The sequence below is a fragment of the Ambystoma mexicanum genome, chromosome 13, assembly GCF_040938575.1.
Source record: "Ambystoma mexicanum isolate Mex_15411 chromosome 13, UKY_AmexF1_1, whole genome shotgun sequence".
NCBI lineage: Eukaryota > Metazoa > Chordata > Amphibia > Caudata > Ambystomatidae > Ambystoma > Ambystoma mexicanum.
Window position 1 is genome coordinate 262,566,234 of NC_090938.1, and position 144,179 is coordinate 262,710,412.

Consider the following 144,179-nt stretch of genomic DNA (forward strand, 5'->3'; position numbering starts at 1 on the left):
ATGTGATCTGGGTTTAGACCGTTGTGGGGCAGGTTCGTTTTACCCTACTGATTATGTGTTGTTGATATGGTAATCCTGCTCAATACTACAGTAACTATGTATGTGCTTGGCTGAGGAGCCAATGGGCAAAGCTACCATCTGTGGTATTGTGACTGAACGCCTCTTAAGTGAGAATCCCTCTAAACTGTAAAGTTACTGCAGCACTGTGGAGCCTCGGATGGCCTAGAATAGCCAGCCTCTGGGCCAGTGCGTAGCACCGCTTGCCTCTGAACTCTAGTGTATACAGAAGGGGGGCACCTCTCTCACCCGTAGTGCACTTCATGTTCCTGGGGAACCAGGTGCTAAACCATTTGTAGATGACTTGATTCTGTGTCAGAGTGTTTTCAAGCAGCATAGCAGCAAACTCGCTGCAATCTATTGAAAGTCATCGTCTGAGCTAAGCTTTTGTCAATCCCCCACCCACCCTGGGTGCACCCACAGGTGTGCGGGCTGGTCGTGGAGCTCTCTTATCCTTTTCCAGTCAGCCTAGAAGACCAGATGGACATGGTTCAGTCGGCAGAGGCAGAATAGCCCGCCCCAGCCCGTGGGAGGCAGGGAAGTAAAGCTGGACCTTGGTTCACAGATGGCAGTTTAAGCCAAGGCCCCAGGATGCAGAGGTGGCAGCTTAAGACCCAAACTCTAGACAGAGGCCTTAAGGCTTGCACAACCTCATGGCCGCCCCGCAATCTGGTCAGGGTGGTCGGACCAGATGGCCTGAGCCGCAGCTGGCCTTGCTGTCTCCTACATGTGTCTGCAGCCAGGCTCGATGAGCCCCCAGTTCATGGGGGCATAATAGTCGTTTGGAGGTGTCTCCCTGTGGGACTGACATGAGGCATGGGAGCAAGACAGGCTCCTCTGCACTCAGACCTTGGCTTCAGAGCAGGTGGGGCCCAACGGGCCTGTCTGCAGAGGGAGAGGCTAGGCAAGCCCAGCAGCTGAAGGCCTTGAATGATCTAAACAGAAAAACTAACATACTAGGCCTGATGACATTTCTCCTAGTCCAAGTGCATGAAGTGGCCCAGTTGAGACCAAGCTCTGAAGGCTGGATGGAAAAATGGTGGGGTGAGCAGGACAGACAAACTAACTGGTCCTAGTACATTTAGGTCATGCATAGGTACAGACAGAGGTGCAGAGAAGGTGGGGTTGGCATACAGGGGGCAAAGAGTCTGGTCAAGCAGGGCCCTGGGTTAAGTGAAGAGGGGTTGCCCCGCTCAAGGAGCATAAGCTGAAAGTGCAGTAATGTTGAACAAAGTGCAGCAGCCCATAGACAAGTGCAAAAGACTGGCGGGGGAGCCTGGGATTGAGGCTCTGTAGGTGAACCAGGCAAGAACCCAGGAGAGAACACATTTCTAATGCAAGAAGAGAGGTTTGTTGGCTAAACATATCTGACAGGATACTTCTAAAAACAGCCTCCCTTACCTCCAAATGCTTAAACAACTTGGCCCCACCCTACCTTGCTGAAAGGATAAATAGAAGATCGCCCACACGCCCAACGAGAACAGCCAATGCCCATACCCTGGAAACACCTAGATTTAAACGTGTCACAGCTGGAGGATCTCGCTTCCCAGTTATTGCAGCACAAACTTGGAATGCACTACCGCATGACCTCAGAAAGGAACAACCATATCCTAAATTTAGACTCAATGTAATTAAATGGCTACGAACGAATGACTGCTAGCTTACCTTCCCTGTACCTTACACTACTGTCTCTGCTGCATGTCTCTTAACCTGCTTCCTTCTGTATGCCACTGTAACTATCCTGGCAGCCTATTTTCAAATTGTTTTGTATATTATATGCTTCTTTGTACACATTATGTAACCAAGTTTAAGTTGTCTTGACCTCTACTGCGCCCAGCTACCTAATGGGTTTGGCGCTCAATATCAAATAAATAAACAAACAAACAAACAAACCAGTCAGAAAAAACTGAACAGAGTTAGGGAGGAGAAGGAGGGTGGAGAGAAAAGAAAATACGTTATCAGGGGAGAGGAAGAGAGAAGGAGGACGAGAAAAGGAAGGTCTTAAGGAGATTCTGGAACTTAAGGTGCTCTGGCTCAAGACAGAGAGGGGCACATACACACATGCATAGTTTATACATGCAAACATTGCCCTTAATCACTATACTTTCACTACATCATACAAATGTAATGAGTGTTGCGCTGAAGTGAAAGGGCATTAAAAAGATGAAGGGTGCCAACCGTCCACCCCCTATTGAAGAGACAATGCTGGCACTGCCTACTTTTTTATTTCATTTGTAAAGCAACTCTCCGATTCCGATGCAGTCTATGATTCTAGACTTTGCACAAAACAAGTCCACCCTCATCCCAGTGCCCCCACTGACCCGTGCCCCAACCGAAGGCAGCACGCAAAGGTCTGCCCTTGTCAATGTACCCCCACTGACCTGTGCCCCAACCCTAGGCAGCACCCGCAATTCTGCCCTCATCCCAGTACCCCCACGACCTGTGGCCCAAACCCCAACCCAAAGCAGCATGCGCACGTCCACCCTCATCCCAGTTTGCCCACTGATCTGTGCCCCAACTCCCAGTCCAAGGCAGCACCCGTAATCTTGCCCTTATCCCAGTACTCCCACTGACCTGTGCCCCAACCCCCAAATCCACAGCAGCACCCCCAAGTTCTCCCTAGTCCCAGCACCCCTGCTGTCCTGTTCCCCAACCCAAGGCAGCATCCCAGTCCAATGTGGAGCACCAACCTGCCACAACTCCTCTGGCTTGGGTCCACAATGAAGTACACCTGGCAGACATCCTCCTACAACACAAACACCTGTGAGCAGTGCAATTGAATCCAGGACTGTAGCCTCTTCCATAGCTCCATGTTGGATAAGACTCAACTGCACATCAACAGTCAACCATACTGTTAAAGCAGCTACACTAGGATCACTCGATGCACATGTAACATAGGGCACATTTGAAGTGCATAGCTCAGTGATCCAGAATGAGGTCACATCCCACCTCGCACATCCCCAAAGCCAATGAGTCACACCTATGAATTAAATGTGAGCAGATCCACATTTACAAACAAGTGCCAAAGGGACAACAAAACGTCAGTGGACCAGAAAGGAACACAATGTACAATCATCTGAACCTCGACTAGTGAATCAATGGAGGTGAATGAGCTGTCTCCAGATACAACAAACATCTAAATCTTGTTGAACATGTGGCAGTAGACACTATCATGAAACATCCCACTCATCACCAATTGCATTCCTTACATTGACAGCATGATACACACAATCAAAAATGAACTCAACCAACACTGATAGACTCACACCAAACAGGCAGTGCCCCTGAACAAGGAATCAAACAGTCCTTGCCAAGCCATGCTGTCTGACCATCCCGCCCCTTCATGTGAACCACATGTCCACATGCCCAAGTAAATCAAAGCAATGCTACCATGGCAACCACAAACAACAAACATTATTTACCACCCAAGAACATATTATGATCAATCTGGTGATATCATCATAGAGAACCCCAGTATGGGTGCCCTCTCATCTGGTGAGGGGAAGGCATCTGCTACCTGATCCTGACCTTGGAGGCGGTATTATGTGGGAGGAACATATGGGGGGGGTAGTCTCATGCCAGGGGAAAGTGGTGAACGCTTCCATTCATGATTCCCCTGGTCCCCCTGAAGCATTGATGGCCTATTGTAAAATTGAGCAAATTGATGAAACTATTATGCAATCGATTATGACCTTCAAGGCCCATAATGCATGTGAGGAAGAGGGACTCAAAGGCAATCAAGATCAATGGTCCCCTGAAGCATAATGAACGGTCTAGTTTTTGTAGTATGAGGCACCAGAGCGGGACATTTAAATCCCACAATGAGTTGCACCAGAAGGAAGGTGTGAAAGCAGAAGCATAAGCAGTCCAAACCCCTGAGACTGCTGAACGAAGATTGCCAGCTGGAGCTGATGCAGACAGAAGAGGCAGATGACATTGCACAGTTCACGCAGCAGGAAGCACAATTGTGACCGGGGAATTGTTCCAAAGTGTCGCCATTACTAAAACTGCACCTGAGCGTGGTACAAAATTCCTGACCCCCTTTACTGCGTGCAAGCAGAGCAGGGGTTGCAGGGGTGTTCACTGCTGTACATGGACACAGTAACGAGAGTCAGGGATTGCAGGGGTTGTCCCCTGCTTACCATTATGGTAAGCAGTGGATACGATAAAAGAAAAGAGGACCCTGCAGTGTCAGTACGGCCCGCATAAGTGGGAGGAGCTGACGCCGCAGGGGTACAAGAATGTCGGCGGCACACACAGAAGTGTGCCACAGTAAAAGTAAGTGGTGGTGGAGGGCTGCGGTTTTAAGGATTGTGGGCCATGCAGGTGGGCAAAAGTGATCTATCTGATCACTTCGCCACACCGTAATTGTAGTCAACATTTTTGTCGGTGAAATTACGGGCAGCGCAGTGATCACATAGATTTGTGACCAGTAAGGGTAGAAGAAGCCCAGTCGCACGTGTGACGAGCTTCCAATGCAACGCAAACCGTTCCGGTGCAGAAATGGAAGGAGAGACCTCAGAGAGCTTAAGAGCTCCAACGAAGAGCCACAAAGACCGCTACATTGAAGCTGTCAGCAGAGGCAGCGGAACGCAGGAGGCCTTCCAAGGAAGCAACAGAGGTGCCACAAAAGATAGATGAGCTGGCCTAATATAAAAGGTGACCCCCTGGGGCACTCAGAACAGGACATTAGGCCATCCCAATATATTTGAATACCGAACATATAAAGTGAAGAGGCAGCAATGATGCAATTCCTTTTTCAAGGGATACCTATCTGGGGAAACCTGTAACACACATTGCCACTAGCCAAAAGGTTGTGAAGGAGAAGTAAAGAGGCAGCAAAGGTGCAATTTCCCTTTCAAGGGACACCTATCTGGGGAAACTGGTAACCCGCATTTCCACCAGCCTAAAGATTGTGAATGAGAAATAGGAGTAAGTGTGCAATTCCCCTTTCAAGGGATACCTATTGGAGGACACCTGCAACTCGATTTGCCAACAGACAAGTGGTTGTAATCAAAAAGATATAAGAAAGCAACCTAGCTGAAATTCTACTTTTTTGGGACACCAGTTTGGGGGAACCTGTAACCTGCTGATACTGGTGGGAAGAACTCTGGAACAGCTACTGTCACTGAAATTAGATATAGGAATGTATCTTCCTGGCAGTAGAGTGAACCAGGAAAAGGGATCATTAGTAGTTTCATTAGTAGTTAGTCCTAGCAGGTGAGTATACCAGGAATGAAGAAGATCATTTTTAAGAAGTGTTGTATTGACAAAAAGGTGTTGTGGAAAGAAGTTATTACTTGTGTTATCATTTGACAAACTATTACATCATCAAAGACAGCTCTTGTCTATCTTGTCAAAAGTATGACAACTGAAGAATAAGTATGATGTGCTAAGAATTACCTGGAACTTTGAAGAACACAATTACCTTGGTTTATGAACCTGTGCATTGCGGAAGAGACATTTTGCCTTATCAAGAAGGCTACTGTGAAGAATAAAAAGTGTTTCATTTTTTAACAAGAATTTGTGAAATTGAAATTTGCATCATTCAGTATGTTTTGAACTGAATCGAACTTGGTTGAATCTGAACTTTGTCAAGGATATTACTAAACTGATCGAGGGGTAGGGGGTACATCCCTGGTCACAAGGAGTGCTTGCTCAAGTCAATATGTTTGAATTTTCATTCTGTTTTGTATGAAACTAAAGATAGCCAAACATGTCTTGTTTGTTTTTGTTGTATGTATAAGTGTGAGGGTCAGAGACTTTTTGGACATTATGTCTTCTTTCTTTAGTTAAGTTTGCTCTGCAGGGCCATCCTCATAAGGATAAGGAAAGAAAGGTGTTTATCCCACCCCTTTTTATTTTAATAAATGACGAGCTTTGAGGATACTATACCTTTGTGTGTGTCTCGCATTTCTGACTCCTCACAATGTTCATAAAAGAAGTTCCATGTCATCCACAGCATACATATATCACGTACCCAGGCACCCCATGTACAAAATTGGCCAACATGCCTGTACTGCAAAGCACTGAAACAGGCAAGCAACAAATGCACATGTGAAAGATGTGAAACACGTAAATCCCAAAACACGTCACCTCCCCAATAGACCACATACATACAGGGAACATGGGTGCAACATACCAAACATCACACACAAGGCCTGCACACACGTCGTCCAGAAAACAGCACAGTAACAACATGACCCACACAATGTACCACCAACCAACATTACAGCCATAGGACATACACACTTGGAGAACATGGCCAAACAAAAGGTGCACGTGGACAAAGAGACAGCAAGCAATGTGGCGAAATCATATTACAATGTATTTAAGACAAAATCTGTATATAAAAAAATTTTCCTTAAGGCAAACTATGCACATGAATCAGTGGGCTAGTCCATTTCTGACAATGCCTCCGTCAAGGCCGATTCTCCCTCCACATCTAATGCCTGGAGGCAGGCCTCCATTGTTGTCTGGAGGGCGTTCAGGGCTTCCCTCATCTGAGACTCAATATCCTCCACTGCAAGACCCAACCAGGATGGCAGCCCACACTAACATCTCCTTCACCTCAGTCCTGGCTGTGGCTATTGCTGCATCATTTGCCTGCTGCCTCAAAAAGTCCACCAAACCCTGCAGGTGCTGTCGTGCCTCCTACCTCACTTCTGCCATGTTTGTGGCTGCTTGCCTGCTACTACCACAATGCCCTCCAGGATTTGCGTGTGTGGTGCAGGTACTCCCTCTGACTAGATGACAGTCTGCACCAGGGAGTACATCACCTGCACTGCCCTCAAGGGCCTGGTGTGCCTCCATGGCCTGTTCCCCTCGAGGATCCTGGGCAGTCTCAGTGACCACCTCATCAGCCATTGTATGGACTTCCATTTCCACCAGGGACACTGGCACATCCACACTGGGCAGTGGTGGGAATGGAGCACAGTAGGCTACAGTGGTAGCTTGCATGGAGGTCAACGTGGAGGTTGACTTGGGCACAGATGAGGAGGAAAAGGATGGGGCCATTGCAGTGGCCAGCACAGGGAGACCACTGGAAAGAAGTACTTGTGACAATTTTTGCAAGAGGTGGCCATCTGCCTGTGATGCTCTACAAGCACCTCATGAGATACTTACACAGCATCATGATTAGAAGCCCGCCACATCAAGGCACCCATCAGCAGGGACAACACCTCATCTCAGATAGCCACATCGGCTGGAAGTGCACCTCGATTTGGGCATGGTTAAAAGTGGGTAGTGCTGCAGCAGATGGCCATGGGACAGGAGATTGTGCTGACCCCTCCACGGTGGACTGAACCTTCTCCTGTTTCAGGGCCAGATGTGCAGCTTACACACACACACCCTCGGTACCCGTACTGGACACCATAGGCAGGAATGCAATGGCCTCCTACTCCTCCTCCATCAACCAAGGTACCTCCAGAGAGATGTCCATTTTTTGGAGCCCCTGTGTGATAACTTCACTACCACCCTGTCCCACTGCTGTTAAGGTGTTCACCACAATGATGGAACCCTGGTCTCACTCACAACAGCATTTCCCATTGTATGGGATACTTATCCAGCCACATCACCCTCAGAAGAGGTGGACACAACTGGGTGTACGTGGGGTCTGCGCCTGGGTCTGGAGGCCTTGTCCCTGGGTCTTAGCTCCAGAACTCAGCTTGTGCCCTCTACACCAGCCACAGCAATTGTGGGAATGGAACAAAGAAAATAGGTATCAATTAACACAGCCAATCCATGTGTAGTATATGTTATGTTATGCTATGTTATGTTAACGGTACTTATATAGCGCACCGTCACCAACGGAATTGGTCCCCAGGCACTCTGGAGGATCTGTAAATGAGAAGGTGGGATGGGTTAGTAAGGTGAAGAGGGAGTAGGACAGTGAGAGGAGTGGTGTACTGTTGGCAGCTTCAACTCGGTAGACACCGGGTGCTGAGCTTTGGTGCGAGTATTGGATCGGTGTCAGTCCGCGTGTGCTATTGGTGCAACTTATGTGTTGTTGCAGTGTGGTCAAGTGCATGCAGCTTGTTGCGTGAGAGATGGTTGTGTGAGTTTTTAAGTGTGAAGAGAGTTTGAGTTTATATTGGTTAGAGGGTTATGTGACTTTTAACATGCAAGCATTCACAGTTCTGTCTAAGTGTAGCACCCGCTGACCTACTCAATTCAGTCTGAGTGTGGCACTCAACAATCTTCACAATATTATCCAGATACCGCACATGCCAATGTTCACAATTCTATCTAAGTGTCAGACATTTTAAAATTCTCATTCCCTTCTAAGTGTTGTGCTTGATAATCTTCATAGTTCCATCTAGGTGTGGCACTCGCTAATCTTCACCATATTATCTAGATGCGACGCAGGGCGAAGTTAGGAAATCTGAAAGTGTGGCACGTGCTAGCATTCACAATCCTGTCTAGATACGGCGTAGGCTAATGTTCTCAATTCTAAGTGAGGCACCTGCTAACATTCAAGTTCCATCTAAGTGTTGCACATGCCAACATTCACACATCTATCTAGATGTGACGCAGGCCAGTGTCCCCAATTCCCTCCAGGTGTGACACTTGTTAACATTGACTAGTATGTTAGGATGCAGTGCAAGGCAACATTTCAAACACTGTCATGGTTGATATCCGGCTGGTGGTCACACAACTTTCTAGGTATGCATGGGCTAAGTCTATTGCAGTCTATGTTATGGGATGGTAAGGTAGAGTGGCAGAGGTTTTCTGGTGTAGAGTAATTGCTCTACACCCCACCCATGCCACACTTACAGTTTTTGTTGGTGTCTGTTAGCTGCTGGCTTCCTTGGCTTTCCCTGCTGACACCTGCAGACACATCTTGGAGTGGCCTCTGTAGGAGCCGCCCTTGCCTTGGGGCCCTTAGCCGCAGGGGCTGCGCGGGCTAGGGGCTGCTCTGCAAGGAGAGGTGATGAGGGCCGAGAGGACCAATGGGAGCAGGGGGGTGGGAGGAAAAGAGAATCAGGAAGAGGGCATGGGTCAGTGGGCCCAGCTGACTCAATCCAGGCACGAATCAGGGCCGTTGTTGTGGGCCGGGATGGCCAACCAGGGATGGTGGGAGGCGGGCAGTGGAGGAAGTCAGGAAGTGAGGGAGGGCTGGGGAACGGAGGCCGAGGAGGGGCACCAACAAAGTGCAGCTTCTTAGGTGGAGCAAAGGCCCATAGGGTCTCAAAAGCTTATTCTACTCACCAGGGCAGCAGGCAGAATCTCTGGCTAGTGGTTAGTTCAGCTCACCTGGGTCTCGAGCTGGAAAGGAAGCAAGCATGTGATGTGCGTGACTATATTCAATTCACTGTACACAGAGAGACAGCCAATCAGGGTTGGTGGGCAGTAATGGAGGCGGGAGGGAAGCGGGAAGAGGGAAAGGAAGCTGGGAGAGGGGCCGGTGGACACGGTGCACACAGGGCCTAGTGGTGCAAAATCTACTAATTACAGTCACTGGAGGGTCTCTGGCTAGTTCGGCTCACCTGGGTCTCGAGCTGGAAAGGAAGCGAGCACGCGATGTGCGCAACTATATTCAATTCACTGTACACAGAGAGACAGCCAATCAGGGTTGGTGGGTTGTCATGGAGGCGGGAGGGAAGCGGGAGGAGGGAAAGGAAGCTTGGAGAGGGGCCGGGGGACACTCTGCACGCTGGGCTTAGCAGTGCAAAATCTACTAATTACAGCACTGGAGGGTCCCTGGCTAGTTCGGCTCAACTGGGTCTCGAGCTGGAAAGGATACAAACAATAGTAACAGTAGCATGCAGTCAAACAACAACTACCACAGACACACGCCCATACCCTGCAATCAGAATGAATAGTCACATAAGTTTAGGAAAAAATTAAAATTCACATTGACGAGACATGCACATGTGAACACAACACATTGACATGTGGCAACATACACATGGCAATAACTCATTCCACGTCACAATTCCAATGCTGAAGTGGACCAAGTGTATTCTGCAGGCAGGTCCATGGGAAGGGCACCTGGCCCCATATATCCGTAGCACCAAAGGCACATCTCCATCCAACCACATCTAGCAACATGCACCCCTGACAGTCCAACATGAAAGAATGCAACATGTACATGCACCCATTGCTGAGGAAAAAGCAGCTATACTGTTCCTACTAACCCTGACAAGTGCCATGATGACACCCCATGCATGGCCCATCGTTCAGTGGCTTGACAGATCACAATGCTGTCCCAGACAGTCAAATGCACTAAAATTGCAATCACCAGACATCCCTACACCTGTCCACTTCACAGATGTGTGCCATCACATTTGCTCAACATCGGCATGAGGCTGCGTGACAGTTAAGAATTGTGAAACACACATGCCGTATAAAGAACAGACTTGCTCCCATCATGCATACCCAAATCTGTTGAAAAGTGCACACTGTGGGTACTCACCAAACAGCTTGGCTCTGTTCCTGCAGGTCAAGGACATGATGTGGAAATCTGGGTTAACCGTAACCAGGACTCAGAGTTGAAGGGGTGACACCCGATGGCGGCCTGCACGCTTCACCTCCATAGTGGCCCTGCCTCAAAGGCCACCTTCTCCTTTGACTGGCTCCGGATTCTGAGGTCATCCCGGTGCTTCTTGGAATGGTTCATACTATGGACTGTCACCCCTCCACATTGATGGCAGCTTTGAGGTACACCCAGATCTTCAGCCGCCCACATGCCCCAAGCTGCTGCTGCGGGTTGAAGAGGGCATTGTAATGGGCCAGGACCTGCTCACCCAGGATGCCAACGTCTGCTGCAGCGAAATTGACAGCCCTCAGCCCCGCCTTGTTGGTGCTGGTCAATGTCCCGGACATGGCTCCCCTTGAGGCTGTGGGGTGGATCTGTGACCTGATGACACATGCTGTGAGCTGTGGTGGTGCAACAGAGGGGTGGAAGTCCCAAGATGGCAGATGAGGTGGATGCAGAGCCTGACAGGTGAGCAATAGGGAAAAAGGCTATGAGGGAACACCAGGCACTCCAAGGCAGTGCAGGTGGTCAGCGGCCACTCACATTCTATGAGGAAGAAGGAGATGGTGAGGTTTGGAGGCAAACTAGGGCTGGAGGACACAAGAAACAGCACACAGCAGGAGGAACAGGTGCCTCCCAGGAATTCAAGAGGCAGAAGTGTGAAGATTAGAGTAAGGGGCCAACTCGCGTGATAGACATGCTGCAAGCAGTGCTGACCTGCACTCCCTTGCATCCGTGCTGCCAGAGACATTTAGGGGGTGCCAGTTCCTGGCATGCACAGGGACAGAGACATTTAGGGGTTGCAATGAACATTTCCTGGCATACATATTATGTTATCTTAATTATTTTGGATTTGTATAGAGATTTATATACCATTGGTATGATGTCAAAGCACTGTGGGTTGAACGCCCTTGGGGATCGTAGTCCAGGTCAGTGGTGAGAGCAGGGTAGTATATAGTGCTTGGGTGCACTCAATATGTGTGCAGCCAGTGCAGTGTGCAGCTGCATCCTAATGGTAGGTGTGGTGGCTGATGAGAGGTTAGTAGAATGTGTGCAACAAGCCTGTTGACCTTGAGGTGTGCATTATGGCAGTGGTGGCTCTTGTGTATGATATTATGTGTGCAGCTAGGCTGATTCTGTAGTGGGGTATAGCTGCATTCTTAAGACTGTTGAGGTGTTCATGGAGGTGAATAGGTATGTGTGCAGCTAGGCTTAATTGATCAAGGGGTATAGTTGCATTGTATTGTATGTTTGAGAAGAGGAGAGAGTATGCATATTGGTATGTACGAGTGTCTGTTCAGATTGTTTGGAACCCCTGATTCTGATTTCCTTACAGTTTTCACTGAGCTGCCCATGTCTATTCTAGAGGAGCATTGGTTCTTCGAGAGAAATTCTGTCGGACTCCTCGCCTGTTTCAGAGTGTCTTCCCATGAGTTGGGACAGATTCAGTCTGTTTCAGAGGCTCAGGTTATAAGTGCTGGTGTGCCCATTTTCCGGGGCACGGGTAATAGTTTGTGGCAGGTTGGTGGGTATTCCTGGCCTTGTTTATGGGTTGAAATGTGGAATTGTATCGTATTATTGTCCATTCTGGGAGCTGCAAGTGCTAGAGAGCTACTCGGATCGGAGGGCACAGTGCATATCTGCAGGAGACTAGAGCAAGTCTAACCAAGCAGAGCTGATACTGTGCCCCGGGTGAAGGAGTTAATTGCATCCATTCCTAGGCAGATCAGTTAATAAATAAGGAAATCCTTGCATGCAGCACCAAGCCACAGTGAAAGTACTCACCTCAAGAGGTTTGGAAGCTAAAAGGCTTGGTAGGTGGTGAGAGAGGGTGCAAGGCCCCTGTTGCATGTTTCACTGGCCTGGTTGTTCCATTGGTCTGGAGGCCCAATCAGCCGTTGGGGAAGGCTAGGAGGAGGGTGGGGAAGGGAACCAAGGAAGCGACAGGGGAGGCAAGGGAATCAGGCCTAATGCTGAAAGCAGCAGCAAATACAAAAGGTAACTTGCCAACTGTGCAAATAAATGAATAAATAAGGAAAGCCTCACACGCAGCAGTAGGCCACAGGGAGAGCACTTACCTCAACAGGCTTAGAAGCTAAAATGCCTGGGCCGTGGTGAGAGAGGGGGAAAGGCCCTCGTTGGATGTTCCAATTGCCTGATGTTGAACTGGCCTGGAGGCCCAATCAGATGTGGGGGGAGGGTGGGGAAGCGAGCCAGGGAAGGCAAGGGAATCAGGGCCAATTCTGGAAATGGCAACAAATACAAAAGGGAACATTACCAAATGTGCAAATAAATAAATAAGGAAAGCCTTGCATGTAGCAGAAGGCCACAGGGAGAGCACTCACCTCAACAGGCTTGGAAGCTAAAATGCCTGGGAGGTGGTGAGAGAGGGGGAATGGCCCTTGTTGGGTGTTCCACTGGCCTGGATGTTCCACTGGCCTGGAGGCCCAATCAGTCATCTGGGTAGGGCTGGGAAGAGGGTGGGGACAGGACCTAAGGAAGAGACCCAGGGTACTGAAGTAATGCTACTATGGTCACTTCCATCACATGATGTGCATCAAAGGAGATTGATGCGTGCTGTCCATGTGCAATTGACTTGATTTCACAGTACATATCACTGTACATAGAATATCACTGCTACGCCAATACACCTATATGTGGCAATGGCATGCAAGACACAACTCATTAGACACGCTCACAGTGTCATGCGTGTGGATAGTGCATTGTGAATGACTCACATGGATTTACACCAAGGTGTGGATTGTGTCAGACCCTCCGTTCACTGGCCCTCACCGGCAATGGACATGGATGATCGACAATGTCAGTTCAAAGATGCATGAGGATTTGTTCCAAACAGGAGTTGCAGTGGCCGGCCAAGAGATTTTGAGTGATGTACATTACACATTTGGAGTGTAAATGGGTCAGTGGCCATGCAAGTGTGCACTGGTCATGTCTTTGTCGCACTCTCCTCACACACGGCTGAGATGCATATGAGCATGACTAACCACGTATCGGGCCGAGGGCAATGTGGCAATGAGGGTTATGGGAATAATGGCAACACATGTGCCTGAATGCAGGCTTGATGAAGCAGAGGAGATATTTTCACATGTTACAAGTAGACAAGGATGGAGTAGAGTAGGGGCTCAGTATTGATGCATGGAGCTCCATCCATCCATCCACTGGTAAAATATCCAGACTCCTACTTATCCATACCAGGGCATGTTGCAGGGCTTAATATGCATCGACATAGAACAGGACATTGATTGCCAGTCATCTGTGCCTTTCAGGTCACAGTGTTCTCAGTTCCAATGTGTGATGTATATGTGGCTGGCCCTATTGTGTCTGTATGCGTTGTAATTCACAAATGCATGTTCTGCCAGGTAGTCATGCCTCTGTATATGGTTGTCTGTCTTTGTGCAGGTGATGACACAGCAGATCAGGAGGGAAGGAGGAGTAGGTGGAGGAAGAGGAGGAAGTGGAAGAGAAGGAGGGGGAGGAGGATGATTAGGGACAGCTATCCACCACTGCAGCCCAGGGTGCTGAGCCCAGTGAAAATCCTTGTGTGCTACAGACCATCATCAACAGGCTGGCCATCTCTTCCGATGATGCTGCAGAATCTAATGTGGATGGCATACTGAGGGACACCACTGATTAGTCCTGATACCATGGAGCTCCTTGAGTTTCTTGAGGCTTGTGAATTGAGGAGAAGAGCCAGGAGACCCTGATCCAGGTAGTGGGAAGCCCTGCATCAATGGTGGATTCAGTATCTGCAAGATTGTCTTCACTCATATTGGACCCCAATATTGAGGCTGGTGTCAATCGGAGGGTGCAGACCGCTAGCTAGTGACAGTGCACTCAATGTGCCGTGTCCAGGCTTCGGCATTCCAGCTTGGTAGGCCCTGTACACATGGTGGACATGTGCCTGCCAAACACTCAAGAGTGGGACGAGGAGTTGCGTTGTTTAAGTGCCCAACAGGGGTGAGGTCCTGCAGGAGATGGCCAGGGACATCCATCGCCTAGCTGAACATGTTATCTCCTCAACTGCTGCCAGGGACATCCATCGCCTAGCTGAACATGTTATCTCCTCAACTGCTGTACACACTAACAAACAATGCCTATTGGGAGAGAGGACATGCAATAACTGATGTATGCAATTAGTGAGGATTGTTCAGCTCTCAGACAATCCCTGCATGGGTTTCTGGCCTCCAGGGACCAGCAGCGGCAGGTGATGGACACCTTGGGTGAAACACTGCATGTGGAGATGTTGGCATAAATGGTATCCTTATGTCAAGACGTAGAAAGCCAGAGCAAATGCCTGCAGGCAGAGATGTTGGCTTTGAGGGAATCCCAATGTCAAGATGTAGAAACCTAGAGCAAATGCCAGCAGGCCGAGATGTTGGCATCAAGCATTCCCACCATCAAGACATGGATACCTTGAGACAGTCTCTGCATGATGAAATGTTTGCCACAAGCGACTTCTAACTTCAAGAGATGGCCAATTTGGGACAATCTCTCAACATGCAGTTTGAGACCTTAAGAGTGCACATGCATAATGACTCTGTGGCCACTTGTGATGTACATCACCAGGACCCTGTAGCGATTCCAGCCATCGTGCATGCATCCATCTAACGAGTGGCTTAGCCAATGTGGACCAGGCTTTGGCACTGTGTGGTCAGAGTGCACCATCTGAGGATCCACCACAGGATGGTTGTCGCAGTTGAACCATGTAAGGCCATGTCCACACACACCCCTACTCTCTTGCCAATGCCACCTCTTCTTCATGCGCACTGGTGTCCATGAGCCTGTGGAGAGCGTATGCATTTTGATGATTAATTTGTTTACATTGTTGGCGTGCTCCCCTCCAGGGTGGACAACTCTTCTTTATCTTTTTTGGATTGTTGTCCCCATTCAGGGTGGACGTATTGGATTTTTTACCACCATCCAAGGTACAATATTTTATTTTTTGGCCTTGTACAAATATAATATTTGATTTTTTGTCCTCATCCAGGGTGGACTGTGTCATAATTCTGTTTTACCTCATGTCAAGGCCATTGCTTTCTCAAGGGCATTTCGAGCTGGAGAACTGCACATGCGTCCATGCTGGTGGAGTCAACTGACTTGGTGCTGTGGACTGCTACATCCTCCCACATACAGGTGTACATACCATTCTACATAGATTTTTATATGGGCAGTCTGTATGACATACTCCTTTAGTTGGTCAGAACAAATGTCCTATGTTGTTACAGGTATCCTGTCTCATCCAGTGGCCACACTCTCAGAGAGGACCCCCAGCACCCTATGCTATGCTTAGGTTGAGGTGGTGAAGGATTCACAGCACCACACCTGTGCCAGTATGTAGGGTTGTGCACTGTCAATCGTGTTCATGGCTGGCTACAAATGCACCCCAATAGTGGCTTGCTGCAGCACACTAAGGGTTTGCATGGATGATATGGTTTGGTGATCATGGGTGATGGTAACTATCGCTAAAGATGTGTGTTGGCCTACATGTCTGTGTGTATGTCTCTTTGATCAGCTATGCATGGGCTTTGGGTTTCTGGCTACACATCCACAAGTTGCTGCTTGGAGACAGGTCTCCACTGGAAGTTTGTGTGCACATGCTTCTGGTGGCAGCTGATGCAGTAGTTACATGTTTTGTGTGGCACTCCATGTGTCATTTCGGGTGCCCACTCCATGATCAGGGGTGGAATGGCCTTTTGGGTACTCTGGCGTTCTCACGTTTTTTTTGGTGCTTCCACATTTTCTCATGGGAACTCAATTGGCTGTGTAGTTGAAGTGTGATATGGGGTCACTTTGGGTATCATTTCCATTTTGGTTCCTGGTCCACACCTGTGCATGTTGCATGGGCATGCAAAACACCTGACTGTCACTTTCTAAATAGGTGGATGATCCTGTTGCCATGCATGCGTATGGGTGATGTGTCTAGTGTGCGATGCATTGCTGGTGAGGTGAAGGTGTCGGATGCCAATATGTGTATTTCTGGTGTAATGTGTCATGTTGCTGATGTGTTCCCATTAATATGGTCAATGAATATTGAGGGGGGGTCTATTACCTTAGCTTTTTTTATTCATGTTGGTGTATCCTGTGTTGGCTAGTTTGCTTTCTAGTATTCCTGGAGAGCATCTTCATGATTGGCCGGGGGACATGTTGAGGGCATGCGGAGCGGGTGGGTGGCCAGCTGTTGATTTACCCAATTGCACTAGCATGTATATGGCAGTGGTGTGTGAAGGTGAGCAGGTCCAGCAGCAATGGTGCAGAGGGAGACATCATGAACAGGGCTCGTAAAACCTCCCTGCATGCTAGCATTAGCATGCAGTGCAAAATGAAACAAGGAGTCCTGCATGGAACTGGGAGACCTGATAGGAATGGATGGAATGAACATATGCCCGCCCTGCTTGGGAAATCTGTATGGGAACCAAATAGAAATATTTTTCCAGTTGGATCTACAAGGTGGCTGGACACTTTTGCCCAGACCTCCCCCTCTGTCACCCAGGGTACACAAATTACAAGAAAGCTTAGTCACCTTCACGGATTACTGTAGTGAGTGTGTCTGTGCTCCACTTGGTTCTCACTGCCTAACTTCAGCTTCTTCACAACACCACTGCACCTACCAATGTCAGCCAAGGGGCATGCCCCATGCGATGCCCTAGCAGAGCTTGGCCTGCCCTGCCAGCCGACAGCAGTGGGGAATAAAAGCCTTTGGTCCTTTTCCGAGGGTCAACATTTTTACGGGCAGCAGGGTGCCTGGCGGACAAAAGAAGCTTAGCTTCTTAGCCCTGGACAACAGGGCAGATTCCCATGTACCTCCCTGCACTCCACAGGATCAATTTGGCACACTTGGTCACACTTGGTCGGTCTAGGTTTGGACTGCTTGGCCAGCCTCAGCTGTTGCTTCAAGCAATTAGCGTCCACCCACCTAATGACTGTGTCAAGGATATGCTCCCTCTGGGAGGGCTCCCTTATGTGGATGGCTTGCCCCTCCAAGCAGAGAGAAAGGCCAAGCAGCCCAGCAGCTCCCTAGTGGTCAGATCAGAGTGGATTGGGCAGTGCATGCCCTGTAAGGCATGCTGTGGCCCCTTCTCAACCGAGCACATTTCTATAACAGTTTAGAATGACCACTAGATGGGTACAGTGAAACTACAAATGGCTCATTGAATCAGTTATGGTTCCTTTGATTGCTCCACCTGTTACTTGGATAACTGTGTTACTTCTACAGCTAATGCATGCCGAAAAATGCTGACCTACTGGGATGCACATAATGATCGGACCAAGACCAATCTAGGCTCAACCATCTGCTTTGGTGTCTCTAGTTAAGCTTGGGCAGATAACAAGGGTATCACTACATATTAACCCAACCAATAATATCATTGTATATATGGTTGTCTGGAAGGTCCATCAGCATTATTTTTGGAGGGGAACATTTTTTGGGGTTTTGGAAGTGGGGGTTTCAGGGGTGTCCCCGCTCCATTCAAAATAATGCAGGGTTTGCAGGGGTGTCCCCCGCAGGTTCCATGCATTAATATCACCGCAGAAATATGGTGATATGTTTGTATGGCGATAATTTTGCGGGGATATTAACACATGGAACGGATCGCAAGTCCCAGTGATGGCGATGATAGATTTGGATGTCTGCCCTATAAACTTTCAATGGTACTTTCTGTGCCTATCATGGTGACCACGGGTAACAGGGAATCAGGCTTCAATTTCTGACTGAGAAACAGCTACATCCAAGGAAGGCAGCAGGCGCCCATATTACTCACTTCCGACTCAGGGAGGTAGTGATGAAAAATAGCAGTACAGGACTCTTGAGGCCTTGTAATTGAAATGAGTACACTTCAAATCCTTTCATAAGGATCAATTTGAGGGCTAGTCTGGCGCCAGCAGCCACTGTACTTCCTGATCCAATAGCATATATTAAGGTAGCTGCAGTTAAAAACCTCATAGTTGGATATTGGGATCAAGCTGGTGATCTGCTGCGAGGTGAGCTACTGCCTGTCCCAGCCGCTGCATCTCAACACCTCCTTGATGCTCTTGACCAAGTGACTTGGGGGTCCAAAAAGTTTACATTACTGTGTTCAAAATAGGCCTCTTGTCTGAACAATTCATCTAGGAATGATGGAATAGGACTCTGGTCCTGTTTTGTTTGTTTTTGGAAATGGGACCATGAGTAATATTTGTATTGTGCCGCTACAGGTGAAATTCTTGGACTGTCGTAGTTATGTATTTCTAACAATGGGTAATTCCCAGTAGGTATGTAAACAGGGGACCAGTTTCACCATGGGAAGAAAACTAAACATCAAGAAACTAGTAGGAAACCAGATACCTCTCCCTTTGCACTAAGCACCTATGTGTGTGCACACCAACAATCTTGGAATTACCTAGTTATTTAGTCAACACAGGACACATAGAGTCACACAACTATGTGAAAATATGAAAAAATACTGTTTTATTCCAAGTGATCTCATAAAAACATTACCAACAAAACAATCATGGGACAAAATAGGACTTTATATTATACAATTTGACTTGAGATGCTTTTTTACTGTGTGCACCTAATCACAGGAGAACCAAGGCTCCCTGCTTGCCTGCCTTCACAGGGCCATTAGAGAGCATGCATATATTATAATTAATGTACAACGGCACTCGGGCGAAACAAGCACCCCCTTATTTTATTTTGTGCAACTGACACAAGCACATATATAGATCACACTTACCACACGGACATAGCTGGTCGAAAAATCACCACGCTGCTGCATTACTATTTTCCGCTCAAGGCGTTGCTCAAGAAACACAACTTCATGGAAAGGCAATATTTATATCCTGTTACCTCTATCCATGCATCACTCTGAGAATGAGGCTTCAGAGCAATTAACTACAAAACCATGTCTCGCTTCCATGCAGGGGCATGCACTCTCCGCAGAAACAATTAACCAGCATCTCTGTGTGGAACCGTGGCTGTAAGCCATTGTTGACATAACTATGTTGTGTCTCTGTTTTGAGCCGAGATGGGAGATGTGTTTATAATAAATTGCCAAGGATACAATTGATGAAAAATTCGAAAAAACAAAGTCATGCACAGTAAAGCGACACAGATTCAACTGAGTTATCTGCCCACCATTTGAATGCAACATAACAGAAACATCATTAGCACCAAAAAAAAATAAATTTATGTCAATATAATGTATATCTTTAAGTGAAAGAATCCTCTATCAAGAGTGAGGACCCTCTTGCAAAAGGGATAGAAGTCTTAGGCCAAAATAAATAATATATATTTTGTTTTTTGCAGCCAATGTGTTGGGCCATGGAATGTTATTGGAACAAAGGATGTAAACAAAGAGTAATGTAAAACAAAAGAAATGTATTACAAAAAGTCCACAGGGCACATAATGAAGACTCATTAAATGAGGATTTTGCATGTTCAGCTGCCTATTTTCTACTTTGTGCTGGTCCTTCCCACTATCTGTCGCACATGCGATCCTCACAGCGCAAAGTAGGAAGTGCTAGCTGTTAATCCATTTAGTTCGGTGAAAAGCGTACTTTTGCAGCTCAAAGTCACTTTACTCTGCGCAAACGTTTTTGTAAATGAGGCTCAATGTCTGTACATTTAGACCACAAACTGACTCAATATTTGCTGATGTGTGGAAATTATGAAAATCCTCTCACTCTGATGAAGTCCAGCCTGCCATGATGGTATCTTACTCAGAGATTGTGAGAATGGCCTAATGATCAGCTTCATGTTGCATTACATTTGTGGTGGAAATTATTATCGCCAGTTTACGTCAATGCCCAATCCGCCACTTAATGACCAAAAATCATGGGATTTAGCATGTCTGAATTACTAATCGAGATTAATCTAACAAAATCCCTGAGGAGTCCTATGGACACCAAAAATGCAGATCAACACCACCTTACCACCACTTGTAATCCCATGATAAATCCACACAGGACTGAGCAGTGTTAACATGAGTTTGCATGACTTAGGGAAACAGGGCATAGTTCTTTTCTTCATAGCTTGAATACACATGTTCAACCATGAACTTCGCTAGTATCAGTCATGGACACGTTGTTAATATTTTACACTGGAAGATCATTATTTGAATATCATTCTGATCCCTGTTAAACAAATCTGTTTTCTGTTTTGTAATAAAGATGTTCCTTTACAGAAAGCCAGCTCCCCTGAGGCATAAAGGCATCTAGCCTATTTATGTTTATTTTTGACAACACATTCACAATGTGCGGAAAAATGATAATAGTGTGACAATATTGTATGTAACTCTGCAGTATCAATAAATCAGTTTTAGTTCTGTCATGATACTATAAGGGGTAAGATCCGAGGTCGGTGGCATGTCAAGTGTAAAATTCAACTTTGGTCAAAGGAATCAATCTGAACAATTAAAGGCAGAGAATAGGAAAAGAAAACAGTGATTCAAGAAGCATTGTGAAACTATTTTAATTAGTAAATACAAGATGTACCTGGAAGGTGCTGTGCACTACAAAAAAGAAGAGAAGGCATCTGTATTATTCATGGTTCCATAGTTGCCATACGGTCGCTGGCAGTCATAACCTGGCTGTCTAGCGAAGCGTAGTGGAGCGCAGCAGAGTGTCCGGTGTGCCGACTCTGCTGAGTCTTTATGGAGGAATGAATACAGACTTTGGCAACATTCACTTTTATGTGACTACGCATGTATCTGAAGAGAACAGGAGTCTCTCTTCATGTGTTCTGACTCCGTGGGAAAGGATTACATCAGAAGAGGATTGGAGTCTCTCTTCAATTGCCTTGGTCTGACCCAGGTTGCTCCGCCTCCTGCTCACGCTCACTGGCAGTCATAACCTGCCTGTCTAGTGAAGCATAGCGGAGTGCAGCAGAGTGTCCGGTGTCAGGCGTCGGTGGAAGGCGGAAGGAGGGGACGCACCTGAGTTTACATTAGAAAGCAGTGAGTGGAACTGGAAAGCAGTCATGCTGGCTGTTATAAGCTCAGGTACATCGCAATGCATGAAATCTATGATCCAGATTCGCATACAAGCCCCCATGTCTGAACCCAACGGAATTGTTGTTTGGGGATGAAACCAATGGGGGGCACTGTTCAGCCCCAAAGGAGGGTGGGGTGGATCCACCATTTTCTGAATTATGTGCAGACCCAAACGTGGATACGGTAACATGCCATTTTAACATCCAGGTCAGCATAGGGAATAGTTCAGCTCTATAGATCGACACTTTGACCAAGCAAATAATGGAAGAAGAAAAAATAACTGACATTTTATTGAAACAAAAAAACTCTGACGGTGAAATTATGGAATTAGAAGGGGAGAAACAAATCGAACCACAGAGTGCAATTAACAAATCAGCACACTCCCTGACACATTGATGAGTGAAATCGTACTCCTAACAGCCAAGGATAATAAGAAATCAAAATTGGGAGCAATAACAATGATGAAGGATGATTTAATCCCAACATCAAACTCTAAAGACCCCCAGATGAACAAGGAACTGGTCTGCAAGGACAACAGTCCAAAAAACACCACGGATAAAGCAACTAGCTCCACTGAAAGATACATTGTGAAAGGACACATCCAAGTAAAGGAGCATGAGAAAATAGGCCATGACCTGAATAAATCGAAACAACATATTACCTATAAAGGAAGAGATAACTGGAGATATAATAAACCCTCAATGATGTACTAGCAGGAACAAAAAACATCTGAAACCGCAAAGATTGTCATTGGCAGAAGTCCAAGGAGAATCAAACTTTTCTTATGGTATGAAAACAAAAGAAGAAGTAAATAAGAGATTTCACTTTACAACACCAAACAGCAAACAAAAAGGAAAGGAGAATGATTTTGAAATCTCAGATGAGGCACTGCTGGAAAGATCTCTGACAATGGAAAGAAATAATGAAATGTCCAAACTAGCAGAGCAAATGACAAGAACTAAGGGGACACCGGTTACAGAAACGAATAAAAAAACTTGGGGAAAGAAAGATCAATCCACTCAAATTCAAAAAAAAGGGGACCCCTCTGTAGCAGTATCGCCAACAAAGCATTTACCAGTGAGTTTCAAGGAACCTTCAGAGGCATCAACAGGTTTCCCTCATGAATTAAACCTATCCAAAACACCTCAAGATGATAACTTCTTGTTGGTCTAGACAATGACAGCCATTTTGGCGCCATTCATGAAGTTACATCAAGAGGCAACAGACACGCTAAAAGACATGCTAAAAGATCATACTACTTTACTTGCGATGGTACACACAAAGATGAATTTCCCAGAAGGGTTTGTCGCTGCAATAAAAAATAACATGGAGAATACGGAACAAAGAATTTCACAATTGTTACAGACTATATTGGAGCCCATCATGAAGGAAAAAAGAGCCAGATGGAAGTCATTGACGACAGAAGGGTCTATAGGATGGCAGAGAAACAGAGCAACTTACCACAGGAATTGGTCTATAAAATATTACCCAAACTAATAATAAGAGAAGAAGAGCCAAGAGGAGAAGAAATCACTAGTGACATCGGTGGTGTTCTGCTGGAATAGAGCACCAATTGTCAGTGTCTATCCCAAATGAGGCAATACCTGCAGCCCAAGTGTTTGGAGAGATACTGGTAATAAAAGAATTGGATGTTATGGAAACAAAAAACAAAAAAAGTCAGTTGCAGCAGAACCGGAAAGCAAAGACGGTAAAAGAAATACCGAAGAAAAGGGATGGAAAAGAGGCTGCAAGTGATAATTGGTCTGAAGGCCTTAGTGATAAATCGGTTCAAAAAGAAAAGTCGGAAGCTAATAAGACTCACCCTCTTACACTGGCTAAAAATCAGAGTTGAAAGTTAAAATCAAATGAATCAGTTGTGGGTTCAAAGCAAACAGATATCATAGAAGGAGTTATGCAAAATCAGCTGAAGAAGGTGGGAATGAGTTTACCAACACAAAATTATGTGACATATTCATTTAAAAATGAAAATATCCAATTACAAAACAAGTGGAAATCATTAAGCCAGGGAATGCTGGTAGGTCCTCAGCACAAAATAAGCCAATACTTAATTTGAAATTATGGGAAAAAAACAAGAATCAACCTTCACAGACTACACAAAAACCGAATATTTATAAAAAAAAATTACATTGCCAGAAACAAATAATCCTGTAAATAGGGCCCCTCAGGAAAAGTCTGATATGAAAGCTTCAATGATGCAAAAAAAGGAAAGGTGGACCCTAAATTATTGGAGGTCTCGGACATAGATTTAATGGATACTGAAGTAAACAATCTCAGATAGATGGGATTTGATTTAAGTGAAAAAGATCAACAACCACCAACTGAGAAGGATAAAGGACATGTAAAACAATAAAAGAAATTTCAATTTAAAGAGGATTATGAGAATCACAAAAATTCAATACCACAGAATCTATCTAAAGACGCAACATAAGGGTAAGAGGCAAAATGGCAAAGGTTGGCATAATTAGCCGCAGAAAGGATGCAAAAGTAAAAATGCCAAAAGGAAACATTAAAAATGATTTCATGTGGAAACCGCTGTTCACTGAGAATCCCACACCATATATACAGATGGTAGTGGTGAAATTATACAAATCTCTAAAATCACGAAAAAAACAAGTCCTCATATTAATAAATATGTATTGGAATGCACTGAGTGACAAAAACAACTCTTTACCGGCAGAAGTTATTTCATTAATAGTCGAGCAAAGAGGAAAATGGTCTGATCCATTTGTAATAATTGCTGGTGATTTGAACTGTTCTTGTTTAGATAAGAATAATAATACAATTGAAGACAATTTAATCACCTTGATGCCAAAACAAAAAACGGGGACTTACATGGCGAATTGCAATGCAATCGAGAGACTGTATAATCTTAAATGGGATTACGAATGGAGACATTCGGAGGAAATCTTGGATTATGTAACAATTTCCACAAACATGTCAAAACTGATTGAAAAGCTACAAGTAAGGCCCACCGAGTCAAGTGATCATAATCCGGAAAAGCTAACCTTCCATGACATCCTAGCTAATAAACTAGCTAATAACTAATAAACTACAGTTTTATGGTGAAACTGTGTCATTAAACCTAGGAAGAAACAGACTTAAAATTAAATCAGAAAAAATTCTGGTGCTAAATGTTAATTTATCCAATACAATACAACAACTAGAAGAAAGCAAACCTTTACAGACCATTGATTATGTACCATTACTTACATTTTTTGAAACAAACACTAAAAAAGGAAATAATAATCCAACATTCTCACATCGACATGTTTATGACAGAGCAATTATCCAAAAGAAAAAAACATTAAGGAAAAATATTAATCAAATTTAAAAAAAACAGAAGATATATGAACAGAAATTCGCAGTTAAACAGAAATTCCACAATTGGCTGTGAATGCACAAACAAACAATGCTAAATCATGATTCTGAACAAATGCTAATGAACATTACAAGAGAAACACTGCTGGAACGTGTGCTTTGAGCAATGGAATGGAGGCACCACAAGATCCTTTATAGCAAACCCAATAACTGAGAGTCAGTGGTGTACTTACTATAAAGAACTGCAAGAACCAATCACAAGTAATAAGAGAAGAGTGATTAATGAAACACAGGATAAAGGAATCTAAGATATAGAGATAACCACAATTGAAAACATTATAAGAAACTTGAATAACTCGAGAGCCCCTGGCCCAGACAGGCTGATGAATGAGAGTTTAAAAAGTGACTGGCCCTCATTACGACCCTTGCGGAAATCAACCGACTGGACCGCCATAGCGTAAATAGCGTTTCCGCCATTGCACGATGGAGCAAAGTGCGGCTCATTCCGACCCATCGGGCACGAGCACCACGCCATGGCGGAAGTGCAAAGTCCGCGATGGCGGAAATGACCCCAAAACGGCCCACACCGCCGCCGTACGGCGCCCTAGGTGCAATACCGCCACCCATCTCAGCGGACACCGCAGTGAGCGCCAACCGGAAAGTACGGTGACCGTAAATATACGGAAACGGAAGTAAAAGCATGGTCCTGGAACGGGAAACATCCCGCCGTACACCTATAAAACCACAAATTCCACACAACCATTAAAAATACTACCCTGAGACACATCCCAACCCGTCATCCACCCTAGTGAAACCAAGAAAAATGGGAAAAGTAGCGAAGAAAGCGTGCGACCGCAAGCGGCAGGTCCACTTCTCCCGTGAGGAACTCACGGTGCTCACGGAGACCCTCCAGGAGAATGCTGCCGTCGTCTTCTCCACGCAAATGACCCGGACGGCACTTGCGAACAAGAAGGCCATATGGGCCCTGGTGGCACAGCGGGTAAGTGCGGTGGGGACCGCACCCCGCAACCCACAGCAATGCAGAAAGCGATGGGACGACCCTCGGATACGCGTCCGTAGCATACTTTCTGCCAACCGCAACATTGCCACAGCTACCGGGGGAGGATCGGAATCACCCATCAAGTTGACCCCCTGGGAAGAAATCTGTGCCTCCACCATTGGAATGGAGAGCATAGAGGGAGTCGGAGGGATGGAGAAAGGAGTGCAGACATCCGAAGATTCAGGTAGGTGTCCCAAATAAAACAATGCCAAAACCACAATGTCCAATCATGTGAAGTACCACATGCCCACATAGTGCAACAGGAGAACGTCCACATACATAGGCCTGATAGCACACATTAAAACTCACATCAAATACATAAATAATTAAAAATCCTAAAAACACCCTCTACACGTGCAGCAGGCACACCCTAACTGCAGGCTGCCAAAGAACTGCACCCTCACTCCACACACAAATGAAACCACCTCCAAGGCCCCGACCCAAATCACCCTCAGGTACCACCCCAATGCATGTGATACATTGCCATTCCAATTCCCACAGACCCATCAATAACGCTCGCCCTCCTTTACTCCACCACAGGGTCCGATCCAAACGACGAGCTCCAGAACACCCCTACCAGCACACCTGCAAAGAGGGCCAAGACCAACGGCCAAAGACCCTCCACCTCAGCTGCACGCATCAAGACACGGCAGCAGCACAAATCAAGTGGCAGCACACAGGAGGTAACTCCAACAGGCACCCCAGCAGCCAGCATGCCCACAACACCACCACCACAGGTCCCCCCAATGGATGCCACAGTAGGCACTGCTTCTGGTGGCAGCAGCACCATAGGTGACACTGCATTAATGGCAGCATGCTCCGACACAGAAAACGGGGATGTCGAAGTTAGATCCATCCATGACCTGTCTCAATCCCCCTGTCTGTTCCATCCCGTACACCATGAGGATACCACGCAGGGGCACCCACAAGACGACGACTGGCCATCCCCCACAAGCCCTGTGGCAAGGCAACATGAGGTGATCAGCCCCTCTGTGACACCACCGCAAATGGCCATGGCCCAGCAGAGGCAACAGTCCCTCGACCAGGTAATCGTGCAACAGCAGCAACTGGCCACGCTCCTCAAGGACCATGCCGATGAATGTGGGGGCACTAAGGCAGACATAGAAACATCAACTGAGACACTTAGGGCAGAAATGGAGAGAAGTACAGAGACACTAAGGGCACAAATGGAGAGTAGCACCGAGAGCCTGAGAGTAGAAATGGAGAGAAGCACCGAGAGCCTGAGAGTCCAAATGGAGAGAAGCACCGAGAGCCTGAGGGGGGAACTGCATGCGACGTCCAAAGACGTATGTGCCGAACTTGCCGCAGTGCGCCGTGTGCTCACTGAGCTCTCACAAACCCTTAGGGACATGCATGGACGTGAGCAGGCAGAGACATCATCCGTTGCAAGTTCCGTCCAGGGCAGCCCCCAACGTAGATCTGGGAGGAACCTGCGCTCCACAGGCAGGGGTGCCCCTGATACCCGCAGAGGGGGCTTGCAATAGCGACAGCCCACTGACAATGAGCATCTTTGGACACTGGTGTTCGGGGGGGAGGTAGGAGGGTGGAGGGGGTGTGTTGGGCTCACTTGGGTGGCGGGTCGATAGGGTGTTTAACATGATATCACATATGCCATAAACAATGCACGATCATGCAATGAGATGTGTGGACATTGATCTTTGTGTACGAGGCCATTATAGGCGTACAGTCCATATTGTGCATGTTCCAGACACACACAGTGCCACGAGTCCCGTGTCCATGTATCAGCCACCAGGCGTGAGTGCTAGAAGCATGCATCTATGAGATGCTGATGAATGTCACGGCCCTCCTGTGCCTCGCAGACTCCTTGAGGTGCTGCCACATCCCCACCCTCATCATGACCATCATCAGGTGCTTGCAGTTCTGCGTCAGGGGGCATGGGCACATTTCTACGTACGCACATGTTGTGGAGCATGACACATGCCATGACCATCTTTGCAACCTTCACATGGTGGTACAGGAGTGCCCCGCCAGACCTGCTGAGGCAGCGGAAACGAGTCTTCAGTAGGCCGAATGCCTGTTCTATGACTACACGGGTACGTGAGTGGGCATGGTTGTAGTCCTCCTCATGCTGGTCCCGTGGGTTCCGGACTGGTGTGAGGAGCCATCTCTTCAGTGGATACCCGGCATCACCTGTATGTGGACAAGAAAGGAATATTGAGGAATGCCATTGCTACGTACGCACCCCCCCCCCCTTCCTGCCAGGTCATTGCCGCATCACATACCCCACATCATCATGCATGAAATGAGACTCACCGAGTAGCCAGGATCTGTTCCCTGCGTGTCGCTCCATGTAGCGTGGTATAGTAGAGTTCCTCAAGACCATAGAATCATGGGTTGATCCAGGGAATCTGGCACAACAATGTGTAATGATCCTGTTGGAGTCACACACCATTTGTACATTCAGGGAATGAAATTGTTTTCGGTTGCGGTACTGGGCCTCCGTGGCATGTGGGACGACCAATTCCACATGGGTGCAGTCGATGGCACCAATGCAACCCGGTATGCCGGCAAGTGCATGGAATCCCACTTTTGTGTTGGTAATTTCCTGCTCCGAGCGTGTTAGAGAGATGTGGTCGTCTGCGTGCTTCAGGAGGGCATCGAGCACTTGCAATAGTGTCCGTGAGAACAGTGGCTGTGATATGCCATGCAACTGTCCGACTGTGTGCTGGTAGGTGCCTGTGGCCAGGAAGTGTAGTACAGACACCACCTTCAGTAGGGGTGGGATGGCGGTTGGGCTATCTATCATGCTGACAAGGTCAGCCTGTGTCATGTCCACAATGGCGGTTATGGTGTCCCGGTCCAAACGGTAGAGGGTGTGGATCTGCTCATCAGTGAGGTTGAACGGATGTGCTCGGAGGCGTGGGATTGCGGGCTGCCTGCGTGGTGGTAGTGGCTGTGCTGGCGGCCCTTGCTGGCCCTGCCTTGCCCTCCTCCTCCTCCTGCGTCTCCGCCGTGCGGCCGGTTGTAGTTGGTGTTCGTCTTCTTCTTGAAGTTGGAGTACTTGCAGTGCTATCAGGTCCCCCAGGGCCAACATGGCTAGTCCTGCCGGTAGCATTTCGGAGTGGGTGTGGTTGTGGGAGGAGACTGGGTGTGAAATTTATGTGTTTTCAGGCTGTATGGCCTCCACCTGTGGTGATTCATTCCACCTGTGCAAGCTGCACTCCCCTTTGGGCGGGCACGTCCCGCACACAACGCTGCAATTCGACGAATGGCATCTTGCTATTGCAATCATGTATTTGTACCCGATGGCAGTGTAACATTGGTTGATATGTTCATTCGGCTATGGTCCCATTGTTTCACATACTATCTTTGCAGTCGCGAACAGACTTGTGAAGGGTCAGTGGAGCGTAGTACTCGAGTAACGGTGGACCCTCATGCAACACTGTACCGAGCTTCACCGACGGGCGGGGCGTCCCATTTGTGAGTGAAGGCAGTTGCCATTTTCACACACAGCCGCACTAGATGGATTAATTTGTGATTTCAAGCGGCCACAGATGCCTTTTCGACGTGATGTTGCAAATGAGGAATTCGAAGGGCGGCGCTTTCGGTTTTCAGCTAGCGGCTAGGAGATGCCCACAGGTCTGACTGCAAATATAACGTTCTATTGTTCAATGTCCTTGGGACAGGGGCCATGGCGAGGATGCAATGATTGATATGAATAGTTTGGGATGCGCAATAGCGACGTGGGCGATGAGGCCGGACGTTCCCAAATACATGTTACTTCACAACACTGGAATAACGGGCTGGGGCACAGTGGATTTTGCAGGCTGCATAACGCACAGGCTCAATGGAAATTTCACATGTTATGTGAGTATGGAAACAGGCGTTTTCATTACGGGATGAGGGAATGATGTATGGATGCATGGACAGATGATTTGATACAGAGTTTGCCATGTACAGGGCTTCTTGGAATCTATCCGCCTCCCCTGCGCTATGTGATGCAGGGCTGCCATAGTGGGACCATCGTCTATCTGGCCTTGTTGAGCCCTCCCTGTCTCGACGCGCCTTCAGACACTTGTGTCTATGCACGTTACCAATCCCATCTGATGGATTCTGTTTTAACAGACGCATGCACAGGTACACTCGTTTGTGATAGTGTTTTCACCTCGATATAGATAGTTATGATTCGCAAGTGGTTTTTGGGTGGTGATGATCCTTTGGAGTGGGCTAGCATGCATATGGCTGTGGATTTGGTGTGATCATTGAAGTGAGTAATTCAAATGTAGTTCTGATGGCCATGCTATTCTTTTTCATTTCATTTGGTTGACAGGTATCTCCTCCCCTTTTGCCACTGCCATCTGTATGCCACTCCTGCAGATGGATTTTACTCCCGACACCTGCTGCTTCGTGTTAATCAGTGGAGCAGCATTACGATCTTATGGGACGATCGCCAATGGGCCACATGCCCTTACGCAGTACTAGTGGCTAGGAGCAACATTTCGGCCTTTCAGCTGGACTAGTGCCTCCCTATTGGGACGGCCCTGCGGTTCTAGGCGCTTCCATGTTGCCTTTTCGTACGGGAATGTAGCCCCTGTGTACCATGAAGGAACAGGGCGTCACACAAGAAGTAGCTGGTCATTTATTGCGGATGCAGCCCACAATGGTGAAATGTATTTTGGAGTTCATGGCCTAATGGCTGTATGGGCTTGGAGAATTTGTTGTGCATTAAATTTCTATTCTGATATGAACCGTGTAGCGTTCTTCTTTGCAAGTGATGTGGCATATTACTATTTGGGGAGCGATGTATTGTGAGGAGATCTGCATTGGGTTCCAGCTTCGGGGTATAGTAGCGTGGTACTGTGCTGGGCGCGTTTGCCTACGAAGCCCAGTGAGGTCAGGGATTAGGGCTGCCATTATGACTGTTTTGATGATGTCATGCTCAGGGGCGGGGGATTAGCTTTTGTGTAACAGATGCCGGTCAGCCAGTTGGATTGGTGTAATGATGTGATTATCGGAATATTGCTGCTCACAGGTGCCTGTGTTTGCGTGCGTTTCTTGGTGGGAGACTGAGGTCATGTCCATTTGTATAGCTTCTGTATTCATGCCATCTGTGCCCTGCAGCTCCCATTGGGCCCTCTTGAGATTCATTTGTTCGTTGGCAGGCATGGATGACTAGTACATTTCACTGGTTGCATTGTGTGACTTCATTGCACCTACGGGGGGTTGTACAATGTGGCCAGGGAGCGGTGTACAAGCACTCAGTAGGGCCGTTTACGGTTGGTTCGCGATGCCGTACTTCTCACCATGGCGGAATGGTACTTTCCGCCGTGCTTGATGGCGTTAGGTGCATGTCCGCTAGGGTCGGAATTCGCGTACCGTTGCGCCATGGTGGTAATTACGGTTTGGCATGGCGCGCGCGCGCGTACTTGGTGTAGTTAGCGTTGGCGTTCACTACGGTGTCGCTAATGGCATCGTACTTTGCGGTGATGGGTCATGATCGCACCGAGCGCTATTCGATGGCGGTATTGCATTTCCGCCATCGTTTTTCGATTTCCGCCAGGGTCGTAATGAGGCCCACTGACTTTTATGGGCCAAGTTTTTAAATCAACTTTTCAAATATGTGTTATTCTCATGAAGGTGTCATGATGCCTACCCCTGGGCATCAGGACCAAGTCCATCAGCTCCGGGAGCAGGCATCCAGACACTTATTAAAATTCCAACAGCCCTGGCTGGGGGCTGTTTGGGTTCAGTCCTGGCGCCTTAGGCGCCAGGCTCATCATAGAAATCATTCCTGGCGCCATAGGCGCCAGGCTCATAGACTTTACTTACCTGATGCAGACCATGCTGCGAGTGAGTCCAAGCCAATGTGAGGCCTGCATGGGACTATTTTATTACAGGGACTATTTTTTACTCGGGCGTGGTTCTAGGGAACTTCTTACCTGGAACTACTTTGGAGTCTATTTAAACCACGCCCGAACAACAGCACACGCTTCGCGTTATTCTGCATCCAGCAGCGTAATGCTCACCGTGCCTGCAGTCTGCATTCAGTCTTCTGCCACGCCCGCCTCGAATCTGGAGCTCCTAAAACAAAGAGGAAAGAAAAGGACAAGGTTAGAAAACAAACTATTTTCGAATTCCTCACCTGATTCCGGATCCATCTCGCCTCCGGACCTGGAAAGAACATCATTTCTGTACGCGTCGCATCTCCAGCTGCAGAGCCACGCCATACTCACCAGTCCTCGCAGCATCTTTCGATTCGGCGCAGCCTCCATCATTTCTTCGCCGAACTCCGGCACCTGAGGGACCACCATAGACTTACCTGATTTACCACCGGGGCATTATTCTATAACTCTCCACATCTTCATGTGCCGCACCTGCAAAGAGAGAGAAAACAACACGTTAAATACGTGCAACATTTAACGGACAGCGTCGGGTAATACAGACTCTTACCTGAGCTCCACCAGCTGCTACGAGAGCATCTTCTCACGATCTCAGCTGCAAGACAAGGAAGGAAGGGGGGACAAGAGTGAAACATTGGACATATTGAACTCTATGAACTTGATACTTACTGGACCTTGCTAGGAACCTCAGAGTCAATACTCTCCGGAACTCTCCCATGCCTTCAAACCAGTGAAGTAACTGGCATCAACACGCCCCTGCAATCCATGCAGGATGGAGAGCTCATCTTTCTTTCAAGAATATAAGGTGAGATTGCTGAGAGAGCACTTCGGAGGTGATTACTTGGGAGGACTGTGGGGGGGTGCCATCACTTGAATCCACGGGTGGCTAAATCCATCTCTCCACTTGCAGGAGAATACTTCTAAAGGTCACGCAGACAAGATTAGGAGGGCCAGTACAGTCAGTCATCTCTGCACTACGCTTCATGTTGGTGGAGACCGCAGCCGTCCGGATCCGACCGACGCCGCTGTGGGAGCCAGGTGAGCGTAACAGAAGGGTCCCAAAATCTTCAAGGAAAGTGTGGTCGTCCCAATCTTTTAAAAAGTCCTGAGAACCAACCCAGAAAAGTACATTACAGGCCTGTATCTTTATTGGACGTTGCCTCCATTTTAACTTGTGTCCTCCCCTCACCCAATCTCTTGAGTAAGATCTTCACCACCAGTTTGCTAAAAGCCCTAACCACTTGGAGTGAAGCAACAGGCCATAGGGATCCATGGCAATCCGGTTTTGTAAAGGGGAGGGGGACCCCTCTGAATATTTTCATACTAAATCTATTGAAAGTAAGAACAATGAGGAAAAAGGAACTTAAGTATTATGTGGCATTCATTGACCTGTCAAAGGTTTTTGACACGATTGGAAGAAATTATTTATGGGCAAAACGAATGAATTGGAAATGTCCAGAAGTAGTGATGGAAAATATTAAAGACCTGTATGAAGATGCCACCATTGAAATAAGCCTAGATAAAACAGGCCTGTTATCAGAGAACCTAAGTATTCACATTGGGCTGAAACAAGGATGTCCGTTGGCACCCAAATTATTTAATCTTTTCATATCTGCTGTTGAAGATGCATTTTTATCAATAAGAGCATTCCCGCCAAAGATAGCAGGGTCTCTGGTTGGGAGGCTCTTGTATGCAGATGATATTGTTCTTATTGATCAGACCCCCATAGGCCTTCAGCATTAATTACAAGCCCTCCAAAACCATGCAGACACAAATAATTTGATTCTTAACCCGGAAGAATCAAGAATTTTGAGATTTGATGGAAATAACATCAAAAAGGAGAGAAGAAAATTTGAATGGTTCTTGAAAGGGAAAAAAATACTCCATGCAGATTCTTTCAAATATTTGGGGGTCTGTGTAAATAACATCAAAACCAAAGTCACAAGAATAACAGACCTTAGGAACAAGATACAAAATCTGGCAGGACAAGCTAAAATCCTATTAAGAAGATTTTGGAGATTCTCAATGATTCCACTGGTAACGTTCTATAGATCAAAAGTTGTGCCGATCCCAACCTATGGGGAAGAAACCTCATTCCTCCTGCCATTATAATATGGCCAATGTTAGAAGGACTATTCTGACGGACGGTTCTCTGATTGCCTAAATCTCTCCCAATTCAAATAATCAGAAAGGAGTTAACATTAACATCATTGAAAGCGATACCTGAGTGGAAAATCATCTCCTTCTACGGAAAATGTTTAGAAGAGCCATCAACTGGTGGATTTAAAATCATAGAAAAGGTGATTGATGACAACACAGAGCCAACCTTATCAGAGGAGGACACTGCATGTCACTTAATTCTAGAAGATTTGAATGAATCACAAGAATCCTAATCAAATAATCCTGACAGGGTAAACAAGAAAATCTTTGATAAAGATTGGATAGAAATGCAGGAGGAAATAGACATGTACCAAGGATACGAAGATGCCTGATTTAACCCAGGGAAATTAAACAGGTTACCAAAATACTTATGTCTATTTCCTACCTGGTATCTGGAATCTATTTACCTGCGATTTAGGCTCAATGCTTTGCTGTGCAAAGATAACAACTACAGGAAAAGAGACGTTATAGAATGTAAGCATTGCAGATTATGCCAACAGCCGAATGTGAAAGAAACGTTGAAGCATTTGATCCTTGAATGCCCAGCCCTCAGAAAGGAAAGACAATTGCAGCTAGGCGAAATGTGAACACTTTATCATTCCAGAGAGATTGAAACCTGGTGGAGAATCATTTTAGAGGGCGAAAGTATGTGTACTAATTTAGCGCTAACTACATTTTTAGTGGTCATCTTTAAGAGAATTGAAGAACTGCCAGTAATGATGAACTGAGATAATATTGCAACGAAGCCAATCAATGATAATCAATGAGATACTTAGATATCTTACAGAGACTCCTGGCCTATAAATGTGAGATTAATCATGGACATATAGTGAAGGCATTGGCCTTCTTCATCTAATTGGCCCATATACAGGGTGTGGTGTATACATTTTTATTTGTATATATGAAAGATCCAGATGAATTTTATCTGATGTTGTTGATATTTTTTAAGCTTTGAGTTATATGTTTGATTTGAAGGTGAAACGCTAATTAAGAACTTACACAATAGCTCAAGGTTTTCAATTTTGTAAACCAAAAATGCTAATAATAAAAGAAAAATAATAATAATTGCCATACGCATCAGCAATTAAGGCAACATTCATCCTCTGAATAAGAAAGCAAATCAAGAATTCAAAACCTGGCCCACATGAAAAGGAAACATAGAAAGTGGCTTACCAATTGTGATGTGAGTTCCCATTATGAATATAATATATCCTGGTGAGGGAGGTGAGGTGTGAAGGGAGGGGGTTGCATCAAGGGGACCATGTAAGTGAGACAATGATTCCCCAAAGGTTGTGTAAGAGCTGAGTGTTTTGTCGGTCCAAAGTACCAGTCTTGTTATACTATCTATGAAATCACGCACATATTTCCGAAAGTGTTACCTCAAGCGTCTTGTAGATTTCTTTATTTATTTGTATTGCTTAAAGCGCAAACCGAAATCAAGAGGAGTGGAGCACTTTAAAACAGGATTGTGAAACAGAATTGAATGTGGCATTTTATACAGTAACGCAGTGCTGTTGGTGGAAGGAGTGAGGGATTTGTATTAATCCAGCAGGCATTGTTGAAAGAGCCACTTTTTTCGTCTTTTGCAGAAACAGACTATGGTAGGGGCATTTTGAGCCTCTACCAGGATTTTATTCCAGATGGTCGGGGTGTGTCAGGAAAAAGACTGCTTGCCATTCTTCTCTTTGCGGGTTAACTCTGACTCAAACCTTTTGATAGTTTTGCCACGTGAGGTGCAAGAGCTCCCAGAGGGATGGAGTTCAGCCACCAAGTATGTTGGTGTTCTGTTTGAGACTGCTTTGTAGGAGATAAATGCAGTTTTGAATATGATTCCGATGGGTAGTGGGAGTAAATGAAGCGTGTGCAATATTGTAGAGATACGGCCGAATTTGCAGGCACTTGTAACTAGATGGCCGGAAGATTGATGTGCTGCTTTTAGGGGGGCAGGCCTGGGACTGGAAGCCCAGTAAGGAGGCTTTTCATCATTGATGTGTGAGATTAAGAGGGCTTGGACCTCCATACAAAATTCGTTCAGGGGAATTAAGTGTTTGATATGGCAGAGGGTGTGGATCTGTAGCTATGCGCTTTGTGGCGTTTTAGCTATGTGCTTTTGGAAGGAAATGTTACTTTAAAAAATAAAACCCAGGGATTTGTCTAAGTTTGACAGATGAGCAGTGAATACTTCCAGGCATTGTTGCACAAGTTATTGTTTGGCGGGGGTCTGATGAGGACAATTTCAACCTTGATTGGGTTTAGTTTAAGATAAACATTTGAAATCCATGGTTGGATGAAAAATTAGGCCTGTATAAGAGGAAATAGCATCCATCTGCTTTCGCCAGCCTTCTTTACCTGGTTAGATTGACTGTTCTCAGTGCCTAGGTATACACAAATTGGCCACCGTCTGAAGTGCCTAGTCGTAGTGTGTATGTACTAAAGCCAGTTGAGAATTAGTGGAACTAGGCCATTCCATAGTACTGGATATTTGGTCAAAAATGCATTTTCAAGTCACTTCTGGCTTGATATGATGTTCCAAGCTTTGCAGTGTGGCAGACATCCAGCGTTAATAGTCAAGAACTTTATATAGAGGGAACTTCAGGCATGCCTCACTATGTCTATTGAGGACTCTGGCCTATTGCCTCTTTGTGAACATATGATTCCATATTTGTTCCCATTTGACCTTCAGGGAGGAGGATACTTTATCATTATATATGACTGTAATAAGGGACAAGTAACAAGGTGAGACTATATCCTTGGCCTCACCTCATTTAGAGAGAAAGTAAGCATGTTAAAAGCTTCAACTTTGAGGGGTTTTACTAGTTGTGGCCATCTCTAAGCAGCATTTAATTTGCAAATCTAGCAATATGTTTTTCCAATAGGTTTGACATGTAGAAACGTTTTCAACTGAAGCATTCACCCCATGCAAATGTCTTAGATATATCCTATCGCCTGAATATACCAGTCTGGCCTATAAAACAGTTCCTGTTTGTTGGATAGACCAATAAATAAATACATGAATATGTAAATAAATATTTGAAAGAAGTAGATGAAGTGGGAAATGTTTCCTTTAAGGGGACTTTTGATTATGGATTCAAATAAATATGTAGCTGTTCCTATGAAGTCATATATGACCCACTTCACTTAGAATGTCCTTCTTGTAGCCAGCTTTCTTAGGCCCCCCTCCCATTTTGGGTTTTGCCAGTTTTTATTTGCACTATGGACTCATTCAAGCATGCACAGAATAAACTGGACTACACGAAGGCCCGCGCATAACAGATTGACTGGCATAAATCAGAGAAGACAATGAGGCGGTGCATAAGTGACCAGAAGTTGGGATAGGGTGAAGGGCCTGCCCATCGACCAGGATCAGCAGACTGGAGGTCGTCATATTAAGTCATAAGTAGAAGTTCATATAAAGGACAGACTTATGCAGGGACATCATTTCACCAAATGTCAGGGGTAGCGGAAGTTTCATCACATGGCCCTTGACCACTGATGACATCACAGGAAGTAGTTTAACCCACCCCGAAATGACATCTGGGAAAGCGATGGAACACACCTTTCACCCCTTTACAAAACAGGAAGTTACATCACATAGCATTGTTCATAAGTACACTGCGAAAATAATATGGTTACGATCTCACTGTAATGTGATATACTATTTTATACAATAATGGTTTACCATAGGTATCATTAATATCAATGTGTGTAGGCCCATATTACCAAATTACTGTCAAGCAAACATCCAAGGCCAAATGATAATGATGTGTTATTATATAGCACTTACGCTTAAGCACATTAAATAGATCAAATATATATATATATATATATATATATATATATATATATATATATATATATATATATATATATATATATATATATAATATCACCAATGTTGTGTTAGTACTCCTTTATCGACCTCAGAAGGATGAAAGGCTGCTGAGTTGGCCTTGCCGTAATTTGAACCTGCAACCTCCAGATCACACATACATCACAGCAGCAAACGCTCAACCCAATGAGATATCTTACCGGCTATAGCAAAATGAGCAATTACATGCCCGAAGGAATTCAAAGTCAGAAAGCAAATTACACTGTGTAGTGGATAACAGCAGGTCAGTTCTGGAGCAGAGTTGCCCATATGTCAAGCCTGAATGGATCTACTTTTCAGGCTTCAGAGGTTGGCAAAATACATACCATTAGGAGGGTTCCTACCTGTTTGAAAGAATTTAGAGTAGCGCAAGGAAAGCAACACACTCATACGGCATCCCGTACTCCGGGCACTCGTTACCTCATACATGCAAAAAAAATCATGAACAGCATACAGCATACCAGGGAGATAGGAAAGATAGACACATTACAACAATGCAATAATTGTGACACAATGAAATGAAGGGCCACTTTATGTGCTATGGTCCAATATTTCTACACTGTACACAAGCTTTTATGCATGAGGATTTTGTCAACTGACAGAGGACACTGAGATGGAATGTCTTGTGATGATCGTAACAGAGACAACTGCAGACAAAACATGCTATAACTACAATTTGCAAAAAGCATGAAATGGATGCTTATTCTACTCTAAATGCTTTTTTGAGGTTTTTGTCTGCATTGTTAATTTGAGGTGTTCAAGGGCAGACTAAATCAGTGACTCACCACCTGAAGTGTGATAGCAATTATTGTATAGAATTCCAGAAAGACAAATGATGTGTTATTCTTATTCTTTCTTATTTAGGGTCACTGCTCAAAGTGTTACACTTGTGGAAGTTCTTGTTTTTTTAAGAGGCCTGAACAAGAAAGCCAGCCACTCCAGAAACAAAGCTGCACAATGGCAATGGCAAGATGAATTTCACAGTGCATTAATTTCAGTTATTCCTAAAGCTTCTTGGGATGACACAGTGAGTTGCAAATGTATATTGATTTCTTTGATCAATGTTAATAGCAAGTTATCAGTCCATTTTATCGCCAAAGGGTTGATGTATGAATTACTAGGGTAGAAAGGAACAACACAAACAATTCAAACCTGTCCATACTAAAAGAATAAATGAAGCAACAACTTTCTAAATCAATAAGATATCCCAACATAGACACAATAGGAAATGATCACATAACTCAACACCTTAATGAACAATGAATGACACTCACTACCCATGAACAACAGAATAGAGAAACAATGCATTGGTACCAGAGTTCACAGAATGAGTGGGACAAGAGGGAACATGAGAAATAGACATCAGTAGGCGATGCAACGTTTTGTGGTGATGTCAGGCTGAGAGGTTTTGACACAGGTCTTTCGGCACTGCACACAAAATTCAATGGGTTGCACAAAGTCCTCAATAGAATGTAGCAAGAGATAGCCATCAAAAACAATATCCTAAAAATGGGCAGTTAATGTAGATGTGTCTGTAATTCAGTGTTGCAGGACACCATCTTCAATACTCTGTTGTGATCTTCTCCAATGTCTCCATGGAAGTGATCTCTTTTGTGAAAGGTTCACATTGGCATTCTGCAAACTCATTTTGTCACATTTTATTAAACAATATTGCAAATTAAATATTGAATAAGCACAGAAGATGTACTTTTTATTTGCTCTAGTTTGAGCAATGACCAGGTCACCTTATTCTCAAGGGTGACCTGCACATTTCAGGTGGGCTGGCCAGCTGTGCAAATTATGTGTTGGCCACCCTCCTTGAATACATTAGTGACTGGCTCAAAATACCCATGGATTTGCTGGAAGTGCATTTCACAGTGGCAGTCCCTTATAGGCTCTTTCAATCTGAAATGCAAAAAAAAGAAAAATGCATTCTATTTCTCTTTGAGGGATAGGAATGCAAGTGGAGTAACAGCAGTTCATTAACAAAAAGGAGAGGGAAATTGCCCAATCAATGCGCTAAAACTAGGAAATTATAGATGTGGGTGTCACTGTAGACCCTAGTAAAGATGGTGCAGTCCCATAATCCTAATACCAAAAAACAAATATAAAAATTTACCAGGGTTGTCTACGTGCACTGTCCTAACACCAAATTCATGTTGGATTTGAAAATATAGATGAAAAATATTTCCACACAAATGGTTGATTTAACTTATAATTTATAAGTAATCAAGCAAGGTAATTTTAAATTCAGACAGTAAAAAGGTGTGTCCACAATCAGAAAAAAACAAGCCAGCACAGCCAGCACATGTTTCAAGACAAAGGGCTGTTCCTCAGGGCTCTTCAAATGCCAAATCAAAATTTCAATTTAAACTCAAAAACTTGTAGTGCTGTTAGTAACAAATGTGTGCTGCAAACCACTAAATTGAAATTAATAGGTCCCATTCATATCCTAGTTCCATGAAGTTCTCTGGAGTTAAGTATAGGACAAACAAATTGATGACTGTCTTTGGTTTATCCAGTCTATCAAATCTGTAACTGTTGTGCAGGCCTTTGCATTTAGAAGAAATTGTGTATAGTATCACTCCTTTGAAAAGATCTAGAGCCCCACAGCTGTATGGCTTTGCTAATATTGTAAGATTGTACACACTTGACATATTCCTACATTAGGGGTAGGGGGGATAGTTCAGGGGCAATACGATTGTCTTGGAAGCAAGAAAAAGGTCCTATGCTTAGGGGCTGGTCTCTGGAATTAAGAGCGATATAAATGCTAAATTTAATTTTCACAGCAATATGATTTATTGGTACTAATTCTTTTTTAAAGTAACCAAAATGATCAAATAAATAAGAGATTATTGTCATTATTATATGCATTGAGTAACATATTTGCATCAATACTATTAAAGAGAGTAAAAAGCCGGGCAACTGACAATAGCATTCTCCTAGGAACCAAATTAGTTTTCGGAAAGTTGTTTCACAACTCATAACTTGTTGGTATTAAATTGTTTAATTAAGAATGCCACTGAAGTGAATCACGTCTGCACCCTTCCTCTGAAGAGCTGCAAACTAAAATCATCTACGTATTGCAACACAACGCTTTCCAAATTAATATTGCTCAAGTCCATCTAGAGAAAATCGATGGAGACTCACAATACCCTTGAGGTAATCTTGTGCTTTTTAACTTTGTCTGTCTGAACGTAAATTATGTTAGATCTTGCAAGTCTTTGCAAGTCTTTGTGTAAGGGGATTGAGAAAAACACATTTTTTAAATCAATCACGGTAAAATATTGTGCTTTACCTGGTATGTTACATAAGATTGTAGCAGGATTAGGAACTAGAGGGAACTCAGCTTCTAAAATCTGGTTAATCGGGCGAAGATCTTCAATTAGCCTCCATGACCCCCACCCCCTAGATTTCTTGATAGGGTACACTGATGTATTACATGATGACTCTGACATCACCAAGATGCCTTGATCCATCATGGCAGAAATCGTCTTAAAAATACCTTCATCTGCCTCTCGAGACAAATGAAGACCGGCTCGAGGTAAAATTGCTCAAGACGTGCTCGAGGTAAAATTGCTCCTGGCTTCAATTTAATATTTACTTCTCCAACCCACTTCAATAGGCCTACGTCATATGGGCCTAGAGTCCATAATGAGACTGGCACCTTTGCCATGTCCTCATCAAAGTACTTGGGACGCTTCTGTGCTATCATTATTTTCTGAGGAAACTCGTTTGATGGCTCATACCCAATAAGAAATACTCATTTCAAATATCACTTCATCATCTGATGAATGATCTCCAAACATCCTCATCAGTGACATCAGACAATCTGTAACCGTCCCCAATGGCAATCCCTATACACCATGCTCTGCCATCATGATCATTCCCATGAAGCAAAGCCATGTTTCCTCACGCTATGGCTGCTTGTAATTCGAGATACAAAATGTGTCCTTCCTCTTCATCCATAGGTATCTTTGGCCTGAATAAAAACTCATCAGGTATTCTCATAGTTCGGCCTACTAGGCCTGGTAGCCGTGTCAACAAAATGTGTACCCCATAATGAAAAACGTACGGTTCCAATGGAACTGCTAGTATGGTCACTTGTCCTGCAAACACCATAATGCATTCCTGGTGTTGAACACACTATACATTCATCAGCAAACAAGATTGTCATATTCAACTTACTCATCAAATCGCGACCTAATATATTGACAGGTGTCTGCCTTGAATACAGCAATGGCACCAACATGTCACATTCTCCTGTAGAGACTGGTAAGTCTTTATTAAAAGGAACTCTGCTTGTAGCTCCTGTGCGAGTATTCATGGCATTGCCAGACATTGAACATTTTATACACGAGCGTGTTATAGTATTGTCAACAGGAAGTGCTGTACATGGGTCAGTTAATTTCACAATTTCGCATGAAGGAAAAAAGGTTAATGAGAGAACTGAGTGTATTTAGAAAACCACTGAGCCACACATGATAGAGCACATTCATAGATTTCTTGGTCTGTGTAACTATGTCAGAGCATGGGTCTTTGATTACAGTTAATAAACAAGGCCTTTATTACAAGCGCTAAAGAAAGCACAGGCAACACAAGAGAAAATTGTTTGGACTGAGGAGATGGAAGAAGGGTTTGATGAATTGAAAAAGGCAATCTGTACATCTCCAGTTTTAGGGATTCCTAATTATGCTAAGGAATTATTTTTATTGTCACATATGGATCGTACTGTTAAGACTGCAGTCCTCACACAAGGAACCACATTGGGGTACAAGCCCCTTGCATATTACAGTGGGATTCTGGACACAGTAATGAGAGGTCATTTTCAGGTGCGAACAATCTTTGGCAGCTGCCGCGTTCGCCATTGAGAAGGCTGCAAGTATAGTGATGGGATGCTCTATGAGGTTGTTTGTTGAGTATGCTCCGAGAAGTGGCTCAGAAGTGGCTGTTTTGCTGGTGATTACGTTCCTTGGATATATAACCTGGATGACTTTGTGTTGCAAGTGAAGTCACGTCCCCTCTTGCTGAGTCATTTAAAGTTGCCCCCCGCGCGCTCCTGCACGCGCGCTCTGAGAAGTGGCTCAGAAGTGGCTGTTTTGCTGTTCTGCTGCTCGCATGCGAGCCATCTATATTGTCTGTGTCTGTCTTATCAGTGCCGCTGAGAGTGCTGCATGCTGCGTGACGGTAAGAGGACTAGTTACCAGTTTAAATATATGTTCCATTGGAAGACGTTATAAGAGTACAAATTTGTATTCCATTGTCTGACCTCTTCACCAAGTGAGAATTTGTGTTGTCCTGTTATACCATGCACTTCAGTCTCTGCATATCGTGAGTAGTGCTCAGCGTGGTGCATTATTGTCTCCTTATCCAGTCCCGACTCAGTGCTGGTGCCTTGTCCCTGGTGCTCTGTGCCCTGTGTTTTGATTGTGTGTTGATCCAGTGTAAGAAACACTATTGTGTTAATTGGATGATAGCCTCGCAGTAGTTTTGCGATACACTAGATTCCTTTGTCTACTTGGCTCCGGGGGTCATTCCTCTCTCCTTACGTGACCGTACGAGACTCTTACAGACTCTTACAGCGGGTAGATATGGATGATTACAATAAAGAAATAGCAATGCACAAGAATCTACGCAATAGATGGATCTGTGTCCCGAAAATCATATCATGTCCCAAAAAAGTGCTTGCAGAGTGCTTGCAGAGGGAAATACGATAACTACATTTTTAGTGGTCATCTTTAAGAGAATTGAAGAACTGCCAGTAATGATGAACTGAGATAATATTGCAACGAAGCCAATCAATGATAATCAATGAGATACTTAGATATCTTACAGAGACTCCTGGCCTATAAATGTGAGATTAATCATGGACATATAGTGAAGGCATTGGCCTTCTTCATCTAATTGGCCCATATACAGGGTGTGGTGTATACATTTTTATTTGTATATATGAAAGATCCAGATGAATTTTATCTGATGTTGTTGATATTTTTTAAGCTTTGAGTTATATGTTTGATTTGAAGGTGAAACGCTAATTAAGAACTTACACAATAGCTCAAGGTTTTCAATTTTGTAAACCAAAAATGCTAATAATAAAAGAAAAATAATAATAATTGCCATACGCATCAGCAATTAAGGCAACATTCATCCTCTGAATAAGAAAGCAAATCAAGAATTCAAAACCTGGCCCACATGAAAAGGAAACATAGAAAGTGGCTTACCAATTGTGATGTGAGTTCCCATTATGAATATAATATATCCTGGTGAGGGAGGTGAGGTGTGAAGGGAGGGGGTTGCATCAAGGGGACCATGTAAGTGAGACAATGATTCCCCAAAGGTTGTGTAAGAGCTGAGTGTTTTGTCGGTCCAAAGTACCAGTCTTGTTATACTATCTATGAAATCACGCACATATTTCCGAAAGTGTTACCTCAAGCGTCTTGTAGATTTCTTTATTTATTTGTATTGCTTAAAGCGCAAACCGAAATCAAGAGGAGTGGAGCACTTTAAAACAGGATTGTGAAACAGAATTGAATGTGGCATTTTATACAGTAGCGCAGTGCTGTTGGTGGAAGGAGTGAGGGATTTGTATTAATCCAGCAGGCATTGTTGAAAGAGCCACTTTTTTCGTCTTTTGCAGAAACAGACTATGGTAGGGGCATTTTGAGCCTCTACCAGGATTTTATTCCAGATGGTCGGGGTGTGTCAGGAAAAAGACTGCTTGCCATTCTTCTCTTTGCGGGTTAACTCTGACTCAAACCTTTTGATAGTTTTGCCACGTGAGGTGCAAGAGCTCCCAGAGGGATGGAGTTCAGCCACCAAGTATGTTGGTGTTCTGTTTGAGACTGCTTTGTAGGAGATAAATGCAGTTTTGAATATGATTCCGATGGGTAGTGGGAGTAAATGAAGCGTGTGCAATATTGTAGAGATACGGCCGAATTTGCAGGCACTTGTAACTAGATGGCCGGAAGATTGATGTGCTGCTTTTAGGGGGGCAGGCCTGGGACTGGAAGCCCAGTAAGGAGGCTTTTCATCATTGATGTGTGAGATTAAGAGGGCTTGGACCTCCATACAAAATTCGTTCAGGGGAATTAAGTGTTTGATATGGCAGAGGGTGTGGATCTGTAGCTATGCGCTTTGTGGCGTTTTAGCTATGTGCTTTTGGAAGGAAATGTTACTTTAAAAAATAAAACCCAGGGATTTGTCTAAGTTTGACAGATGAGCAGTGAATACTTCCAGGCATTGTTGCACAAGTTATTGTTTGGCGGGGGTCTGATGAGGACAATTTCAACCTTGATTGGGTTTAGTTTAAGATAAACATTTGAAATCCATGGTTGGATGAAAAATTAGGCCTGTATAAGAGGAAATAGCATCCATCTGCTTTCGCCAGCCTTCTTTACCTGGTTAGATTGACTGTTCTCAGTGCCTAGGTATACACAAATTGGCCACCGTCTGAAGTGCCTAGTCGTAGTGTGTATGTACTAAAGCCAGTTGAGAATTAGTGGAACTAGGCCATTCCATAGTACTGGATATTTGGTCAAAAATGCATTTTCAAGTCACTTCTGGCTTGATATGATGTTCCAAGCTTTGCAGTGTGGCAGACATCCAGCGTTAATAGTCAAGAACTTTATATAGAGGGAACTTCAGGCATGCCTCACTATGTCTATTGAGGACTCTGGCCTATTGCCTCTTTGTGAACATATGATTCCATATTTGTTCCCATTTGACCTTCAGGGAGGAGGATACTTTATCATTATATATGACTGTAATAAGGGACAAGTAACAAGGTGAGACTATATCCTTGGCCTCACCTCATTTAGAGAGAAAGTAAGCATGTTAAAAGCTTCAACTTTGAGGGGTTTTACTAGTTGTGGCCATCTCTAAGCAGCATTTAATTTGCAAATCTAGCAATATGTTTTTCCAATAGGTTTGACATGTAGAAACGTTTTCAACTGAAGCATTCACCCCATGCAAATGTCTTAGATATATCCTATCGCCTGAATATACCAGTCTGGCCTATAAAACAGTTCCTGTTTGTTGGATAGACCAATAAATAAATACATGAATATGTAAATAAATATTTGAAAGAAGTAGATGAAGTGGGAAATGTTTCCTTTAAGGGGACTTTTGATTATGGATTCAAATAAATATGTAGCTGTTCCTATGAAGTCATATATGACCCACTTCACTTAGAATGTCCTTCTTGTAGCCAGCTTTCTTAGGCCCCCCTCCCATTTTGGGTTTTGCCAGTTTTTATTTGCACTATGGACTCATTCAAGCATGCACAGAATAAACTGGACTACACGAAGGCCCGCGCATAACAGATTGACTGGCATAAATCAGAGAAGACAATGAGGCGGTGCATAAGTGACCAGAAGTTGGGATAGGGTGAAGGGCCTGCCCATCGACCAGGATCAGCAGACTGGAGGTCGTCATATTAAGTCATAAGTAGAAGTTCATATAAAGGACAGACTTATGCAGGGACATCATTTCACCAAATGTCAGGGGTAGCGGAAGTTTCATCACATGGCCCTTGACCACTGATGACATCACAGGAAGTAGTTTAACCCACCCCGAAATGACATCTGGGAAAGCGATGGAACACACCTTTCACCCCTTTACAAAACAGGAAGTTACATCACATAGCATTGTTCATAAGTACACTGCGAAAATAATATGGTTACGATCTCACTGTAATGTGATATACTATTTTATACAATAATGGTTTACCATAGGTATCATTAATATCAATGTGTGTAGGCCCATATTACCAAATTACTGTCAAGCAAACATCCAAGGCCAAATGATAATGATGTGTTATTATATAGCACTTACGCTTAAGCACATTAAATAGATCAAATATATATATATATATATATATATATATATATATATATATATATATATATATATATATATATAATATCACCAATGTTGTGTTAGTACTCCTTTATCGACCTCAGAAGGATGAAAGGCTGCTGAGTTGGCCTTGCCGTAATTTGAACCTGCAACCTCCAGATCACACATACATCACAGCAGCAAACGCTCAACCCAATGAGATATCTTACCGGCTATAGCAAAATGAGCAATTACATGCCCGAAGGAATTCAAAGTCAGAAAGCAAATTACACTGTGTAGTGGATAACAGCAGGTCAGTTCTGGAGCAGAGTTGCCCATATGTCAAGCCTGAATGGATCTACTTTTCAGGCTTCAGAGGTTGGCAAAATACATACCATTAGGAGGGTTCCTACCTGTTTGAAAGAATTTAGAGTAGCGCAAGGAAAGCAACACACTCATACGGCATCCCGTACTCCGGGCACTCGTTACCTCATACATGCAAAAAAAATCATGAACAGCATACAGCATACCAGGGAGATAGGAAAGATAGACACATTACAACAATGCAATAATTGTGACACAATGAAATGAAGGGCCACTTTATGTGCTATGGTCCAATATTTCTACACTGTACACAAGCTTTTATGCATGAGGATTTTGTCAACTGACAGAGGACACTGAGATGGAATGTCTTGTGATGATCGTAACAGAGACAACTGCAGACAAAACATGCTATAACTACAATTTGCAAAAAGCATGAAATGGATGCTTATTCTACTCTAAATGCTTTTTTGAGGTTTTTGTCTGCATTGTTAATTTGAGGTGTTCAAGGGCAGACTAAATCAGTGACTCACCACCTGAAGTGTGATAGCAATTATTGTATAGAATTCCAGAAAGACAAATGATGTGTTATTCTTATTCTTTCTTATTTAGGGTCACTGCTCAAAGTGTTACACTTGTGGAAGTTCTTGTTTTTTTAAGAGGCCTGAACAAGAAAGCCAGCCACTCCAGAAACAAAGCTGCACAATGGCAATGGCAAGATGAATTTCACAGTGCATTAATTTCAGTTATTCCTAAAGCTTCTTGGGATGACACAGTGAGTTGCAAATGTATATTGATTTCTTTGATCAATGTTAATAGCAAGTTATCAGTCCATTTTATCGCCAAAGGGTTGATGTATGAATTACTAGGGTAGAAAGGAACAACACAAACAATTCAAACCTGTCCATACTAAAAGAATAAATGAAGCAACAACTTTCTAAATCAATAAGATATCCCAACATAGACACAATAGGAAATGATCACATAACTCAACACCTTAATGAACAATGAATGACACTCACTACCCATGAACAACAGAATAGAGAAACAATGCATTGGTACCAGAGTTCACAGAATGAGTGGGACAAGAGGGAACATGAGAAATAGACATCAGTAGGCGATGCAACGTTTTGTGGTGATGTCAGGCTGAGAGGTTTTGACACAGGTCTTTCGGCACTGCACACAAAATTCAATGGGTTGCACAAAGTCCTCAATAGAATGTAGCAAGAGATAGCCATCAAAAACAATATCCTAAAAATGGGCAGTTAATGTAGATGTGTCTGTAATTCAGTGTTGCAGGACACCATCTTCAATACTCTGTTGTGATCTTCTCCAATGTCTCCATGGAAGTGATCTCTTTTGTGAAAGGTTCACATTGGCATTCTGCAAACTCATTTTGTCACATTTTATTAAACAATATTGCAAATTAAATATTGAATAAGCACAGAAGATGTACTTTTTATTTGCTCTAGTTTGAGCAATGACCAGGTCACCTTATTCTCAAGGGTGACCTGCACATTTCAGGTGGGCTGGCCAGCTGTGCAAATTATGTGTTGGCCACCCTCCTTGAATACATTAGTGACTGGCTCAAAATACCCATGGATTTGCTGGAAGTGCATTTCACAGTGGCAGTCCCTTATAGGCTCTTTCAATCTGAAATGCAAAAAAAAGAAAAATGCATTCTATTTCTCTTTGAGGGATAGGAATGCAAGTGGAGTAACAGCAGTTCATTAACAAAAAGGAGAGGGAAATTGCCCAATCAATGCGCTAAAACTAGGAAATTATAGATGTGGGTGTCACTGTAGACCCTAGTAAAGATGGTGCAGTCCCATAATCCTAATACCAAAAAACAAATATAAAAATTTACCAGGGTTGTCTACGTGCACTGTCCTAACACCAAATTCATGTTGGATTTGAAAATATAGATGAAAAATATTTCCACACAAATGGTTGATTTAACTTATAATTTATAAGTAATCAAGCAAGGTAATTTTAAATTCAGACAGTAAAAAGGTGTGTCCACAATCAGAAAAAAACAAGCCAGCACAGCCAGCACATGTTTCAAGACAAAGGGCTGTTCCTCAGGGCTCTTCAAATGCCAAATCAAAATTTCAATTTAAACTCAAAAACTTGTAGTGCTGTTAGTAACAAATGTGTGCTGCAAACCACTAAATTGAAATTAATAGGTCCCATTCATATCCTAGTTCCATGAAGTTCTCTGGAGTTAAGTATAGGACAAACAAATTGATGACTGTCTTTGGTTTATCCAGTCTATCAAATCTGTAACTGTTGTGCAGGCCTTTGAATTTAGAAGAAATTGTGTATAGTATCACTCCTTTGAAAAGATCTAGAGCCCCACAGCTGTATGGCTTTGCTAATATTGTAAGATTGTACACACTTGACATATTCCTACATTAGGGGTAGGGGGGATAGTTCAGGGGCAATACGATTGTCTTGGAAGCAAGAAAAAGGTCCTATGCTTAGGGGCTGGTCTCTGGAATTAAGAGCGATATAAATGCTAAATTTAATTTTCACAGCAATATGATTTATTGGTACTAATTCTTTTTTAAAGTAACCAAAATGATCAAATAAATAAGAGATTATTGTCATTATTATATGCATTGAGTAACATATTTGCATCAATACTATTAAAGAGAGTAAAAAGCCGGGCAACTGACAATAGCATTCTCCTAGGAACCAAATTAGTTTTCGGAAAGTTGTTTCACAACTCATAACTTGTTGGTATTAAATTGTTTAATTAAGAATGCCACTGAAGTGAATCACGTCTGCACCCTTCCTCTGAAGAGCTGCAAACTAAAATCATCTACGTATTGCAACACAACGCTTTCCAAATTAATATTGCTCAAGTCCATCTAGAGAAAATCGATGGAGACTCACAATACCCTTGAGGTAATCTTGTGCTTTTTAACTTTGTCTGTCTGAACGTAAATTATGTTAGATCTTGCAAGTCTTTGCAAGTCTTTGTGTAAGGGGATTGAGAAAAACACATTTTTTAAATCAATCACGGTAAAATATTGTGCTTTACCTGGTATGTTACATAAGATTGTAGCAGGATTAGGAACTAGAGGGAACTCAGCTTCTAAAATCTGGTTAATCGGGCGAAGATCTTCAATTAGCCTCCATGACCCCCACCCCCTAGATTTCTTGATAGGGTACACTGATGTATTACATGATGACTCTGACATCACCAAGATGCCTTGATCCATCATGGCAGAAATCGTCTTAAAAATACCTTCATCTGCCTCTCGAGACAAATGAAGACCGGCTCGAGGTAAAATTGCTCAAGACGTGCTCGAGGTAAAATTGCTCCTGGCTTCAATTTAATATTTACTTCTCCAACCCACTTCAATAGGCCTACGTCATATGGGCCTAGAGTCCATAATGAGACTGGCACCTTTGCCATGTCCTCATCAAAGTACTTGGGACGCTTCTGTGCTATCATTATTTTCTGAGGAAACTCGTTTGATGGCTCATACCCAATAAGAAATACTCATTTCAAATATCACTTCATCATCTGATGAATGATCTCCAAACATCCTCATCAGTGACATCAGACAATCTGTAACCGTCCCCAATGGCAATCCCTATACACCATGCTCTGCCATCATGATCATTCCCATGAAGCAAAGCCATGTTTCCTCACGCTATGGCTGCTTGTAATTCGAGATACAAAATGTGTCCTTCCTCTTCATCCATAGGTATCTTTGGCCTGAATAAAAACTCATCAGGTATTCTCATAGTTCGGCCTACTAGGCCTGGTAGCCGTGTCAACAAAATGTGTACCCCATAATGAAAAACGTACGGTTCCAATGGAACTGCTAGTATGGTCACTTGTCCTGCAAACACCATAATGCATTCCTGGTGTTGAACACACTATACATTCATCAGCAAACAAGATTGTCATATTCAACTTACTCATCAAATCGCGACCTAATATATTGACAGGTGTCTGCCTTGAATACAGCAATGGCACCAACATGTCACATTCTCCTGTAGAGACTGGTAAGTCTTTATTAAAAGGAACTCTGCTTGTAGCTCCTGTGCGAGTATTCATGGCATTGCCAGACATTGAACATTTTATACACGAGCGTGTTATAGTATTGTCAACAGGAAGTGCTGTACATGGGTCAGTTAATTTCACAATTTCGCATGAAGGAAAAAAGGTTAATGAGAGAACTGAGTGTATTTAGAAAACCACTGAGCCACACATGATAGAGCACATTCATAGATTTCTTGGTCTGTGTAACTATGTCAGAGCATGGGTCTTTGATTACAGTTAATAAACAAGGCCTTTATTACAAGCGCTAAAGAAAGCACAGGCAACACAAGAGAAAATTGTTTGGACTGAGGAGATGGAAGAAGGGTTTGATGAATTGAAAAAGGCAATCTGTACATCTCCAGTTTTAGGGATTCCTAATTATGCTAAGGAATTATTTTTATTGTCACATATGGATCGTACTGTTAAGACTGCAGTCCTCACACAAGGAACCACATTGGGGTACAAGCCCCTTGCATATTACAGTGGGATTCTGGACACAGTAATGAGAGGTCATTTTCAGGTGCGAACAATCTTTGGCAGCTGCCGCGTTCGCCATTGAGAAGGCTGCAAGTATAGTGATGGGATGCTCTATGAGGTTGTTTGTTGAGTATGCTCCGAGAAGTGGCTCAGAAGTGGCTGTTTTGCTGGTGATTACGTTCCTTGGATATATAACCTGGATGACTTTGTGTTGCAAGTGAAGTCACGTCCCCTCTTGCTGAGTCATTTAAAGTTGCCCCCCGCGCGCTCCTGCACGCGCGCTCTGAGAAGTGGCTCAGAAGTGGCTGTTTTGCTGTTCTGCTGCTCGCATGCGAGCCATCTATATTGTCTGTGTCTGTCTTATCAGTGCCGCTGAGAGTGCTGCATGCTGCGTGACGGTAAGAGGACTAGTTACCAGTTTAAATATATGTTCCATTGGAAGACGTTATAAGAGTACAAATTTGTATTCCATTGTCTGACCTCTTCACCAAGTGAGAATTTGTGTTGTTCTGTTATACCATGCACTTCAGTCTCTGCATATCGTGAGTAGTGCTCAGCGTGGTGCATTATTGTCTCCTTATCCAGTCCCGACTCAGTGCTGGTGCCTTGTCCCTGGTGCTCTGTGCCCTGTGTTTTGATTGTGTGTTGATCCAGTGTAAGAAACACTATTGTGTTAATTGGATGATAGCCTCGCAGTAGTTTTGCGATACACTAGATTCCTTTGTCTACTTGGCTCCGGGGGTCATTCCTCTCTCCTTACGTGACCGTACGAGACTCTTACAGACTCTTACAGCGGGTAGATATGGATGATTACAATAAAGAAATAGCAATGCACAAGAATCTACGCAATAGATGGATCTGTGTCCCGAAAATCATATCATGTCCCAAAAAAGTGCTTGCAGAGGGAAATACGATCACTGACTGTTTTGGAGAAATGCCTATTGTGACATCACCACTTGTAATAGGCGATAGGGACTCTTTAAATACGGCATCTGCTGATCTGGTGTTGGAGCTGACAAGTGATTTGGGATGTGTGAGCGCCAAACTCTTGTGTTATGTACTATGTGGCCATCCAAAAACAACAAGTGAATGTATGGATGATAACATTATTCAGGCCGAAAATGCTGCTTTAAGTATTAAGGCTGTAGACTTTATGTCTCATGCGGTGAAAGTGCCTTCAGTAATCGGAGTAGTGAGCAGTATGGAATGCAATAGTGAATTAAATGTAACTGGTTGTACTGATGCAATGATTCACAATGATTCACAATGAGTACAATAGTATTGCAAAAATATTATTGATATATCCAACTCTGAGTTGGAAGAGTTTGATGTAGAGTGTATGGGAAATGACCCTTAAATGTCCCTATCTGAGGTAGTTGCGATCCCTATGTACTATACCCCACAAATAAGTTGGTCTTGTCGTCTGCACTTGATGTTAAACTAGCTCTTAGAGCAGAGTCAGTTCATAAGAGTGCAGAGTCCTATGACATTACTGTACCATCTGTATTTAGCTTTAACTCAAATGGGCAGCTTGGAAAGACTCACTTTGCGGTACCCACCCGGAATGTAGTTACTGATCAAGGCGAAGGCTTTTTTGCAAAAAAGATGTGGATATTAGCATGAACTCAGATGACATGTTCAATGCCTTAGAAAATCTGTTATCCATGTTGCTTGAGAAATGTGCCCATTTGGAAACCAAAATTGATGTGCAATCATTGTTAATTCATTCAACAATGAAAGAGCAAGGTTGTGAGGTGTGTGCAAGTAAGCAAGGCTTAGCACACGTAAAAGTCAGTGTGAAAAAAGGGACAAGAGTTTGAGAGGGAGGGTAGGAAAAAAGGTAACTCTGGCTAAAAGGAAACCTCCACGTGTATACCATGCATTCATGTACAGTAATTTTACAGTGAAAAGGAAAAAGCGACCTCATGGGCAAATGTAGAACCGCTGAAGGAAATAAATCACATGGGGAAATAATCTGGCCCTGTACATATAGTAAACAATGATTTGGGACAAGCGGATGAAAATTCCCTGGGCAAAGCAAAACTGAAGTGGAAATTGACATTGTCCATGTGTTAGAGGATACCACACTACCTCCAGTAAAGGTAACCACGCTTGTAAAGAAGCTACCAAGTTCTGTAGCGCCTCCTTTAAATATTGGCGCTCCGTCCGATAGAAGGCCAAAGTCTTGACAGATGAAGACATTAGAGACTTTGTGAAGGCCAGTATCCATGCACCTTAAGGGACGAAGTTCCTGTAGCCAAAGAATCATACGAAGTATGTGGGAAGATGGATCTATTGCAGTCCAAATGGGGAGTGCAGCCTCCTGATATGGAGCACAGATGAGCATGTGAAATCAGCAGGATGCCCGAAGAGAGTAATAATAAAGATATGGATCCCAAAGAAGCTCTTCTTCAGACCATGATGTCTGGATGTGAATGGGTGATGAGAGAGTGGTTGATAAATCGCCCAGAGGGGGGAAGTATAGAGAAGGAGCCAAGTACCGAGACCTCAACCGCCTCACCTATATTGCCTATATGTTGGGAGCCTGGATGCAAAAACCGTGCAGTACCAATGAAAATACCAATACCTAGGAGAATCCTGGAGGCAAGGTTCCCATTGAGAAAAATGTACGTACATACAAGACAATATGATGGCCGCTTGATTGAAATCCCAGAAGTAGCAGAGCAAATGAATGGTCAAGACGAATGGTGACATCACACAGAGCTGAGCTGATGTGCCTAGAAAAGATGCAGTGACTAGAGAATGCAGATATTCTATAAGGCATCAAGAAGGTATCAAGGATAAGTGACATCTTGGGATCAAGGTGAAGAAACTTATGCAATATAATGGATGAAGATATCAAGTCAGTTTACATGTGTACAGATGCAGAGAAATGCAAGCAGACAAAGTATTCTTGAGGCCAGCTTTATAGTGAATAGATTGCGGCCAGCGCCAAAATATACATATATGCATAAAGAGTAAAGGATGGATGTTTCCACTACGTATCATAGCAGAATTGGACTAAAATGGAAGGCCTCATTCTCAGTGTGTCACAGTAAGAAAACACATGAATTAAAAAGTGAATCTCGAAGAGGTGAGGCTGGATAAGCCAAGAAGCCAAGATCTTATTAAGCTGAAGTTAACTAGCATTGGATACAAAATCGTGAAAGAACAAGTTCCTGTTCAGAAGGCACAAACAAAACAAGGTAGCCGTCCGAGGACTATTAGAAAATAATATTGTATTTTAATAAGCTAAAAGGCTTGAAATCATGGTCTACATTCATGTGGACAGATGAAGTTGGACGAGCAAGATGCTCACACCTACTCATTAGGGCTGAGCGTGCCTTCACTCCCCTGAATGCTCCAGAGTTAATAACACCTCCAAGGACAAGTTCAAAGTCTTAAATGCCAGCAGACCACTGAGGTGATGATGGATTGATATGCTAATTTGTGGGAAGTTCTGTTTTAGAAGAGCTCACCAGCACCTGGAAGTACAATCTGCGTGCTGCTAGACGTAGGTGTGAAAGTACTGACAAAGGTTAGAGTGCCAACCAATTGTAGGGTACAGCGTAATTAAGGGTCCTATAGGTTGTGTAGCCAATGGGACGTCATGTATTTAGTGATGTTCATAGTGGACATTTTGCGGGGAGTGCTTAGTTTTCCCTCCTGATGTTAAGAATCCTATCACCTTTTCTTCACTACCCTAGGCGAGTATGGATCGTGTACTTAGATGATCCTCTTAGAACCTATCCGGTTGCCATTAGGTTTTGTAGTTTGCTACGTAGGATGACATTAGTAATATGTAGGTTAACGTCATCAATGTCGATTTTTTGCTATGCTAGATTGTATTTTTGTAATGCATTGTGAGAATTTGTGCTGAGACGTCAGTTGATGTCCATTGTACTCTCTGTTTTAGATAATTGATATTAAAACAGTTAACCTTTTTTCCAACTATCTGAGTCATTTCGATTATTGATGTATGAATAATATCTGCATCCCCATCCATCTCCAGGAAAATTGCTACTCATTTTAAAGGGCTGAGGTTATTCAGTTCACTTATGAAACTTAATCTAAATTGTATTGACCCTACAGGCAGATACCGTGGATTGCACCAGACCCCTTGATATTCTAGAATTTCTTTAGGCTACCACCCAAGAATGTAAGGTATTTGACAGAATTAGTCTCCTGTTAGTCTGTATTTGCTAATGGTGAGCTGTCCATGAGAAAGTGTTTCTGTCAGGAAAGAGGGGGAGGGACGGGGTTGAGGTCCTAAGTATCTTACCTGGTAGGATGGGGAAAAGGTGTTACAGGGAAGGGAATACTGCATCTCACCATCCGGTGTCACACTCCCATTTCCTGACGACCCCTCAGCCAGGTGATCCTCCCGCACTGGTCCATTCCCAGGAACTGGATCCAAAAGTGATGGCCATGTCCTGGCCCCCTGGATGACAGAGCCACAGGGACTACCGGGTGAGACACTTTCAGGTTTCTCACAATAAGCATGACCCTTTCTTCATGTTATTTTCACCTGGGGTGCCTCTATTAAGTAACCACCTACTAGTGAATTTCATCTTTTAGACTATACAGATACTAATGGGCAGTAAGAACATCAACAGACAGACTGCGCTCACCACGCTCACTGCAGATTATTAGCATATAACCATAGCTATCCCCTCAGACATGATGCACACTCAAAAGGATTAGCTGTCAAATATTACTGCATAATTCATGCTGTGGGAGGTGTTCACTATATCATCATAAGACATACGTGGGAGCGCCAATAGGTGGCCTCGTCATCACGCACTGTGTTTACCAGTGACGTCATTGCGCTCTACGCTGTAATGACGTCTGCTACTTTAAGCGGCCATGTTTAGATTCACTGCGATACTAGGATACGAAATAGAATGTGGGAGGTGACACATAACAGTAACACATGCAAAGTAAGTACTTGGGCAAAGGATGTACAATGAAGCTAAGAATAGAGTCTTGGGCACACCTCGAGATTACATAGACTAACAGGACACATTCTTGTCCTTTCCATAGGACCAGTTGGAATTCACATGTGTGAATCCTGTGAGAGGTGGGCATCCCACAGCTCATTTCTGACCTTGCTGGTAGAGGTAATCAGGGTTCTACTTTCAGTTTATTTTACATCATTACATTACATCCAATACTTACGACAATGAATCTAAGTTGTATTGACCCTGCAAGGAGATACTGTCGATTGAACCAGATCCCTTGATATTCTAGAATTACTTTAGGCTACCAGCAAAGAAACTAAGGTATGTGGCAGAATTAATACATCAGCACATTAAGTACAGTGCTCCTGAAAGGAGATATTGCCAATAGTTTAGAAATAGCTAATGGAATGTTACCTTGCAGGGGCAGTATACAGATACGACAACTGATGGTAATTGACACAAGTGAAAAGTATACTACTGTGGGACTTAAGGACAGACACATCCAAGGCTAGCATTTGGATGCTCGACTTGCAAGACATACCAGTTGATTGTACTGATAAGGGGTCATGATAGGGCAATGACATAACAGTATTGGTGCTGACCTGCATTCTTAAATCCAAATTGAAAATTGGTAAAGGCTCTTTTCATTTTGTGATTGTAGATCAGTAATAAGATGCTATAAATATTGACAGAAAGAATTGCTTTCACTCCCGAGGAAGGGATCAAAACACTTAGAGCTTTGATCTATAATTGATGATTCATACTTTAGAATCTTATGTTCCTATCATTACTTTGTGTATTGATCTTATATGGATTGTAACTACTCAACGAATTTGTAAATCGGTTTCTTTAACTCATGACCTTAGAATGATTTGGTCGATAATACAGAACTCATTTCTTTACCCTTACAGTGTGCAGGGGACGTGATCCTTCCTATCTATTACTTTACACCCTAGTGCCAAGAGAGTTTTGTAGCCTGTATTTTTTCTAGTTTTACAATGTAGATGAAGTCACACCTTTTTCATTGGTTGACTCTGATGATACAAATAGTTACTTGCAACCCCTTGTCCATTGGTTGTGGGATCTCATAGTGTGCTTCACCCCTTATTATAGTCCAATCTAAATGTGGTACTGACAGTGTGGCCTTTAGGAAATGAATACCTCATCCTGTTCCCATGCAACCAGAATTGATGGCATCCCCCAATGGTTCTCATCCTTACAACTGCACAACTTACAGTTTAATTTGCGACTTCTCATTGGATACATGTTTCAGCTTCTTCCTATATCTCATGGGAAACAATGACCTCGTGCTGAACACTACTCAGCACTTCTTGTTCTTGGATAGTTTCTTAAATATGTGTATGGTTTGAGTCTACCTTGGATTTCCTGGACAACACTGAATTGGAGGCATGAGTGTTTACCCCTTTTTCTTTCTTTATAACTCATTGTTTCAATCTGCTTTCTTGCCCCATGTGCACTTTTCCTTCTGCAGTCATGTTTCCTGTTTCCACTATTTATTTGCTAACCAGGTTTCTAACTACTTGACTATAGCTTCTAAGTGAACATTTTCTGCAAGAGAGCAGTTATGTTCACAATTAGATGTCTTCTGTTTGGCCCTAATTCAGCATTCCAATCCTCCCACCATACTGCATCCTTGCCTGCCTAAACTTTTGCTCTAGGTTGCAACATTTACATGTGCTGCCGATGCAGTGAGTGTATATTGTGGTGCCTTAATTCATATCGTGCCTAATGCAACAGTGCTGCTTTTTTGAAAGGTTTTAGGCAGAATTACATGCAGTACCCTTCGAGAACACTACAAACAATTAAGACTACATGTGTACATACAATCTCACCTTTGGTATAATTCTGTACTACAAGTTTGTAGTAGCAGGGCTGAGCAGCCAGACTTATCTCAAGAGGGATGTGGCAGTACCAGGAGTTACTCAAAGGACTTGCAATCACAGTGGTTCAAACAAACACTTATTTACACAGTTATTTAGAAAACATTCCACTAACAATAAGTAGCTCAATATCACACTATAATACACTCCAGTACCAAACCAATATGTTTCTGAACAAGTTAGGCTCCCCTGAAGTGGGAGCAAAATGGCTCTTCAGTAACTTTGAAAAGGGGTAAAAAGACACAGGTTATAAGAATAAAACACAAATAATTTATCAGGCAGCGCAAATAGTTTCAGGTCACTACAAGAGCCAATTTAATTCAATAGGCCTGGGCCAAAGTCAATTGATCAGTGTTTTGGATAGGATAGCACAGTTCTGGTAGTAAACGGTTAAGTCTTTGCCAATGTTCTTAGAAGTAGTTTGCACGAAAAAGAGTTATATGTCGGATTAGGAGCTAACCAATTAACAAGGGGGTCCTGGGAGTCACTCTGCCAGACATTAGTCCTGGTTACAAGAGACTTACCCAGAGTCTTTAGCTCACTATCTTTCACAGAGAAGAAATATCCCAAACATATCAGTCTTTGTCCTGCCCTGGGGCAGTCCAGCACCGAAATGCTAGGCAATTCTCTGAACGAGAGTACCAACAGAAACCCCAGACACGTGTTTCGGTCTGGTTGGACCTCATCAGTAGGGTGGATCTGTGCCTCTCTAAGAATAGTGAGCAAGGGGTCCACGTCTGGATTCCCCTAGTAACTTAGGGTGAGACCCAAAGTTACTTAAATATGCAAATTAACAAGGGGGTCCTGGGAGTCACTCTGCCAGACATTAGTCCTGGTTACGAGAGACTTACCCAGAGTCTTTAGCTCACTATCTTTCACAGAGAAGAAATATCCCAAACATATCAGTCTTTGTCCTGCCCTGGGGCAGTCCAGCACCAAAATGCTAGCAATTCTCCTCTGAACAAGAGTACCAACAGAAACCCCAGACACGTGTTTCAGTCTGGTTGGACCTCATCAGTTAGGTGGATCTGTGCCTCTCTAAGAATAGTGAGCAAGGGGTCCATGTCTGTATTCCCCATGTAATTTAGGGTGAGACCCAAAGTTACTTAAATATGCAAAATAACAAGGGGGTCCTGGGAGTCACTCTGCCAGACATTAGTCCTGGTTATGAGAGACTTACCCAGATTCTTTAGCTCACTATCTTTCACAGAGAAGAAATATCCCAAACATATCAGTCTTTGTCCTGCCCTGGGGCAGTCCAGCACTGAAATGCTAGGCAATTCTCCTCTGAACAAGAGTACCAACAGAAACCCCAGACACGTGATGAGGTCCAACCGATTAGGTTTCTAGAAATGTCAGATCTAGGAAAGTCTCATCCAAACTGGTGCTCCCCTGCTCCTCCAGAACTATTAAGGACAACAAGGTCTCCCTTGCTCCAGCCTTGGCTGATTTTTGCAATCACTCTTTTGCCACTGGATCCTTCCCTTCACCTCTGAAGCACTCCCTTGTGCACCTTCTCCTCAAAAAAGCTGTCTGCCAACCATTGTCCGGCTAACTGCCGCCCTATCTCCATTTCCCCCTTTCTGGACAAATACTTGGATAAGCTGGATATCTCCCAGCGTATACACAACACTGAATCTGTTGGGTTGCCTCCACACCCACCAGTCTGGCTTCAGAGTTGCTAGAGGTACAGAAACTGCTCTCCTGAACACCCATGAAGATTTGCTTTCTAATCTTGATTCCAATACTCCTTCCATTCTCATCCTTCCTGACCTTTCCTCTACGCTTTATATGGTCAATTATTTCACGGACCTTGCTCTGGACTGGCTGACCTCCTTCCTCTCTGACTGACCTTCCCATGTTCAACTGGGTCATTTCTCTCATCCATCTCACTCTCAACCTGTAGTGTCCCCCAGGGCTCCATCCTCTCACCTTGGCTCTTCAACATTGACCTTGCACCCCTAGCCCATTTGATCTCTGCCTTCTCTCAAAACTTCCAGTGTAATACGGATTACACACAACCTCTTACTCTCTGTTTCCGGACTGTATGTCTACCATTCAGGCATGGTGCACTGCTAATGATCTTTGCTTTCATGCCAGTAAGACTGAGATTCTTCTCATTGGGACCCCAGCTCCCTCCTTCCCACCTACACTATGACCACCCTCCATGGACCCCTCCCCCTCCTTTAAGGCAAAAAACCTTGGCGTCATCTTCGACTCCTCTCTCTCCTTCTCCCCTCACATCACAGACCTTATCAAGAAGGCCCACTTTCAGCTTCTCCTCCTCAGTGGCATTCACCCTTTCACTCCTCTAGAAACTCGATGTTTCCAGAGCTCTGGTTCTCTCCTGGTTGGACTACTGCAACAGCCTCTTCCTTAACCCACCTAACTCCTCCCTTCGCCCCCTGCAACTAATACAGAATAGGACTGCAAGGGTGATGATTGCCCTCAAGCCCAGGGACAGCATCTCTCCAGCCGTAAAATCTCTCCACCTGCTCCCGGTTGCTGCGAGGATCAAGTTCAAGACGCTCTTCATCATCGACAAAACGTTCTGGGGCCTGGCACCCCACTACATTCAACTCTCTATCCCTAAATACCTCCCTGCTAGAGCACTTTTCTCTTCTAGTTCCAACTCTCTACAGATCAGACATTTCTCCAAGCAGAGCCTAGGGGTAGATCTCTACTCCGCGGGTGCCTCCCTCTAGAATGGCCTCCCTGCCCCTCTCTGACTTGAGTCAGAGCTCCTTAAGTTCTGAAAGCTTCTCAAGACCATCATTTTCTCTTTCCCCTTCCTTCTCCCCCTCCCCAGATAATCTACACTCTGCCTCTTGACTGGTTGTCTTCGAATTCTTAGAGGGCATCTGGCCCTCCCTGACCAGTCTACCCCATGCACTTGGACTCCTCGGCCCCCCTCTACCTGCACATAGCCTCCAGGGCTTCCTACTGCCTGCACTGCCTGGCTGGGCCTGTACCATTGGTGGTCTTCCAGCCCTGTTCCTCACACTTAGCACGTGGATCTAGTGCCCCTATACTCTTTTCTTTCCCCAGGCTCTGTCCACCTGGCCTCCCCTGGCATTTGCTTTAAGGGTGACATTTCCTGGGATAAGAATAATCTGTAGGAACGAACTGCATGTAGAATGAGTGCCCACACATAACATGAGTTGTTACACTGTGTTCTTCCTTCTTTCTTCATTATGTCATACCACAAATGACAATTCTCTGATTTTTCATCTGATGCTATATTGGTATATATATTTCCCTTCATTGAAACATCTCTTTTATGTCTGGTCACATTTTCTCTACTACTTATTGATATGTTAGTGACATTGGTCCCTTTTCTCTCCCTAATCCTACTGTAGAAAGAAACAATAAATGCATACAAACATATTTCTGGTTCTTTTGCAATTCCCTCTCTGTGCTTCCAACATCTGTGGTGTTGTTCTTCCTCCTGTTCACCCAATGGGATATACAGAGTTCAAAGTTTTTCTCATATTGTTTTTATACTTAAATGTGTAGTGGTTTCTTCTCCGGGTTCTTCAAACAGGGTGGGGTTGGTGCTGGTGTCCCTGGGAATGTCAGATAGATGTATCCAGGTGTGATGTCACTTTACTTTTGCAGCTGTTGGCATTGAACAGATGATTTCATGCGGACAGCTAAACTTTTACTTATTCATTTTTCTCTTGTATGTGTGGATGTAGACATTTTTTCTGGATACAAAGGGGGATACTGAAGGTGTGTCTCGTTGCTGGGGTGCGTAGCAGCTTGTTGGTGAACTTGCAAAGCTACCTAATGAGATATAATTCTTGAATATGTTGTCAAATCCCTTCGATACCCCCAAACACCATCTCCCAGAACTTCAGCACTTTTGTTATCATCTGATACTGTTCATGCAGGCAGGACTGGCATATGCATCCGTTGGCTTTTTACCAACTCATGTAAATTCAAATGGTGGTCCTGTTGGGTATTTTGTATAGATTTGGGGCCTAGTGGTATTTTCTTACCGCCAAAATGAAAATAATTCAGTAATAATCACTCTTTGCATTCAGATTAGGTTTGGTATGTAGTACTACAGTATACATACATTATTTCAGCAAACAGATACATTTAGTGGTATACTTTATAAGCGTTATTGGTGGTATTTCTGGTGAGCATAATTCCTTTGTTTTATAAGAGGCCCCAATATCCAGAACCCCTTATTTTTGTTTAGTTTGTTCGTGTGATCACTAGAGAGGCCTCAGGCTTACATTTCAGGAACACCACATTTTCATTTGGAGTGCCACCATGGGCTGTCCTCACTGACTTATCTACGACAGCGAGCTAACATGTGGTATTCATCACCAACTTATCTACATCAGTGAACTATGTCCAGGGCCTCTCTTTCTGCTGACTCACGTACCTCCAGCAGCAGGCTATTTCATTATGTTATTATTATGTTCCGTTCAGAAAACACACACTTATATACTGAATGGAATCGTGCACACAGCTACCGCCAAGTCTTATTTTTAGCTACCTTAAAAATGACAATTACACTGTCTAAACATCTCCCCATATTATCAATACTGTAATGGTAGATGCACAAAGAAAAGAGAAAAATAAAACACCCTACCCGCCTGCTTTCAGATATTTTTGTGTATTATAAAAAATTGCATTTCAACACGATCTTACTCTTTTTACAGAAATAAATGGAAATTGCACAGTAACAACATTATCTGTAACAAAATGACAAGAGAGCGGCGAGAACACATTCAATTTGCAACATTAAACATGTTGATAAAACACTGGAATTCCCTCTTCTACTCTGACTGAATAGTTTTGCACACATACACACTGCCCCCACACTCTGTAATATAATTACCAAGCCTGTCCAGCATGTGAAATTCTTCGGCTGGTCGCCTTCTGGAAGTGGCTTAATGGTCCCTCTTAAATCACCCCAGCAAGGACGAGCATCTGCCATCACTCAAATCGGGGCTTATTGACTGGAATTCCCAGTCTCTGCAGCAGTGCACTGGGATCTGCTTTTTCAATCAGGAAACTCCCCAGCCACCAGCCAGGTCTTTCTCCGAGCTGTGTAAAAATGTCTTCTAACTCTCTTCTTCCCCGAGATTCATTAGAAAAGCTCTGTTACAGCCTACCAAACGAGTTCAACCAATGAAATTCTATCATGTCCTTCCCTCCTTCTCTTGAACAATGGCTTGGCTTATACAGTTGCAACTGTAACAAAACTGATTTCCTGCTTATTCGAGTCTTTGCTTCCGGCAAATACTGTGGAAAGAGCACAGATAGAAGCAAAGAGAAAAAAATCTGGATGCACGTTTAAAATGACTTTCAGAGCCTGTCATTTTCCATCTCATTTTGCACTGGAGAACACATTATATTATTAATGAGTTAGAATCATGTTAGTATTGTTAATGAGGTTAGTTCATTAATGCTCAAATGTGTCTCCTGCAACAGAGGAATTTCAGGTGAGAAAGAAAAAAATATATATGCTTTTAACTGTGAAAAAAAATTATTTGAATTTTAGATGTAGAAATCGTTTTTCACTGAATAGCCTGTTTTCATTTACATGTCCATGTCACACTGGCAACACATGCCTTGCTGTACCGCATTATAGCAATGCACCAAAGCCATGCAGTGGTGCTGCATGAAATAAAAATAGCTAAATAATCTTACATATTCCCTCCTTTTTCTGAGAATTTGGCAGTCCAAGCCATAATTAGAGGAAAATCAACTTGCTCCCTTCCTTCTTTTAAAATGTAGCAATCTAACAAAATGAATATTCACATGCAAAAACGAAAAAGTTGAAAAACCACTGTCCAATCAACATAATATCAAAATTCATCTTTGGGTCCATATGTTCCTTCCCAATGGAAGTGTTAATAGTCCAGTGCTTCAATCTTATAATTGAAGTCAATCAAACACAATAAGATAAAACAAATAACTAAAACAAAGAATTAACATAACAGATTAAAATAATTAAGTAAAATAATATATACGTGGAACTCCATACGCCAGGACACTTGTCTGCCTCTGATATGTCCCGACCAGCGATGTCACATCATTTGGTTCATTCGGGTGTTCTTCCATCTTGGTACTCTTGGATCCTTTTCTATAGAAGTCATCTTTTCTTTGGCATTCCGGTTATTTTGTCTTCACCTCCACCCGGAGGCCGGCATCATTCGATCTTCATCCAGGGGACTCCAGGACTCCATTGTCTCCCGTGACCTCCGGTACAAATATGTTAATATTCTAAATCAAATAGAAAAGAAACAGATCAAGTATATAGCACAATACTAACTTCACCCTTTTGCCAAAAATAAAACATGCTTTGTAAAACATTTTGCCCTTTTTCTTTCGCCTTCTGAAATTAAGCACAGGTTAAAAAGAAAACAATCATACATAAAACAGCATTCAATATTTAATACATTTTCATTCTGCACACCAACTCCATAAACTTCGGCTTCTATTTTTTTCATATTATATATATATTTACATATATTACAGTGTTTATGTGCCATTATAATCAACCATCTTTTTTAACTTCTCTGTCACTGCCTCCTGACTGTACCCATTTATTTTACCTTTTTGTGTTCAAGGGACTTTATCTGTTTCTTCACGCCCCAGATTTTTTATCTCATGTCTTGGCAGACATGGCTTGATTTGGTTTACATGCACAAACTCTTCTGTTGCTGTTTCACCTTCAGTCTTTAACATTTTATAAACTACAGGAGACAATGTATCTATATTTCGGAATGGCCCCTGCCAGGCTGCTAGGAATTTGGAATTTTTCTGTTTACTTTTTCCAAAATGAAATTTATACACCTGATCCCCTACACAATATTCCTTTACTGTTGACTTTTTATCATAATATGTTTTAGCACTGTCAGCAGCCCTTTCCATATTTCTCTGTACAAAAGCAAATGCATGTTGTAAATGCTTCCTCAGTTCATCAATGTATTCATGAACTGTAGATGCGCTTACAAGTGTTTGCTCATGTGTTCTGTATAGCAGGTGTTGCGGCAACACCATTTTCCTACCTGTCAAGACCTCATGTGGGCTAATACCTGTTGCTTTGGCAGAAGTTGATCTGATTGCCATCAAAACCAACGGTAAACGTAAATCCCAGCTGGAACCTGCTTCAGCTACAAATTTCTTTAAAATGTCCACAACAGACCTATTACCCCGTTCAACTCCACCTGAAGAAGCCACCCGATATGCAATATGTAGTTTCCTTTTCACACCCAGTATTTGCCATACCTTGCTCAATAGAGCACTTGTGAAATGACTTCCTCTGTCTGACTCAATTCTTTGTGGCAACCCAAACCTTGAGAACAGATGATCCACTAGCAATGTGGTTGCTGTTTGCGCACTACAATCTGGTACAGGAATACATTCAATCCACTTCGACATCAAACATACCACACTCAAAATATAACGGTTTCCTCTGCTCGACCTTTTTAAAGGCCCTACATAGTCTATTTGAAAATCTGATTATGGAAGGGTTAGGCCTCTTTTCATTAGTGGAGCTCTGTGCATTGGTGAAGCAGGTTTAAATTGGGCACATACTAGACATCCTCTAGTATACAATTCCACATCTTGAGACATATGTGGCCAATAAGCATAATCTTTTAGTATTTCGAATGTTTTTTGTGAACCTCTGTGGCCTGCAGTTATGGCATCATGTGAATGTTGTAGCATTAGCCCTCTAAATGAAGGGGGTACCACCCATTGTATCTGTCCTGTTATGGACTCTCTAACCATGAGTCCATCCTGTAGTCTAATTCGTTTTTTATTCTTTAATAACACCCTCAATTCCTCTTTTCCCACACAATTATCTTCTGTTAAAGGGTTTTGTCCAGGATCTATCAAATGGTTATAATAGATTCCCAAAATTCGATCATTGTTTTGTGCCTCAATCAAATCTTGGTCTGGGGTGTTGTAACTCCATTGTACTACTGATTGTTCTGTCTCCTTTGGTGCTTTAGATCGTGTTACTGCATCAACCTGTATTTCACCCAGTAAATGTTCAATAGGTAGCAATTCTCCCATCACAACCCCCTATTTTAGCCAGGAGGACTGCCTTATCATTCCCCTCCTTATCCTCTCCTGGAGTTTTTAAATGCCCACACATTTTTCTCCAGTATATTGTCAAATTATTTTCTGACACCAATTTGTCTATGGCTTGTATCATTTTTCCATGCTTAAGTGGCTTTTTGTTGTATGTAATCGTGCCTCTCGCTTTCCAGCCAGGTAGATATTCCACAAAGCTATTTCGTGCATAGTCAGAATCAGTCACCAGGACAATTTCACTGAATTTATTATCAATTGTATAAATGGCTGCCAGTTCCGCTACTTGACTGTTCCTAGCTCCAATTATCATCCCAATGCTGGGGATACCTTCACATTTCAACCAGACATTTCTTATTCCTGACACTAATTGTTTATTACTGTCATTTTCAATGTGAAAAGCACAACCATCAACATATACAGTTGGCAAGTCCTTGCATGTTTTTTCATCAAAAGCTTTGTGTGGTGATTGTTCAAACTCCTGTAAATTAGGTTCTATTTCCATTTCGTTTGATGCTTGTTCAGCTGCACAGTCATGTAAATCTGCTAAACCTTGAGCAATTGGGCTCTTTTTATTTTAGCCATATCTCACTTCTACAGGAAAACCTTGTAATGCTAGCATCCATGACGTGATTCTGGACTGCGCTAGATTACCTGACCTAATTCTTTTACTCTCTAAGAATTGCAAAGGTTGATGATTTGTTTCAATAATCACCTTTTCTCCCTGAACAATGGGGCGAAAATGTTGTAGCAGCCACACAGTGGTTAACAATGGGGCGAAAATGTTGTAGCAGCCACACAGTGGTTAATAGGGCCTTTTCACATTCATTGAATTTCATTTCAACTTGGGAAAATGCTTTACTTGCATAGGCAATGGTTTTGTGATTCACATCATGTTTTTGTGATAACACTGCTGACATACAATGTTCAGAGAAACCTATTTCTATAAAGAAATCCCTATCCTTTATGGGGCATGCTAAATATGGTGCCTTTACAAGACATTCCTTCAATTTGGCTACTGCCTCAGACTGCTCTTTCTCCCATTTCCAGGGCATATTTAGTTTTAGCAGTTTAGTCAATGGTTGAGTGATTTCAGCATAATTTTCAATGAACTTTCTATTATAGCCTGTCATTCCTAATAAACTTTTCACCCCTTTCACATTTTTAGGGTCTTTTAGTTTTTGTATGGCCTCTATTTTCTTCTTTTGTGGATTTAGTCCATGTTCAGTTACTTCATGGCCTAGAAAATTCACTTTTTTCTTGCACCATTGTGCTTTTTGTAAAGATACTTTGGCGCCTGCTTTCTCCAATTGGCCAAGAATATGTCTTATTTCATCAAAATGGTTTTTTAAGCTTTCATTTTTTATCAGGACATCATCCACATAAACTATGGTTCCTCTTTCCGCTGCATCAGGAATGGCCGTCCTCAAAAATATTCCAAATTCACTCCCACTATTAACGTACCCGAACGGAGCTCTAACCCATGCGTATTGAGTCCTGTGAAATGTAAAGGAAAATAAATTCTGTATCTCCTCCGCCAATGGCACGCACCAAAATCCAGAGGTGAGATCTAATGTGGTAAACACTTTTGAACCATGTACCTGAGCTAGGCCCTGATCAATGAATGGCAGTGGCCATCTGGACACTAGTACTCTTTTATTTAACTCCCTCAAATCTGCACATAGCCGCCATTGACCATTTGGCTTTAACACACCTAAAATGGGCGTGTTGGATGTGCTATGGATGGGCCTGATGATTCCTCGCGATTCTAAATTTTTAATAATCTCTGCCAATGATTCTAAACATGCCAACGGTAGTCTATACTGGCGTACAAATACTGGACTTCTAGTACACCCTTCCGGAAGTGTGGCCACATGTAAATGAGTTAACCCGCAATCATAGGCATCTTTTACAAATACATCTTTAAATTCCATAAATATCTTCCTCAATTAATTTCTATCCTCATCGTTGTCACACGCTTCCGCTAAGGAGATCTGCTCTTCTACCATTTTGGAAAATTCTGGAAAATGTTCTGGTAGTGGAATCTCGGCGCTTTCCTCTAGCTGTGTGGCTGTGTCTCTTTGTAAAGCTGCCACTTTTAAATGTTTTGGCATGTCAGCTTCCCTTTCAATAGGCTGATTTTCCATTTCATTTTCACTTAAATCAAATGTTATACAACTCTCTTGATAACAGTACACTGTCTCACTTGAATCATAAGGGTACACAGAATGAATTTTAAATGTTCCTTTGGGCTGAGAGTCCAGGTATTCTGGCAACTCACCCTTGGCATCTACATACTTTTCAGGGATATATCCAATCACCATGTTATTTAGGTCTGCAGTATAATGTGATTTTTGTATGGCCATTCCTAATGGGGAGTTTTCCTCTAAGTGAATATCTTGACAACCCTTATTATTTACCATAATTCTTACAGGCCCTTCACCAATATCTACCAATGGAATGTATTCATAATCCAGGCCTTGCTGTTTAATGGATTCATTCAGGCACACAAATGCATCAGAGTCTTCCATCTGCTGTCCATTTTTGCATTTCAGTGTTATTGCAAACTTTTTTGCAAATGCAGGAACAATAGTATATTTCTCATTTGTAGTTTGATTGCATAAGGAACCAGTTGTGCACAATGATAAGCCCTTCTTTTGTCTTCAAATTCAGGTGCCGGCCCACCTAGGCATGACCATATTTTTTGATTAAGGAAATCTAACACCATACACATTCTGTGCATGATGTCATTGCCCATGTAAAAATCATTTTGTGCTCCCCTCACTATCCATACATTATGGTAAATTGTTTTCTGTCCGATGCTAATTTTTAGCATGCATCTGCCTGCAATTCAGTTTTCAAAATCTGGACTGTCCAACCCAGAAACATATTGGTTTTTAATCCTAAACTTCGGGATTTCCTCCCTCTCCATTATTTTTTGCAACAATTTCTCATTAATGAAGCTCCTCTCCTGTTCAAGCGCTAAAGTGGCTTTTCTTGTTTTAAAAAAGTCATTTATACCAACATGAACCCATGGTTGCTTATCTTCCATGTGTATTTCATCAAGAGTGGTAATGTGTTTTTCTGAATCTGCTTTAGGAGTAATATTTTGTTTGCATATCTTTTCTTTTAAATAAAAACGTAATGTGTGCTCATCTATGGCGGTCTGCCAATTTTTCCTTGGGTCCAAGTATATTTGTACAGGTAGTTTTTCATTGTCGCTCTGCATTTTGTCTTGACACATAAATATAACAGTGACACTAGGTATGCAACTATTCTGGAGATATACCTCCACAGCAACATTTGTTTTGGCAACGGTGTGACATTCATTTATGTTGCTGTTTTGTGATTTTAGTTTCTTAGGTCTCAATGGTTTTTTGGTTAAGGACCACAGCACTCCATTCACCCCATCTATAAGAGGAGACAATCTTTTCAGGCAATCTGTCCCCATCAGAAATGGAATTTCACAAATAGATGTGATCAATATCTCTTGTTTCATTCTGTGTTTCCCTATTTTTATATCAACCTCAGTTATACCTATAATGGGCACCTCCTCCCCATTAAAGTTATGCACTGGACCTTGGTTTTCCTTCACTGCGATTTTATTCTGTGGGGATCTCCCTTCATTGATACTCTTTACCAGCTCCTTGGACATAATTGTGGCCTGTGCACCAGTGTCAATCATTGCAAATGTTTGGCATTTTTCTTCTACAGTGATGGGAGCATAATACCTGTTCTCAACTTCCTCTAATACACATAAGAAGTGTGAATTCTTACTGATTTCAGGACTCACCTTTCTCAGGCCTTTTTCACTTTTGGCTAAGCACATTGGTAAATGGAAAGACATTTTTCCCTCCTTTTTACCCATTTCTGCGCGAGAGACTTTATTCATTTCTCCATGTTCAGAGGTTTTTTGGAGTGTGGCCACTGTTCGCCTACCCATCCAGGTATCATCAGGGGCCACATTACAATCCTCCAACTGAACATATGTAACAACATCATTCATCAATCTGTCATTGTTTAATTCTGTGCATTTGTGATCATTTATTGTGGAACCAGCCCTTTCAGCCTCTTCAAATATATGTGGCTCAAAGAATTCTTCAGGTGATTGACCTGTACCCTCCTTTTGAGTATTTCCTTTTTCTGCCTGTGTTTGGTCATTGTTCTGAGTGTCCAGGGAAGAAATCATAGCATCCCCACTTACTCCCTGTTTACTGGTATTCCCCATGCATGAGTCATTTTTCTTAAATCTGTCTTTTTGTTCTCCTGGAGTTTTAGGTTTTCTTATTTCATTTGTACACATCTTCAGTGTTTGATTTAGCTCTAGGTTAAACCGTACCTCTCTTTTAGAAGTATTTGCACTTTCTGTTACATGTTCATTTACTGGCATTTTCACTTTTAAATCATTAGCCATCATTATGCGAAATTACATCAGAGCAATCTGTCTTTTCGGCACTGTATGTATCCTGGATACTTAGTCACTTTTCAGAAGAAGCCCCCCGGTCATTGATATGGCCATCTGCCCCCTCCTTTGATGACTGTTTTTGTGCTGTACAAAGCTTCCCTATTTGTTCAGCTAACATTTTCACTTGGGCCTCAAGGCACTGGAACCTTTCCATCTCTCTAGAATCCTCTCTCTGTGGCCTAGATCGATATTGGTTGCTTTCTCCCTGATTGGATCTATTCTGATACCTCTCAGGTGAGTGATTTCTATTGGGATAGTTTCTGAACTCTTGATTCATTTGTGGAGGGGAGCGGGGTTCACCCATCCTTTGGTTGTAGTCCCCTGGTGGGGAATCATTGTACTGACGTGGAGTATAATTCATGTTCTGTCTCATGTCCTGTCTCTCATGTTGTGGGTACTGGCCCCTATGTTGATTCCCATTATCAGCAAATCGATCCACATATCGGGGTCTATCCTGATTACCATATATCATGGTGTTGGGATTAAATTTGCTCTGTGTCCCCAATGTCTGATAGGGACCATCATTTCTTTGATCTTGATTTTGTCTCTGATTATGGTTCATACCTGACATATCAGGCCGATAGCCTGCCCGGGGCCTATCTCCTAAATACCTAGGACTGATGTAGCTCTCCCTATTACTAGGATCATGTGATTGAAACATTGGTACAGAGTGTGATGAACTTTGTTGATTAACCCTTTGTTCAGGTGCCGAATTATTTTTACCTGGACTGAGCAGACTCAAGGGACATCTTGGCTTACCTGATTTCCATCACTGTGGCTGAGGGTTCTTTAGATTTAGGTCTAGTATCTTTCATTTTATCACTTTCTTTACCCTGACAATAAAGTATCTCATATAGTTTTGTGCTTTGATGCACAATCCACTCAAGGGACTTGTCACGATCAAATTCACGAACCAATTGGGATATGATGTCTTTCTGTAGCCCATAGAAGTAGGCGGTTTTAAATTCATTAGAATTGGGGTCAAAAGATACATCAAAGCGAGAAAATGCTCTTTTTAAGTCTTGTAAAAACTGGCGAGGGGATGTATTAGGCCCAACAGTAAGTGTGTAAGCAACTTTCTTTGCCTCCTGTAATGACTGGAAAGGAGAAAAATGATGCCTAATTTCTTTTTCAAACTCCACCCATGTCATATTCTGCTGTTCATTTAATCCCCTTATAATGCTGGCCGTCGGAGCATCTAAAGTTAAATGAAAATATTCTCTATACTGTTCCTTAGGTATCTGGAGTGCTTTAAAAATGTCATGAACCGCTTCTAAGTGATCCTCAATGCAGCATTCCCCTCCTTTTTTAAATGGTTTGATCAGAGCTTTAATAGATTTCATTATTTTTATGGGGCTACCTGTTGCAATGCATGGAATTGCACTACTTGGTGACTCAATCCTGGTTCTAGGTGTATGGGATTGGTCGCTGCCCCCAATGGGAGTATCAAATCCCCCAAGGGCGCTGCAACCAAGTTCAGTCACCGGCCCAGTCACTGGAGCACTAGCTCTTTGGGTAGAAATAGAATTCACCTCCACTCCATTGAATGTACTACCCTGCCGCCTCTCCTGGGACCTGGGAATGCACATTTGCTGTTCTAAGTCCTTGCACTTTTTAAGGAGCCTCCCTGCTTCATTTTGCAGGTAGTTGTTTTCATCACTCATTTTATTTATTACCTCCTGCATGTCACACATTTTCATTTGGCATTCATTGAATTCTTTGTTTCTCTTGTCTGTTTCTTGAATCATTTTAACCATTTCTTGCTCTGCACCTTGGGGATCACTTTCTTTTTCAAAATTTTCTTTTTGTAAAATCTGCATTTCTGAAACAATCTCATCTTGCTTTTGGACAACTGAATATCAAAATCTCTGCATTTTAATTGCATGTCTTTCTGACATCCTTCTAATTCTGTTCTTAACATCTCCTCTTTTTTCTTGCCCCATCTAAGTCAGTCTTTAACCTGTTAATTAGCTGGGTATCATTTTCTTGCATTCGCAGGGACCTATTCAAAATAAACCATATTTTGGCGCATAGCCGTATTAAACAGTCTTTCTCTGCACTTTTATCGGCTGCATTCAATAACCTTGTAAGGCAGACCTGAATTATGCTGCCTTCTGCAAAAATATTGTCTAGTTTTTCTTTCTGCACCTCCCTCTGAATGCGGTCCTCCCATTCTGAGGTACTTGTTGATGACCACGTCCCATGTGCAAACAACTTTGCCTCTAAATATTGCACTAGGTCTGAGAATGTGGTTTCCCTTTGTGACATTCTGAAATTTGTTTTTGGTGACACACTGTTATTATGAAATGGGTTCCCTTTAATGTACAGATGGCAGTGTGAAACACACTTGCCATGCCCAGTAGGTGCTCTATGATCACTTTCCCAGCCTGCAACGCACCCTAAATATGTTGGGTATTTTGCATAGATTTGGGGCCTAGCAGTATTTTCTTACCGCCAAAATCAAAATAATTCAGTAATAATCACTCTTTGCATTCAGATTAGATTTGGTATATAGTACTACAGTATACATACATTATTTCAGCACACAGATACATTTAGTGGTATACTTTATGTTGGTAGGCGTTATTGGTGGTATTTCTGGTGAGCATAATTCCTTTGTTTTATATGTGGCCCCAATATCCAGAACCCCTTATTTCAGGAACACCACATTTTCATTTGGAGTGCCACCATGGGCTGTCCTCACTGACTTATCTACGACAGCGAGCTAACATGTGGTATTCATCACCATCTTATCTACATCAGTGAACTATGTCCAGGGCCTCTCTTTCTGCTGACTCATGTACTTCCAGCAGCTGGCTATTTCATTATGTTATTATTATGTTCCGTTCAGAAAACACACACTTATATACTGAATGGAATCGTGCACACAGCTACCGCCAAGTCTTATTTTTAGCTACCTTAAAAATGACAATTGCACTGCCTAAACATCTCCCCATATTATCAGTACTGTAATGGGAGATGCACAAAGAAAAGAGAAAAATAAAACACACTACACGTCTGCTTTCAGATATGTTTGTGTATTATAAAAAATTGCATTTCAACATGATCTTACTCTTTTTACAGAAATAAATGGAAATTGCACCGTACAACATTATCTGTAACAAAATGAGAAGAGAGCGGCGAGAACATATTCAATTTGCAACATTAAACATGTTGATAAAACACTGGAATTCCCTCTTCTACTCTGACTGAATAGTTTCGCACACATACACACTGCCCCCACACTCAGTAATATAATTACCAAGCCTGTCCAGCATGTGAAATTCTTCGGCTGGTCGCCTTCTGGAAGTGGCTTAATGCTCCCCCTTAAATCACCCAAGCAAGGACGAGCATCTGTCGTCACTCAAACCGAGGCTTATTGACTGGAATTCCCAGTCTCTGCAGCAGTGCACTGGGATCTGCTTTTTCAATCAGGAAACTCCCCAGCCACCAGCCAGGTCTTTCTCCGAGCTGTGTAAAAATGTCTTTTAACTCTCTTCTTCCCCGAGATTCATTAGAAAAGCTCTGTTACAGCCTACCAAACGAGTTCAACCAATGAAATTCTATCATGTCCTTCCCTCCTTCTCTTGAACAATGGCTTGGCTTATACAGTTGCAACTGTAACAAAACTGATTTCCTGCTTATTCAAGTCTTTGCTTCCTGCAAATACTGTGGACAGAGCACAGATAGAAGCAAAGAGAAAACAATCTGGATGCACGTTTAAAATGACTTTCAGAGCCTGTCATTTTCCATCTCATTTTGCACTGGAGAACACATTATATTATTAATGAGTTAGAATCATGTTAGTATTGTTAATGAGGTTAGTTCATTAACCCTCAAATGTGTCTCCTGCAACAGAGGAATTTCAGGTGAGAAATAAAAAAAAAATATGCTTTTAACTGTGAAAAAAAATTATTTGCATTTTAGATGTAGAAATCGTTTTTGACTGAATAGCCTGTTTTCATTTACATGTCCATGTCACACTGGCAAAACATGCCTTGCTGTACCGCATTATAGCAATGCACCAAACCCATGCAGTGGTGCTGCATGAAAAAAAAAATTGCTAAATAATCTTACAGTCCTTAATTAGCTGATTACACAAACTGAACAGTGCCATAGGCAAATAAATAGAACCAGATTTTATTCAGTGAATGACACATTTTTGCTCATTTACTTTTTAAGAGACCATTCAGTCATTCCAAAAATCCCATTCACTTGTGGGTGGTACACTGAGCAAAGCTTATTTCTTATACCCAGTAATTTGGTGATCTCTTGAACGAGTTAATTTGTAAAATGAGGCCCATTATCTGACCTAAGGACATCACATAGTCCCCACCTCGCAAATACATCCCTGACTAAGAATTTGGCATCCACATGAATACAGGGACCAGCCTGAAGCCATCAATAAAATGGGCAAACAACAAGAAGCGTATAACGAAAGTTAATAGACCTGTTAATCATATCGACATAGTCAATTTGGAGTACCTGGGTGGGGCAAGGTTGAATTCAAATTCTTCAAAGTGTGCCCTGTGCAGAACAGGTGGCATGTTGGACAGTTGGCCATACATTTATCAACATGCTCTGATAGACTGGTTCATTCTCAATCTTAACTAATGTTGCTATCATGTTGCCATTTACCTGGTTCAGGAGGCGGGGCCTCTGGGTTCTGCAGGCCCTGACATGGAGGCTCTATCCTTGCTGGTGCTTCTCCCGTATCTGCGGCGTGTGGAACACCTGCACTCTGGGTGCAGCCATGATTGAAGGACTGCACATTTGTAGACGCCCTTGGCCAATGTTCTGAGCATGCACAGTATGCCTGGTTACAGGAGATTGCATTCTAAGCCTTGTTATGGGCCCAGGCCTTTACCTAGGTCCCACCAGCAGTGGTTCACTGCATCTCAATGCTATTTGACCAGTGTTTATTCCTTGTTTCTTGATCTTGCTTAGCCCCTTTTGTCTCTTTCAGATCTCTGGGCTTTTTTCCTCCTGAGCCCCTCCCCTTCTCTCCCTGGGTCCCGGGATTGGGCTCCTTCTTGGTTCCAGTTCCTTCACTGGGGTCGATTGCCCTATGAGTTCCCTTCCCTTGGTTCCCGGTTTCCCCGCTCAGGGGCTCAGACCCATGTTTCCCTGGGAGAACTCTCATCTCTTGTCACTATCCTGCTTGTGCTTTTGTTGGGATCCATTTTGCTGGTACCTGTGTTCCTTCCTTGTGGTACCTGCCTTCCTTCTCCTGGAAACTGTTCTTCGCTTCATCAAGATCCTTGCAAGTCTCCCTTTTGGACCATCTTTAGGCCTTCTCTGCCAGTGCTTGCATTGTCCAGACGCCACGCAAATCAGAGAAGTGCCAACCGTGGCGTTTGGAGCCAGTCCAGCCCCAACCTGTTCTGAATCTGGCAGGAGGAAGTCGGGTTGGTACCCCATGTTGCTGCTATATCGCTTTGGCATATGTTGACATACTTGCTGCCTCTTCATGTTAATCACCAGGAAAATCAGGTACTCAGTGGCCACGTGACACCTCCTTTAATAGTCGGCAGCAATATGCTGCTTGGGTGAATGGGTGGGATGATGCAGCTGCACCAGGGCAATGTCAAGTAATTTCAGAGGCATGGCTACTTTACCTGTAATGCTTTGTCTCCATATCCGGTCCATGGGTGATAATACAAACCGTCACTTGATCCATGTAGCCTTTTCTTTTGGTGCGCTTCTTCCTGCACTTCTACTATGGTGGCCATGGACAATGAACTGTCGGTTTTGTCAGTTCTTCTTGTTGCAGGGCAATAATTGAAGCATCATGTGGGTTTTGAAATGGAAGATATATGTTGCTTATTTGGTGTCTGCATCTGCGGCTGCATTTCCTTGAGAAATTGGGTCGGTTCTGTTAGTGTTGGCAGCACATTTTACAATGGCCACTCTGCTAGGGAATTTCAAAGCATCAATAAATCTATACAATAGTACTGCACATTGCACAGGGGATCCATCAGATATCTTGAAACCCCTCCTTTGCCATCCAGATTACCCTGAATGCACTGTCAACATCATGTACACTGAGTCTGTTTATATGGTCACCTCATCATCTTGTGACATCTCTAGGGCTTCAATGAGTGGTATCGGTTCTGCTGCTTGTGCTGAGTCATATGCAGGCAATATTTGTTGTGCTATCACCTGATTCTCCTGTTCCTATCCCTTCACATATTTCACTACTGCTGATCCTGTGTGCCTTGTTCCATTTTCCTGATCTATCATTGAAGACCCATCAACATTCAAAACTTCTCCTGTGTCTAGTGGGTCTTCTCTTACTTGGGTATATTCTTTTGGTGTGACATTCTACACTTCACAGTAGTGTACTACTGCATGCCCTTCCACTGGTTTTACTTTGAATCTTGCTGAGGTTACCACGTGACATCTGACAATGGGCCTCATCACAAGTCTGATGGTATATTGGGGCAATCACCATCGGCCGCAAATAGCGTTACCGCCAGGTCATGAGGTACAAACTAGCATGCATGCGTCCCCAACACCGACGGCAATGTTATTAGCACCCAGTGGTGATTTCACCAGAATAAGGGCTACAACCAAGGAAGCGCCACTAAGCACTACTGTTGGCAAACCTGGTGCTATTTGCACCGGTGCTAATAGAGCCGGTGGAAATTGCGTCTTCGCCGGAATTGGAAACATTTCAGTGACCATTTTGAAAAACACAATCCATTGAATATCTCTACAGCGTCCAGTCATACAGTCCTGTAAATCTGCAAATATGTCCCGGGAGAGGCTACAAGGCAAGGCGGCAGAAAATCACCTGAGAAAACCTAAATCTAGAGAGGGGAAGCTTGTTGTCCTCACAGATGAGGCAGTGGCCCACTGTGAGAAGCTGTATTGAAGCAGACAAAGGAGGACCAGTGGCCAACTGTGATGCTGGAAATGCATCGGAGGGACAGGGCCTCCGTATCCTTGTCCTTTACTGCTTTTTATCGTGTGTTCCGTCGTGTTTTCCACACAGGAGTTCATGTGGGACTCCTGGCAGTGCGGCTCTCTCTCTTTTGGTTTGGTGAATGGACCCGTGGGATACCCTTATGGCACCCATGGGTGGGGGTACAACCCTGTGCCCCTAGTGTATATTTTTGGGCACCTGTGGGTGGCCCACAGAGCAGGGTATGGGCTGGTGGCAGCTCCATGCTGAAATCGACAGGTGCGCGGAGTATCCTCCATTTTGGGATACCACGGCCCTGCCATTGGGATCAGTTGATTCCTGACGGAAAACAAGATGAACCCTGTGGCCTCTTGCTTTCTATTACCCATTACCTTGTTTTCCCAAAGTCCTGGGAAGCCCTGACTCTGTCCCTTCCCCCTGACTGGCTGTTGGATGGAAGTTCCATATCGTGTTGTTGTGAAGGCCCGGCCAGACTAGCTGGAGCCTTCCCGGTGATGTATGTTGTGGGTACCTCCTGTGGGTGGGACCTGGGTGAATAGAGTGTGTGACGAATATGCATTCTGTGTTATGGGTGTCTAGTATCTGGTGGTTGACACAATGACTGAGACAACCCTGCCTGAAACCGGTATGAATGCAGCTTGGAGTGTTGAATGGCTCGGTACTTGTCCCAATACACATAACTTGTTGTGAGTGTCTGGAGAGAAGTGAATGGCCTGAATACCTCGTGTGCCTGATTGGCTGCCTGCCTGCATGAATGCCCGTAGTCGTGATTGGATGTTTGAGTGTGACCCAGCGGAATGAATGGGAGATCAACAGTATATCTGGGGACCTCTCACTGCTAGGAATCGTGTTCAGAAGCTGAAGTCCACTACGACGAGTAACTGGAGTAACTGACGCTTGACCTTGAAGCCCTGCTGGACGAGAAGAATTGATGTTGCTCTCCTTCACAATCTGAAAGTTGTTGTGCCTCCAAGGACTGACCCAGAGAGGACCTGGGAAGGCGCCCTCTTCCCGAGCTACGAGGGACCATCGTGCACAGCTGATCTTTGCCAATGCTCCCTGGTAGACAGACCTTCGACAGGCTGCCGACCCGATACGGGGACTGCTGCGGAACTCCAAGGAGAAGCACTCGGACTGTTGTCCGCCACTGTCGATTACCATCGTCACCGACCGGAGCCGCCGTGCTCCCGTTTGCCTAAGAACTTCAATTGATCATTGGACGCTCTCGCCTGCATCATCATCCGCTTGTCTCACGCTGGAGAAGGCACGACCGTCGACGCGCTGAGGAGCATCCACCGATGGGTTTCCCGCCACCTAAGGACCACAGAGAGGCCGACGACTCGATGCCCTTGCTGGGCCACAGTTCTTCATCATCTCTTTGCCCCGCACGCCTCTTCCTTGCAGAACGCCAACGCTCTGCCGTCGACGAGCACCGCTAGGAACAAAGCTGTCACTTCCCTGTCGTAGTTCCACCTGTTCACCGTCGGACGTTCGACGACCCGTGACTCCCGCCTTAAAGGGAGGGCACTCAAGAAGGGCCGTCAATTCCCCGACACCGAACGCCAAGTTCCCCAACACCTCTCGACGATCCGTGGCTCCCGCCTGAAAGGGAGGCACTCAAGAAGGATTGGTCGACGCATCGTCGGAGAACTCTACTCCACCAGGTACATTGGGGGGGTAAAACCTTAACAGGAAGAAGTGAGACTATTGAACATATGGACTGGGCTTGTGCGATATATCCTTATTTTACAGGTTGCCCAGGTGGGGGGAGCTCCACACAGAACAGTGCCTAGTGGTAGGGGTCAGCATTCTGCCTATTGTTTCAACCATTTTACGTTCCTGCCTATCTCTATTGCTGGTTTCCTCGTTATTAATCTGTATGACATTTTAACCGTACAGTTGATGCACTTTAATGAGATTGGATAACATTAGTGGTACCACTTTAGAATTGTATATATTTATCATTATTGACTTCCAAGTACAAAGTGCGTTATTGTGATCATGTAGATACCGCTGAATATTAATTATATAAAGACTGTGTTTTCAGTAATACAGTGTGTGGACATTCCTTTGTGGGGGTTCGGGAATACACTGTACTTAAGAACCAGCCTGCATCACCTCCTGAGAAGCTAGGCCTTGATTGCTCGTCCATTGCTACCTTATAGAGAATCTTGGCTGGGGTCGGCTGTGCCTCTCCTCTACCATGTAGAGAGCGGAAGTACAGATACCCCCTACCAGTCTTTACACCAGCGACATACAGCTATCTAGAACACCATTGCCAGAAGGTGTCAGCAGTTGCCAGTGTACCCCCTGATGGTGAGGACTGCCGCAAGAGGTGGAATGACCTGAGGGTTAGGGTGCACAGACTGCTGCCCCAACACTGCCGTGAGTCCCTGGCAACAGGAGGAGGCATTGTCGAACCACTGGCCCTCACTGCCTAGGAGGAGAAATGCAGCACGGTGCTCGACCTTGTGGGATTAAAGGTAGTCGGCAGTGTGGAGGTGGGAGCCAGGAGACAGGAGGTGAGTGACCCCACTCCAACAAATGCATGCAGAAATGACAACCCAGCATAAGAAGCCCCAGTGGACAGGGACACAACTCGGCAGACCCCCAGGCAGAGCATGCAGATAGGGCAGAGTGACGGGGTGGCACATCAGCTACCCTCCAAAGTAGCCATGGGGCATAGCACCAAGGTCACCCCTGAGCATCACAGCAGGGGAAAGGGCAGGCAAGTGAACCAGACATATGCCATGCATACCACACCCTTACTGGCATACCCTGTGCCAGCGGGATTGATGTCCATGATCGCCCATGACACCGTGCAACAGTCACCACTGCAAGAATCTCTCTCAGTAGGCCTGCCTCATGAGGGTATGGCAGACAAGCCACAGGGAAGTATACCCCCCCCACACATAGACATGTGCCCATCCTGCCAATCATTGTGCACCAGAGTAAAACCCTACCGGCAGTGCAGTAGTGCCCTATAAAGCCATGACAGTGCCATGGTACAAGCCACCCCCCAACCCCACCATGTGAGTGCTACCCATGGAGGGGATTTGGGGCTATGTAAGTCCACAAGCATGCATGTCAGGCCTAAAACAGCCCAGCATGGACACCACCCTGCCCTAACCAAACACAGGCCAATGTCCAACAGGCCATGGGTACCACACCCATCACCACAGGCAACCCCATTATGGTGGTCCCACATGCATCCTCCCATGGCCAACCATGCCAATTTGCCCATATGTGTGTGGTCACACTTTGTAACATTTCAGTTGCATCTTGTAAGCCAACAAACGTGGGTGAACTATACCTGACGACATTTCCTATGTCCCCTACAGGCACATCAGGGAGAGTATCCAGAGGGCCACCTGCAGGGTTTTGCAGCAAATGTTATGAATAGGGCCGAGATGCGTGTCAACACCTCCACCCTGACACTATATGTACAACATGTCCAGGAGATGATGGATGGCATCTATGCTCTAGCGGAAGCCATCTGGCAGGGCAATGAGTTGCCCTGCCAGCGGCAGGGCAGCGGCAGCAGATCCTGGTGACAGGCTCTGTCCCATCCATCTACACAACACTCACAGAGGGGTCAAAGCAGGGCATGCCGCAATGATAGTTCCAGGGCCTTCTTTGAGCACAGTCACCAGGGGCAGGCAGAGGGGCGGAGAGGCCCCGGGCGTGAATATTTCCGGGACACTGGCTGCCCTCAGTGGCCATGCTGGGGAGTTGGTGGTGGGAGGGGGTCGGGGGGAGAGTATGCTGGGCATTGGAGGTGGGAGGGGGAATAGTGTGCTTCTGAGTAATGCATCCTCATCCTCTGGGGGTGGCATGTCCACTTCAGGGGTTAGTGGAACATTTCTTTTCAGGCAGATATTGTGCAACTTTGCACACACAAGCACATTTTACCAACTTTGGAGCATAAATCAGGGATCCACCGGTACGGTCGAGGCAGTGGAAACGTGCCTTGAAGAGGCTGACGGTACACTCAATGCATACACGGGTCCAACTGTGAGTGTGGTTTTTGGAATTCTCTTCGGGTGTTTGTGGATCACGCACAGGGGTCATTAGCCAGGGCAGCTATGGGTATCCAGAGTCACCTGCATGGGTGAAGTCACAGGCAATAGTCATAGTGTAAGGTGTGGGGGTGGACTTACACAATATCAGGTGAAAGGACTACTTGTACATGCAGATGGGCCTTCATTTCATGGCATGTGTCTATTTTATGTTTGTGCATGCAGTGTCACTCATGCCATGCATTGTTTGTGCTTCACATGCAACCTGTTCCCTTGCAGCATAAGTAACGTATGGTGTCACTCAGAAACATGTGCAGCAGACATGGTGGCTGTCATGTGGCTGTGTCTTTACACTGTGCATGTGGTATGCTGGGTTCCCCATGGACCCTCTCTGGGAGTCTGGTGGCAATGGATGGGCATTGTGGGCTGTCCACACATGGGTGCATGCCTGTGACACTGGCAGGGATGTAGTTCGTTATGGCACTTTGGCCATTTGTCTGCATTGCTTTGGTGGGTGCATGTTGCATTGTGGTATCTGTAGTCATGTTGGGGAATGTCATTGATACTGCATGTGACTACTGCTTCTCCATGCAGGTAAGTCCAACATGTGCATGCTTTCTTTTCTGTACTCTGGTGTTGCTAAGGAAGTGGTAAAGTACAGATTTCACATTTGCTTATCATGCCATCCTTTGTGTGGTCATTCGTACCACCACCCCCCAATGGGCATGTGACTATTCACCCACTATCCAGGTCCGTTGTCCTCTGTGCCTCTCCATGTATGCTGGCAGTGTGTTGTTCCGTAGGACCATGGCATGGGGGTGGAACCAGTATAGCCGGCACAGCAGTTTGTGATGATGAGGTTGCGGTCACAGGTCACCTGCACATTCATGGAGTGGTAGTGCTTGCAGTTTTGGTACACTGCTGTGTGGGCCTGGGGGACCACCAGTACACCATGGGAACAGTCGAGTGCAGATATCACATTTGGCATTTGAGCAACGCCATATAACTGTGCCTTCATGGCATTGACCTGTTCTGGAGTTGTGGGCAGTGTGAGAAACCAAAGGGAGTCTCACCCGCTAGTCCTCAGGGACTTGTTATCCAGGTGTCCAGGACACATCCATTGCTTTTGGATCCAGTTCATGGGGGAGGACCAGTGCGGGAGGAACACCTGGGTGAGTGGACTTCAGGGATTGGGGGTGAGGCAACTGGTGGTGCCAACCTTATTTTGTTTATATAACACATCCTATTTTTTAGTACCAACTCCCCCCTTTTTCTACACAAACACTAGGCCGAGGAAGAGGGTGACTGAGATTAACAACACTAAGTTTAACACATCGTACTGGACATGTCCCGCTAACCGGGTCAGGCAAAGTCAGGCACTTGACTCTAAGTGCATACACCCGATACCAATAAGCTCTCTTCACACAAATAAAAGGCATAACCTGAGCAAGGCAGAACATGATTACGAGAAGAACATCTAGGACGAGAGCCTCAGGTCGGAAACCCCAGGAGTTCCCTACTGGAGGCCGTTGCCTCTGACGTGCCGTGAAAGACACATAGAGAAGTCCAGATTCCACATCAGATGGTGTTACGCTCACCTGTTTCCCACAGGGGTGTCGGTCGGACCCGGACAGCTGCGGTCTCCACCAACATGATGCGTAGTGCAGAGATGACTGTTTGGACTGGCTCACCTAGTTTCGTCTGCTTGACACGAATAAGTATTCTCCTGCAAGTGGAGAAAGGGATTTAGCCACCTGTGGATTTTAGCAAGGACCCCTCACTGCTCTCGATCTCCCCACTAGTCACCTCTGATCTTCCCTTTTAGTAAGCTCACCTTATGTATTTAAATGATGAGCTCTCCATCCTGCGTGGCATGCTGGGGCGTGTAGATACCAGTTACTTCACTGGCTTGAAGATACTGGAGGAGTTCCGGCTATTGACTCCGGGGCTTATAAAGTTCAAAGAGTTCAATATGTCCGATATTCACTCTTGTTCCATTCCCTTTTTTTTATTGCAGCTGGATCCGAAAGAATATTGCCTGGAGGTAGCTGATGGCGTTTAGGTAAGAGTCTGTATTCCCCAACACTGTCCAGTAAAAGTTGCATGATTAACTTGTTTTCTCACCCTTTATAGGTGCGGCATATGAAGATGTGGCATGTAAAAGGTAATGCCTCTGGTGGTAAATCAGGTAAGTCTATGGTAAAGAGATGGTATTTGTCGGCTTCCCGGCTCACCTTGTTGTTTCTTTGGTTTCCCCCAGATGCTGGAGTTCGACGACAAAAAGATGGAGGCAGCGCTGAGTCGAAGGATGCTGGGGACTGGTGAGTATAACGCAGCGCTGCAGCTGGTGATGCGACGCGTGTTGAAATAATGTTCTTTCCAGGCTTGGAGACGTGCTGGGTCCGGAATCAGGTAAGAAATAGAAATGATGTTCATGATCGAACCTTTCCTCCTTCTTTTCCCCTTTTCCTAGGAGCTCCGGATTCGAGGTGGGCGTGGCAGAAGACTGGATGCAGGCTTGCAGGCATGGTGAGCATTACGCTGCAGAATGCAGAATAACGCGAAGCGTGTGCTGCTGATCGGGCGTGGTTTAAATAGCCTCCAAAGTAGTTCCAGGTAAGAAGTTCCCCAGAACCACACCCGAGTAAAAAATAGTCCCTGTAATAAAATAGTCCCATCCAGGCCTCACGTTGGCTTGGATTCAGTTGCAGCATGGTCTGCATGAGGTAACTAATGTCTATGAGCCTGGCGCCTATGGCGCCAGGACTGATTCCTATTATGAGCCTGGCGCCTAAGGCCTGCTCCCGGGGCTGATGGACTCGATCCGGATGCCCGGGGGTAGGCATCATGACAGATGGCTGCATTGTGTTTCAAGGACACCAGCGACCCTCCCAGGTGAACAACAGAGTTGCGGAGGTGAGGTCAAGCGTGTTGTACTAACCTTAACTTGTGAATTGATAATCGTAAAACCAAGAAACACACACAGCCGTTGTGTTGGCATGTGACCTGAGAGAACCTGTGTGTTAAAGTTTGAAGTAGCAACATTATAACGCAAGTGAAGGCTGCATGCGTGTGGTTGAGACGCAAAGAAAAACAGACCTGTAAATGGACTTTGAAGTAAGGACAGCTGTGAAATCAGTGATACTAGGTAATTGAGTGTCCAGTGAAAGGAAGTAGCCCACTTGAAAGTCTCTGTGAAAGGTACATTGTTTGAGGGGATAAGGCAAATGAACGGCAAAAGTGAAGTAAGAAAAATTAACTCCTAGAGAAGGGGAGAATGAAAGTTAAACTGTGAACCTTGAGTCAAAGTAATCCTGTGGAGGTCTGTTAAGAAAGCCGTGCACATTCGAAAGTCTTCGACATCAGAAAGTGATCCGAGCCAGACAGAGGGAGTTCAAAAGTGTAATAAGCTTGGGGATGGGAGCCCCCCATTGCATGTTTTGTTGAACTTTGTTGTGAGAGGTCTGAGCTCAACAGAGTGAGACCTACATGAACTTTGTTGTGAAGATGCTGAGCCCGACAGAGGGGGACCTACATGAACTTTGTTGTGAAGAGTCTGAGCCAGACACAGGGGGACCTACGTGAACTTTGTTGTGAAGGGTCTGAGCCTGACAGAGGCGGACCTACGTGAACTTTGTTGTGAAGTGTCTGAGCCCGACAGAGGGTGCCTATGTGAACTTTGTTGTGAAGGGTCTGAGCCCGACAGAGGGGGACCTCTATGAACATTTTGTTGAAACATTGTTTAGAAGTAAGGGAAAAAGACTTTAAAGTGGGCAGCCAGGCAGGCCACGGGCCACATTTTGGAACTGTTTATTGTGTTGAAAGACAAGCTAGAGTGTGTCATCCTGCCTACAGGGACAGGCTTACCCCGTGAGGTCTAACATGGGGAGGAGAGCTGGTTCAACCACATTTATTCTTTTGAACACTGATTTTTCCTTTGCATACATTTCTCCTTTATACAGCTTTGTAGAAGAGATACGGCAGGCATTAGGTTTTGTTAGCATATACCATATTCCTGTGGTGGACTCTACCAGGACTGTTTTGTTTATCGTTTGATGGTCGAGACTATTCCCATCTTAGTTATAGGGCAAAGAAGGAGTTTTTCCAGCCCAAACAACTTCAATAAAGGTTTTACAAATTGTACCCATTGTGTCAGTGTAATACTTGTGATACCATGCCTCCCATACATCAGTGACATGTGGGGTTGCACTTGATGCAGGAGGGCTTCAAGCACATAGGCCAGCACTGTACAGAAAATGGTCTATGCCATGACGTGCATCATGGCCACAGAGTGCTGGAAGGTGCCAAAGCTCCAAGGAATTGTAGGCTGGACAAGAGTTTCAGCACTGGGGCACAGCTGTCTGGATGTTGATCCTGCTCTCTATGTCGTCCTGGATTGTGTTGAGCAGCTCTGTTCTGGTCTCCCTCTTGAGGCGGTGCAGGGTGACTAACTGGCTGTCAGTGAGTGTCCAAGGAGATGGCCTGACCCTGGGTATTGGGGCATGCCTTGCTTGGGTTTTCCTTCTCCTCCTCCTGCCCACCATCCCCTTTTACTACCTGTGCCCTGTCCTGTTTGTCCAGCCTCTCTACTTCCAAGCGCAGCATGTGCAGCTACCTGTACCAGCTCACAGTGGCTAGTAGCAGCATAGTGTTGGAAACAGTGTTTGAGGTAGGGGTGTGCCTGGTGTATCCCCATTGGGATCACCTGTGGCTTCATTTCAAGCACCTGTGTTCATTTACCTCCAGCTGGAGACTGGCGGTAACTGTGCAGTGATTTAAGCAATATTAGCGCCCTTGTCTGCAAGTAGCTTTACTGAATTGTGTATTTCCTGCACTGTTGTTCTGTTGAGCTGCACACTAAAAGATCATCTACATATTGTATTGCAGTGCTTGGTACTTGTATGTTTGCTAGGTCCATTTGGAGCACCATATTCAAAATACTTGGGGATTCACAGTACCCCTGTGGTAAACAAGTGTGTTGAAATTCTTTCCCATGGTAGGTAAACACCATGAGATAATGTGAGTCTGGATGCAATTGCACTGAGAAAAAAAAACATTCTTTAGATTGATCACTGTAAAATGGGTTGTATCTGTGGGTATGTTGCACAAAATGGTTGCTGGATTCGGTACTACTGGGAATTCTGCTTTAACTATGTCATTCAAAGGGTGAAGATCTCGTATGAACCTCCAAGAGGACCCTTTTGTTTATATGATTGTCTATATAGCCATGCTGCATGGGGAGGTGTATACTACTAGAATACCTTGCTCAATCAGTGCAGTTATTGTGTCATAAATCCCCTCGTCAGCATCTCTAGATAGGGGGTACTGCGTCACTATGGGAATTTTTGCACTTGGCTTGAGTTTGATTTTCACTGCCCCAATGCTTCCTAGTAACCCTACATCTTAAGGGTTGCTGGACTAGACAACTGGGCACCTCTGCCATGTCTTTATACAACCATGATGGTGCTGTAGTTGTAATCATTAAAGTGTGTGGCACTTTTTTATGTTGTATGGCCATGTGTCAGGGGATACAGATTTCAAACACCATCTCTCCTTCCTCTTCAGTATCTGTGAACGGCCGTTCATCTGACACTTCTTTCAATGACAGTGTGGGATCTATCCACAAGACAGCTGGCCATTCTCCCCCTTGCGTACACACATTGTATCTGGTGCTTTTTCTTGCGGTCTTAATAAGAACTCAGCAGTTAAGCGTAATATCATGTTTTGTATTCCTGGCAGCCATCCTAGTCGTGTCCGTGTAGGTGTATTCTTCGCACAATGTTGGTACTACAATGTGCTTGGAGCAGCTACTCTTGTAAAATGCATGCCTGGTGTTTTGCACACTATTCCCTTGTCAGTGAAGGAAATGGTCATATTTAATTTGCTCAGTAAATCTCTTTCCGAAAGGCTAACTGCAGAGACAGTACAATTACAGTAGAGGTCTTAACACTGCCTTCTCCCCCAGTGTGATGGGCACATCTTCACTGACTGGAACCACAAACAGCCCCAGTGAATCTGTGCATATCCATGCGTTTGCTGGTCAGCAGAAACGTCTCCTCCCTTATACAGGATTTGGTGGCCCTGTGTCCACCATAAAGATGAACATTCTGTTTCCTATCTACACTCCCACCTTGGCTTCCGCTTCAGGGTCAGGTGCTACTGAGAGGATTGTGCAGGGTTGAGATCTCTGTGGGCTGTCCTATTGTGGGTACATGTTTTTTCCTGAGAGTGGGAACGGATTCGTCCCTAAGACACTTACTCCTGTATAATGTGTTACAGTACCTCATAATAGGGCATTGTGCTCCTGTGAATGGGTATCTGCTTGGTCAAGTACCTGCTTTATGGGGGGTTGTCCTGTTTGCAGGGTTGGATATTGTATGGGTTGACCTGTGTTGGTGCTACGGCCTGCACATTGTGTTGAATCTGAGGATGTCCTGGGCCAGGGTCATACATGGAGTTGGAGATGGTACCATATTTTGGCTACAAGCGCCCCTGGAATGTAGGCTGCCAACGTATGTGGTGGTTGATACATGGGATATTGATGGGGTGGTACACCTGGATGGTACTGCACCTGGGGCCTGCTTCGGCAGCCGCATGCAAAATGCCACATTCTCCCACATGACCAACAGGGTCCCCCAGATCGTGGTCTCATTCTTCCAAAACCTTTACCCCATTCTCTATGGGAATTACCCCCTCTCTTCGTGACCTCCCATGTCCCTTTGAACCCCTCCTTGACACTTTGTCTACCTTGGTGGCTGTTCTTGTTCTTCTTAACTTTCCATTGTATTGGTAATTACTGCACCTTCCAAACTTATTTTTGCTAACCTTTTCTGTACCCATTTTGCTTCTGCTTTCTGTGCCTTTTCAACTTCATCCCTTTCCTTATCTCATCTGGTTTTGTAAAAATGTATTATATCTGCCTGTATCTCAGCCTAGCCTTTCTCTTCCATGCCCACTACCTTAACCAGGTCTGCTTGGACTTCTGCAGGAAGTCCTCTTCGAAGCATATGACAAAATACAGGTTTGCTTTTGTTCCATGACTCTCCTCTCGCCACATCTCCTGAATTGAGTGAATATAAAATGCTGGGTCTTTGTCTGATGTTATTGTGTGTGCCATAATCAACCCTATGTCTGGCTTGTCTAGGTAGGTGTCCCTTAGAGCATTCTAGACACAAGCTCGACAATTAGTAAATGGAGCTCCATCATGTGTAAGCCTGCTCTCCTATTGGTGCTGCGAGCAGACTCTTCATGTCACCTATTGCTAATTTGATCCCTGCCATTTGTTTTTCTAAGGCATGCATCGATTTACCAGCTCCTGCTGTGAGCGATGGTAATGTCTTCATTGGGTTATTCCTGTCCATGTGTGTCCAGGGCACATAATGGGATATCCCTATATCTTTCTGTATCGAGGGGAACTGTGTCCCGATCCTCCTCTTCTGAGGTGATTTCCCATCTCTCTTCCCTTTTAACACTGCCATTGGCTGAGGACATGGTGTGAGCTGTGCATCCCATGCTATCACCTCCTTTTGCTTTTTGTCTGTCTCCAACTGTTCTTCCTCTTCCTCAGAGAACACTGAGTCATAGCCTATGCTATGGTGAGGCCCCTTGATCTGTGCTGTTGGTTTCTCCGTACAACGGATAACCCATTGTGTCTCTATTTTGGTATCTTTGATAACTGTGCTGTCTATTTTGGGAAGTATATGCCCTGCTCCCCATGTGTCAGTGTCTATTGCTGGGCACTGCCCACCCTGTTCGCTTCTGCACATTGCTCTTGCCAGCTCCTCCTCTGTTCTCTGTGTTGTTATTTCTAGATCTCGGCATTATCTATTCTCTATCTCTATTATGCATGAGTCTCTCACTTTCTCTTTGTTCAGACTCTCTTCTAAACTTCTTGGGTCAGGGTCTGTATCGAGCAGGTACCAGGGATTTGGATATTCACTGGCAGGTTGTAAAGGATATGTTCAGGTTAGGGGTGGGGCACTCAGCTGCACAGGCGTCTGAACCTGTCCCGGGATGGTGTGTTCTGTGGTGTGGGGCAGGGTGGTGGGTTATACAGATGCCTTATCATCTTCATTTCTACATTCTGGAGCATCTTCTATCTCATCATGCCATTTCCATAATTCAAGTATGCTCTGTCTATTCTTCAACTGTTTACCTTTGTAAGTTGACAATAAGCATGTATACATGTGTTCAAGTATTTGCCTATCATGCATACCCTCATAAGGCCTCAGAGTAAAAAACTTCCCTTCTGTCCCTTTCACCCACTCCCTGTGATGTTTCAAGATTGAGGGCCTCATCAGAAGTCCAGTGGTAACCCTTCAAGGTGGTGTTAACGGAATTAGCACCGCCAATACCGCTCTGCTGGTTCAAAAGCTGGTGCAAATAACGGCAACTGTAAATGCTGCTGGCGCAATTATAGCTGGTGCTGTTACAGCCGGCATTATTACAGCCGCCCGCATGAGGCGCAAAGACAGCCTGCATCACAAGTCCATGTTCAGCAGTATTAGAGCTGAAAACTGGTGCTAATACTGTCAAAAACACAAAGCAGTTACCAGCTGGAGGTAAATGAACACATGTACCAGAAATAAAGCCAAAGGTGATCCCAATCCAAGCAACATAATGCACACCCCTCCCCCAAACACTGTTTCCAACACCATGCTGCTGCTAGCCACTTTGAGCTGGCACAGAAAGCTGCTCATGCTGCGCCTGGAAGTAGAGATGCAGGACAACCGGGCCCGGCCACAGGGAGTACGGATGGAGAGGAGGAGAAGAGCTCAAGCAAGGTATGCACCCATCCCCAGGGTCAGGCCCTCACTAAGGAACCTAACTGACAATCATTTGGTGACCCTGTACCGCCTCAACAGGGAGAACATTACTGAGCTGCTCAGTACAAACATGAGGACATAGGGAGAAGGATCAATATCTGTACAGCTATGCCCACACTGCTCATGCTAGTGTCAGTATTACAATTCTTAGGTACTGGCACCTCCCAGCACTCCGTGGTCATGATGCACGGCATGGCACAGCCCACATTCTGCATAGTATTTGCCCAGTTTCTGGATGCCGCCCTGTGGCATGTGCAACAAACATCACATTGCACTGCCTGCCACCCCAGTACAGGTCAATGCCATGAAGGCAAAGTTCTATGCCGAAGCCCAATTGACTGATGTGATTGCAGCCCTGGACTGCACCCATGTTGCGTTGATGGCCCCCTAGGCCTACAAAGAAGTGTACTGAAATCGCAAGCACTACCACTCCCTCAATGTGCAGGTGACATGTGACCCCAACCACATCATCATTCACTGCTGTACCCGCCACCCAGGTTCGACCACGACTCCATGGTCCTAGGGATCAGCACACTGGCAGGATCCTTGGAGAGGCACAGAGGACAACGGACCTGGATAGTGGGTCAGTAAAACTGCCAGCATGTATGCACTGTGAAGCACCTGACCAAATTGAGGTGGGGGGTGAAAAATGACACAAATTATGGCATGATAAGGACATGAAAAACCAGTACCTAGTCAGCTCTTGCACCAATGACATAGTACAGTCTAGGGAGCATACACATGTTGAACTCACCTGGATGGACATGCTGATGAACACATCCAGCATCAAATCATACCACACACATGACTACAGGTACCACAATGCATCATGCATAATCCAAAGCAATAACAAAGTGGCTCATTGCATTACACAACAGCTTCACTGCGAGTGTCACAACCATGTACCCATGTACACCCACCCACAATGCTGACCCACTCCCCCCATAAGGGTAGAGAAGGCCGAAAGGCAACCCAGCATGCCACATGCACGAGAGCAATACACAGCCACAAGACACCCACCAGGAATCCGTCACTGACAGACACATCAGGAAACATCTGCTGCAATGTTACAGGGTGCATGTGATGCCAAAACAGTGAGTGATACCAGTGACACAGCATATGCAGACATTTGTATGGACACATGCCATGGGATGAATCCGCATATGCATGCACATGATGACCATTGCCATGATACTGTATAAGTCCACCCACACACAATTCACAGTGACTAATGTCTGTGACTCTCGCCATGCATGTGACTCCGGATACCCAGAGCTGGCTTGGCTAATGACCCTTGTGCGTGAGCCACAAACACTTCATGACAAAGCCTACAACCACACACACAGCATGACCCATGTGTGCACTGAGCGCACCTTCGGACTCCTGAAGGCACGTTTTTGCTGCCTAGATCATACAGGTGGAGCCCTTATGCATGCTCCAGAGATAAGGGGAAATAGTGGTTGTTTGTGCCATGCTACACAGTGTTAGGGAGAATTCTCTCTTTAGGCTGAATTTCCTAACCTAGTGAGTCCCCCAGCAGCTTTGCTGGATTTCTGGAGTTTGTTTTTTTCCTCCTGCCAAGAGTGAGACTCTTTTTCTCCCACTCTTGGACATGATTAATGGTATTCCTTTGATTGTTAATGTGTTTTATGCGCTATGGGGTCCTTTACTGCATAGGGTCTCATGTGTTTTTTCTATGTGTGCTACGCAGCACCCTCGGTGCAGTAACACCGGGGTGTCATTGTGACACCCCACCATAGACTCCATACCCTGGGACTGACTACTGTCTCCCAGGGCATGTAAAGTCACCATTGGCTTTACTAGTCCCAAATTATTAACAGAAACCAGTACAAACCATCATATTGTGGACGTACTGGTCGGGGCAATTCGGTTGCCCCGGGGTCTGTTAGTCGAGGGGGCATGTCTCCGTCCCCCCTGATCGAGTTTTGGCTGGTGACAGTGGAAACTACTTTCTATATTCAACCGCAAATATTTTCCTATGGGATTTTCCCATTGTTCGAGGCTACCAACTTTAATTATTTAATTCTCATAGCCTCGAACATACCGCCGGTTTATTTAATTAATATTAATTCTCCAGTTGATATTTTTTGCCATGACTCGATTCTAAAATGCCGTTTGTGTTCTCTTTTGTGACTCCAACCCAAGTCGAGCCCTTTGTTCCACTTTTTGGCGGGATTCTCCACAGAAGCCTCCAATGTGGTGCCACTCTGTCTGGGTACCACAGGGGTGTCGGAGGGGGTTTCGGCACCCTGGACCGAGTTACCTTGGTAACTCAGGTCCAATCACACTCTTGTGTGATTGGCCCAAGTGGTGAGCCGGCCGGCTCACCACTTAGCATGTTTGAGTGACAGCTAGGCTGAGTGAATGGGGGTTTTCTGCATAAAAGCAGGGCTTTGGGGACTGGAACTTCAGAAGTCGCCACAGGACCTGAGAATCCGACGAGGGAGAAGCTGAGCCGACCTACCATGATGACACCACTGGTGGAGCCCTGCAGAACCGACTCACCACTTCCCAACGACAGAGAAGATCTCCTGGCTGGAGAGGCTTCTTCCCCTGACTGGTGGGCACAACCAGTTTACCTTTCCTTCTTCTCACCCCAGCCCGGTTTGTGGTCGAACTGCCCGTGCCAAGCACCCCGGCAGCCAGATAGCCACTCACCACTGAACCGCGAATCACCGGACCGCTCCTTGTACCTGAGGAACTCCGCGGCTGGTTTCTTCCCTGGCAGTGCAACGGACTCCTGTCTTCCTCCACGATGAGATCCTCTCTTCCCCCGGACGAAGCACCGACTTGCACCCGCTGCCAGGAACAACTGCCCCCGCTGGAGTGTTCTCACCACTTTAAGGTACCGTGTCCGCCAGGCCTCCCTTTCTAATGATTGCAACAAGGTAATAATAACTCTTTAACCTTCTGGACTGGGCTGGCCACCTTGACCCTCTAACTGGTCCCTTTCCTTGGTCCAACTCCTTTTTGAACTGTTACAAGACTTTTGTGCACTGCAACCGTGTGACCTTGGACACATTTCGTTTTGATCCTCTTAAAGCAGATCCAGCCTATTGACTCTGAATTCACGGTGTTACTGTGCCTTTCTCTCTTGTGTGTTTGTGAAAAAGTGTTGGGATCTGTTTCAATTTATTTTCTGCTTTTCTCTCCCTTTTTAAAACGAATTATTAGAGTGCCATCTTTGTTAAGCGCTCACCGCTTTCTGAAAATAAGTGGGCCTTTACTTAAGACTTAATATTCTTTTAAGGGAGTGTATATCTTTTAGTGACCATGTTTTTGAATTGCTTACTATTAGTGCCTGTGTGTTTTTCTAGATGTGGTTTTAAATAAATAATGATATCTCTTTTACGCCAAGCCCTGGTCAGTGTTTACTTGTTCTACTGTGTTTTCTTGACCTATTGTGAATACTCTGTATACTGCCTTGAGGGAAGTCTGACTGCTCAGCCACAGCTACCAAGTGAATCTGTGTGGTACAGACTGCTACCAAGTGGGTTTACTGCCAAACCCCTATAGTCCTAAATCTTTTGCAGTGGTCCCAGAGGGAACTGCACAGGTTTCTGCCCAACACTGGTGTACAGCGGTGGGATTTGTATTGAGTATACACTTTAAAGTGCTTGTTGAACACTTCAGGACAACTAACCACAGAGCTTAGCACTAAAAAGCTGATTTTCTAACTATGTCTGCTATGGAGAGTTATACCCTAGAATCATTGTCTGCCAAAACTGCTGATTGCTTAAAAGTATTGTGTAGACATAAGAATCTCTCGGAGAAGGGCAAGAAAATGGAACTTATAGAAAGATTTTTAGAAAACCAAAGTCTGGGTGGTACAGAGGAATCTACCCCCCCCCCCCCCCAGCAAATGTAGAAAACAGTGGTGGTATTGATCTGAATCAAAGTCTTGAGAATGAGTCAGAAGAGGAAAATGAACCTAATGAAGTTAGCCACTCTGAGCCTCTGTCTGCCTTACCTACTGTACCCACTGGGCCCATTCCAGGTCCCACATGTAACCCTGCTTATTTTGAACTTGAAAAAATGAAGCTCGAATTAGAGTACAAACGTTTTTTAGCTCAATCTGAAAAAAACCAAGAGCTAGAGTTCAGAAGAATGAATGCCCAGGCTCAGCAGAATCAAGCTGAGTTAAGACTCAGAGAAATAGAGCTTAACCACGAATTAGAAATGAAAAAGTTGTCTGTGGAAAATGCTTCTCTCTCCTCTGGTTCTTCTAGGAGTTCCAGTCCCAAAAGACCCCGGATGCCTAAGGAATTAGTGGGTATGTATGAACCTAGATTGGATGTGTTGGATTGGTTGAAAATGTTTGAATATAATCATGGGCTCCAGGACATCACCGGGAATGAGTTACTTCCCTGGTTGTTCTCTAGGCTTCCCCCTGTTGCAACTGATGTGGTAATGGAGTTGGGGGAGGTGGATAAGAAGGATTATGAATGTGTGAAGCCAACTCTGATAGCTAGATTTGGGAAGACCCCTTCCCAGTACCATAAGAGGTTTAGGACCCTCAAAAAGCATGATGGTACCCCTTGGGCTACCTGGGTGAGTGAACGTTTGATAAACTTAGAGGGATGGAGTAAGGGTTACAGAGTTAACACTTATGAAGGAATGAAGAATCTTGTAATGTTGGAGTCAATTTATGATGCCTGCTCTCCTGAGCTCAGACAGCACTTGGCTGATTCAAGGGAATTAGATTCCAAGAAGTTAGCTAAGGCTGCTGACTTGTGGGTTTCCAACAGGGCCACTCACAAGGATTCTGGGGCTACTCAGAAAAAGGATGAGGGAAAACAGCCAAGAAAGGACTCCAAAGAGAATTCTAATAATTCCAATTCCAAAGAGGGCCCCAAACTGAACCAAAAGGGTAAGCCACCAGGGAAACCAAATCAGGCTAGTGTACCTCCTGGTGCCAAACCAGAAGGAGGTCAGGACAAGCCACCATTCCAGAAAGCATTCGGTAAATGCTTTGTTTGTGGCTCTACTGACCATGTGAAAGGAGATCCCAAATGTAAGGGTAACCCTTCAGGTGTCCAGCTTGTCTCCTTAGCCTTCGCTCCAGAGGAGGAAGTCCAAATGCCAAGTGGAACCTTTCTATTACTGGCTGATGAACCCATTGGAGTCTCAGCTAGTGTTTCTTTAGTGTCTCTGGGTCTGTGGGAACAACAGAACTTAGATGTCTATAATTCTATCCCAGATAATACTAAAGAGTATTATAAGGACAGTGTCCAGGTGAATGGTCAGGAGACTCCTGCCATTAGGGACACTGGGGCCAGCATAACTGTGGTGGACAAATCATTTTTTCAGGCTGAGGATGTTGCTAAGGCACCCAAACGCCTCACCAAGTTAGCTGGAAGTCCTGTGCAGATGGTTCCCCAATTACCAGTTCTCATCCAGTGTAATGACATGACTGTGAAGATACCTGTCAGCATACAAAGTGAGGTGCCAGGAAGGGTCCTGCTGGGTAATGACTTGAAAACTCTTGCAGTAGTGTCAGATACCCCCAGACCTCCTAGTAAAAGGTTACAGGAGCTCACCAGACCTGCAAGGGAGAGAACCATGAGAGGTACTCCCAAGGAGATGATGAAGAAAGAGATCACTCCTGCTCCACTGGAGATATCAGCTTCTGTCTCTAAGCAACGAGAAGCAAAAGGGAAACCTAAGACTTCTAACCAGAAACCAGCAGTCAGCACTCCAGTGCAGCCAACAAGGACTTCCCCTAGGTTGTCCAAAGTTACACCAGTAACTCCCCCTCCAACTGAGGCTGAGAGGGAGGTACAACCCTGTGTGGTTGAACTAGACTCTGAAGAAGAGCTAGTGGAAGGCCAGGAACTCATTGGAGATCGGGATCCAGTTGACCATCCTGAGCTGCAGTCTTTACTGGCGGAAGGTGGACCCAACAGGGCAGACTTCAGTAAGGGACAGAGAGAATGTCCAACTCTGGAAGGTCTTTGCCACCAGGCAGATGCTCAGGCTGAAGGGCAAGAGCCTGGGAAATATAGGTTACACTGGGAAGGTGGCCTCTTCTACAGTGAACCGACCGAGTCTGCACCTGGTGAAAACAAACGACTTGTAGTACCCCAAGAGAACAGACCACAGTTCTTGCAGTTAGCCCATGAGATTCCTTTGGCTGGTCACTTGAGTTTCAAGAAGACTAAGGAAAGGCTCTCCCTCTACTTCTATTGGCCAAAGATGGGGGCCGAAGTAGATAAATACTGTAGGAGCTGCCACACCTGCCAGACTTCTGGTAAGGTTGGCTCCAAGAATGTGGAACCTTTAGTGCCTCTCCCAGTTGTGGGAGTCCCATTTGAGAGAGTAGGGATTGACATTGTTGGTCCCCTTGATCCTCCAACTTCCTCAGGAAACAGGTTTATACTTGTTGTAGTAGACCATGCTACTAGGTACCCTGAGGCAATTCCTATGAGGACTGTTACAGCTCCGGCTGTGGCTAAGGCCCTCCTTGGTATTTTTACCAGGCTCGGGTTTCCTAAGGAAGTAATCTCTGACAGGGGGTCACATTTTATGTAACACTACATCAAAGCCATGTGGAAAACCTGCGGAGTTACTTACAAGTTCTCAACCGCATACCACCCTCAGACAAATGGGCTGGTTGAAAGGTTCAACAGAACCATGAAGAGTATGATAGGTGCTTTAGAAGACCCCCTTAAAAGAAAGTGGGACCCTCTACTGCCATGTCTTCTCTTTGCTTATAGAGAAGTGCCTCAGGAGGGAGTAGATTATTCTCCCTTTGAACTTCTCTATGGCCATCCGGTCAGAGGTCCATTGGCCCTGATCAAGGAGGGATTGGAGAGTGCTCCTTCCCCCAAGCTAGTCAGAGTGACTGACTATGTGATAGGTCTCCGCAGGAGAATGTCCCAAATGATGGCAGAAGCAAGTGATAACTTGAAAGCTGGACAAGCATTGGTCAAGCACTGGCATGACCAAAAGGCTAACATGGTTGAGTTTACTCAAGACCAGCTAGTTCTCGTTATGATTCCAACAAGGCAGAGGGCCTTGCAAGACAAATGGATGGGACCCTTCAGAGTTGTGGGTAAACTTGGAGAGGTCAACTATCTGGTGGACTTGGGCAACCCCAAGGAGGCTCCGACAGTTCCACACCAACAGACTAAACGCGTATGTCTCCAGACCTGATGTAGGAGCTTTGCTTCTAGCATCAGCAGAGGAAGAAGAAGAGAGTGAAGCTCTTCCTGATCTCCTCAGAGGCTTACCTTTAGACAAATAAATTGAAGAGAGTCTCTTCAAATCTGACACCTGAGCAACAGGAAGAGTGCAAATCTATGTTAAATCAGTTTGCCTCTTTGTTCTCACTTTCACCAGGCTTGACCCCTTGGGGACAGCATAACATACTCACTGGTGACTGTCTGCCAGTCAAAAGCAGAGGATATCGAATGTCAGGGAATGTAAGAACCCACATCAAAGGTGAGGTCAATAAGATGCTTGATCTCGGGGTAATAGAGCCCTCTACTAGTCCATGGTCTAGCCCAGTTGTGTTAGTACCAAAAGCCGGATCTAAAGAACTTAGATTCTGTGTGGATTACAAAGCTCTTAATGCAGTCACTAAAACTGATGCCCACCCTTTGCCAAGGACAGATGAGTTGGTGGATAGACTTGGTGCAGCCAAGTTCCTCAGCACATTTGACTTGACGTCAGGCTATTGGCAAGTAGCCCTGACAGACCATGCCAAGGAGAAAACTGCATTTTCTACCCCAGTTGGCTTATACCAGTTTAAGGTTATGCCTTTTGGATTGCAAAATGCACCTGCCACGTTTCAAAGGATGGTAAACCAGGTTCTGAATGGGATGGAGGACTTCTGCATGGCATACTTGGATGACATAGCAGTGTTCAGCAATTCCTGGGAGGATCATGTGGACCACCTGAGATATGTATTGCAGGCTCTTGGAAAGGCCAATCTGACCATAAAGGCAAGTAAATGCCAGATTGGACAGAGTAAACTGGTCTACCTTGGACATGAGGTAGGAGGTGGAGAAATAAGGCTTTTGCCCAGTAAGATTGAAGCTGTGCAAAATTGGACAACACCTACTACTCAGACCCAGTTGAGAGCCTTCTTAGGTCTCACTGGGTATTACAGGAATTTCATTGAGAACTATGGGTCCATAGCTTCTCCAATGAATGTCATCTCCTCTCCTAAATTCCCTAAAAAGGTTAGGTGGAATGAGGAATGCAATCAGGCCTTTGAAACCCTGAAAAGGCTCTTTGCCAAGCCCCAGTACTCAGAGTTCCTGACTATCACCAAACATCCATTGTGCAAACAGATGCTTCAAATGTAGGAATAGGTGCAGTCCTCAGTCAACTGGATGGGAAAGGTAGGGAGCACCCCATTTGCTTCATCAGCCGAAAGCTGAAGGATCCTGAGACAAGGTGGGCAACAATCGAAAGAGAATGCTTTGCTATTGTGTGGGCACTGAAGAAGTTTAGGCCATACTTGTATGGTTCTACTTTTGTCATTCAGACTAACCACCAACCCTTGAGATGGTTAATGCAAATGAAAGGGGAAAATCCCAAACTATTGAGATGGTCAATCTGCCTTCAAGGGTTTGATTTCACCTTTGAGCACAGGTCAGGGTGTCACCATCAAAATGCTGATGGACTCTCTAGGATGTATGTCATCGACTAGAGGTATGAGGTTCACCCAGGAGTGTATTAAATCCTCGTGTCCCTTAGTCTGGGGGGGGGGGCGAGTGTTAGTCAGAATTCTCTCTTTAGGCTGAATTTCCTAACCTAGTGAGTCCCCTAGCAGCTTTGCTGGATTTCTGGAGTTTGTTTTTTTCCTCCTGCCAAGAGTGAGACTCTTTTTCTCCCACTCTTGGACATGATTAATGGTATTCCTTTGATTGGTAATGTGTTTTATGGGCTATGGGGTCCTTTACTCCATAGGGTCTCATGTGTTTTTCCTATGTGTGTTACACAGCACCCTCCGTACAGTAACACCGGGGTGTCAAAGTGACACCCCACCATAGACTCCATACCCTGGGACTGACTACTGTCTCCCAGGGCATGTAAAGTCACGATTGTCTTTACTAGTCCCAAATTATTAACAGAAACCAGTACAAACCATCATATTGTGGACGTACTGGTCGGGGCAATTCGGTTGCCCCGAGGTCTGTTAGTCGAGGGGGCACGTCTCCGTCCCCCCGATCGAGTTTTGGCTGGTGGCAGTGGAAACTACTTTTTATATTCGACTGTGAATATTTTCCTATGGGATTTTCCCATTGTTCGAGGCTACCAACTTTAATTATTTAATTCTCATAGCCTCGAACATACCGCCGGTTTATTTAATTAATATTAATTCTCTGGTTGGTATTTTTTGCCAAGACTCGATTCTAAAATGGCGTTTGTGTTCCCTTCTGTGACTCCAACCCAAGTCGAGCCCTTTGTTCCACTTTATGGCGGGCTTCTCCACAGAAGCCTCCAAATGTGGTGCCACTCTGTCTGGGTACGACAGGGGGTGTGGGAGGGGGTTTCGGCACCCTGGACCGAGTTACCTTGGTAACTCAGGTCCAATCACACTCTTGTGTGATTGGCCCAAGTGGTGAGCCAGCCGGCTCACCACTTAGCATGTCTGAGAGACAGCTACGCTGAATTAATGGGGGTTTTCTGCATAAAAGCAGGGCTTTGGGGACTGGAACTTCAGAAGTCGCCACAGGACCTGAGAATCCGACGAGGGAGAAGCTGAGCCGACCTACCACGACGACACCACCGGTGGAGCCCTGCAGAACCGACTCACCACTTCCCGACGACAGAGAAGATCTCCCGGCTGGAGAGGCTTCTTCCCCTGACTGGTGGGCACAACCAGTTTACCTTTCCTTCTTCGCACCCCAGCCCGGTTTGTGGTTGAACTGCCCGTGCCAAGCACCCCGGCAGCCGGATAGCCACTCACCACTGAACCGCGAATCACCGGACCGCTCCTTGTACCTGAGGAACTCCGCGGCTGGTTTCTTCCCTGGCAGTGCAACTGACTCCTGTCTTCCTCCACAACGAGATCCTCTCTTCCCCCGGACGAAGCACCGACTTTCACCCACTGCCAGGAACAACTGCCCCCGCTGGAGCATTCTCAGCACTTTAAGGTACCTTGTCCGCCAGGCCTCCCTTTCTAAAGATTGCAACAAGGTAATAACAACTCCTTAATCTTCTGAACTGGGCTGGCTGCCTTTACCCTCTAACTGGTCCCTTTCCTTGGTCCAACTCCTTTTTGAACCGTTACAAGACTTTTGTGCACTGCAACCGTGTGACCTTGGACACATTTCGTTTTGATTCTCTTAAAGCAGATCCAGCCTATTGACTCTGAATTTACGGTGTTACTTTGCCTTTTTCTCTTGTGTGTTCGTGAAAAAGTGTTGGGATCTGTTTCAATTTATTCTCTGCTTTTCTCTCCCTTTTTAAAACTAATTATTAGAATGCCATCTATGTTAAGCGCTCACCGCTTTCTGAAAATAAATGGGGCTTTACTTGTCTAATATTCTTTTAAGGGAGTGTATATCTTTTAGTGACCGTGTTTTTGAATTGCTTACTATTAGTGCCTGTGTGTTTTTCTAGATGTGGTTTTAAATAAATAATTATATCTCTTTTACACCAAGCCCTGGTCAGTGTTTACTTGTTCTACTGTGTTCTCTTGACCTATTGCGAATGCTCTGTATACTGCCTAACTCTTCTTGAGGGAAGTCTGACTGCTCAGCCACAGCTACCAAGTGAATCTGTGTGGTACAGACTGCTACCAAGTGGGTTTACTGCCAAACACCTGTAGTCCTAAATCTTTTGCAGTGGTCCCAGAGGGAACTGCACAGGTTTCTGCCTAACACACAGCATCTGCATAAGAAGGAATGTAACTCTAACCCCGGATGCGGATAGGCCACCCCTGATGATGATGAAGTTCCTGAGGAAGGGGCCACAGCAGGCAACATCAGAGATGATGTGAGGAATGGGAGACTTGCTCGCCAGCCACCGATGCACAATTTATTTTAAGTAATTTCCCTGGCACAAGCCATGCACCACTGTGTGACTGACACTTCTGTAAATAAACTTCCCAATGACACAATCATGAATGCCCTCACATTGATGTAGTTCAACTGTTTTATTCTAGCTATGTCCCTCAAACTCCCCAGCACACTATCCCCCACCCTCCTCCCACCACCAACTCCCCATCAGACTATCCCCCACCCACCCCCCACCACTGACTCCCCAGCATGGCCACTCATGGCAATAAGTGTCTAAATGCCACCTTGCTCCTCTGAAATCTGTTTTAATGTCTCCATTCATCTCCTGTGTCTTCTCTCCTTTCCTTTCATGACTCTATTTCCTCTTCCCTTTCTACTCTTGGCTGGTTACCTTTTTATTCTCATTAAAAAAGTAATTTCTTAAGTTTTCAAGTCCCTCTATGGTCTTGCACCTGGCTACCTTTCCTCTCTGGTGTCATTCTACACTCCTTCTTGATCTCTTCGTTCTTCCTCTCAATGTCTTCTTATTGTCCAACACCCTTCTTGTTCTCATTCTCGCTTTCAATCCTTCTCTCGTCAAGCTACTCTACACTGGAATGCTCTTCCTTAATCTCTTCATTCTATTTCTGTCTTTTCTGTTTTCCGTAAGTCATTGAAGTCCCACTTGCTCACTTCTGGCTAATATAACAGACTCTTTTATTACTACCATTGTTATTCATGTTATTGTACTGCTTCTCCTCTGTGTGGCGCTTTGGCTTAAGGCGCTATGTAAAAATGAAATAAATACAAATACATGTCATCTACAAACATCATTGCCTCTTTCCCCCCTGCCAGACCACAGTGATCTTGGGCAGAGATGGCGCTGGGACTGATGGCTCAGTGTGCCCTACTGAGACTCCTCTGTGGAGTTGTAGAAGTTAAAGTGATGGAGCCTGGGCCCTGGAGCTGCTGGCGTGTCAATTAATTGCTCTGGCGGATGGCCTCAGTAGTGCCGAGACACCTCAGCCATCTCCCTTACTCTCTGCCCATATACTGTGAGGGCAGCCATACTGCCAGCTGCCTTTGCCCAGCTTCTAGTCATGTTCCACAAAATCCTGCTGGTAACCCCTTGTATGCAGTCACAGATTGCCTGCAGGTTTTCAGAGTTTGAGCGCCATATTGCATCCATCTCCCCCTGTCTGTGTTCCATCTCTTCCAGCCTCTGCAGCATGGTGCTGCTTGGTGGTGTGCTACGTATGGGAGAAGGGCTATGCAGTGGCCCCGGGATGTATTCAGGGGAGCCATAAGAGGGTGTGTCAATGTCCGGCTCTGGTGCATAAGCACGCTGGCGGAGGGGAGGGCTCTCTATGGTCTGATGATTCTGGTGTGTTGAGGGCTCTCAAGGGGCTGTTGAATCTGGTGGCGGGGAGGGCTCTCCGGGGTTTGTGGATACTCTGTAGACAGTGACACCAGGCTGGTGTCGCCCTCTGTCTCCACATTCCCCCTGCCAGTAGGTGTAGCCTCAGTGTTTGACCCTCCAGCTGTGGGAGTGGGTGCAGTATGCCTTGTGCTGGTTCATGTGTGCTGTGGCGTGGACATGGGTTTGGCCATGCTGTGTTACAGTGTCTCACAGTAGGACATCTGCTTTGGCATAGCCTGACTGGGCCTTTGAGGGGTGGTGGTGGCAGACCTTGAGAGCCTTGATGCACCACTACTGGATGGGCCTGCCACCTCTTCCACCTCTGATGTCTCTGCTGATGCGGGAGTACCTGTAGGGGACATAGGGATTATTGTCAGATATGCCCCCCCCCCAAGTGCATTGGAATGCAAGACACATTTGCTCTGGTACAGAGTGGGACCACACACATTTGGGCAAATGGGCATGGTTTGTCAGGGGAGATTGCATGTGTGCCCAGCATCATGGGGAAGCTTGTAACAAAGCGTGTGTGACACATGGCCAGTATCTCTTTGGCCTGTGTGTGTGGAGGGCAGGGTGTCCATGCTGGCGTAGCTGATGTATGTCATGCATCCTTGTTGTCCTTGTTGTCATTAGCGCCAGGGTTGCAGCGGTGGTGCTATTAGTGCTGGGATTTCAGCGGCAAACCCTTATTTCAGTGCAGTTTCTGCCTGGTTCTAATTGCATTACTGCCAGAGTTGGGCACGCATTCTAGGCAGGTTGTGATGCAATAATAATACTGCTGCATGACCCGCCGGTAATGAATGCTATTTCTTGTCATTGGAAATTGCGCCAGATTACCGCCAACTTGTGATGAGGCCCTAACATTGGAAACTCTTAACTCATATGTCTGATGGGTGCAATCATTTTTCACAATAAGACAAATGACACGACAATGAACAACAACAAAAGACCAAAAAAACATCACAATACAGAAATCACTGTTACTGCAAAACCTTGAGCAGGCCGCCCCTCCAAAGCCCTTACTTTACTATAACATAAAAGCACAATGGCGCTCATTACGGGTCTGGCGGAAACCGTGCCGGTAAAACCGGCAGGTAGCCGCCAGACCCATAATGATTTACTGTCACCTGACTTGCCGGAAACACCAGGGTATTACAGCCCGGTGGTCCTGTAAGTCAGGCGCTGGTAACATTTTGATCCCCATTCCCATAGTGTCTCGTACGACTCTATGGGAGTGGGGACCATGGAAGTACCGTCACCGTTAGTAACGGTGCCATTGCTTCATTGACGGTCTGCAGGCGGTTACTGTTCTGTCCACCAGGTCTGACCTTGGCCGACGGAACGGCACCCGCCTGCAGACTCGTAGTTTGCTGGTCCGAAAACAATGTGCCAGTAAGTTTACCGGCACCATTGATTCCAGACCGGCAAACTTGTAATGAGGGCCACTATATTTAATGCAACAATTCTCAAAGGTCTCCAGCCCATTAAATGTGTTCCCCAATCAAAAACTCTCCCTACTCGCACACCAAACTCCTCTTACTCCACTCAAAGACACCTCTACATACAATTTATACAGCACAACTCAAAAGAACACTTATTTACAATAATAATGTAATAATGGTTTATTGTTCCTCCTCTCGCTCCCTTAACTCGGGACAGATTGATTCCCAGTCCTCTCCACTACAGGAGTCTCACTTGTTTTTGCCCAGCGTTGCCATCCCCCTCTCACTCTTGGGAATCTCTACTTTACTTTATCTCAATATACTACTGTGACATCACGCTCTGCTCTGAGGGAGATCTCTTTTCTCTTACTATCAAAAATAATGAAAATCAAACACCAGGTGTTTGTTCTCTTCCCCACTCTTTTACATTCACTCTCAATGCTCACAACATCCTATTGCTGATCTTGCACACGTGCCCTCACGTTCCGGGTGCTCTCCCAAAGACTCCCAATGCTGGCTCGACCCCTGAATGGCATGCACAGCTGGGAGCTACGCCAACTCTCCAGTGATCAGCCAAGCCTTTACATAACCTGGCACTTGTGGCACTTGTGGCCTCTTTCTTTATCTGCCCAGTTTCTCTCCCAGCAGGTAGGCGGCGCTACCCAGGCCATGTGGCATGCAAGCTCTCAGCTCCTCAGAAAGAGCCTGGAATCATATCTTGGGATCACCAAACTGTATGGTAGCCCCAAACATCTGCAACGAGTAAAAATCAATCCAAAGGGGAAAAATGAGCGCACAAGGTTGCAAGAATAACAAAAGTGTATTACATGCATTTTCGGCCTGAAACAAAAGGCAAACTTCATACATTTTTCATTGGTTAATTCTGATGATGCAAATAGTTACTGGCAACCTCTTTTCCTTTGGTTGTGGGGTCTCATGGTGTGCTTCACCCCATTTTTCTTTACCACTTTCTTTACCACTCAGAGTGAGGTGCTTACAGTGTGACATTTAGGAAATGAATACTTCATCCTTTTTCCATGCAACCAGAATTGTTGACATCCCCTAATGGTTCTCATCCTTTCAACTGCACAACCAACGGTTTAATGTGCCACTTCTCATTGGACACATGTTTCAGCTTCTTCCTGCTACTCATGGGAATCAATGACCTCATGCTGAACACTACTCAGCACTGCTTGGTCTGGGAATAGGTTCTTTAATATGTGTATGTGTTTATTCTGTCTTGGATTTCCTTAATTGGATGGGCATGAGTGTTTCACCCCCATCTCTTTATAACTCATTGTTTAAATCCCCATTCCTTGCCCATGTGCACATTTCCTTCAGCAGTCATGTTTCCTGGTTCCACTATTTATTTGCTAACCAGGTTTCTAACTACTTGCCTGTAACTTAATTCTGAGTGACCACCGTTTACACGGGGGTGGGAGACAGTATTGTTCACAATTAGATCTATTTGGCCTTAATTCATCATTACCCTGTTCCCACCAATGTGCATCCCTTGCCTGCTTAAACATTTGCTCTAGGTTGCAACATTTCATTGTATCATTGCTTCTTGCTTGAAGCCTGAGAACCAGCGGCACCTCTCCTTCCTGACCAATCCCTGCACAGCTTTACACCCTGTCTCTCAAAGGCACTGGCCTTGTTCCTGCATCATCCGAATTTGACCTAAATCAAGTGTACTTTACTGTGAGGTGAAATCCATGTGCTTCTGTGGCCTAATGATCCTAGCATGCCCTGGAAGTTGCTTCTAGGATGGGGCCTATATGTATGTGCAACCTACATTTTCATGCAATTAATATGTGGTAGAACAAATGTATACTATACTGTATAATTACTACACGTGACATTACTAGAAAAAGCTGTTCTACTACTTGTGAAGTCGTTTGCATCTTTTCTCGCTTATACATGTGTGTTAAGCCTAATGCACTACTGTTAAATGGTTTATAAAACTATGGGAGATTCCAGTTTTTTCTTTTTCGTTATTGCAGCAGGCAGGTTATCCCTGGTTCCCAAAGACTCCTCTAAACGTAAAACCTGCCTGGACTGCTGGTATATAGAAAGAGTTAACCAATTATATTACGCTTAGGATTTATCATGAAGGTATAGTTACATAAAACCAAGACAACATAAAATGCATAAGTATACTAAAACACATATAATAAAAAATGATGTAAAGTACAATGTGCTAAAGTGACACTGGGCCTCATTACGAATATGGAGGTAGCCAGGACACTTTTAGTGGCATGGCAATCCCCATACCGGGCACCAGGTCTGGGTCCCGCAAAAGGGGACTTACCAGGCCATTCCGACTTTGGAGGGCCCGGTAAATCCCTTTCATGGGACCCAGACCCGGTACATCCCCATTCCCATTTGAGCCCCTATAGGGCTCAATGGGAATGGGGAGGATGCTAACAACGGGGCCGGCAATGACGGGCCCGTTGTTAGCATCCTGGTCTGCTAGCGGGTCCCGCTAAGGATGCCTGGCCTGACCAGGTGTTCCTTTGCGGGACCCTCTGCAGACTTCGTAATAGGGCGGCCCGGAATGAACGGTGCCGGTCCCTTACCGGCACCATTCATTCTGTGGCCGCCTGGGTCGTAATGAGGCCCACTGTGTTGGATACTAAAAACTGTGAACCACAATTACCAATTGTGCAAAACTTGAAATTATTATATAGATCCTGTTGTAAATCTATCTGGCCATCATATGCTTAACATGTTTCGTTCCATTGCGATTTGAATACATCTCTAGAACTTTTTCAGGGGCTTTTAATCTTCTAAACACTTGAGTACTTTTCTATGTACTGTCGTGAAAAAATACAATCTCAACAGAAAAAAGGGTACTGGAATGTTGTGTGTTAGCCAAATATAAGTGAATTAGAGGTGTTCACCCGGTCTCAACCCACATAATCTTGATGGCTATCAATTTTGCATGCACATATGTGTACTGAAACACTCCTTTACAATAAACAGATATTTGGAAAGATTGATGTAAAAACTTTATATCAAAAAATAGTACATGTAATAAAATCCAACTTGGAAGGACATATACAATCAAAAACATAAATATAGATCTTCCATTTGTGAATTGAGGATGGAAATTTTCAAACAATCAAAAAAGAAAATGAGAATTAGTGCATCGAAGAGAAAACATATACAGAAATGACATAAAGCAATTTTCAATATTGACAAAAAACAAAAAACCCAGTTATTTATCACTGGGATGCTTGATTAAATCAGAAAGCAAAAAAGTATCTACAGAGTGATGAGTACAACTGTACCTCTATTCAAAATAGAAAGAAAATAGAGCAAATAAACAATATTCTTTAGTATTTAGAATCAATTCCCGAGGCTGAGTATGTTGTGTGTCGGGATGGGGTCTGCCAACGCTACAGGGGGAATAGGTAAGCAACATAAAATGTGGGTGCTTCGCATTGATGACATGGTCCCATCAGTGGATAATGCCACATGAGCAAGCAAGGTCCTGGTGATCCGCAAATGTTGCTGTGAAGGACCTTTTGTTCCCCTCTGGTAGAAGAAAGCGTTTCGGCGGAACAGAATCGGTGAAAAAAATACTTTTCATGCGAAAAGAATGTACTCTGCCTTCATCAGGGCGACAATTAGCAGGACCCTGCAAGGGTGCAAAGGGGAGAGAAGAAAAAAAGGAAAATGGAAGAAGGAAAAGGGGGGAATGAATCGCCAGAATAAATAAAGAAGTGAAAATAAATCAAACATGCAAGTGAAACTGTACATAATTGCTTTGCATGCAAAAGTAGGGATAAATCAAGGAGGCAGACAACACACTTGCCTCTACTTGATCGCAAGTCCTTTTGCCTAAATGCTACTGGGAGCCATACAATCTTGAGTCTGTACGCTCTCACAGCACTAGGAAGAGTTGAAACTCTTTTAGCTGTACATGCTAAGAGTGCTCATTAGCCCTTAACATTGCTACAAGGTCACAAGTAGTCTGATTTTCTATAGTGCTTGACTTGAAAGGCCCTCTCAATAGGCCCTGCTTAACGATTTGACGTCCAGCTGCTTGCTTGTTTTTGTCCGTGACTTTCTGTGGACAAATCATGTAAACCATGGGTTGCAAACTACATTAGTTTAGACAGTGAAGCTGATAATAACTTAGCCAGTGCCTACCTATGTCCACTCCGACTAGTCTGGCATCCTTGGATGGTGGAGTATGGAATCGCCAGCTGCATCTGCCTTCTTTTTTGCATCAGTAAAAAGCAGTGACTTTATAGGGATCCATTGTAAAATGCTGTCTGCCATGCATACATGGCAGGAAGCAGTTATTTAATTTGAAAAACAGAGTGCAAAAGGGGAGGAAGAGAGCAGCCTAAAAACGTGTATGCTGCCTTTTGCCCTTCCATTTAGCACTCTGCCGTGCAAATGATGAAAATTTGGCAGCAGGTACATGACTAGCCCAGAGTGCAAACATGCCAGGTCCCGCAACCAAATAACGAGGAGCATGAAAATGAGCTACTTAGTGATTTACATTAAACTTTAGTCCAACTTTTTAAATGCTGGACTGCACAGCATGTTATCCAGTATTAAATACTAAGGTAGGGAATGTAATTTGGTTAATCTATTTCAATGTGGGTTTGATTCAATATTTTGGTGGAAAGAGTATAGATTATTCTATAGCCAGTGAATAGTTCACACACAACATTCTTGCTTTAGGAAAAGGATGGCACAGGGACACCATGAATCTGCAACCCCAATCTGGCCTACTCAACCGTTCAAAATACCTGCAGTTCGATTAATCAGGTCCCATGAGTTGGTCATAAACAAAAAAATCAGCTATTAAAGCTTATACACTGTAGAAAACCCCCCACAAAGTGCCATATAAATAGCCAAATCATTATTTTAGGGGGTGTAAGATGTTCAGGTCTTATTGATTATGTTTCTTAGCAAATCAACATCTGTTTAGAGGGACGGAATTATGGAAGATAGCACTTTATGTGTAGTGTTTGTGTTAAAAGATGATTTCTCAATAAGCAGCTTGAACCTAATTTAAATTGGGGTTCTCTAGTTATGTTACCATCAGAAACAAAAATACATTACTAAACCTGTGTGGGATGGTTGTGGTCTTTCCATCCTTAACTTTCGTTGAGAATGCACATAATTCTCCATCAAGCCTAATGGTGTTTTGATATAATTCTTTCTCTGCTACTAATTAATCCAAATTGCTGCTATAATTCTGTCTGAACGTTATTTATCACCCAATTACGTGATTATTCGGTTTTACAGCCTGACGTTTATTTGCAGAACTTTTATCAACTGTTTACAGATATTCAAATCTATATTTCAAGCAACATTCCCAGTAATGATATGTAATATGTGTTGTTTTTCTCCTAGACAATGCTTAACTCTAAATCAGCAACATATGGCAACCAGACAGGGTCCAGTAGCTTCATTTTGATTGGGTTCTCTGACCTGCCAGCTGCCCACCAGGGTTGGCTTTCTGCGCTGTTTCTCTGCATCTATCTGCTGACACTGATTGGAAATGCAACAATAATCTTCTTGGTGACCTTGGATCCTCTCCTTCAGACCAGCATGTACCTTTTTCTCAGGACCCTCTCCTTCTTGGAAATCCTTTACTCTTCAGTTACTCTCCCTAAATTGCTGAGTATCTTTTTTTTCGGGGACAAACATATTTCTTTTGTAGGATGTGCTGTTCAGTCATATTTCTTTTACACATTTGGAAGGACAGAGTGCTTCCTTTTGGCTTTCATGGCTTATGACCGCTATGTGGCCATCTGCATCCCCTTGAGGTACAACTTGATCATGACCACGACTCTGTGTGCACAGCTATCAGCAGTCTCATTAATAGCTGCTTCCTTGGAATCTCTCTTACAGATTGCATGCATTTTTAGCCAGCCATTCTGTGGACTCAACATTATAAACCATTTCTTCTGTGATATTCTATCAGTTTTAGGTCTGGTGTGTATCGATGTATTCTGGAATGAGGTGCTATTCTGGGTGTGCATCATACTGTTTGCGTTAATCCCTTTCCTTTTGATTCTTACTGCATATATTAGGATCCTCTCTTCTGTTCTTAGGATCAACTCAATCACAGGAAGGATGCAGGCATTTTCGACCTGCTCGGCCCATCTGTGTTCTGTTATTTTGTTCTTTGTTTCAGGGACTTTCAACTACTTGCGACCAAAGTCCAGTCTGTGGCCAAAGCGAGACAAGCTTCTTGCCCTGCTTTATACTGTTGTTACTCCCATGTTGAACCCTCTCATTTACAGTTTAAGGAACAAGGAAGTTAAAGCAGCCATTAGTAAATTTAAAACCAAATACCCTTTCTCTTTATAATGTAAACGTATATTTTAATATCTAATTTTTTAGTGAAATCCATAAATCCATCAAAATAGTCAATTATAGTAGAGTGATCTAATAGAGCACTGCATTTTGTTATTGATTTTACGAATCCAAATTCCTACTTGAAAAAAAACTGCTTCTTAACAGCATTTCTAGTAGTTATCCTATTGGTTATCCCCTGCTGATATAATTTGTTTAAACTTTGAACACATTTACTGTTAACACATATTTACTGGAAATTGTTGAAAGTGGTACATACCTTGTTTTGTCTTTAGCAATTGTATTCTAAATCAAGCATTTCCGATAGACTAATATGTATAAAAAAACAAAAGATAGTTTAAAGGCTTCAAACCTAAATATGTGTTACCTAATTGTCAATCAATTCAATTCTTATTTTGAAGAACTATCTACATAAAGAAAGAAATTCAATACAAAATGAAAAATATAAATAAGCAAAGCTTCAGTAACATTGTTACTTCTTGCAATGAAATATTGAATAATCATCTCTGAATAAAGTGGGACCGCCTTGACCCTTACCCCTTCAAGGTTTTAATTTGTAATGAATTACCTGTTTGTCTGAAGATAAACGGGGGTCCCCTGGATATTGAAATTATTTTGCTAGGGTTAATTTGTTAATAAATATCAGCTAACTTTAACTTGGGAATCTAAGGCATCCTCGAAAATGTTAGTTGATTGCGTGAATGATAACTGCTTTGAGGATCTCATATTGTTAATATATCAAATGAGCAGAGGCTAACTCATTTTCAAACAATCTATGTATAGCACAGGACATATTGAGATGGCACAGCAGTTACAATGGTAGCTGATTACCCAAGTTTGGTTGTTCCAGTTGATGATGTTAACTTTGCGTAAATAAGAAGTGTGATGACCTTTCTAGATGCTTTCAAAGCCCTTGCCCAGATGGTGTTGCAGGGGATCTCCATAAAACGAACAATGATTTATGGGCAGTTTTCAAATCTGTGCTTAGTTTTTAATGTACATGGGCTACCAGTTGTATAGTTACAATATTCAAGAAGGGTCAACAGAATAACCCCATATTTTACCTCCCAATATAATTAAGTGACCTATCTTTAAAGATGATAGGTAAAAGTATCTATAACTGCTGATTGGGTGGAGCCTAGCATTATATCACTGGATTCTCAGTTGGGCTACATAGCTGCACTTGGAAATACTGAATAATGTCGGAATTTGTCACTTACTGTGAACAAGCACTATGAGATCAAGATGGGATCTCTCCTCTTGCCTTTTCTGTGGTGAGACATTGCATTTGACAAGTTGAAGAACTCCCTAGTATCATCTCTATGATGGGACCATGGGATTGAGAAAAATGTATTTTGATTCTACTATAGTCGGACATTACAGTTATTTTTCAAGGGAATGTGAATGTGCTGACTCATTTAGGATGGTTCACGGCATCCATCGGGTTTGTGTTATCTCCTTTCCTCCCATCTCTCCCTCTCCATCCCTCAGGCCAAGCCAACTCCAGCACTGCCACCTACCTTCTCGGTCATCTGACCCATGGAGCGTGTGTTAGTTGAGGCTTTCGTCACCACTTTCTCTCCCCCTCTGCCTCCTCTGGCTGACTCACATCCTGACACAGCCCTTTCCATTCTCCACTCTTCTATCTCTGATACTCTTGATGTTCTTGCCCCTGTCATGAGGATCCGCTTATAGCCCAAAGCCAAGTGCAACTACCCCACCTACTATACGGTTCTCTCTGTTTCTCCTATCTTTTCAAACTGATTCTCTATCGACTTTCTTGCTCTCCTCACTAAGTCTGGTAGGAAGAAGTTCAAAAAGGATATCCTGGTCTCCAACACAGGCCTCCCTATCGCTTACACCTATACCAGTGCTTCCTTCAGACAGACCCTCACTGACATCCTCTTTGTCGTTCCCTCGCCAGACCTATGGAATCTTCATATGGTGCCTATGCTCCATCCTATCTCTTCTTCTCCCATTAATGATGGCACCCGGTGGGAGGCCCTCCTGGCCCCCTTCCATTCCTCTAAGGTCATCATTAATGTTTACCTGAATTGCACCGTCTTGGTCCAAGGACCTCAGACCAACCTTCTCCTCCTTGAAAGATGCTTCCCGCACCTCATCAATTTCCTTTCTTCTCCTGCTGTCCCTTCTCTCCCTTCTTCGGCTTCCTTGTCTCCCCCTCTGTCTCCTCCTTGGCTACCTTGCCCTCTCCTGCTTCCTCTTCTGCACCCCCTCGGGCTCCATCTACACCTCTGCAGAGAGAACCTCTGATTTGTACCCCTCTCTGGAAGTCTTTCAAGGTTGGCAACCTTCTCCATATTGCCACTGTCAACTCTCGCTCAGCTGTCAAACACTCCTCTGACATCTGCTGCCTCCTGGAAGAATTTGATCTTGATGTCCTCTGTCTCACAGAGACATGGTTCACCAAAAGCTCTGTCACAAGCTTTGACACTCTTTTGCAACTTCTCCTTATATCTCTGACGTCTCTAAGGAGTCAAACTACCAACTGCACCTCCTCATAGGTATTCTTCCTTTCCTCTTCTTCCCCCAGAGGCTCACTGTCTCTAGAGCTCTGGTTCTCTCTAGGCAGGACTAATGGAACAGCCTCTTTCTAAATCTGCCTTCTTCTATGCTCCGCACTCTGCAACTCATCCAGACAAGACTGCAAGACTTGTCATTGGCCTCAATCCCGTGGGATCGTATCTCTCCAGCATTGAAATCTCTGTATTGGCTCCTAGTGCCTGCAGGGATTAAGTGCAAGACCCTCTGCATTGTCCACAAGGTCTGTCTGGTGGTCTCAATGCTACTTTCACAATACAACACACTCTACCAGCCAAAAGAGTGCACCTCCAATCACCAGTTTATTTCATACAGGGAGAATGTTAAGACGCACGTAAAGAATGAAACATTTCAAACCTGGGTTACATAGCTTGATAAGATAACCACAGGGAATATTCAAGGAAAATCCCTGCGTGACGTATTGAGGGTATCTCCTCTTTACAAGAGAGATAGATGAAGACTGGGAGTGATCCGATATGAAATTCATGTCTTTCAATTTAGTTAGAAAGGTACAAGCATGATTCTCAATGAGCAAATAAAAACCTATGGCCTACACGGTGCTCCTTCACAGTGGTTATAAAGGTCCCGTAAGCACAGTTTCCAGGCCCAAGTAGGTCATGAACAGAAGCAAGGCCCAGTAGAGATTGTGCGGTCTAGACAGACCAGACAGTTTTTGCAAGTCTTTCAAGGTTGGCAACCTTCACCATATTGCCACTGTCAACTCTTGCTCAGCTGTCAAACACTCCTCTGACATCTGCTGCCTCCTGGAAGAATTTGATCTTGATGTCCTCTGTCTCACAGAGACATGGTTCACCAAAAGCTCTGTCACAAGCTTTGACACTCTCCTCCCTGATGGCTACAAGATGCTCTCTGCGCCCAGATCCAACCGTTCCGGAGGGGGTATAGCCTCAAGTTTCCTGGAGTGGATTTCTGCCTCTGTCATTACTATGCAGGCCTACTCCTCTTTCGAATGCCTTGTCTGCAGGCTCTCTCTCTCTCCTGGCCAACCGCTTACCATGGCTACTATCTATCGGCCACCTGATCAGATCATCTCCTTCCTCTCTGAGTGGGTGGACCTCTCCTCCTGGCCTTGACCACTCAACTCCTCCTTCTTGGAGAATATAACATTCACCTGGATGCTTCCTGTCCCTCCTGAGGACTCTTTTGCAACCTCTGTGACTCTCTCTATTTCTATTCTCCCTTCTGGCCCGACTCACTCTGCAGGGCACACTCTGGATGTTATGTTCTACTCAGACCTCCCCCTCACCACTCCTCTCTCCTGGAGTGGTCACTTTCACCTTTCCTCCCATATCTCCCTCTCTACCCCTCAGGCCAAGCCAACTCTAGCACTGCGCATGAAGCGTTTGTCAGTTGAGGCTTTCATCTCCACTTTGTCTCCCCCTCCTGCTCCTCTGGCTGACTCACATCCTGACACAGCCCTTTCCATGCTCCACTCTTCTATCTCTGGTACTCTTGATGTTCTTGCCTCTGTCATGAGGATCCGATTGAAGCCCAAAGCCAAGTGTAACTCCTGCTATGACTCTGACCTCGTCACCATTAAACGCAAGTGCAGAGTGGCTGAGAGGAAATGGCTAGCTTCCTTCGCATCCTCTGACAAACTGGTCTGCCGGCTGCTCCAAAGGCAATACTGGCTCTCTGTCTGCACTAAGAAGAGAACTCATATCCAAGCCTGTGTCTTCCTGCCGCACCTAACAACTCGGCCAATCTCTTTAAAATCTGCAAGGAGCTGGCCAATCCTGCTGCAGTCTCTACCTCTCCTGTCCCCTCCCAGGACCGTCTGCATGACCTTGGCTTCTTATTTCATCTCTAAAACCCAGGACATCCTGTCCACCCTCTCATCCTCTGCTGCTCCGTCCTCTACTCTCTACTCTACCACTGGCCCCCCTGTGGCCACCTCTCCTCCCTCTTTCCCTTCCTTTCCTCTGTTCTCCCCTGACAAGGTTTCTAGAAAGTCTGATCAATGAAAGTCTCGTCAAAACAGGGTCTTCCCTGTTCATCCCAAACCATCAGTGACCACATTGACACCCTCACTCCTGCCCTGGCTGACTTCTGCAACCACTCCTTCACCACTGGAGCCTTCCCTTCCCTTCTGAAGCACTCTCTCTCTTGTGCACTCTCTTCTCAAGAAACCCTCAGCCAAGCCACCTGCCTGGCTAACTATTGCCTGATCTCCATTGGTCCTTTCCTGGGCAAACTCCTGGAAAAGCTGGCAATTTCCCTGCTTAATCTTCACTTTGAATATGTTGGTTGTCTCCATGGCCATCAGTCTGGCTTCAGAACAGCCAGAAGCACAGAAACTGCTCTCATGAACACCCATGAAGACATGCTCTCTAACCTTGATTCTAATCTCCCCTCTAACCTCCTCTTACTCAATCTTCCTTCTGCCTTTGACGATCAACCATGCCATCCTGCTCAATCGTCTCTGTGATGACCTGGGTATCACTTACCTTGTTCCCCTCTGATTGACCCTCCCAGGTCCAACTTGGGTTCTTCCTTTCCTCTATCTCACTCTCTACCCGTGGTGTTCTACAGGGGTCTAACCTCCATCCCTGGCTGTTCAACCAGTACCTGGCACCTATCCCCCACTGCATTGCCACTCTCTGCTCCAACTTTCAGTGCTATGCGGATGACACTCAGCACATTTTCAGGTTCCCCTCTACCACCTCTTCTCCCTCTCTCATCTCTGGCTGTCTGCTATCCAGGAGTGGTGTGCCACCAACGATCTCTGCCTTAATGCCAGAAAGATGGAGATTCTCCTTATCGGCACACCTGCACCCTCCTTTCCTGTCACTCTCTAGTCGGCATCCCTTGGCCTTCTTCCTGCTCCCTCCTGTGAGGCTAAGACCCTCAGGGTCATCTTTGACTCCACACTCTCCTCTTCTCCTTATATTTCTGACGTCTCTAAGAAGTCAAACTACCAACTGCACCTCCTCATAGGTATTCTTCCTTTCCTCTTCTTCCCCCAGAGGCTCACTGTCTCTAGAGCTCTGGTTCTCTCTAGGCAGGACTAATGGAACAGTCTCTTTCTAAATCTGCCTTCTTCTAAGCTCCGCACTCTGCAACTCATCCAGACAAGACTGCAAGACTTGTCATTGGCCTCAATCCTGTGGGATCGTATCTCTCCAGCATTGAAATCTCTGTATTGGCTCCTAGTGCCTGCATGGATTAAGTACAAGACCCTCTGCATTGTCCACAAGGTCTGTCTGGTGGTCTCAATGCTACTTTCACAATACGACACACTCTATCAGCCAAAAGAGTGCACTTCCAATCACCAGTTTATTTCATACAGGGAGAATGTTAAGACGCAAGTAAAGAATGAAGCATTTCAAACCTGGGTTACATAGCTTGATAAGATAACCACAGGGAATATTCAAGGAAAATCCCTGCGTGACGTATTGAGGGTATCTCCTCTTTACAAGAGAGATAGATAAAGACTGGGAGTGATCCGATATGAAATTCATGTCTTTCAATTTAGTTAGAAAGGTACAAGCATGATTCTCAATGAGCAAATAAAAACCTATGGCCTACAAGGTGCTCCTTCACAGTGGTTATAAAGGTTCCGCAAGCACAGTTTCCAAGCCCAAGTAGGTCATGAACAGAAGCAAGGCCCAGTAGAGATTGTGCGGTCTAGACAGACCAGACAGTTTTTGCAAGCAATTTGGAGCGCATCAGCTTCCCCTCCGCTTTGTCAAGCCAATTTATATAGAAAGCAGGAAGTACCTATTAGCCATACATAATGCTAGGAATTACACAATTTGTGTAGAACTCAAGCAGTTCCTCGATGGACTGGCCCCCTCTCTTATACATACAGCTCTTGATAACTTGCCACTTCCTGATTTTTTTATTTGATGGTAGTGCCTCCATATAAAAAGCAAGAGAGGGGGGATTCCTCATTGGTACCCCCAAGTATGTGTAAGTATCAACAACAAGAGATTCTCTGCCCATATTCCAAGAGAATTGTTTTTAACCACTAACTGTATTATTACCAATAACCATGACTTTAGTTGTACTCAGGTTTATTCTCAACGTATTAATCGCAACATATAGATAAAGCACTCCCGAGGAGTGCTGCAGGCCGATAGGCGTTTGATTGAGCAGCACTGTATTGTCAGCAAATTAATATTCTCTCGTTAGCGAGCTTGGGCGGGAAGTTACGGCCGGTTTGCAGTGCATCATCCATGTCCGTGACATATAAGTTAAATAGGAGAGGTGCCAGTACACATCTTTTTTTGTGGTCAACATTATTGTCAAATGATTTAGATGCTGGCCCTCCTGAGTTAACCTTAAAGTAACCGAAGTAGCTTAATTAAATGTAAGAAGAGGGGATCTATTCCCCAGCCAGGACACACTGTCAAATGCCACATTATAGTCTAGAAAACGGAGATATAAATGACAGTCTGCCTGCCGAAATGTATCTGACATTAAGAGCTGGAGGGCCCATATATCGTGGATCGTACTACAGCCTTTTCTGAAGCCGGCGTTTAATTAAGTTAGCTGAGCCTGCCCACTTGTTTAGCTGGTTTTATAATATGGTGGCAAAAATCTTCCTGCAACAGACCAGCAAGCCAGCAGACGCAGGTTATGTGGATCAGAGCGCAACTCCTTTTTATGCTCTGGGACAAGTGTGGATTCATGCCAATACATTTGGCATATGTAGTCAATGCTGCATTGTTTTGGCGTACCCCGGTTGCAGTAAAGATGCTCATTTCGATACATGCTTATTTCATGCCTGATCATGTGACAAAAAACATGTCTGTAAATGTGACAAAAAACAAGGTTATCGTCCTTCAGCATGGGAGAAAGTAGAAGTACACATTAAAGGACATGAAATGATGATGCTGTTCCAACTTTGTCTAATTGAGTGTTACATTTCCAAAGTCCAATACCTGGAAATCCCATGTAGATAAAGACATGGCACAAATGGTGCAATTAAGTACACATATTGTATCATTGTGGATACATTTGGGGACAGTGCACGCCTTCACACACTTAAGGGCCGATTCATGGAACAAATGTGCGCCGAAAATCTTCGCGCAAGCAGGCGCAAGCTGGCGCAAGTGGAAAAAAACAGGCGCACGCGCACATGTGCGATTCATGGAAGTCGTTGCGCGTGTACACCTCGGGATGTGCGCCAAACCCCTGCATGGCGCATAAGTCACTGCAACATCCCGAAAGGCGTGCGCGACGCGCACAGTGAAAGCGCACAACCTCGGCGCATACACCAGAAAGTGGGCGGGACACGGGGCGTAACGCGCGGAATGGGGAACAACGCGCAAAAATAAGGGCGTAACTGGGGATGTACTGCAGGGAAGCAGACGGAACGCCCACACGCACTCGAACCACACGTATTCATGGAATCGAATAGGGCAAAGCCACGCACAGCCAAAGACACGCACAAGCTGAAACACGTCCGCCACACGAAGGCAGGCGGTAGAGTCCCAGCGCATCACAAAAGTGGCAACATACAGCAATTGGGCCTGTGCGAGCGGGGTACGTGTATTTCGGGGGCGCGCGGGAAGTTACACACGCGATTGAGTGGGGTACGTGTATTTCGGGGGCGCGCGAGAAGTTACACACGCGATGGAGCGGGGTACGTGTATTGCGGGGGCGCGCGGGAAGTTACACACGCGATTGAGCGGGGTACGTGTATTTCGGGGGTGCGCGGGAAGTTACACACGCGATTGAGCGGGGTATGTGTATTTCGGGGGTGCGCGGGAAGTTACACACGCGATTGAGCGGGTACGTGTATTTCGGGGCGCGCGGGAGGTTACACACGCGATTGAGCGGGGTACGTGTATTTCGGGGGCGCGCGGGAAGTTACACATGCGATTGAGCGGGGTATGTGTATTTCGGGGGTGCGCGGGAAGTCACACACGCGATTGAGCGGGGTACGTTTATTACAGGGGTGCGCGGGAAGTCACACACGTGATTGAGCGGGGTACGTGTATTTCGGGGGCGCGTGGGAAGTTACACACGCGATTGAGCGGGGTACGTGTATTTCGGGGGTGCGCGGGAAGTTACACATGCGATTGAGCGGGGTACGTGTATTCCAGGGGTGCGCGGGAAGTTCCACACGCGATCACATCAGGGTACGTGAATTACAGGGGTGTGCCGGGAGCAGCACACGTGAATTGCACATGTGGGTCCTCCCAGGTGTTCCCTCTACACCCTCCACGGCCCCTGCAGGTGGCTCACACCACAGGGGCCTACCCAGCACATGTCCTGCAGGGACCCCATCCACCATGGCCATGCCCACCAGCCAAACCACATGTCAACTTGCACTACTGCCCACCAACGCATGTCCCCCTGCACCCCCAGCCACCAGGGGCACCCACCACCAGGCCCCCACCCATGTCTCCCAGCACCCCCACCCCCCAGCCGCCAGGGGCAGCCTCCACCAGCCCCCACCCATGTCTCCCAGCACCCCCACCCCCCAGCCACCAGGGGCAGCCTCCACCAGGCCCCCACCCATGTCTCCCACCACCCCCACCCCCCAGCAGTGCAGGTACAGCCTCCACCAGGCCCCCACCCATGTCTCCCACCACCCCCACCCCCAAGCACTGCAGAGGCAGCCTCCACCAGGCCCCCACCCATGTCTCCCACCACCCCCACCACCCAGCACTGTGGGGCACCTGCCAGCAGGCCCCCACCCATGTCCAACTCATGTTCCTCAAAACCCCCACCCCCCAGCACGGTGGGGCACCTGCCAGCAGGCCCCCACCCATGTCCAACTCATGTTCCCCACCACCCCCACCCCCCATCACTGTGGGGCACCTGCCAGCAGGCCCCACCCATGTCTACCACCACCCCACCCCCCCAGTCACCAGGGGAAGCCTCCACCAGGCCCCCACCCATGTCTCCCACCACCCCCACCGCCCCAGTCACCAGGGGCAGCCTCCACCAGGCCCCCACCCATGTCTCCCACCACCCCCACCCCCCCGTCACCAGGGGCAGCCTCCACCAGGCCCCCACCCATGTCTCCCACCACCCCCACCCCCCCAGTCACCAGGGGCAGCCTCCACCAGGCCCCCACCCATGTCTCCCACCACCCCAACCCCCCAGCAGTGCAGGGGCAGCCTCCACCAGCCCCCCACCCATGTCTCCCACCACCCCCACCCCCCAGCAGTGCAGGGGCAGCCTCCACCAGGCCCCCACCCATGTCTCCCACCACCCCCACCCCCCCAGTCACCAGGGGCAGCCTCCACCAGGCCCCCACCCATGTCTCCCACCTCCCCCACCCCCCCCAGTCACCAGGGGAAGCCTCCACCAGGCCCCCACCCATGTCTCCCACCACCCCCACCGCCCCAGTCACCAGGGGCAGCCTCCACCAGGCCCCCACCCATGTCTCCCACCACCCCCACCCCCCCAGTCACCAGGGGCAGCCTCCACCAGGCCCCCACCCATGTCTCACACCACCCCCACCCCCCCAGTCACCAGGGGCAGCCTCCACCAGGCCCCCACCCATGTCTCCCACCACCCCCACCACCAGCAGTGCAGGGGCACCCACCACCAGGCCCCCACCCATGTCTCCCACCCCCCCACACCCCAGCAGTGCAGGGGCAGCCTCCACCAGGCCCCCACCCATGTCTCCCAGCACTCCCACCACCCAGCCACCAGGGGCAGCCTCCACCAGGCCCCCACCCATGTCTCCCACCACCCCCACCCCCCAGCAGTGCAGGGGCAGCCTCCACCAGGCCCCCACCCATGTCTCCCACCACCCCCACCCCCCAGCAGTGCAGGGGCAGCCTCCACCAGGCCCCCACCCATGTATCCCAATACCCCCACCCCCCAGCACTGTGGGGCACCTTCCAGCAGGCCCCCACCCATATCCAACTCATGTTCCCCACCCCCCCCGCCCCCCAGCACTGTGGGGCACCTGCCAGCAGGCCCCCACCCATGTCCAACGCATGTTCCCCACTACCCCACCCCCCAGCAGTGCAGGGGCAGCCACCACCAGGCCCCCACCCATGTCTCCCAGAACCCCCACCCCCCAGCCACCAGGGGCAGCCTCCACCAGGCCCCCACCCATGTCTCCCAGCACCCCCACCCCCCCAGTCACCAGGGGCAGCCTCCACCAGGCCCCCACCCATGTCTCCCACCACCCCCACCCCCCCAGTCACCAGGGGCAGCCTCCACCAGGCCCCCACCCATGTCTCCCACCACCCCCACCGCCCAGTCACCAGGGGCAGCCTCCACCAGGCCCCCACCCATGTCTCCCACCACCCCCACCCCCCAGCCACCAGGGGCAGCCTCCACCAGGCTCCCACCCATGTCTCCCAGCACCCCTGGCCCCCCAGTCACCAGGGTCAGCCTCCAGCAGGCCCCCACCCATGTCTCCCACCACCCCCACCCCCCCAGTCACCAGGGGCAGCCTCCACCAGGCCCCCACCCATATCTCCCACCACCACCACCCCCCAGCAGTGCAGGGGCAGCCTCCACCAGGCCCCCACCCATGTCTCCCACCACCCCCACCCCCCAGCAGTGCAGGGGCAGCCTCCACCAGGCCCCCACCCATGTCTCCCAGCACCCCCACAACCCAGCCACCAGGGGCAGCCTCCACCAGGCCCCCACCCATGTCTCCCACCACCCCCACCCCCCAGCCACCAGGGGCAGCCTCAACCAGGCCCCCACCCATGTCTCCGACCACCCCCACCCCCACCCCCCACTCCCCAGGGGCAGCCTCCACCAGGCCCCCACCCATGTCTCCCACCCCCCACCCCCCAGCAGTGCAGGGGCAGCCTCCACCAGGCCCCCACCCATGTCTCCCAGCACCCCCACCACCCAGCCACCAGGGGCAGCCTCCACCAGGCCCCCACCCATGTCTCCCAGCACCACCACCCCCCCAGTAACCAGGGGCAGCCTCCACCAGGCCCCCACCCATGTCTCCCACCACCCCCAGTCACCAGGGACAGCCACCACCAGGCCCCCACCCATGTCTCCCACCACCCCCACCCCCCCAGTCACTAGGGGCAGCCTCCACCAGGCCCCCACCCATGTCTCCCACCACCCCCACCCCCCAGCAGTGCAGGGGCACCCACCACCAGGCCCCCACCCATGTCTCCCAGCACCCCCACCCCCCAGCCACCAGGGGCAGCCTCCACCAGGCCCCCACCCATGTCTACCACTACCCCCACCCCCCCAGTCACCAGGGGCAGCCTCCACCAGGCCCCCACCCATGTCTCCCACCACCCCCACCCCCCCAGTCACCAGGGGCAGCCTCCACCAGGCCCCTACCCATGTCTCCCTCCACCCCCACCCCCCAGCAGTGCAGGGGCAGCCTCCACCAGGCCCCACCCATGTCTCACACCACCCCCACCCCCCAGCCACCAGGGGCAGCCTCCACCAGGCGCCCACCCATGTCTCCCACCACCCCACCCCCCCAGTCACCAGGGGCAGCCTCCACCAGGCCCCCACCCATGTCTCCCACCACCCCCACCCCCCAGCAGTGTGGGGGCACCCACCACCAGGCCCCCACCCATGTCCCCGAGCACCCCCAGGCACCAGGGGCAGCCTCCACCAGGCCCCCACCCATGTCTCCCAGCACCCCCACCCCTCAGCACTGTGGGCACCTTCCAGCAGGCCCCCACCCATGTCCAACTCATGTTCCCCACCACCCCCACCCCCCAGCACTGTGGGGCACCTGCCAGCAGGCCCCCACCCATGTCCAACTCATGTTCCCCACCACCCCCACCCCCAGCACCGTGGGGCACCTGCCAGCAGGCCCCCACCCATGTCCAATTCATGTTCCCCACCACCCCCACCCCCCAGCACTGTGGGGCACGTGCCAGCAGGCCCCCACCCATGTCCAACTCATGTTCCCCACCACCCCCACCCCCCAGCACTGTGGGACACCTGCCAGCAGGCCCCCACCCATGTCCAACGCATGTTTCCACCACCCCCACCCCCCCAGCAGTGCAGGTGCAGCCACCACCAGGCCCCCACCCATGTCTCCCACCACCCCCACCCCCCAGCCACCAGGGGCAGCCTCCACCAGGCCCCCACCCATGTCTCCCACCACCCTCACCCCCCCAGTCACCAGGGGCAGCCTCCACCAGGCCCCCACCCATGTCTCCCACCACCCCCACCCCCACCCCCCAGTCACCAGGCGCAGCCTCCACCAGGCCCCCACCCATGTCTCCCACCACTCCCACCCCCCCCAGTCACCAGGGGCAGCCTCCACCAGGCCACCACCCATGTCTCCCACCACCCCCACCCCCCAGCAGTGCAGGGGCACCCACCACCAGGCCCCCACCCATGTCTCCCAGCACCCCCACCCCCTAGCCACCAGGGGCAGCCTCCACCAGGCCCCCACCCATGTCTCACACCACCCCCACCCCCCAGTCACCAGGGGCAGCCTCCACCAGGCCCCCACCCATGTCTCCCACCACCCCCACCCCCCCAGACACCAGGGGCAGCCTCCACCAGGCCCCCACCCATGTCTCCCACCACCCCCACCCCCCAGCACTGTGGGGCACCTGCCAGCAGGCCCCCACCCATGTCCACCTCATGTTCCCCACCACCCCCACCCCAGCACTGTGGGGCACCTGCCAGCAGGCCCCACCCATGTCCAACGCATGTTCCCCACGACCCCCACCCCCCAGCAGTGCAGGGACAGCCACCACCAGGCCCCCACCCATGTCTCCCAGCACTCCCACCCCCCAGCCACCAGGAGCAGCCACCACCAGGCCCCCACCCATGTCTCCCAGCACCCCCACCCCCCAGTCACCAGGGGCAGCCTCCACCAGGCCCCCACCCATGTCTCCCACCACCCCCACCCCTCCAGTCACCAGGGGCAGCCTCCACCAGGCCCCCACCCATGTCTCCCACCACCCCCACCCCCCCAGTCACCAGGGGCAGCCTCCACCAGGCCCCCACCCATGTCTCCCACCACCCCCACCCCCCAGCAGTGCAGGGGCACCCACTACCAGGCCCCCACCCATGTCTCCCAGCACCCCCACCCCCCAGCCACCAGGGGCAGCCTCCACCAGGCCCCCACCCATGTCTCACACCACTCCCACCCCCCCCAGTCACCAGGGGCAGCCTCCACCAGGCCCCCACCCATGTCACCCACCACCCCCACCCCCCAGTCTCCAGGGGCAGCCTCCACCAGGCCCCCACCCATGTCTCCCACGACCCCCACCCCCCAGCAGTGCAAGGGCAGCCTCCACCAGGCCCCCACCCATGTCTCACACCACCCCCACCCCCCAGCCACCAGGGGCAGCCTCCACCAGGCCCTCACCCATGTCTCCCACCACCCCCACCCCCCAGTCACCAGGGGCAGCCTCCACCAGGCCCCCACCCATGTCTCCCACCACCCCCACCCCCCAGCAGTGCAGGGGCACCCACCACCAGGCCCCCACCCATGTCTCCCAGCACCCCCACCCCCCAGCCACCAGGGGCAGCCTCCACCAGGCCCCCCACCCATGTCCCCCAGCACCCCCACCCCCCAGCACTGTGGGGCACCTGCCAGCAGGCCCCCACCCATGTCCAACTCATGTTCCCCACCACCCCCAACCCCCAGCACTGTGGGGCACCTGCCAGCAGGCCCCCACCCATGTCCAACTCATGTTCAACACCACCCCCAGCACCGTGGGGCACCTGCCAGGAGGCCCCCACCCATGTCCAACTCATGTTCCCCACCACCCCCACCCCCCAGCACTGTGGGGCGCCTGCCAGCAGGCCCCACCCATGTCCAACTCATGTTCCCCACCACCCCCACCCCCCAGCACTGTGGGGCACCTGCCAGCAGGCCCCCACCCATGTGCAACGCATGTTCCCCACCACCCCCACCCCCAGCAGTGCAGGGGCAGCCACCACCAGGCCCCCACCCATGTGTCCCACCACCCCCACCCCCCAGCCACCAGGGGCAGCCTCCACCAGGCCCCCACCCATGTCTCCCACCACCCCCACCCCCTCAGTCACCAGGGGCAGCCTCCACCAGGCCCCCACCCATGTCTCCCACCACCCCCACCCCCCCCAGTCACCAGGGGCAGCCTCCACCAGGCCCCCACCCATGTCTCCCACCATCCCCACCCCCCAGTCACCAGGGGCAGCCTCCACCAGGTCCCCACCCATGTCTCCCACCACCCCCACCCCCCAGCAGTGCAGGGGCACCCACCACCAGGCCCCCACCCATGTCTCCCAGCACCCCCACCCCCCAGCCACCAGGGGCAGCCTCCACCAGGCCCCCACCCATGTCTCACACCACCCCCACTCCCCCAGTCACCAGGGGCAGCCTTCACCAGGCCCCCACCCATGTCTCCCACCACCCCCACCCCCCAGTCACCAGGGGCAGCCTCGACCAGGCCCGCACCCATGTCTTCCACCACCCCCACCCCCCAGCACTGTGGGGCACCTGCCAGCAGGCCCCCACCCATGTCCAACTCATGTTCCCCACCACCACCACCCCCCAGCACTGTGGGGCACCTGCCAGCAGGCCCCACCCATGTCCAACGCATGTTCCCCACCACCCCCACCCCCCAGCAGTGCAGGGGCAGCCACCACCAGGCCCCCACCCATGTCTCCCACCACCCCCACCTCCAGCCACCAGGGGCAGCCTCCACCAGGCCCCCACCCATGTCTCCCAGCACCCCCACCCCTCCAGTCACCAGGGGCAGCCTCCACCAGGCCCCCACCCATGTCTCCCAGCACCCCCACCCCCCAGCACTGTGGGGCACCTGCCAGCAGGCCCCACCCATGTCTCCCACCACCCCCACCCCCCAGCAGTGCAGGGGCACCCACCACCAGGCCCCACCCATGTCTCCCAGCACCCCCACCCCCCAGTCACCAGGGGCAGCCTCCACCAGGCCCCCACCCATGTCTCCCACCACCCCACCCCCCAGCAGTGCAGGGGCACCCACCACCAGGCCCCCACCCATGTCTCCCAGCACCCCCACCCCCCAGCCACCAGGGGCAGCCTCCACCAGGCCCCCACCCATGTCTCCCAGGACCCCCACCCCCCAGCACTGTGGGGCACCTGCCATCAGGCCCCCACCCATGTCCAACTCATGTTCCCCACCACCCCACCCCCCAGCACTGTGGGGCACCTGCCAGCAGGCCCCACCCATGTCCAACGCATGTTCCCCACCACCCCCACCCCCCAGCAGTGCAGGGGCAGCCACCACCAGGCCCCCACCCATGTCTCCCAGCACCCCCACCCCCAGCCACCAGGGGCAGCCTCCACCAGGCCCCCACCCATGTCTCCCAGCACCCCCACCCCCCAGCCACCAGGGGCAGCCTCCACCAGGCCCCCACCCATGTCAAACCACCACCCCCACCCCCCAAGTCACCAGGGGCAGCCTCCACCAGGCCCCCACCCATGTCTCCCACCACCCCCACCCCTCAGCAGTGCAGGGGCACCCACCGCCAGGCCCCCACCCTTGTCTCCCAGCACCCCCACCCCCCAGCACTGTGGGGCACCTGCTAGCAGGCCCCCACCCATGTGCAACTCATGTTCCTCAGCCAACATGTCATCACAATCTAGATCCCTGGTCCCTATGTTCAGCCTCCAAATGCAAAACACCCACCCGAGTATTGCATCCACCCACTCATAATTTGCAATTACATCACAGAACACCAATTGCAAGTTCCGAAACAAACACATTTCCCTCACATACACCCAATGGGTGTCAGTGAATCTCAAAACACATATCATGAGATGCATGAAACCAATGAGATACCACACATTGAAGTTCACCAAAAAAAATATGCATTAAAGGAAACATAAATAGAATAAAAAATGAAGAAACAGAAACATGAATGTACAAAAATGAAAAGAAGCATGTCCGTTAAAAAAAACAAAACCAAAAATAAAATTCCAAAGTAATGTTGTCCAAAGTCGATGTCCACAAAACAAAATCCAATGGGAAATAAAAAAGAAAGCCATTGCTCCATGGTTAAAAAGTGAAAAAAAAATGCAATCCAACTGTGAACTATGTACATGGGAACAAGCCAGGGTCCATTATCCCAACAAAATAAAGGAAACCTATCTAACTACACTAACTAATAAAATAAACTATATACAAAAATGTGGCCAATGTCCTAAAGGTCCAAATAAAATAAAAACAAAAATGAAACCTAACACTACCTACATAACTATTTACAAGGGCAGCGTGCTAGTTTCACGGCTCACTTGTGGATGTCCCGGGCCAGGGCATCATCGAACTCCTCCTCAATGTCCTGGAGGCGGTCCTCCTCCATGGCCCCGAGGGTCCGCAGGGCCGTCGACGTCTCCACCTCCAAACCCCTGCGATTGCCTCGAGGCTCTCTGTCCTGGGTCCTCCTGCCCTCCGGCCGATGCCTGCCCCTCCGATGTTGAAGGCCCCGATCCTTCATGGCTCCCACCACGTTGCTGCTGCTGCTGTGCCTCTGCCCGTGCACTGCCTCCTGCTGCCTGCACATCCTCCGCCGGCTGGGGTGCAGTCGTTGATGTGGCCGCCCCTGCTGGACGTCCGACTCCTGACTGTGGCAGGGATGCCTCCTCCACCAGCCTGGCCGCACCGTCAGAGGCAGCTCCACAGGGCACCCAGGTGACTGATGGGTGGGAAGATGGCACAGAGGATGACTGGCGCGTAGGGGGTCCAGTTGAGGAGGGGGTCGGAGCAAGCCCCATCAGACGGAGGAATCCGGCCTGGGTGACCTGTCCCAGCAGGCTGACGTGGTCAACGAGCCATTCGAGATGACTTGCAGTCTCTTCATGAAAAGACTGCAGGTCACCTCGCATGACCCGTTGACGCAACGCCACACCAGCCAGGACAGGCTGAACCCGGACCTGGATAGCCACGTCCGCAGGCAGAGGAAGGCCAGTTGACGTGAGCTCATCCCCTGCCTGAAAACGGGTCTGGACGTAGGCATCTCTGCTGGTGCAAGATGATGCAGGGACAGGATCAGGGACAGGTTTGCACACAGGCACCTCGCGGCGGCCTGTGCTGCCTCCTGTCCCTAGTCCTGCACTGCACCACTAGCACCAGTGGGATCCCCACCTCCAGACCCCGTCTCTGGTGCTTGCACGGCCTCCTCCTCCACCAAACCCCCCACCAACCTGGATGACTCCGTGCCATCTTCCCCTGTTGGGCCCTGTGGGGTCCCAGCTCCCCCTTCTGCTGCCGAGAAGTCCAACTCCAACCTCCGCCTCTTGGACCTCCCCCTGGCAACTGCGGCCTGGGACGCAGCACCGGACTCCTCACTCCCCGACGAGATGACAACATGGAAGGGGAGCCGGGACGTGCAGTTTCCACGTGCGCTTACGCACATGGGCACTTTCCTCGTATTACACACGGAAGTGCAGTTTTTCACACGCGCTGAAATGCCCATGCATGTCTGTACGTGTCACGTCACAGGGGCGCTTGCGCTTGAGGGGCCTTCTGTCCAATGAAAATGCGTATGCGTGCAGACGCGCTTACGCGCTAAGGGACTTTCCTCGAATTACACGCTGACGTGCAGATTTTTCATGTGCCAAATCACTCCGTATCAAGCTGGCCACGCGTAAGCACACGGAAGACCACGCTCCTGACCAGAAGGCCGAACTACTGCCCCCCAGAGCCCCGAGCACGCTCCCACCTGCCATCTGCTGCTGCCTGACTGCCTGCTGCCCACGTGCCCTGCCATTTGCTGCCTGCACATCAGCCAGGGGTAGTGTTGCTGTGACCACCCCTGCTGGAACCGAAGACTCCCGACTGGGATTCCATCGCTCCACAGCCCAGCCCCAGGACCCAGTTGCCCACCCACTCCTGCCTCTGGGGTTGTCATGTCGGGGCAAACACCATCTGGGACCACTGACAACCCCCGGCCAGAGAGGCAGAGGGGCACCAGCTTCAGTGCCACCGAAGTTGGTGTCCTGGAGGAGCAAGTCCTGGGGCAGTATGATGCCCTCTTCGGAAGTTACCGCGCCGACAAGGAAGGACGGACTCAGATCTGGACTGACATCGTGAATGCCATCAACGCGGAGGGGGTGGCAGTCCGCGACTTACAACATGTCAAGAAGCGCTGGGAGGACTTCAGGTCCAGGACCCTGAACAAGGCCCGGCGCCTCTTGAAGGCAGCGGATGCCAAGGGGCGCCGGGGCCACTTGTCGGAAGAACAGATGAGGGTCCTGGAACGCATATCCCCAGCGCTCCACTTCCAGGTCCTTGAGAAGCAGACCCGTCTGGAATTGAGCTGTAAGTGTACATGCATCCTGATTGTGAGCAGTGCGTGTGGTGATTATTCAGTAGTGTGCAGGTTGCACATCTGTTTGTATTGGGTCGAGTATGGGTGGGGGTGTACAGGGCCGTGGGGCTGACACATGCGAGGGCTGTAATGTGTGAGACATGGATGGTGCTTGTGTGTGTAGGCTTGCATGCCAAATGCAGTTGTGTGGGCACACGTGTTTGGATGAATGTGTATGTAAGTAGACATGTCCGTGATGTCACGCATGTATGTTGTTTTTGGCTGCATGTATCAGCACTGTGTACATGTGCATGTGTGTGTATTTGACAAGAGTGCAACAGTGATGCAACATGGATGCATGTGACAGCGGTATGTGGAAGCCTTATTGGCAGATGTGACATGGATGCCTGTCTGAACACTGCGACACTTGGCAGAGGTGTACACATGCATGCAAGTGTGGTGGTGTGTGTACATGTGTGGTGCACTTCCTGTGTTGCATGTGATGTCTGGCTCACCTTTGGCTGCTCATGCTGTTGTATGTGTATGGATGGTGGTGGCAGTTGCGATATGGCTGTGGTATGGCTCATGTGTGCGAGTTGTAATGACATGTGTGTTGGGGATTGTGATGACATGTCTGAGGTTTGCCAATGCCACTCATGTACAACTGTCATGTGTGTATGTGTCCATTGTACAGTGCCCTGATGCCTGTGTTTTGTTTCTCCCTGTCTGCAGCGTCAACTGATGAAGAGGGCGGAGAAGGTGCTGTGGAGCACAGCGGCGGGGATCCCACCGCCAGCCGGAGACGCAAGGCCCGGCTCCCCTCCCATGTTGTCATCTCGTCGGGGAGTGAGGAGTCCGGTGCCGCGTCCCAGGCCGCAGCTGCCGGGGGGAGGTCCAAGAGGCGGAGGTTGGAGTTGGACTCCTCGGCAGCAGAAGGGGCAGCTGGGACCCCACAGGGCCCAACAGGGGAAGATGGCACGGAGTCATCCAGGTTGGTGGGGGGTTTGGTGGAGGAGGAGGCCGTGCAAGCACCAGAGACGGGGTCTGGAGGTGGGGATCCCACTAGTGCTAGTGGTGCAGTGCAGGACCAGGGACAGGAGGCAGCACAGGCCGCCGCGGAGGTGCCTGTGTGCAATCCTGTCCCTGATCCTGTCCCTGCATCATCTTGCTCCAGACCCGTTTTCAGGCAGGGGTTGAGCTCACGTCAACTGGCCTTCCTCTGCCTGCGGACGTGGCTATCCAGGTCCGGGTTGAGCCTGTCCTGGCTGGTGTGGCGTTGCGTCAATGGGCCATGCGAGGTGACCTGCAGTCTTTTCATGAAGAGACTGCAAGTCATCTCGAATGGCTCGTTGACCACGTCAGCCTGCTGGGACAGGTCACCCAGGCCTGATTCCTCCGTCTGATGGGGCTTGCTCCGACCCCCTCCTCAACTGGACCCCCTACGCGCCAGTCGTCCTCTGTGCCATCTTCCCATCCATCAGTCACCTGGGTGCCCTTTGTAGCTGCCTCTGACGGTGCGGTCAGGCTGGTGGAGGAGGCATCCCTGCCACAGTCGGGAGTCGGACGTCCAGCAGGGGTGGCCACATCTACGACTGCACCCCAGCCGGCGGAGGATGTGCAGGCAGCAGGAGGCAGTGCACGGGCAGAGGCACAGCAGCAGCAGCAATGTGGTGGGAGCCATGAAGGCTCGGGGCCTTCAACATCGGAGGGGCAGGCATCGGCCGGAGGGCAGGAGGACCCAGGACAGAGAGTGTCTTCCGTGTGGCAGCGGTTGGGCCACGCCATAGATGCGGAGTGGCAGCGGGCGGAAGAGGCACGGCTCACAATGGTCAGGGCGGAGAACTCCATGCAGAGGGCCCTGAGGCGGGCCGAGTGCCTCGAGGCAATCCGCAGGGGTTTGGAGGTGGAGACGTCGACGGCCCTGCGGACCCTCGGGGCCATGGAGGAGGACTGCCTCCGGGACATTGAGGAGGAGTTCAATGATGCCCTGGCCCGGGACATCCACAAGTGAGCCGTGAAACTAGCCCGCTGCCCTTGTACATAGTTATGTAGGTAGTGTTAGGTTTCATTTTTGTTTTTATTTTATTTGGACCTTTCGGACATTGGCCACATTTTTGTATATAGTTTATTTTATTAGTTAGTGTAGTTAGATAGGTTTCCTTTATTTTGTTGGGATAATGGACCCTGGCTTGTTCCCATGTACATAGTTCACAGTTGGATTGTATTTTTTTTCACTTTTTAACCATGGAGCAATGGCTTTCTTTTTTATTTCCCATTGGATTTTGTTTTGTGGACATTGACTTTGGACAAAATTACTTTGGAATTTTATTTTTGGTTTTGCTTTTTTTAACGGACATGCTTCTTTTCATTTTTGTACATTCACGTTTCTGTTTCTTCATTTTTTATTCTATTTATGTTTCCTTTAATACATATTTTTTTTGATGAACTTCAATGTGTGGTATCTCATTGGTTTCATGCATTTCATGATATGTGTTTTGAGATTCACTGACACCCATTGGGTGTATGTGAGGGAAATGTGTTTGTTTCGGAACCTGCAATTGGTGTTCTGTGATGTAATTGCAAATTATGAGTGGGTGGATGCAATACTCGGGTGGGTGTTTTGCATTTGGAGGCTGACCATAGGGACCAGGGATCTAGATTGTGATGACATGTTGGCTGGGGAACATGAGTTGCACATGGGTGGGGGCCTGCTGGCAGGTGCCCCACAGTGCTGGGGGGTGGGGGTGCTGGGAGACATGGGTGGGGGCCTGGTGGTGGGTGCCCCTGCACTGCTGGGGGGTAGGGGTGGTGGGAGACATGGGTGGAGGCCTGGTGGAGGCTGCCCCTGGTGACTGGGGGGGTGGGGTGGTGGGAGACATGGGTGGGGGCCTGGTGGAGGCTGCCCCTGGTGGCTGGGGGGTGGGGGTGCTTGAAGACATGGGTGGGGGCCTGGTGGAGGCTGCCCCTGGTGGCTGGGGGGTGGGGGTGGTGGGAGACATGGGTGGGGGCCTGGTGGTGGCTGCCCCTGCACTGCTGGGGGGTGGGGGTGGTGGGGAACATGCGTTGGACATGGGTGGGGCCTGCTGGCAGGTGCCCCACAGTGCTTGGGGGTGGGGGTGGTGGGGAACATGAGTTGGACATGGGTGGGGGCCTGCTGGCAGGTGCCCCACAGTGCTGGGGGGTGGGGGTGCTGGGAGACATGGGTGGGGGCCTGGTGGAGGCTGCCCCTGGTGGCTGGGGGGTGGGGGTGCTGGGAGACATGGGTGGGGGCCTGGTGGTGGGTGCCCCTGCACTGCTGGGGGTGGGGGTGGTGGGAGACATGGGTGGGGGCCTGGTGGAGGCTGCCCCTGGTGACTGGGGGGTGGGTGTGCTGGGAGACATGGGTGGGAGCCTGGTGGTGGGTGCCCCTGCACTGCTGGGGGGTGGGGGTGGTGGGAGACATGGGTGGGGCCTGCTGGCAGGTGCCCCACAGTGCTGGGGGGTGGGGGTGCTGGGAGACATGGGTGGGGGCCTGGTGGTGGGTGCCCCTGCACTGCTGGGGGGTAGGGGTGGTGGGAGACATGGGTGGAGGCCTGGTGGAGGCTGCCCCTGGTGACTGGGGGGGTGGGGGTGGTGGGAGACATGGGTGGGGGCCTGGTGGAGGCTGCCCCTGGTGGCTGGGGGGTGGGGGTGCTTGAAGACATGGGTGGGGGCCTGGTGGAGGCTGCCCCTGGTGGCTGGGGGGTGGGGGTGGTGGGAGACATGGGTGGGGGCCTGGTGGTGGCTGCCCCTGCACTGCTGGGGGGTGGGGGTGGTGGGGAACATGCGTTGGACATGGGTGGGGCCTGCTGGCAGGTGCCCCACAGTGCTTGGGGGTGGGGGTGGTGGGGAACATGAGTTGGACATGGGTGGGGGCCTGCTGGCAGGTGCCCCACAGTGCTGGGGGGTGGGGGTGCTGGGAGACATGGGTGGGGGCCTGGTGGAGGCTGCCCCTGGTGGCTGGGGGGTGGGGGTGCTGGGAGACATGGGTGGGGGCCTGGTGGTGGGTGCCCCTGCACTGCTGGGGGTGGGGGTGGTGGGAGACATGGGTGGGGGCCTGGTGGAGGCTGCCCCTGGTGACTGGGGGGTGGGTGTGCTGGGAGACATGGGTGGGGGTCAGGAGGTGGGTGTCCCTGCACTGCTGGGGGGTGGGGGTGGTGGGAGACATGGGTGGGGCCTGCTGGCAGGTGCCCCACAGTGCTGGGGTGTGGGGGTGGTGGGAGACATGGGTGGGGGCCTGGTGGAGGCTGCCCCTGGTGACTGGGGGGATGGGGTGCTGGAAGACATGGGTGGGGGCCTGGTGGAGGCTGCCACTGGTGGCTGGGGGTGGTGGGAGACATGGGTGGGGGCCTGGTGGTGGCTGCCCCTGCACTGATGGGGGGTGGGGGTGGTGGGGAACATGCGTTGGACATGGGTGGGGCCTGCTGGCAGGTGCCCCACAGTGCTGGGGGGTGGGGGTGTTGGGGAACATGAGTTGGACATTGGTGGGGGCCTGCTGGCAGGTGCCCCACAGTGCTGGGGGGTGGGGGTGGTGGGAGACATGGGTGGGGGCCTGGTGGAGGATTCCCCTGGTGACTGGGGGATTGGGGGTGGTGGGAGACATGGGTGGGGGCCTGGTGGAGGCTGCCCCTGGTGACTCGGGGGGTGGGGGTGGTGTGAGACATAGGTGGGGGCATGGTGGAGGCTGCCACTGGTGGCTGGGGGGTGGGGGTGCTGGGAGACATGGGTGGGGGCCTGGTGGTGGGTGCCCCTGCACTGCTGGGGGGTGGGGGTGGTGGGAGACATGGGTGGGGGCCTGGTGGAGGCTGCCCCTGGTGACTGGGGGGGTGGGGGTGGTGGGAGACATGGGCGCGGGCCTGGTGGAGGCTGCCCCTGGTGACTGGGGGGGTGGAGGTGGTGGGAGACATGGGTGGGGGCCTGGTGGAGGCTGCCCCTGGTGGCTGGGGGGTGGGGGTGGTGGGAGACATGGGTGGGGGCCTGGTGGTGGCTGCCCCTGCACTGCTGGGGGGTGGGGGTGGTGGGGAACATGCGTTGGACATGGGTGGGGGCCTGCTGGCAGGTGCCCCACAGTGCTGGGGGGTGGGGGTGGTGGGGAACATGAGTTGGACATGGGTGGGGGCCTGCTGGCAGTTGCCCCACAGTACTGGGGGGTGGGGGTGGTGGGAGACATGGGTGGGGGCCTGGTGGAGGATGCCCCTGGTGACTGGGGGGTTGGGGGTGGTGGGAGACATGGGTGGGGGCCTGGTGGAGGCTGCCCCTGGTGACTGGGGGGGTGGTGTGAGACATGTGTGGGGGCCTAGTGGAGGCTGCCCCTGGTGGCTGGGGGGTGGGGGTGCTGGGAGATATGGGTGGGGGCCTGGTGGTGGGTGCCCCTGCACTGCTGCGGGGTGGGGGTTGTGGGAGACATGGGTGGGGGCCTGGTGGAGGCTGCCCCTGGTGGCTGGGGGGTGGGGGTGCTGGGAGACATGGGTGGGGGCCTGGTGGTGGGTGCCCCTGCACTGCTGGGGGGTGGGGGTGGTGGGAGACATGGGTGGGGGCCTGGTGGAGGCTGCCCCTGGTGACTGGGGGGTGGGGGTGGTGGGAGACATGGGTGGCAGCCTGGTGGAGGCTGCCCCTGGTGGCTGGGGGGTGGGGTGGTGTGAGACATGGGTGGGGGCCTGGTGGAGGCTGCCCCTGCACTGCTGGGGGGTGGGGAGGGTGGGAGACATGGGTGAGGGCCTGGTGGAGGCTGCCCCTGGTGACTGGGGGGGTGGGGGTGGAGGGAGACATGGGTGGGGGCCTGGTGGAGGCTGCCCCTGGTGACTGGGGGGTGGGGGTGGTGGGAGACACGGGTGGGAGCCTGGTGGATGCTGCCCCTGGTGGCTGGGGGGTTGGGGTGCTGGGAGACATGGGTGGGGGCCTGGTGGTGGGTGCCCCTGCACTGCTGGGGGGTGGGGGTGGTGGGAGACATGGTGAGGGCCTGGTGGAGGCTGCCCCTGGTGACTGGGGGGGTGGGGGTGGTGGGAGACATGGGTGGGGGCCTGGTGGAGGCTGCCCCTGGTGACTGGGGGGGTGGGGGTGGTGGGAGACATGGGTGGGGGACTGGTGGAGGCTGCCACTGGTGACTGGGGGCCTGGTGGAGGATGCCCCTTGTGGCTGGGGGGTGGGGGTGCTGGGAGACATGGGTGGAGGCCTGGTTGTGGCTGCCCCTGCACTGCTGGGGGGTGGGGGTGGTGGGGAACATGCGTTGGACATGGGTGGGGCCTGCTGGCAGGTGCCCCACAGTGCTGGGCGGTGGGGGTGGTGGGGAACATGAGTTGGACATGGGTGGGGGCCTGCTGGCAGGTGCCCCACAGTGCTGGGGGGTGGGGTGGTGGGAGACATGGGTGGGGGCCTGGTGGATGCTGCCCCTGGTGACTGGGGGGGTGGGTGTGGTGGGAGACATGGGTGGGGGCCTGGTGGAGGCTGCCCCTGGTGACTGGGGGGGTAGGGGTGGTGTGAGACATGGGTGGGGGCCTGGTGGAGGCTGCCCCTGGTGGCTGGGGGGTGGGGGTGCTGGGAGACATGGGTGGGGGCCTGGTGGTGGGTGCCCCTGCACTGCTGGGGGTGGGGGTGGTGGGAGACATGGGTGGGGGCCTGGTGGAGGCTGCCCCTGGTGACTGGGGGGTGGGTGTGCTGGGAGACATGGGTGGGGGTCAGGAGGTGGGTGCCCCTGCACTGCTGGGGGGTGGGGGTGGTGGGAGACATGGGTGGGGCCTGCTGGCAGGTGCCCCACAGTGCTGGGGTGTGGGGGTGGTGGGAGACATGGGTGGGGGCCTGGTGGAGGCTGCCCCTGGTGACTGGGGGGATGGGGTGCTGGAAGACATGGGTGGGGGCCTGGTGGAGGCTGCCACTGGTGGCTGGGGGTGGTGGGAGACATGGGTGGGGGCCTGGTGGTGGCTGCCCCTGCACTGATGGGGGGTGGGGGTGGTGGGGAACATGCGTTGGACATGGGTGGGGCCTGCTGGCAGGTGCCCCACAGTGCTGGGAGGTGGGGGTGTTGGGGAACATGAGTTGGACATTGGTGGGGGCCTGCTGGCAGGTGCCCCACAGTGCTGGGGGGTGGGGGTGGTGGGAGACATGGGTGGGGGCCTGGTGGAGGATTCCCCTGGTGACTGGGGGATTGGGGGTGGTGGGAGACATGGGTGGGGGCCTGGTGGTGGGTGCCCCTGCACTGCTGGGGGGTGGGGGGGGTGGGAGACATGGGTGGGGGCCTGGTGGAGGCTGCTCCTGGTGACTGGGGGGGTGGGGGTGCTGGGAGACATGGGTGGGGGCCTGGTGGAGGCTGCCCCTGGTGCCTGGGGGGTGGGGGTGCTGGGAGACATGGGTGGGGCCTGGTGGAGGCTGCCCCTGGTGACTGGGGGGTGGGTGTGCTGGGAGACATGGGTGGGGGCCTGGTGGTGGGTGCCCCTGCACTGCTGGGGGGTGGGGGTGGTGGGAGACACGGGTGGGGCCTGCTGGCAGGTGCCCCACAGTGCTGGGGTGTGGGGGTGGTGGGAGACATGGGTGGGGGCCTGGTGGAGGCTGCCCCTGGTGACTGGGGGGATGGGGTGCTGGGAGACATGGGTGGGGGCCTGGTGGAGGCTGCCCCTGGTGGCTGGGGGGTGGGGGTGGTGGGAGACATGGGTGGGGGCCTGGTGGTGGCTGCCCCTGCACTGATGGGGGGTGGGGGTGGTGGGGAACATGCGTTGGACATGGGTGGGGCCTACTGGCAGGTGCCCCACAGTGCTGGGGGATGGGGGTGGTTGGGGAACATGAGTTGGACATTGGTGGGGGCCTGCTGGCAGGTGCCCCACAGTGCTGGGGGGTGGGGGTGGTGGGAGACATGGGTGGGGGCCTGGTCGAGGATTCCCCTGGTGACTGGGGGATTGGGGGTCGTGGGAGACATGGGTGGGGGCCTGGTGGAGGCTGCCCCTGGTGACTCGGGGGGTGGGGGTGGTGTGAGACATAGGTGGGGGCCTGGTGGAGGCTGCCACTGGTGGCTGGGGGGTGGGGGTGCTGGGAGACATGGGTGGGGGCCTGGTGGTGGGTGCCCCTGCACTGCTGGGGGGTGGGGGTGGTGGGAGACATGGGTGGGGGCCTGGTGGAGGCTGCCCCTGGTGACTGGGGGGGTGGGGGTGGTGGGAGACATGGGCGCGGGCCTGGTGGAGGCTGCCCCTGGTGGCTGGGGGGTGGGGGTGGTGGGAGACATGGGTGGGGGCCTGGTGGTGGCTGCCCCTGCACTGCTGGGGGGTGGGGGTGGTGGGAAACATGCGTTGGACATGGGTGGGGGCCTGCTGGCAGGTGCCCCACAGTGCTGGGGGGTGGGGGTGGTGGGGAACATGAGTTGGACATGGGTGGGGGCCTGCTGGCAGTTTCCCCACAGTGCTGGGGGGTGGGGGTGGTGGGAGACATGGGTGGGGGCCTGGTGGAGGATGCCCCTGATGACTGGGGGGTTGGGGGTGGTGGGAGACATGGGTGGGGGCCTGGTGGAGGCTGCCCCTGGTGACTGGGGGGGTGGGGGTGGTGTGAGACATGTGTGGGGGCCTAGTGGAGGGTGCCCCTGGTGGCTGGGGGGTGGGGGTGCTGGGAGACATGGGTGGGGGCCTGGTGGTGGGTGCCCCTGCACTGCTGGGGGGTGGGGGTGGTGGGAGACATGGGTGGGGGCCTGGTGGAGGCTGCCCCTGGTGACTGGGGGGTGGGGGTGGTGGGAGACATGGGTGGCAGCCTGGTGGAGGCTGCCCCTGGTGGCTGGGGGGTGGGGTGGTGTGAGACATGGGTGGGGGCCTGGTGGAGGCTGCCCCTGCACTGCTGGGGGGTGGGGGTGGTGGGAGACATGGGTGGGGGCCTGGTGGAGGCTGCCCCTGGTGGCTGGGGGGTGGGGGTGCTGGGAGACATGGGTGGGGGCCTGGTGGTGGGTGCCCCTGCACTGCTGGGGGGTGGGGGTGGTGGGAGACATGGGTGGGGGCCTGGTGGAGGCTGCCCCTGGTGACTGGGGGGTGGGGGTGGTGGGAGACATGGGTGGCAGCCTGGTGGAGGCTGCCCCTGGTGGCTGGGGGGTGGGGGGGTGTGAGACATGGGTAGGGGCCTGGTGGAGGCTGCCCCTGCACTGCTGGGGGGTGGGGAGGGTGGGAGACATGGGTGAGGGCCTGGTGGAGGCTGCCCCTGGTGACTGGGGGGGTGGGGGTGGTGGGAGACATGGGTGGGGGCCTGGTGGATGCTGCCCCTGGTGGCTGGGGGGTGGGGGTGCTGGGAGACATGGGTGGGGGCCTGATGGATGCTGCCCCTGGTGGCTGGGGGGTGGGGGTGCTGGGAGACATGGGTGGGGGCCTGGTGGTGGGTGCCCCTGCACTGCTGGGGGGTGGGGGTGGTGGGAGACATGGGTGAGGGCCTGGTGGAGGCTGCCCCTGGTGACTGGGGGGTTGGGGGTGGTGGGAGACATGGGTGGGGGCCTGGTGGAGGCTGCCCCTGGTGACTGGGGGGGTGGGGGTGGTGGGAGACATGGGTGGGGGACTGGTGGAGGCTGCCACTGGTGACTGGGGGCCTGGTGGAGGCTGCCCCTTGTGGCTGGGGGGTGGGGGTGCTGGGAGACATGGGTGGGGGCCTGGTTGTGGCTGCCCCTGCACTGCTGGGGGGTGGGGGTGGTGGGGAACATGCGTTGGACATGGGTGGGGCCTGCTGGCAGGTGCCCCACAGTGCTGGGCGGTGGGGGTGGTGGGGAACATGAGTTGGACATGGGTGGGGGCCTGCTGGCAGGTGCCCCACAGTGCTGGGGGGTGGGGGTGGTGGGAGACATGGGTGTGGGCCTGGTGGATGCTGCCCCTGGTGACTGGGGGGGTGGGTGTGGTGGGAGACATGGGTGGGGGCCTGGTGGAGGCTGCCCCTGGTGGCTGGGGGGTGGGGGTGCTGGGAGACATGGGTGGGGGCCTGGTGGTGGGTGCCCCTGCACTGCTGGGGGGTGGGGGTGGTGGGAGACATGGGTGGGGGGCTGGTGGTGGCTGCCCCTGGTGACTGGGGGGGTGGGGTTGGTGGGAGACATGGGTGGGTGCCTGGTGGAGGCTGCCCCTGGTGACTGGGGGGGTGGTGGTGGTGGGAGACATGGGTGGGGGCCTGGTGGAGGCTGCCTTTGGTGACTGGGGGGGTGGGGGTGGTGGGAGACATGGGTGGGGGCCTGGTGGAGGCTGCCCCTGGTGGCTGGGGGGTGGGGGTGGTGGGAGACATGGGTGGGGGCCTGGTGGTGGCTGCCCCTGCACTGCTGGGGGGTGGGGGTGGTGGGGAACATGCGTTGGACATGGGTGGGGGCCTGCTGGCAGGTGCCCTACAGTGCTGGGGGGTGGGGGTGGTGGGGAACATGAGTTGGACATGGGTGGGGGCCTGCTGGCAGGTGCCCCACAGTGCTGGGGGGTGGGGGTGGTGGGGAACATGAGTTGGACATGGGTGGGGGCCTGCTGGCAGGTGCCCCACGGTGCTGGGGGGTGTGTGTGGTGGGGAACATGAGTTGGACATGGGTGGGAGCCTGCTGGCAGGTGCCCCACAGTGCTGGGGGTGGGGGTGGTGGGGAACATGAGTTGGACATGGGTGGGGGCCTGCTGGCAGGTGCCTCACAGTGCTGGGGGGTGGGGGTGCTGGGAGACATGGGTGGGGGTCTGGTGGAGGCTGCCCCTGATGACTGGGGGGGTGGGGGTGGTGGGAGACATGGGTGGGGGCCTGGTGGAGGCTGCCCCTGGTGGCTGGGGGTGGTGTGAGACATGGGTGGGGGCCTGGTGGAGGCTGCCCCTGCACTGCTGGGGGGTGGGGGTGGTGGGAGACATGGGTGGGGGCCTGGTGGAGGCTGCCCCTGGTGACTGGGGGGGTGGGGGTGGTGGGAGACATGGGTGGGGGCCTGGTGGAGTCTGCCCCTGGTGACTGGGGGGGTGGGGGTGGTGTGAGACATGGGTGGGGGCCTGGTGGAGGCTGCCCCTGGTGGCTGGGGGGTGGGGGTGCTGGGAGACATGGGTGGGGGCCTGGTGGTGGGTGCCCCTGCACTGCTGGGGGGTGGGGGGGGGTGGGAGACATGGGCGGGGGCCTGGTGGAGGCTGCTCCTGGTGACTGGGGGGGTGGGGGTGGTGGGAGACATGGGTGGGGGCCTGGTGGAGGCTGCCCCTGGTGACTGGGGGGGATGGGGATGGTGGGAGACATGGGTGGGGGCCTGGTGGAGGCTGCCCCTGGTGCCTGGGGGGGTGGGGGTGCTGGGAGACATGGGTGGGGGCCTGGTGGAGGCTGCCCTGGTGGCTGGGGGTGGGGGTGCTGGGAGACATGGGTGGGGGCCTGGTGGTGGCTGCCCCTGCACTGCTGGGGGGTGGGGGTGGTGGGGAACATGCGTTGGACATGGGTGGGGGCCTGCTGGCAGGTGCCCCACAGTGCTGGGGGGTGGGGGTGGTGGGGAACATGAGTTGGACATGGGTGGGGCCTGCTGGCAGGTGCCCCACGGTGCTGGGGGGTGTGGGTGGTGGGGAACATGGGTTGGACATGGGTGGGGGCCTGCTGGCAGGTGCCCCACAGTGTTGGGGGTGGGGGTGCTGGGAGACATGGGTGGGGGCCTGGTGGAGGCTGCCCCTGGTGGCTGGGGGGTAGGGGTGCTGGGAGACATGGGTGGGGCCTGGTGGTGGGTGCCCTTGCACTGCTGGGGGGTGGGGTTGGTGGGAGACATGGGTGGGGGCCTGGTGGAGGCTGCCCCTGGTGACTGGGGGGGTGGGGGTGGTGGGAGACATGGGTGGGGGCCTGGTGGAGTCTGTCCCTGGTGGCTGGGGGGTGGGGGTGCTGGGAGACATGGGTGGGGGCCTGGTGGTGGCTGCCCCTGCACTGCTGGGGGGTGGGGGTGGTGGGGAACATGCGTTGGACATGGGTGGGGGCCTGCTGGCAGGTGCCCCACGGTGCTGGGGGTGGGGGTGGTGGGGAACATGAGTTGGACATGGGTGGGGGCCTGCTGGCAGGTGCCCCACAGTGCTGGGGGGTGGGGGTGGTGGGGAACATGAGTTGGACATGGGTGGGGCCTGCTGGCAGGTGCCCCACGGTGCTGGGGGGTGTGGGTGGTGGGGAACATGGGTTGGACATGGGTGGGGGCCTGCTGGCAGGTGCCCCACAGTGTTGGGGGTGGGGGTGCTGGGAGACATGGGTGGGGGCCTGGTGGAGGCTGCCCCTGGTGGCTGGGGGGTGGGGGTGCTGGGAGACATGGGTGGGGCCTGGTGGTGGGTGCCCTTGCACTGCTGGGGGGTGGGGTTGGTGGGAGACATGGGTGGGGGCCTGGTGGAGGCTGCCCCTGGTGACTGGGGGGGTGGGGGTGGTGGGAGACATGGGTGGGGGCCTGGTGGAGTCTGTCCCTGGTGGCTGGGGGGTGGGGGTGCTGGGAGACATGGGTGGGGGCCTGGTGGTGGCTGCCCCTGCACTGCTGGGGGGTGGGGGTGGTGGGGAACATGCGTTGGACATGGGTGGGGGCCTGCTGGCAGGTGCCCCACGGTGCTGGGGGTGGGGGTGGTGGGGAACATGAGTTGGACATGAGTGGGGGCCTGCTGGCAGGTGCGCCACAGTGCTGGGGGGTGGGGGGTGCTGGGAGACATGGGTGGGGGCCTGGTGGAGGCTACCCCTGGTGGCTGGGGGGTGGGGGTGCTGGGAGACATGGGTGGGGGCCTGGTGGTGGGTGCCCCTGCACTGCTGGGGGGTGGGGGTGGTGGGAGACATGGGTGGGGGCCTGGTGGAGGCTGCCCCTGGTGACTGGGGGTGCAGGGGGACATGCGTTGGTGGGCAGTAGTGCAAGTTGACATGTGGGTTGGCTGGGGGTCATGGCCATGGTGGATGATGTGCCTGCAGGACATGTGCAGGGTAGGCCCCTGTGGTGTGAGCCACCTGCAGGGGCCGTGGAGGGTGTAGAGGGAACACCTGGGAGGACCCACACGTGCAATTCACGTGTGATGCTCCCCGCGCACCCCTGTAATACACGTACCCTGATGGAATCGCGTGTGGAACTTCCCGCGCACCCCTGGAATACACATACCCTGCTGAAATTGCGTGTGGCACTTCCTGCGCACCCCTGAGATACGCGTACCCTGCTCGCACGGGCCCAATTGCATGTGGAAATTCCCGCACACCCCTGAGATACGCGTACCCTGTGGAAATCGCGTGTGGCACTTCCCGCGCACCCCTGAGATACGCATACCCCCAATCGCGTGTGGAAATTCCCACGCACCCCTGAAATACACGTACCCTGCTGAAATCGCGTGTGGCACTTCCTGCGCACCCCTGAGATACGCGCACCCCCAATCGCGTGTGGAAATTCCCGCGCACCTCTGAGATACGCGTACCCTGCAGAAATCGCGTGTGGCACTTCCCGCGCACCCCTGAGATATGCGTACCCCCAATCGCATGTGGAAATTCCCGCACACCCCTGAAATACACGTACCCTGCTGAAATCGCGTGTGGCACTTCCTGCGCACCCCTGAGATACGCGTACCCCCAATCGCGTGTGGAAATTCCCGCGCACCCCTGAAATACACGTACCCTGCTGAAATCGCGTGTGGCACTTCCTGCGCACCGCTGAGATACGCGTACCCTGCTCGCACGGGCCCAACCGCATGTGGAAATTCCCGCATACCCCTGAGATACGCGTACCCTGTGGAAATCGCGTGTGGCACTTCCCGCGCACCCCTGAGATACGCATACCCCCAATCGCGTGTGGAAATTCCCACGCACCCCTGAAATACACGTACCCTGCTGAAATCGCGTGTGGCACTTCCTGCGCACCCCTGAGATACGCGCACCCCCAATCGCGTGTGGAAATTCCCGCGCACCTCTGAGATACGCGTACCCTGCAGAAATCGCGTGTGGCACTTCCCGCGCACCCCTGAGATACGCGTACCCCCAATCGCATGTGGAAATTCCCGCACACCCCTGAAATACACGTACCCTGCTGAAATCGCGTGTGGCACTTCCTGCGCACCCCTGAGATACGCGTACCCCCAATCGCGTGTGGAAATTCACGCGCACCCCTGAAATACACGTACCCTGCTGAAATCGCGTGTGGCACTTCCTGCGCACCGCTGAGATACGCGTACCCTGCTCGCACAGGCCCAATCGCGTGTGGAAATTCCCGCGCACCCCTGAGATATGCGTACCCTACGGAAATCGCGTGTGGAACTTCCTGCGCACTCCAGAAATACGCGTACCCTGCTCGCACGGGGCCAATCGCGTGAGGTACTTCCAGCGCACCCCTGTGATACACGTAGCCCGCTTGCCGTGCTGGTACAGGGTTAGCGCAGTCCTTTGCGCTGGATTGGGTATATTGATGGCTTTTCCCTGCACGAGAGGCGTTCTTGGGGGCGTAACTGGTGCTGCTGCAGGGTCGCTGCGCCACTGGGCGCCACGGCTGGTTTTGGTGGCTGGAATCCATGAATATGCTGTGCGCGGAAATGGATTTTAGCGCACGCGGCTGGCGCAGGGATTCGCACACGCACACTGTGCGCCAGCCGCGTGCGCCACTTGTGCGCTGAATTCTATGAATTACCCCCTTAGAGTATATACATCTAA

At 48.5% G+C, this 144,179-nt stretch overlaps 1 protein-coding gene across 1 annotated transcript; it reads left to right on the forward strand.

Annotated features, from left to right (window-relative positions):
- The first annotated feature begins 10,973 nt into the window (after positions 1-10,973).
- LOC138520313 (olfactory receptor 10A4-like) lies at positions 10,974-110,870 on the forward strand. Its single transcript, XM_069632750.1, has 9 exons — positions 10,974-11,005; positions 11,399-11,466; positions 11,874-12,041; positions 24,311-24,507; positions 83,883-83,909; positions 83,999-84,053; positions 84,126-84,186; positions 86,447-86,534; positions 109,908-110,870. Exons 1-9 carry the CDS (start codon positions 10,974-10,976, stop codon positions 110,868-110,870), a joined length of 1,659 nt encoding a protein of 552 aa, XP_069488851.1.
- The last annotated feature ends 33,309 nt before the right edge of the window (positions 110,871-144,179 follow it).

Coding starts and splice junctions, on each gene's coding strand:
- LOC138520313 (XM_069632750.1), top strand. CDS start 10,974: ATGGCAGATGAGGTGGATGCAGAGCCTGACAG. Junction 11,006..11,398: donor GTGGATGCAGAGCCTGACAG/GTGAGCAATAGG, acceptor GGATTTGTATAG/AGATTTATATACCATTGGTA. Junction 84,054..84,125: donor TGCCTCTGGTGGTAAATCAG/GTAAGTCTATGG, acceptor GGTTTCCCCCAG/ATGCTGGAGTTCGACGACAA.